Raw genomic sequence first — 144,179 nt, 5'->3', positions numbered from 1 at the left:
ATTGATTATAAAGGTAGAGTCACTGCAGGCAAGATATATGTTTCCATGAAGGGAGACTCTTTGATAAGTTGGTCTCATCAGAGGGATCTTGGTGTTTATTTAGATCCTAACGAAACACCTTCAGTGTGTCTGAGGGATCTTCCAACTATAGCCTCCATCTCTGACCGCAACAATTGGATCAACAAGTTTCCAAAGGTTTTTGATAAAAAGCTTGGATGTTTAAAAAAGTACCAACATCTAATTAAGTTAAAAGATAGTTCGGTCCCAGTAGTAGCCAAAGTCAGGAATGTTCCTCTGTTGGTCAGAGACAAAATGAAAGATGAGTTAAACAAGCTACTAGTTAATGGTGTCATCAAGGAAGTAGAAGCCACGGAGTGGGTTTCTCCGGTTGTGATGGCTCGAACATCCAACGGTGAGGCCAGGCTGTGTATTGACTTGAGGGAACTGAACAAGGCTGTGGTGGTGGATCATTATCCTCTCCCGAACATAACAGAAATGTTGTCCTCATTAGGTAGTGCCACGCATTTTTCAACTTTAGACTTGTCTTCCGCCTACCATCAGGTCAGATTACACCCTTCCTGCCAAGAATTGACTACCTTCATAACACCCTTTGGAACCTATAAATTTCTAAGGATGCCGTTTGGTCTTATATCAGCTGCATCGGTATTCCAAAGAGTCATGGAGAATATACTAAACGGGATTGGCGGAGTCAAAGTCTACCAAGATGATGTTCTTGTGTATGGTTGTAGCTTGCGTGAGCATGATGAGAGAATGGGTCTTATACTTTCCAGATTCCAAGATCATGGCCTTACTCTTAGATTGGACAAATGTAAATTTGATGTAAAAGAGATTGAATATCTGGGTCATTCAATCTCTGGCTCGGGGATCAAACCAAAGCCTTCTTTAGTTGAAACCATCTCCAATCTCAATTATCCGGTGAGCAAAGATGAACTTACAACATTTTTGGGTATGGCAGAATTCTACAATAAATTTGTTCCTGGTTTCGCTAAAAAAACTGAAAATTTAAGATCTTTGTTAAAAAAGGGGAGCGAGTTTGTTTGGGATAAATCGTGTAGTGATGAGTTTGATTTAATCAAGGACTGTTTGAACAAAGCACCCAACCTCTCTAGTTTCGATCCCAAGAAAAAGTCCTTTGTCATGACAGATGCTAGTGGCAAAGGTTTAGGGGCTGTATTATTGCAACCAGGGGATAGTGCAGACAATACTATTTTGTTCATCTCAAGACCTCTTAGGGGGGCTGAATGCAACTACTCAGTCGTGGAAAAGGAAGCTTTGGCTGTATATTGGGCCATTCGCAAGCTCAAGAAATTTTTGTGGGGTAAAGCTTTCTCAGTGATTTCTGATCACAAACCCTTGAAGGAGGTATTTGGGAATAAAGGGATTGATCGGGTGTCTCATAGGATAAGGAGATGGGTGGTTGCTTTGCAAGATTTCGAGTTTTCTGTCTCTTATTTGCCGGGCGCTAGTAACATTCTAGCAGACTGTTTGTCGAGACTCGGTGGTTTATCTGGCTCTGAGGGTGAAGAGGATAATTATTTTCTTGGAGAGGATTTTGGAGAAGACATACAAGTGTGCTTGGTCACTCAAGGTGTGGTCACTGAAGAGGAATGGTGTGTGGCCTTGTCTGATGATTCTGTTTTACAACAGGTCGTTTCCTATATTCGTGATGGATGGTGTGAGAAACGGTTGTGTGATGAGGAGGTTAAAGGGTTTTGGTCTATCAAGGAAGAATTATCTGTTTCCAGTGGTCTTCTTTTTAGAGGAAGCAGATTGATTGTCCCTTTGGCTTTGCGTAAAAAACTTGTGGATAATGCACATGCAAGTCACATGGGCATTGCAAAAACCAAAGAGAGACTTAGAGAAAACTATTGGTGGCCTGCGATGGATACTTTTGTGGAAAGGTTGGTGCGTGATTGCCCGCAGTGTGCCAGTAGTGATAAAGTTTTAAAATGTAGGACTCAACCGATGCTGGTAAGGAAGCAGGCCACTGGTCCTTGGGTTGATATTGCTGTCGACATCTTAGGCCCTGTTAAGGTAAAGTCACAAGATCGGTATGTCCTAGTTTGTGTGGACATGTTTTCCAGGTGGCCATCTATCAAGATCGTGAATTGTGTTGACTCCTTATCGGTCATCAATTTTTTGGATGATTTGTTTGCAAATGAAGGGTTGCCAAATTCAGTGCTGACTGATAATGGGGTACAATTTGTCTCCAGAGTGGTTGAAGAGTTTTTGAGTGAGAGAGGTATCACCCATAAGCGGGCGTCCCTTTATCATCCGGAATGCAATGGGGTGGTTGAGAGATTTGTGAGGGTGTTAAAAGAGGCCATGCAATTAGCCTTGACTTCTAATTACAACTGGGAAGAAGCTATCAAGAAGAAGGTGTTTGAATATAGGTTTACCCCACATTCCTCTACGGGCGTTACTCCTTTCACTTTGTTCAAAGGAAGGGTTGCAGGCACTCAAGTAAATCCTCTTTGGGTGTCCTCTAAGAGGTTAGAAGTGGGTGGTGTAACTGGTGAAGATGTTGATTGGAAGAACCATGAGTTAAATAAAATGTTAAAGAGAAAAGACATTTTTGATACGAGAAAGGCTGTCAAAAGAACTGTCATTCAAGTGGGTGACATGGTAAGGATAAAACTCCCTGAAAGAAGGTTTGGTGTATCCAAGTTTAGCCAACCTATCAGAGTTAACAAGCTTCTGGGCAATGCAGTGAGAACGCAGGATCATAGGGTCTGGAACCTCAATAGAATTGTGAAGTGTCCCTCTATGTGTGGCCAGGATGTTACCTCTGGGAACCAAGATAACCTCTCACATTCAGAAGGTATGAGACCAATCAGAGTGAAGAAAGTTCCCCTTCGACTACAAGATTAATTTTATGGTGTTCTTTCTATTACTTATACGTTGATTGTTTTTTTTTAGTTTGATGGATGAAAAGGGGAAGGTGATGTAGTGTTCTTACTTAAGGTTTCTGTGCCTCCATGTTAAGTTGATGATGTCAGCCGCTGTGGGTGTTCTTTTAAAGAATGTGTAGTGAAGAGAATGTTATGCGTTGAAGCTAATGTCAGTTGCACTGGCATGGCTGGAGGATGAGGTCTCAAGATTACTCTCTACATTAAAGAGCTTCTAATCAAACTACCGTTTCCTGCTTCTTCAATCCATCACCCATACCTCACATTGGTAACCAAAAAGATATGGCAGTCCATGTCGAGGTCCAAGGTGAGTGTCGCTGAGTGTATCGGGGGACAGTGGAAGGTTTCATTCCAGGGCATGATGCAGAGCACGGAACCAAGCTGAAACCAGCCATATGGCGGAGATGAATGCTACCACTTCATTCTGAGCACAAAGCCGGATTTGTCACCATCATCGTCCTCTGATGTGTCAGGTGCCTCACATGTTGGTGGTGGTGTTCTGTCTGCATCACTGTGTGGCAGTGACACATCAGGAGCCGGAGGTGGAATGTCTGCCACACTGTGTGGCACTGACACTTCAGGGAGCGGAGATGTGGATGGAGTGGTAGAAGCAGCATTTATCCGCGCCAGGACTCGTGGTGGCAATGCCATGAAAAGGATCTGCAGGGCATGGAAGATCCCAGCTACATCTCGCTGGTGTGCAGCCGTGGCAAACATTCTTACAGCCTGCATCCACTCCAAGCTCTCCAACAATCTCCTTATGTGTCCCAACTCCCGGCTGACATCGCTGGAGCCACTCTGACTAGACAGTTGTTCTTGGCTCAGAGTCATGACTCCAGTGATGTCAGCCATGGATTGTTGGAGAGCATGGAGTGGACAGTGGGTGTCCGTTAGAGACTGTAAGTGGTCCCTGATGGGACTTAGACACCCACATATGGCATCTAGTTTGGCTGCCATGAGGTCAAACCCCACCCGCACCTGATCAGCCATCTTCACCTGGCACCCTAACACACTGCGTTGGAATGCAATGTGTTGGTTGTGGGGGTCCTGGGAGACAGCCGTGGTGGTGGTTCCTGCTGTGTGGTCTATGCAGAGGGTGGGGGCTTCTGGAGGCAGCTGGGCTGCCCTGCTCCTGGAGGTGGGGTGCCAGAACTGTCCATGAACTGTTGGAAGGCGTCAGTGTCGATGTTGGGGAGGTCCTTTTCATCATCAGTGGTGTGTTGTTGGGTCTGCTCTTCAGGAGGTGTTAATTGTCCCTCTGCAATGTGAAGGGGAGATGCATATTGACATTGTGTTCACATGTATATTCACGCATTGTACAAGTTTACTAACAGATTGCATGACAATGTACATTGTGACTGTTTGTGAAGAGATGCTTATTTGATGCGGGACAGTTAACATTACAGGATGACAGGATGTGAGGTTGTACTTGTACATTGTCATCTCACAGTTTCCTGCTATGCCAAATGCGAATGGCCATTTTCTGCACACAAGAGGCAGCAGTTGTGTCCTCTGTTCTGTTGTGAAAGTGTTGCAGTTTGTACCACATTGTTGGCAATTTTGGGGTGCTCTGCATCTTATGTGTGTGTGCTGCATTGTGGGTGAGTTGTTGCCCCTTCAGCTCCGATTTAGCGGGCCCGTATAACTTTCAGGTGGTGTGCCTTTCACTTCTGTGCTTATACAGTGCTGAGATGTTGCAGACTTGGGTAAATTGGGCTCTTGGTCGGAGTTGTGACTCTTGGGCATGATTTGTCCTCAGATGTGCTATATTTAATTGTGCATGTGTGCCATTGTGCCCATCTCCCCCGTCCCCCCAGTCCCTGGTCGTTACTCACCCTGTTGCTGTTGGCTCAGGTCCTGTTGCGCAGTGTCCGGTCCCCCAACTCCTGCCACCGTCTCCCCAGTGATGGTCCCAGGCTGGTCCTCCGTGGGGCTTGTGGGGTTCTGGTTGTCCTCTGTACTTGCACCGGCTACCTCCATGGTGCTTCGCAGTTGTTTATGTTTTGCTTGTGTTTTTTGCTGCAATTTTTATAGTGATTGTTTCCCACCTTACTTGTGGGACTTGCAGGCGTGGCGCTGCTTATCGCTGTATATTTATCGCTATTGGGGCCATCGCAGCTTTTTTCACGTTCGGGTATAGGTTTTTATTGCCGTCCCGGTGATTCTATTGTGGACATTTGACGCGTTATCGGGAATCTATCTCATGTCACCACCGTGTTGTGAATAGGACGTTAACACGGAGTTATTTTCCCGCGATAGACGGCGATATGAAACATTGCTTTAACCTATTTTAGCAATGATTATCGCACGTTCTTGAGAATATCCCCCCTATTTGTCGTCTGCAGGTCCCACCACTTATGCCAGTCCCCTGTATTTATTGCTCAACAGACACAAGATTGCAAGCCAGTCTCATGAAGAAGCCTGGGTTACTTTGACAACAAGATATTGATGGCACACTATGCATCTATTACAGCATAATTGGGTGTGGCAGGCAATTGTTATCCGAGACTTCGACTTGAGGGCAAACTCGATAATCAGAACTGACTAAAGGTAAAGCCTGACAACCCCTGGGATCATTCTTGTCGGACCAGAGAGAGGACGGAACATGTTTTTGGGAGGAGTGACGCCATGTTAATTGCCATATCGGCAGTATATAATGTGGAAGTTCAATATGATAAAATCTTGAACTTGTTTGTGGAGACAGCATCTATGGTTAAGATGCGAGTTTATTACATTGGGACACCTTAGCGAATTGTGTATGCTTTCGCCAATATCTGACCTAGAACGATGGTTCTTTTCTATTGACTTTGTTCGGCTATGTAGGGGAAAATATTCCACCGAAATACAAAAAATTTGAAATCTGCGTATGTAGGAAATCTCGTGCATGGAATGGATTTGCTTTGTGTTTTTGGACACTGTTTAGTCTCACCAAAATTCTGCCATGCTGTTGTTCTGTGGAAGGTTTGTGAATGTTTTGCTAGTTTGTGCTGTATTGCACGAGCCATCACAAAATACAGAAAGATTTAAGACATTTCTTGTATAGAGACATATCTTTGGAACCTTTTCCACCTTATTTTAGGAAATCGAAATTCTGTCAACCATGGCTATTTCCCTACTGTGCTCCAGGAAACATGAGTCATTCAACCAGACCCATTCTTGTCTTATAAGACGGTCCCTGTGGACATTCTCACTGGTACTGGCGTAAAACATTCCTGCTTGTACAGAACAAATATTCGGTTTTTTTCAAAATTTGTTGATATGATCAAATAACCCTCATTCTCCTCTATTTGCACTGACTTCCAGTGAGATTCAGAATCCAGTTCCTGATCGCTGTAGTGGCTTTGAGATATTTTCATGGATTTACCCTAAATACATGAGCAAAATATTGGTTCCTTAGAAGTCAGGGCAACATGCACTGAGATTGCCCACTTCATATTTTTATCCAAGCGTTTATCATGTAATTCTGAGTGGCTAAACCATTTCCCATGCAGCAATGAAATGGCTGGAAGAGCCACCTGTAAAAGCTTTAGAATATCCAGTTCTCGTGTGTTCACACTGCCAATGCATCATGCACTTTTTCCCACTTACGTTTTCCACCCTCGCCTACAGTTGTGTACTTTAAGAAAACTATACTTTACATGTGCACTGTTGTATTAGTTTAGGGAACACTCCCTGAGAGACACCGTTGTAGACGGTCACATTTGGGAGTGGCAGAGGCGTGTGGGACTAAATTGAACAGGCAGCAAACAAAATATTGAGGTTAATTGTGAAATACACAAAATATTAAAATCTTCACCTAGTTAGTGTCTTGCAGCATCCATCAAGTTATTCTTCTCATGCCCCCTCTTCAACCTTTGCATGTGTCTCCTGGTTCAGCTTCTCAAGCAAAATTAGATGTCCTTTCAGATGTACATTGACCAAACTTCTGAGTGGACTAGGAACCCTAGCCATCACCACTTTGTTCTTGTATTACATAATTCATTGGAGGGAAGAGAGCTTCCTCTGCATGAATGGCACCAAGACTGAGACACTAGAAACTGAAGACCCGGAGTATTATTCTTTGCCTTTTGGCCACACCCTTCACCTCCTCACCCTTCACCTCCTCACCCTTCACCTCCATCTTGTCAAAAGCAAAGAACTTTGGGGTTTTCTTCTATTCTGACCTCTGGATCGCTCCCTATCACATGTAATAAACAGCAGCTCTCTCTACTTCATAAAATCCTCTCAGTCCTCCACACTGACCTTAGACACAAAGGGACTAAAACCCTCATCCAGAAATGTCTGCACAACCATAATGTGTACAACTTTGGCCTCCAAAAATTTCATTGCCCAACTCTAAAGATTTTCAGAACCAGACAGTCAGTCTTCGCCGTAACCATCAAAAGCAGGATTGCGTCAACCCACCCATGGTGTTCTCCACCGGCTCCTTTTCAATGCCAGGCTCAAATTCAAGGTGATGTGGGCCATCCTCGAGGCCTACTGGAGCAAAGGCCTGGCATGCCTACAGGAAATGGCTCCTCACTGTGCCCCAATCAAATCTCTTCATTTAACGTCTGCTCATTGGAACCCCCATCACTCATTCAGGATGGAGAAAAACAGAGTAAAATCACTCGGCCTACAAGATCCTAGACGCTGGAGTGTCCTCAGTTTGAATCTAAGATCCAAGCGCAATCTCAAATGGCTTAGGAAACTTCTGTAACTCAAAGTATTAGGAATGCCTTTAACAGAACTCTGCACAGAATTGGGGTCATAATAAGAGCATTTCAAGCATGTTTAATCAGCTGTGAGCCTGAATTCCAATGCCCTGCAATGTTGTTGCACTCCTCCACGCCACTGTCAAACACTCTTAAAACATTTCTTAATGAATGCAAATGCACTGGCAGCAAGAAACATGCTCAATGCATACACCTCACACACATCAGATGCCTTTTTCTGTGGCTGCCAGTGTTTTATGAAATTATTATGCATGGACAAAATTTCAATTATGCTCGCGTAATTTTGGAGAATTTCACATTATGGTTGTTACACAAAATTACCCAAATTAGGCAGTTTTGCTACATCATGTAATGAGGTTGGCAAAACACAGTGAAGAACCAGAACATGAGCGGCTGTCGTTTGTATACCTTTGGTTTTTGTTGCTATTTCTTTAGCGCAAAATGTGTATTCTCATCCAAAATGGACACAAGGATACATATAACACTAAAATGCAGCTGTAAATGAGGGATTTGCTTTTCACTTAATCAAATGTCATTTTGCATAATTTTCCAGAAATTTCACAGGAAAGCAAATTACACAATTTTTTTCTCATCCTTAAAAATTACCAAGTGTTCTGTTGTATTGCTCAAATAGTATAGCCTCTCAAAGTGATATACAGCTGTTGCGCAGCGCTTCTCACTGCTGCGACCTGAATGGTGAGCTTGCGCGGCCTGTGATGTTGTTAGTGGCTGCTGTCGCTCCTCCTGGCCAGCGCGGGTGAGTGTGACCGGACCTGAAGCTGGGTTGGGACCCGGCCACGGGGGAGACGACAAGGTGTGGAGCTGGGGGGGGGGGGCCGTGGCTGTTTCACGCAGCAGTCCTGCTCCCGAGCTTGACTGGCTGTGCCTTAGAGTGTCCAGTGCAGCAGTTGCTGAAAGTGAAGAGGAGCATCTGAGGGCCTGGAGGGCCCATGGTGTTTACCCTCAAGCTGGCCTAAGATGACACTTTCGGAGCTTTGGGTTGCCTCATCCCTCCCTCCCACCCCGCAGCCTCAGGTCCACAAATTAGAAGGCACTGCCCCATCTGGTGCTGAGACCTGCTGGAGTAGAGGGACCCACTCTGGCTTTGAGACCTGCGTGATGCTACTCCTCCCCCCGTGAGCGTGGCTGATTTGAGTTGGATCTCTGGGAGATGGGAAAGTGTGTGCCAGTGATTGCTGCGCTCCCACCTGAAGAAGGATTGAAGGATTGCTTGGGACCCGTTGCATGCCCGGAGTATAGTGACTCCCCTGGGATGCTTCTACAGGGGCTATCTGAGGCCGCTGCACTTCCTGCTTCCCTGCTTTGTTGGCTGGTGCACAGGGCCAGACTGGTAACCAGAACCGGCCCTAGCAAAGTGCATAGCTGGCCGCCCAGGGGGTTGGGGTGCAGCCGCGCTGTTTGTCAGGGGCAGTTTCGGCCTATTTTGTTACAGGGGGCGATATTGCAGCTATGCTGCAAAAACGGCCCTGTAAAAAGAACAGCCCCTAGAGACCCAAAACCAAGCCGCCCCCTGGCAGCCCACCAGGGAAATGCCCGATGCCCGCTACGGCCAGTCCGGCCCTGCTGGTGCGGGCTGGGGTGGGTATAAAATGTCACAGATTATATTTCTATATGTGATAGTGATTCTCAATCTCTACCTAAACGCTCCAGGAAACCAAAAACTCGCTCTACAAATGTGGCTCTTAATACAGAGAAAGAGACTGTTCTACCCAATGTTAGGAATAGGCCACCTTACAACGCATGCGTTAACTATGCATGTCATTACAACATGTTAATTAAAACTACCGCTTTGTTACATCACATACCATTACAACGCAAGTCGTTACAACGACTTGCTGTAGGGGGGGGCTGGATTTTGGAATAGTGTAATTTACTATTCCAACTCCAGTCTGTCCAACAGTAGGGAAGGTGTTGGATTTTAAATCCAACACCTTCTGCCCCCCTACAACAAGTCATTGTAACGACTTGCATTGTAATGGTATGCGATGTAACAATGCAGTCGTTGTAATGACCATATTGTAAAGGCATGCGTTGTAAATTATGTTTCCCAATGATAGTACAAAAAAGGCTACTGCTAGATCTGTTACTAAAAATATTGTCACAAAGCATTGAGTGATAAGCTTGAAAGTATAGGTGACACGGTTAAACCTTTAGATTTATTTATTAGATCTACTTTAGAATATTGGGTTGCACAATTACAACATTCTGAAAGCGTAACTACTACTTGTTTGGAACTACTAAAGAAAATATCTATGGAGCTCACAACCACATCTAGCCATGAAGTAAGAATGCAGCCCATGCAGGCTTCCTCTGAATGTAGGGCAGGAAGTCGGCCTTCTCTTAGCACTCAACAGGTCTTAGAGCCCTCGGACAAGGTAATCCCTTCTGACTTAGACATGAGACAGTCACAGGGACCACTGAACCATCTATCTACACAAACCCTGATACCCACTACGAGGCCAGGTAATTCCAACGGGGAGAGTGGTCCTCACGCAGTCACTTGGCCTTCTGTTCAGAGGGATTCTACGAGTAGCTCACAAATTATACACATTGAAAATTTGAATCTCCCTCCTGCTGTAACACCATATGTGGTAGTAATGGCCAATGTACCTATTGTACCTTCACAGGAAAATGAAACTTGGACCTCATTAAGGGATAAGGCTTTACATTGGGTGAGCACTAGAACTGATTTGACAAGGGTGCTCTTCGAAGACATAAAAATGGTTAGACGAGTGAAATGGGTAGGCAGAGGCCGTAAATCTCTGCCAGGTTATTGTGTGGTTTTGTCTTTTAAATCCCCACGCCTGGTGGAAACTATCCTGCACAGATTAAGACCTTTGAGTGGTTCACCACATAATAATTCTGTTCTACCCTTAGTATATTTCTACCAACTTGTGGATAGGCATGCAGAATCCAGACCTCTGATACATCTTAACACCAGTATACCATGTGATTTTCAATACTCAATACCAACTTATAATCATTATGATAACTTGTCAGTCCAGGATAGTCTGGATTGACTTAGAAAGGACCCCTCTGAGGATCAACACTTGTCCCTGTATTTGGGAGGTGCCTGAGCCAAACGTTAACTTACAACTTAGTGATGCCTTAGGGCCAACACATAATACATCTATAGTCTTGTTAATTGAACCTGGAAATAATTCCACCGATGAGCCTGTCCCTAATTCATTCGGAGTTGTGGTTTGGAATGTGGCGGGCTTGCGAAATAAATTAACTAATGTTGAATGGTTAGATTTCGATGCTGGGTTCAGTATATTGTGTTTACAGGAGACATTTTTGTTGGACCCTGCACATATTAATGGGCATAGTACTTACCATGTCCCTGCCACTCCATCCAGTCATGGTAGAACAAAGGGTGGAATCTGCACCTACGTATCAAATCATGTGCTATTTAGAAAGATTTGAATGGTAGCACACAACTTGTTCTTCCAGATGATTGCTTGTGACGTCTCTAATACTGTGATACTAGCTGTGATTAATTTTCATAATAACACCACGTCAACTGATATAAAAAGAGTGCTTCGACATCTAGACAATGATTTTTTTTTTAAACAGACTTTATTGGGTTTTAAAAAGACATGCAATAAGGCACACGTCAATTTTACAAATTGCGTACATTCAGGTGTATTCCTCCATGAACTTTAGTTATTTTTCAAGATGGTCTGGAGTGCCGTGCCAGTGGACCAGGGCCTCTCCCCCCGCTACCCACTTAATAAAGATAGTACAGTCTACAACCCAGTTAGTCCATCAAGCTCTCTGCTATTAGTCCGTATAGTCACTGCTCAACATTTTAACCCACCCGAACTATATCCCCCACCCTCCCCACCCCAGGCGTGTCGCATGCGACCAGGCACTTATCCGTCTGATCCTAGGATGTCCTGCTCTGTGCTCTGCTAGCTGCCATTATAGTTCTATACCACTAGTCTACTGGTAGAGGAGTAACTGCCCCTGCATATCTGCACCAGCATTCAGCGTACAACAGAGTTTAGAGTGTGGGGTTCAACCTTCATCGTCAAGGGCCTCTCCTGCTGGGTCTTCGTCCCTCTCTTCTTCCGGGTTATTATGCAATTCCACTAACGCTGCCCATGCCCTGGCTGATTCCAATGCCTTCTCACTCCCTGTTTTTTGGCTATTTGCAACCTGACTGCCCCCTCACATTCTGCCCACTTAACAAATTATTTTTTCCCATCTGTGTATGTTAGGACCACCTCTTGATTTCCAATAACTGGTAATGTCCCTTTTAACTAAGACCAGCCCCAAATCCAGAAACTTACTTGTCACCTTATTCTTGGCTGTGTGGGGGAACCAGTGTAGAAGGCAATACCCAGGTGTTACTACTATCTCCCTGTTTGTCACGTCCACTAATAGTGTGGTTACCTCCTCCCTCAAATCCTCCAGGTTCGGGCAGCCCCAGAACATGTGCAGGAATTCTGCTCCTTCAATACTGCAATGTGGGCAAGTGGCTGTTTGCATGTCAAAGTATTGTTAATCTTGCCCTGAGTGAGGTAAGCTCTGTGCAATACATAGAAATCTACCAATTGGAACCTAGCATTTCTAGTGCTCTTCCATGCTTTTTCCACCAGCTCCCCCCACTCTTTCTCGGCTATAGACTCGCCAATGTCAGCTTCCCATTTTTGACGCAGCTCACTCAGAGGTGGGAGTGTTCCATGTGTAAGACGCCTGTAGAGCAGAGGTCTTCAAACTGTGGGGCGCGCACCCCTGGGGGGACATGGATGGGTTCCCGGGGGGGGGGGGGGCGCAAATGTCTCGGCAAATACATGTAAATGAAGATGGCCTGGAAGTACAGCATGTATTTGCTGCATTTCCAGGCTGCCTTCATCATTTCGGCGCCCTCAAAGTGAAAGTGGGAACAGAGGTGGGGGCGGGTGTCAGTGAGTGTGCTGACAGGGTCAATATACAGATTACGATTATACTTCCAGATCAAAGAATATTAAGAGCTCTGCACCAAAAATCACTTTCTGATAGACTAGATAGCAAATCGGAATCTTTCTGCTTTCCTGCTCGAGGTTGTGTGTATTTTGAAGTCTAGCAAACTAACTAAGGAGAAAATACATATCTTAGAAACGTTCTGTTCAATGTAGTTACATACTCTGGGAAAGCTGTATGTTTCTTTCAACTAGAGGTGAGCCAAGGGTCTGGCTCGCATCCTGGAGCCTGTGCAGGTGCCAAGCACTGAAAATATTTGCTAAGTAAATCATACAACAAACATCAAGTAAAATATGAAAAGGCCTCCTCAAAATTCCTAAAAGTGTATTTCTTTAACCTGTCCAAGCTTTGACATTAATAAGGCACACTATATTCTGTAGTGAAAAGTACTTATTAAAAGTAATAGTTTTGTAAAACTGGTCGTCTGAACTGACATTTAACGTGCTTTCCTAATAATGAAGAAAACAGTTTTGGGGAAATAAAATATTTGCCTAAGATCACACAATTTGATAAGCGAGGAGCCCATGATTTATCCATGTTTTCTGGTTACATTTTGTGCAAATCAGCAGAAAATGCGTATCAATTTGCCTTTCTGTATGTCAAGGGTTTGTTTTTACCTCTTACTTCATTTTTCTGCAGGTTTTAAATACAGCGTGAACTTGACCAGAGATGGCCGAGCGCTTTACATGAGCACTACTTACATTACACAAGGTTACATGATTGTTTATAGGCACGGGGAGATTAAGTGATTTGCCCAGAATCACAGGGTGTTGAGCCAACGCCGAGACTCGCACCTGGATCCCCACTTCCGCATTATGCAGCTCTGTCCCTAATGCCAGATCCTGGGTAAAGGGAGAGAGGCAGGTAGAAGTCAAATGAAAGCTCTGCTCCTTATGGGCTTGAGGTTCCAATAGGACGTCGAGCTGAGCCATAGCCCGCAATTTAGATTCGAGCCTTCAGTGGCTCGCCCATCTATACTTTCAACTCTACAAACTTGTGGGATTGTGATGCCATAGAAGAGTACACTGTTCAAGTCGATTAAATATTCTTCTGCTTTTTGGTGCACATAGTGGGCACAATTCGCAAATCTTTTATGCATCTATGCCCAACCTCACTGCAAAAAAATTAAAATAAATATCTGTTGTTTAAGTCTAAGTCTTTGTTTCATATATTGAGAATGCGCTGACAACAGGGCGACCATGAGAGATGTTTCTAATTTCAGACTTTTTGCGTTCTGAATTGCTCGGATGCTTTGTTGCCCTCTGCAAATAACACTAAACATCTTTTCTACGTACAGCATCCATTTTTAAATGGACATGAGTTGCATTTTTCAACATCTCATTGATTCGAACCTCTACGTCCACTTTCATGTGTGTAATCCATCACATACCAAGGATTATTTTTCAGTAATCTCCCAAATAGCTCCTTTTATCACAAGCCCCTTTACCTCTTGTCATCATGCTATCCTTCTAAGACCCACACCTCTTAAATCTGTCACACAAAAAACGTGTTGGAGACTGAAACATAAACATATTGAGGAGAATTAAGGAACTAAGGGGTATATTTACAATAAAGTGGCATAGCGTGTCGTTAAGCCAAGAAGGCTAACGACATGCTCCATCACTTTAGAAACGCAGGGCTGTGCCATATTTATAAGAATATGGTGCAACCCTGCATTTCCCCCTGCGCTGGTGCTAAATTTAGCTGTCTATCCCCTACGCAGGCACCCTTGCACCATGCAAGGCTGTCTGCGTTGAGAGGAAGATTGTTTATGTCAGAGGTCTTCAAACAGTGGGGTGTGCCACTCTTGGGGGACGCAGATGGGTTCCCAGGGGGCACCAATACCTCTGCAAATACATGTAAATGAAAATGGCCTGGAAGGACGGCGTGCATTTGCTGCATTTCCAGGCTCCATTGAGGACCATTCATCAGTGCAGCAGGTACTGCTGCCAGGTGTGTAAGTGGCCACTGGTAGTTATCATTAATGAAGCAGATGCAGCTGGGCTGGGGCCCAGGGGTTTGAGGGGTCCACTGCTTCACAATTAGGACTGTTTACCTTTAAAAAAGGGGCATGGGAGCTTATGTTCCTTTCTAGCATAATGACCGAGGGCACCCTTGCTGAAAAAAAGGGATACAGCATGTGGGAGCTCTTTTTTTCTAACAGGACAGAGAGCCTGTTTCAAGATTGGAGTGATGTTCAGGCATGATGGGGAAGTGTTAAAAGATGCAGAGGAGACAGCCTGCTACTCGGTACTGCAGTTATCATTAGTGCAGTATGTGTAGTTGCATTGGGGTCCAAGAGTCTGAGGGGCTCACAAACTACCCAATTATGGGGAGCGGTCGTTTTTGGGACAATACATGTTTGTGTTTGATTAATTTGCTGTTTCATAAGTCTCATATTTAGTGTGGTTCATGAACTATAGAAAAAGAACTCCTGAAATAATCTCATAAGCCCTGCCTCCTGCACCAGCCATGTCCCTCCCGCTCTCCCAATCCTTGCCATAAAGTTTTGGAGGGGGGGCCCGACCTCTAAGCATTTTGCTTAGGGGGCTCAGAGCAAAAAAGTTTGGAGACCTCTGCTGTAGAGGCATGTGCCCACTTTAAAGATACCAGCCGCTGTCACCACATATTGGCACCCTACTGATGTGTGCGGCTCTATGAGTCCCTCCCGCCAATGTTTCCGTAAGGATGCTGTGAAGGCCGTGTATAACAAGAAATTCCCCCCAGGCAAGTCATATCTCTCCCGAAGGTCGTTGAATGGGATCAGGGTACCCTCTTCATATATGTCCTGCATTGTGGATATTCCCAGCTCTCCTAGGGCCTCCAGTCCACACCTATCTCCCCCATGGAACAGCTCCCCACATATAGCCAATGGGATCTCCGGGGTATAGAGGCTTTTAATCCAAGATCGCCGTAAGCTCCTATTCGAGCATTTATGTGCTGTGTTTAGTTCAGTGGGGATAGTCTGGTCCGGGATAGGAAGCTTCAGTATTACTCACGATAGTAGCCGCAGGTTTGGGGCCTCATCTCCCTGGTCCTCTGTCCCCCCGAGTCTTCCTGCCACCCACTTCATGAGCCACCGTTACTGTGCCGCGAGGTAATAGCACTCATTGCCGGGTACGGACAATCCTCCCTCCGCTCTTGGCCTCCTAGGGGTGGTGAGCGCAACTCTACGTCTGCTGGTCCCCCAAACGAAAGCGGACACCATTGTTTTGAGTTGGGTAAACAGTTGCGCCGGTATCCAGACTGGCAGTGTTCCGAAGTAATCCAAAAGCCTTGGTAGTGTCACCATTTTTAGGAGGGCGACCCGGCCAGCCACCGACAGTGGAAGGGTCCCCCAGAAGTCAAAACTACTTTTCGTTTCCCTTAAGGCTCTCCCTACATTACCTTCCAATAAATCCCCTTGAGCATGGTTTATCTGGGTGCCCAGATATGTCAAGCAACGGTCCTCCTATTGCAATCCTTTCGTCTCTTGTGGGCCTACTCTATCCGTCCTGGTATGGATGAGGCATGACTTTGCCCAGTTAACCCTAAGGCCCGCCACCCTTCCTAGTCTATTTAGGAGCTCTTAAGCCCCTTAAAGCGCGTCCCCCGTATCTGCCAGGAACAGCAGCAAATCGTCTGCGTACAATGCAAAGTGATGTATCTGCCCAGACACCTCTAGGCCCCGGAAGTGTTGGCCTGTTCTAGCCCAGGCCTCCAGCGGCTCCATAGCCAGGGCAAATTGCTGGGGTGACAGCGGACAGCCCAGTCGTGCTCCCTGGCCCACTCTGCAAGCGTCAGACATCAGACCGCCCATCTTAACCCTGGCAGTGGAGTCCTTGTAGAGAAGAGCCATCCACCCCACAAACCCAGGACCCAGCCCGAATTTCCTCATCACCTGGAATAGTTAAGGCCATTCAAGGCTATTGAACGCCATCTCATTATCTACAGTGAAGATGGTCGCCTCCTCCTTCCGGTAGAAGTCGGCATACAGTACATGCAGGAGATGCCTAACATTCAGTGCTGTGTTTCTGGTGGGGATAAAGCCTGCCTGGTCTCTGTGTATCGGTGTCGGGTGGCCAAAATTCGGCTCAGGATCTTGTAATCCAAATCAAGCATAGAGGGTGGTCGGTATGCCGCTCCTTCCCATGCTGGCTTCCCCGGCTTAAGCAGCGGGATGATGACCGCTTCTCTCATTGACCCAGGCAAATGTCCCTCCTGTTTTGCCTGGTTATATAGGTCCACCAGCCTAGGGGCTAATAGCTCAACATATGTTGAGTAGAACTCTACCGGCAGTTCATCAGTCCCTGGCATCTTATTCCTGGCCATGTTCTTGATGGCCCCTCTCACCTCACCCACCTCTATATCCCGTCCCAGATTCTCTGCTACTTCCTCAGTTATCACCGGAAGCTCCATGTCCCTTATAAAACCGTCTAGATCCTCCTCCGTCGGGAACAGTCTTCTCTTATACACGTCAGTGTAGTAGTCCAGAAACAGGTCGTTAATGTCCTGTTGTCTGTGGCGAATCTCTCCTCTCTGCCCTTTCAGCTCTAATATTACCAATCCTCTCCTAGCCAGGTTAGCCAACAAGGCCAGCAGGGCCCCAGATTTGTCCCTTTCGGAGTGGGTCCATATCACATAATTTTTATAATTGAAGCAACGCAGCCGCTCCACCTGCTCGGCCACTGCTTCCTTGGCCACCAATAGCTCCTCTTGTTTGTCTCTCCTTTCAGGCCTCTCCTTCTCCAGGTCCTGGAGTTTCTGCTCAGCCACCAATGTGTCCTGCAGAAGCACCTTCCATACTCCCACTATCTCCGAAATACAGTGTCCTTGAATAATCGATTTAAAGGCATCCCATCCTATAAGCGGGTTTGTCGCCATGTTAGCATTTTCTAAAAAATATTGTCCAATAGCGGTACCCACTGCCGCATGGAAGACCTGGTCCTCTAACGCTTCAGGTCGCAAGTGCCAGGTGGGGATTTTGGGCCTCGCACGGGACCACACTAGCCCCAATAATACTGGTTTATGGTCTGAAATTGTTCTGGCAAGATATTCACTGGTTTGTACACACTTGTGCACGTCAGGGGAGCACAGTATAGAATCTAGGCGGACATGGACCTCATGCAGTGCCAAGAAAAAGGAGTAATTCCTGTCCCCAGGGTGTTGCGCCCTCCATGAGTCCACCAATACCTGCTGCTCTTGCCATTGTCGGCGCGCCTCGACTAGTTTATGTATGGGAGCGTCAGGGAGTGGAGGGTGGGAGAAGTCTAGCCCAACATCCGTAATATAATTAAAGTCTCCCCCAAGTACGATCGACCCCATCAAGGCTGGGGCCAGCATTCTGGAGAGCTGTGTCAGGAACGCAAAAAGAACTATTGATGGACAGAATGCAGAACAATGTCATACATTCACACCAGTACAGAGATCTGGGCCTAAATCCATCGTTTTTTTGCTCACCATGCCATTCCAGTTTGGACCCAGCCATATGCAAATCAGTCTTGACACTGTGCCCAATGGGAACAATCCAGCCAGAACTGCCAGGCCAGGTCCTCCCTAGACTGGAAACAAGCATCCTAGGACTGGTTTCGGGGTTTCACCCCTCATCAGCCAGGATAACTTGATTCCAGTGGCATGGAGAGCACGGGACTCACATCTGAGCACAGCCGTCCCACTCGGTGTGACAAATACAAAAATAACTATTGATGCACAGAATGCAGAACAATGTCATACATTCACCCCAGTACAGAGGTCTGGGCCTAAATCCATCGTATTTTTGCTTACCATGCCATTCTAGTTTGGACCCAGCCATATGCAAATCAGTCTTGACCCTGTGCCCAATGGGAACAGTCCAGCCCGAACTGCCAGGCCAGGTCCTCCCTAGACTGGAAACAAGCATCCTAGGACCGGTTTCGGGGTTTCAACCCTCTTCAGCCAGGATGGCTTGGTGAAACCCTGAAATCGGTCCTAGGATGCTTGAATCCGGTCCAGGGAAGACATGGCTTGGCAGGTCGGGCTGGACTGTTCCCATGAGGCACAGGGTCAAGACTGATTTGCATATGGCCATGTCTGAACTGGGGTGAGGTGAGCAAAAAAACAATGGATTAAACCCACATCTGTGACTGGGGGTGAATGTTTTGCCAATGTGCAACATTCCGTCCATCATCTTGTGTGTTTTGCTGTTCGCCCTATGTGGGAAGGGTATGCCCAGACGTGGGTCCCGTGCTCACTACGCCACTGGAGTCAAGCTATCCTGGCTGAAGAGGGGTGAAACCCTGAAACCGGTCCTAGGATGCTTGATTCCGGTTCAGGGAAGACATGGCTTGGCAGTTCGGGCTGGACTGTTCCCATGCGGCGCAGGGTCAAGACTGATTTGCATATGGCCATGTCTGAACTGGGGTGAGGTGAGCAAAAAAACAATGGATTAAACCCAGATCTGTGACTGGGGGTGAATGTTTTGCCAATGTGCAACATTCCGTCCATCATCTTGTGTGTTTTGCTGTTCGCCCTATGTGGGAAGGGTATGCCCAGACGTGGGTCCCGTGCTCACTGCACCACTGGAGTCAAGCTATCCTGGCTGAAGGGGGGTGAAACCCCGAAACCGGTCCTAGGATGCTTGATTCCGGTCCAGGGAAGACATGGCTTGGCAGTTCGGTCTGGACTGTTCCCATGAGGCACAGGGTCAAGACTGATTTGCATATGGCCATGTCTGAACTGGGGTGGCGTGGTGAGCAAAAAAACGATGGATTAAACCCAGATCTGTGCCTGGGGGTGAATGTTTTGCCAATGTGCAACATTCCGTCCATCATCTTGTGTGTCAGGAACGCGGCCTGCTCCATATTATGGGCATAGAGGCTATCCAGGGCGATATTTCTGCCATTCAAACGCCCAGATACTATGACATACCTCCCCTCGGGGTCAATTATTTGTCCTGTGCACTGAAAGGGCACCCTCGCCCTCACCCAAATCAGGACTGCCCTGGCGAAAGCTGAATAGTTTATATAGAACACTTGGCCCCACTATCTACGCTGAAGTGCAGCTCCTTCTTTTGCCATTACGTGCGTCTCCTGCAGCAGCGAGATTTGCACCCCTCTCTGGACCAAGTACTCATGTATTCTATGGTGCCTCAGCATAGTGTGCATCCCCCGTGCATTCCAGGATATGGATTTAATATCTATGGGGGGTACCATTGTGCTAACTGCATCTCGTCCCAGTGACTCTCTATAGTGTGACACGCCTGGCCCCGAAAAACAATCCCTTAACCAAATAAGAACCCCAACTCCCCCTCCTCAGGAAAGGGACAGGCAAACTAGTTCCCATCCAAACACAAAACTAATAACGAGAAAGTCCTCTGGTGGTTGTAGGGCTATGCAGCTTACCCTACCGGGCCTGGAGCACCACCAGGCTGCACCCCCAATGTCTTGACTGGATCGACAGCCCCGGCTCACATGCCGCAGTGTGTCAGTTTTGAATGACATCCCCCTCATTCGCAATCTCTGTGTCAGGCCCTTCCAGCGTCTCGGTGTTCCCCATGCCTACGACTCAACTTGCTCCACTCGGGCAATGTCATCCGCCGTTTGGGGTGTGACCTCTGGCAATTCTATCTCAGAGCCGTCATTAGCGCTGGCAGCCAGTGAGTAAGTAAGTAAATTTATTATGCATAATTAATTAAAATCATTGCATATGTTGATCATACAAAGAAAGCACAATTTCTTATTAATATAACTTTTGTACATATAAAATGGGAAAACAATATTCTAAAAATCAGAAGATATTATACAATACAAAAAGAGAAAAGGTAAATATTCTTAAAATGTGCGAATAGGAGAAATTTGTCCATCATCAGAGGAATAGTCTCTGTTTCCCTAAGCCATTTGGGAATCTTTTTAGATATTTAGGGGCCTATGCATCAACAATGCCATTTGCGATTCCTTATTAGCGATAAATAAGGAATCGCTAATAAGGAATAGCAAAAGGCTATGCATGTAGGAATCGCTATTCAAATAGCGATTCCTTAATATTCCTTATTACCGAATCGGTAATACCGAATCGGTAATAAGGCATACCTACCCATTCATTCCTATGGGCTTGGAGGCCCATAGGAATGAATGTAAAGCCAGTCTGTATTAGCGATTCGGTATTACCGAATCGCTAATAGCGGGAGCACTTTCAAGGGTGCCAGGGTGTCAAAAGGACACCCTGTTGCACCCCTGTAAATGATATGTGCACATATGTTGCGCACACACATGCTCTAAGGGCATGTGTGTGCGCAACATGAAACTTTGAAAAATGCACAAAAGTGCATTTTTCAAAGTTTTTGCAAATTACCATGCAGTTCATCCTCATGGTAATTTGCTCCCCCTATTAGCGAAATCGCTAATTTTTTAACTTTGATGCATTGCATTTAAGGAATCTCACTTTGGGATTCCTTAAATGCAATCGCTATTTAAGGAATCGGTATTTAAGGAATCGCTATTTAAAGAATCGGTATTTAAGGAATCCCTATTTAAAGAATCGCTATTTAAGGATTCCTTAAATAGCGATTTCTGCTTTTGGGTTGATGCATTGGGATTGGGTATTTTTTACTTAATACCGGGAGCTATTACCGAATCGGTATTTTACCGACTGGATTTTGGGTTGATGCATGAGGCTGTTAATCTTTTCTCTGTAATATCCAGAAATTTTGTAAGGCGACAATTTAATTTAGTGACGGTCGGATTAAAACATAGAAGTATTGCTTGTCTGCAGGACCTCACACCGTGCTGTATAAAAAAAGGCTTTAATAAAGATACCCTTATGTATTTCAGTTTGTCACATATGCAGATAATGTGGATAATGTTCTCTTCGCCCAGTCCACATAATCTACATTTACAGTCTAGTCCTGTTCTTTTCCATGGCGGCAATAGAACTTTTATGGGTCCAACCCCCAGTCTTAACTTCAGGAATTTTTGTTTTGTATGCATCTTTGTTCCTAGATGTAGATAGGTTTGAGGATTGCCATTTTTATAGTGGTTAATAACTGTCCATACATGAGCTCGTCTTGATAGTGCTTCCTTGTCTAGTGCGAGGGAGATGCTTCTTATTGCCTTTGTTGCTAGTTTTTTAAAAACAATATGGGACGCTAAAGTATTCCATAGGTTCTCTAAACCTAATTTCTCAATTGAATCTTTGAGATATTTGTTAGTTGGAGATTTGCTGGTTCGTGTTATCTCTGTCCATAAAAGGTTGTTTAAAGTACCTTTTTCAGCTAGTCTGATTTTATGCCAGCTTTTTACGTAGGGTCCCATTCTCTCCACTATTTGATTTTGTACACCGAATTCCAGTCGAAGTTGGGCTAGAGAAACATATCGAGGAAGTTGGAATATCGAACGATATGAGGTTGTTATTATATTATTTAACGTCAAAGCGTCTCTCCCTCTCATTTGTTCACTCCCATATAAGATTGTAGGCTGAAGTTTGGCTCTCAATATTTTTAAAAAAGGTTCCAGGGAGAGATCTGGTAGCAGATTCTTCAATGGTTTGAGTGCCAAACAAGTTGTCATCCCTTTTTTCCTTAAGGTCTCCAGCTGTGGTTTGCATGAGTTGTTATGATCCAGGAGGATACCCAGGTACTTATAGGTAGTGGCTTGCTGTATTCTTTGCCCATCAAGGTACCATCTTGGCGTAACCTTTTTGTGGTAATTAACTGCCATAATCTTAGTTTTTGTATAATTTATTTTTAAGATGTTTCTTTTTGAAAATCTATTGGTTGTATCCAGAAGGCGTTGTAGGCCAATAGGAGTGCGACTGAATAAAACTAAATCATCGGCATAGAGCAAGTTTGTCAAGGTTTTTCCTCCTAGCGATGGACCATGAGATAAGCATCTGTCCAATTCTTCAGGCAAATCAGCCATAAAGAGGTTAAATAATACTGGTGAAAGGACGCATCCTTGCTTAAGGCCTTTGTTTGTTGGAATTCTTCTCGATAATCGCGAACCTTCTCCTAGTTTTATCCTAATCCACGTATCTGTGTATAGGTGTCTAAGTTGGTTCAAGAGTGGGGAAGGAATCCCCCATTTTGCCAGTTTGATCCAGAGTGTATTACGGTCCACATGATCGAATGCTGCTGCATAGTCTATGAATCAGAGATACAATGCATGTTTTTTCTCTCTTGCGGCATCCATAAGTATGGACAGGGCCATGATGTTCGTTGTCGTTCCTTGGCCTTTTTGAAAACCAGACTGCGTTATAGGAATGATGTTGTTTTCAGCTGCCCAACTTGTTAGTTCTTCTAGAAGGATCCCTGCATAATATTTGGCCTCTACATCTATTAGGGCAATTAACCAATAGTTGTTTGGATTGTCGCGCCCTCCTTGTTTATATATCGGGCTTACAATTGACCCCCTCCATGAATCTGGTAATTTCGTATATGTTAGAGCGTATCTATAAACTGGCTCAAGAACTTTACTCCAGAAATCGGGATCTTGTTTAAATAGCATTGGAGGTATTCCTTTAGGACCAGATGCTCCTGATCTCCTACCTTTGGCTATTTGTTTCCTGATAAGTTGTAATTCTATGTTGGGATTCACTTCAGTTGAGCTCAATGTGTTTGTTTTAATCCACTGTTCTTTTTTCTGTTCTGGCAAAGGGAGAATTTTGTGTTTTGCCTCGCTTGTCTTTATTTTACTAATCTCTGGGGCTAGTATAAAGGCAAAATTACTACTTGTTGCACTTGTTATCTGGGATTCCACAACTAGTTCCGAATCGTTAAAGTGTTTAAATAAATAATTATTCCATGCTGCTTCGGTAACGTTGGAGCTTATCCCATGGGGTCCTGGTCTCTGCAGCATTGTAACCTTTTGCCAAAATTTGGCACTGTTTTTTTGCTTTGCATCATAGTACAGTAATGCCCAAGCTTTATGATCTTTCTCTTGCTTAGCTACCCATCTCCTTTGTTTTAATATTTTCCTTGTTTGCCGCAAGGTATTTTGCAGTTGCCAATTAAATGGGTGTTTACGTAGTTGTTTCAATGTTTGATTTATAATTCAGGTCAATCTCTTGATCTCCGGCAATTTCACTAATTTGTTGGAATTATATGCGGCTGCCTTTTCCTTCTTCTTTAATTTATTTGGAAATGTCTTGCCGAGAGATTTAATGAAATTGATCCAGCGTTCTAAAGGGTTGCCACTCTTTTCGTCCGTTTGTGCATAGAGTTGTTTTGCGGTTACAGCTATTATCTCCATATTTTCCGAGTTGCATCTTATTCGCTTGAGATTAATAGTACTAGTTTGGGCTATTTCTGCAGTTGCTAAAAATATCTCGGTTGGATTAGCTCCCAGGGTTAATACTTGGGGAAAATGATCACTAAGATCATTACTGCCAATCTCAAATGCAGTTATATTATTAAAAAGACCTAGGCTCACAAAGGTATAGTCCAAGTGTGTTGAAATTTTGGTCGTGTGGAAAGTTGCCACCGGTGGTTGATCCTCGCTGAAGCGGCCATTCAAGGCAGCCAGTGATTCATCTGATCTGTCCGCTTCCAGGCCGCTTTTGCTCGACCTAGGGCTAGAGCCACCCTGGCTAAGTTCTGCAACTGCTTGCTGTGCTGTGCGCCAGTCAGATCTTAGCTCCTTTGAGGACGGGGCTCCGGTCGTACTTTTACTTTTGTTTGTGGCCTGCTGTGTCAGATCTGGTGAGGAGTTACATTGTTCCTGGCATTGCCGGGAGTCCAACCATTCCCATGCTTCTTGCGGCGTAGTACAAAACTGCACTCCTGAATTATCGGCTACCCATAGACGTTTCGGGTAATGCATTGCATAGGGCAGCTGTCGTAGCTTCCTTTTAAGGCCTAGAAATGAATCTCTTTGATGCTGCACCTCTCTAGTAATGTCCGGGAAAATCATAATCTTACTGTTGTCCATCTGCAGGTCTTGCTTTTAGAGGCTTGGTGGAGTATATGGTCCTGATCCCTGAAATGAAGGAGTCGCACACTATTGGATGAGGAGGGCTACAGGTCTAGGTGGTCTGGCTGGGACCCTATGAGCTCTTTCCAGTGCGTAGAAAGGGAGAGCCTCTCCAGGGCTACCTCAGCTTTGATCCAATTCTCAAGAAATCGTACCATGTCCGAGCATTCCGCTTACTCCGGCACTCCCACTATGCAAAGATTATTTCTACGGGATCTCCCCTCACTGTCCTCAGCCTGTACCTTCAGAACCTTGATCTTGGCCTCCACCACACTGAGTGATTTTTGTAGAGTAGTCACCGCCTCAGGGAGATCAGTGAGGGTTTTTTCAGTAGTTGCCACGTGCTCCTTAAGTTTACGTTGGTCATCCTTCAGAAGACTGATATCTGTCCCTATTGCATCAAATTTCACCTTTAGTGCCTCCCTGGAGGCCGTTATGGCCTGCATGATGTCCGTCAGGGTGAGCCGCGTGGCAGCAGCATCTTTTCCCACCTTCACATTTTTATCGTCGTCGTCCGTTTGAGTTCCAGTGCCCCCCATGCTGAGGGTGCTATACCCCTTCTTCTTGGGTACTTTCCCAATTTTCCTCTAAAAGTCCCTGCACCCACAGCACCAGAAGGATCAATCTACTCAGGTGGTGCTTCTTCGTGCCTCAACGGAGCTGCTCTCCATGTAGGCCTTTGGTGCGCCGATCAGTGGAACAGCACGGTCTCCTATGGCAGGCAGGGTCAGCCTTGATGCTCGATGGGCTCTAGGCCTATGGAACCCACTGCCCCTCAATATCCACCTCCTTCGCACCCCTCCATCCGCTGCCGCTGAACTGGACAGACTGCACTGCTGTCTCTCCAGCACCCCTTTTCTTGTGCCACACATCTTCAGCTATTCTAGACAACAATGGTCCCTAGAAGGAAGAATTTTTGAGAGCGAAATTAATATAGACTCAGTCGTTACTATATTGGCTTGACTTGCTCAGCCGGGCAGAGGTCTAATATTTACTTCTAAACAATTTTAAAAACAATTAGTACAAACAGTACATAAAGTGGGACACAAGCCTGTGTCCTACTTAGCCATGAGGTACAAGAGAGAGCGGTGAACAACAGGAGGCTCAGGCAATGCTAATTGGTTTGTTACACATGAGTATACACAGAATTGTGAGGAACAAATCGCAAAAAACACCTTTACAAAGAAATAAATAGCAGTTTTTCGTATACACGTCCGACTGATTCCGCCATCGAGCCACAGCTTCTAATTGGTGATTGAGCCATCCAAGATACATAATTGTACCTATCCTTTACCGGGTATTCCCGAAGAATTCTACTGGCTAATAGGCTCTACCTAACAGGCATGTACCTTATGTCCTGATGATGAACCGCTCATTCTCTCCACGGTTCAAAACGCCGTCGACACCTTGATTCACCTTATACGAAAAACGGCTATTTATTTCTTTGTAAAGGTGTTTTTTGCGATTTGTTCCTCGCAATTCTGTGTATACTCATGTGCAACAAACCAATTAGCATTGCCTGAGCCTCCTGTTGTTCACCGCTCTCTCTTGTACCTCATGGCTAAGTAGGACACAGGCTTGTGTCCCACTTTATGTACTGTTTGTACTAATTGTTTTTAAAATTGTTTAGAAGTAAATATTAGCCCTCTGCCCGGCTGGGCAAGTCAAGCCAATATAGTAACGACTGAGTCTATATTCATTTCGCTCTCAAAAATTCTTCCTTCTAGGGACCATTGTTGTCTAGAATAATTAACTCCCAAGGTCCCTGGTCCATTACCTTTGGGTTCCCTTGTTGTTTAAAATATATATATACTCATCGGTTCGGCGGGGCCCTGGCCAGTCGTCATGCAGTACGCCGCCCGATTGCTGGCTGACGTGCTCGCTATGCTCTGTTTGCCCAGTTGTGTACCAGACTGGAGCCCCTCAGGCCCTATTCTCCAGGTCTCCACTCGGCTCAGGGACAGCGTCTATCGCTGGAGGCCCGAATCTGGGCGGGGGTTACTGCTACTCGCGTCTCCCCTCTCGTCTTCATCAGTCCGTTGTGCCTGCCGCAAGTCCCACCAGTATGGCACAAGTGGGGACTCCCTTTCAGCCTCCAAAGCCCTCTTGCATCGGCGCCTCCTCTCGGCACCTGGGCCCCCACCGGCGCAGTCTCTATTTCCTCTCGGTCCACCCTTTCTTCCAGGGGCACTTGGGGTGAGTAGCCTCCCTGTGGTGGCCGATGCAATTCTTCTGCTCAGAATGGGGCAGTTTCCTCCAGCGCACCTCCGCCGAAGCAGATGTCTCCTCCCCACTTCAGGCTTCGCAGGGCACACCCGGGTATAGCCATCAGGCACTCAACAGTGATCCTCGATACAACGGCCGATAGCCCCGGGATCTCCTCTCTGCTGCCGTCAGGATTCCGCTCCACGCTGCAGCTATCCATGCCGGCCTCCTCGCACGCCGCCGCCAGCTTTCAGCATCAGCAGGGTCTGCCCCTCTGCATCACAGGCGCCATTTTGGTGCTCTCAGCATCGTTCCTCTCCAGACAAAAGACCGACGATTTCCCCATGAACCGGGGTCACTGGGCAGTTCTCCCTTGGATCGGCTTGATCTAGGGATATTCCTCCGCAGATATTTCTAAAAATAATTGGGCCGGGGCTCAGGATACTTGGCAACGGGGATACGCTGGCCCGAAGCTCCGCAGTCCACTCCTGCTTACATCGGCGCCAGGCCATGCCTCTCGACATCTAGACAATGATCTAGAGTTGGTATGTAAAGGCAATCTATTTTGTGGGGAGGTAATTTCAACCCACATTAATGCAATCTGCCGTCTAAAAGGGTATGTAGAATAATTAACAACAAGAACTCAGCAAAAACACATTTCATACATAACTGTTATGGTGAACTGTTGAATGATTTACTTTATAAATATAATTTGGTATTTGCTAATGAGGTGTCTGATCCCTATGCTTCATTCAAGACCACCTTTAATGGTAGAGACCAGCATAGTGTTATTGATTTTGTGCTACTTTTTAGCAGTTTCGTAACTAGAGCTGATAAGTTTGTTACCCATGAAATCTCTTTAAGTGACCACTATCCTTAGAGCATCCAAATTAGTCTTAACATTTTATCCAATGACCACAAACAAATCTCTTGTTACGGATGACAATATTCAATTAGCCTCTCGTAATGGTTATACGTTACGATGAACCCAGATTAAACCAGAAGGTTTCCTGAAGAAGTTAACATGTGCCCATACTGATGCCTTTATGGTATGCCTCAAAAAACTAAAAAAAGATATACAGCAGATGAAAGGTGGGCTATTGATGAAATATAATATGTCAACATTAACAATAAATGACTATAAAAAAGCAGGGCCACAGGAATTATCTGATTCTGCAACTGTGGCATTCATTGCTAAATTTTGAATGTAGTGCACTAATCCACCATCTGCTATATAATTTACAGCTTTCAGCAAAAATAATTTTGTTTCTACCTCAAACAGGTGCTCACACATTTCACATTTTCTAAAACAGTTTCATACATGGTACCGCACAGTGGCAGACCATTTTCAAACTTTAATTTGCTTTCAGTTGCTGACTGCTGATTTTAGGTATTAATCTGGCACTATTGAGGGTAAACATTTGCCAATGCAGTATCACTGTGCAAAACTGACAAATGAGTAGGAGATCCTGCTGCCCAATCCAATGCATCATGTCGCATAATTTACCGTTTCCCTCCAAGTAATTTGACTTTTCAGACTGCATAATTTAGTCAAACTTGAAGTTTGATTTCAGCAATACACACATGTCCAGATCTAATCTACATGATTGATGATGCTGAGGATAAAGCCTTTTGAGAATTGTTGCCTGAGAGTGCAGGATAAGGATGCTAATTGTACAATAATGTGTAAACATTTAAATTGAATTCTTCTATCATCTTCATGGTGATGGCCCTCAAACCTTGTACACTTTCACCCCCCCCCCCCCCCCATCTCCAGGTCTGAAATTCAGATTGCCTACTGAGAGCCCTTCATAAAATACTCTCAATGGCCAATTAAGCTGATTTGGAGGAACACTCAGGAAGAGAGTGAAAAACACAAAAATAACTTTAACACATAAGGCAGTGAAGCGTTTAGTATGTTGGATGCCCTAAGAATTCTTATGTGTCTCCTGCTTCCTGCACTAATAACTTTAAGCTCCCATTCATTTCAGATTCCCTGTAAGCGGTTGCTACAGTATTAGCCACAACACAGCGTACAGGCAGTATCAAGACTTCCAGGAATCCGCTTTTTCTTTTTTAGTAACAGGTTGTCCTTAGAATTCTTATATTGTTACGGCTCACCGCGGCGGCCGAAGGAACACTGCAGGCTCGTCGGCGTTGCCATGACACCGGCGCCGGGAAGAACTACACTTCCCAAGCACCGCTGGTCTCATACGTTAGTGACGTCATCACGCCGCCGGAAGCCGTTAAGAAACCTTCCGGGGCATCGGACGATGCCGTTGATTCCAGGATTGTCCCGTGTGCACGCTCCTGGCCGAACCATGGAAGGCTGGTAGGGGTGCCCTGAGCACCAACTCTTTGCTAACTCCTTGATCCTTTGAAACAGCCTCCCTTTGATTCTCCATGACTTTGTGCAATTTTCGTATGGCACCCTGTTGAGCGAGCCGAGTGGCTCTTGCCTCTTTACCGGCGCTATTTCTGTGACTTACTTTGCCTGGCAAGGGGGGGGAATTTGTCCTCATTGGGGTCGTAACTACGATTACGTTCATAAGGCTGATGCCTACCATTGTTGTAGCCCTATAATGTGTAATGTTGTGATTGTATGCACCATTTACTTGCATTGAAACCACAGTTGTGATTGTATGCACCATATACCACACAGAGGTGTGGAGAATAACCTGAGTTCGGAATCCGTGCTCCTGAGGCACCCCAAAACCATTGCCTATTAGAAAGCAGGATATTTCAGTAGCTGTGGTGTCTTTTCTTGCAGTTTTTGTTTTTATTATAAATGTATATATATAGGAGGATTGGCGCAGCAAGTACAGTGAATCGCTTCGCTCCTCCTTCCCTCTATTGGCTACCCGACAGACGCACAGGTGGCTAGTGCTACACTTCCCGCTGGTATTCAGGAGAGAATGTCTACACTGCTTACTTTCTTTTGCAGGGATAGCGCAAGGCGTAGCGTATGTTTCCTTGTATTCCTATTTCCTAGTGCTGTAATTGTATGGTCAATTTCATAGTGCTTTTGCTCTCGTTTCAGGTATCCCTCCCCGCTGTCCCCATCCTTTCCTTCCCTCACTTGATCCCTCCAACGAGTCTGTCTGTTTCACCCACACCTTGGGGATATCAATGGGTGGAACCCACTTGAGCATCGTACGCCTCCGAGGATTCAAGGACCTTGACATATATTGCCCTCATTCCATGTGCTAACTACTTCAGACGTACATTTTCATCGAAATCATTGCCTTACATGCCTACATTACAAAACTGGGAAGTGGGAGATTTTGAAATACTAGGATCGTTGAGGGGGGAAATAATTTTCCCCATTGATTTATATTGAAGAAGAAGCAATTTTAGGTGGGAGAAAGCTAATAAGAAGCCATTTTGGCTTACAAAATAGGGAGGCTCCCAACTGAATCGGTTCTGTTGGCATGTATTCTTAGTTACAATATTGCTCACGGTTTTAGCGGCAGCAGGAATCAATGCAGGGCCGGACTGACCGTAGCGGGCACCGGGCTTTTCCCCGGTGGGCCGCCAGGGGGTGGGCCGGTTTTGGGCCTCTGGGGGCCGTTTTTCTTACAGGGCCGTTTTTGCAGCGTAGCTGCAATATCGCCCCCTGTAATAAAATCGCCAAAATCGGCCCTGACAAACAGCTCGGCCGCACCCCAGCCCCCAGGACGGCCGGACGTGCACTTTGCTAGGGCCAGTTTTGGTTACCAGTCTGGCCCTGATCGGATGCAATACCAAAATATTTAGGAAACTGCGGTCCCCTCTTTTTATAGCAGGTCGTAATTCTTCCTATATAGCTTTGTGATTGTGCAGGACTATCCTAATGTGTCCCTCCTCGTGGGGGTCATTTAGTTGTAGTTGATTTTGTAATATTTACATTCAGTGTACTCTGGACACATCATCAAAGAGTCACCCAGCAAATAACTAACAGAATTTTTACAAGTTCTAGAACTAACTTGCTGCTGGTTTAGACAAACAAATTCAACTCAGAAAGGTATCTTAACACCCTTTCAACCGAGCCGCAGCTTGGTTCCACCCAAGACCTTAAGAGAAAGAAAATGCTTTTTAGGGGCTCTCACACCACTTATTGGTGTAATGCTACATCATCTGGTCTCTCCTTGGTCCCCTTAAACCATGGTGGTGGGCTAATCATTTCCCAGCGGGCCTTTGATATATTTCTTTTTTACAGGGTCTTAAAATATGGATACTAATACCGAAAGGCCACCACTGTTTGCCTTTATTTTTGGGTGCCTTTGGTATATTTTAAAACTCACTATTTGGGTGCTCTCTTAGGATGGGTTACTATCCCTACACCCTAGCTCTATAAATATATTTAAGCCCTTTCTAATGGCCTTTATGGGTCACCGGCTATCTGACACAGAAAAATATTCTCCTGAAAGCAAATGCTGTATCCATGTCAAGCAACATTCTGAACATCTTCACATATACAAGATCCTTCCCATTTGAATGGAAGTCCTCCTTAATCAGAACACTACTTCCATCTCAGACTACTCACCAACAGCCCATTCCTGGGAAAATTAGTAGAAAGAGAGGTCTTCTTCCATATTTCTAAAGTTGTTGTGGAAAGCAATATACTCTCATATAAATACACTGGGTTCTGCTAGGCAGAGAGTCTGCATTTATATACATGTGCGATGACGTTAAATCAATAGTGAAAAAATGAGAGGCAGCATTACTACTTTTGGACTTATCAACAATCTTTGACACTATACATCATCCAGTGCTTCTAATGAGACTAGAAACATGTGGAACACAAGAAAATACCCTAAAACAAATACTTGGCAATCTTAGAGAAAAAGGAAGCCTGGTAAGTTTCTCCCCATTCAGCTCATCTCCTCACAGCCCACCTTATGGCTTCCCACAAGGATCAACAATTTCCCACCATTGCTCAGCTTTTACTTTACCCTTTACCGCACATCATCAATTACTCAATCTTTCCTTTTACAACTGCACAGAAGACATGCAGATTATGCTAAAACTGGAAAAGACTGGGAATATAGACACATCTAGATGCAAGTGTCTCCATGTGATTGATGACTGCCCATGTCAAAGTAGTAAATATTGAGATCATGGCCTGTGTACAGTGTAACTATTAACCTAAAAGTATTTGGTCTAAAGAACTGAGGTCTCCACCAGTGACATCAAATGAGGTACGAAACCTTGGAGTGATCATGGACTCAAACTTGTCCTTGACACCAGATGGTAAAGACGTCACTAGAAATGTCTTCTATATGAAAACATTTAAATTAATCTTCCCTCACAGAAATTTCAGGTCAATATCAAACTCATATCATGGATAGATTACTGTTAGAACTGTCAGATTTATGGTGGTCTTCCCCCAAACGTTTTGCCTGTGTTACCACCGTTTTTGTTGGCCTTCGGATTCAGGGCACTTTTCCACCGCTAACCAGTGCTAAAGTGTATGTGCTCACTCCCCTAAACATGGTAACAAAGTGCACTATATGTGCCAAGAGCCAGTAAAATAAATGCTACTAGTGGGCCTGAAGCAGTGATTGTGCCACCAACTTAAGTAGCCCTTTAAACATGTCTCAGGCCTTCCACTGCAGAGCCTGTATATGAAGGTTTACTGCCATGTTGGCTTGACTATAACCCATTGCCAAGCCTTAAACTCTGATTTTCTGCTACATAAATCACCCATAAGGTAAGCCCTAGGTAGCCCATAGGCCAGGGTGCTGAGTAAGTAAAAAGGGAGGACACAATCTTTTTAGTTTTACATGACCTGGTAGTGAAAAACTCCCAAATTTGCATTTCACTACTGTGAGGCCTGCCCCTCACATAGATTAACATTGGAAATTCCTTATTAAATTTTATGAGTGTAATTTCTGTTTGGGAAGGAGGAGAACTGTCATGATTGGTACCTTTGAACTTGTAATAATAAACCCACTTTAATGGTAACGTTGAACTTATTATTACAACTTTAAAAAAGCCACTTTTAGAAAGTTTACATTTTTCCGCTCTTAAGCCCTGTGTGCCTTCTGCCTTTCTCCAACACATCTGGGCTGGGTGACTGATGGGCATTGCGCATTCCCTCTAGACTGCCACACAAAATGGGAGCTTAGGTGTAACTGATTGGCCATCAACATCTTGATGGGCCATCCTGGGCAGGATAGGAGGGAGGAGCTGGGCACAGCTTTACACTTACACCTGAATGGGCTTTGCTCTGTCACCACACAAAGGATCGATTAACCCCCTGTAGTGAGTCTGGAGTCAGAACAGAAAAGGGAGGACCTCCGTGCACTTCAATCCCCTCTTTGAAGCCCCTCTGACTTCAAAGGCTCCACTGGGTCTAAGAACTGGACTTCTGACCCTACCAACTCAGTACACTTCTCGACTTGTGGATACTCTGCCATGAAGAAGGACTGTTGTGCTGTTGGAGTACTGCCACTCTGCTGGACTGCTGCTCTAGAAGAACTCCTGCTGTGCTGACCTGCCTCCTGCCTGGTGCTCTCTCTGCCTGGGTGCGAAGGATTGGACCTACACCGCTTGAACTCAGAGTGGCTCCAAGGGTTTATCTGTTTGTGTCATTTCAGGGACCAAAAAGACTTCCAGCAAACCTGCAACAGCACCTAGACTCTGCCATCTGTGAGTCTTGCCCTGTCATGTGGTTGCCAATCCAGTCCTTGCAAATGGCTTTTCCTGTGCTGTGCCTTCAAAATTCATGCATTGCTGTCATTGCAGCAGTAGGAACCGCTGCATCTCCTTCAACACCAATTAAGGTCTGCTGGCAGGGTTTGGCTACGTCGGTCATTACTTTTGACTGTGTCTGGATGTATTTTTAACACTTAAAAAGTTGTTTTTATGAGCGTGTTTTGCACTTTCTGCATCTTTGCACTTCTTGTAAAGTGAATCTGTTTACTTGCCTTTGTCAGCGTTTCCGGTCCGTCACGGCCTCTCTGTGCCGATTGTATGGAGAAACACGATAGGACACACACCCTACCTTCCCAGACCACCCCCACTTCCTGCTGGTTGTCGGGCTGGTTGTCGGTATCTCAGAAGGGATAAAACGGGAGGCATTGCTCCGTGCTGCGTATTAAGGTCTGCTGGCAGGGTTGGGCCACGTCGGACATTACTTTTAACTGTGTCTGGATGTATTTTTAACACTTAAAAAGTTGTTTTCATGAGCGCTTTATGCACTTTCTGCATCTTTGCACTTCTTGTAAAGTGAATCTGTTTACTTGCCTTTGTCAGCGTTTCTGGTCCATCACGGCCTCCCTGTGCGCCGATTGTGCGGAGAAACGCGATAGGACACACACCTACCCTCCCAGACCACCCCCACTTCCTGCTGGTTTTCAGGCTGGTTGTCAGGATCTCAGAAGGGATAAAACAGGAGGCATCACTCCGCGCTGAGGATTAAGGTCTTCTGGCAGGGTTGGGCTACGTTGGACATTACTTTTAACTGTGTCTGGATGTATTTTTAACACTTAAAAAGTTGTTTTTATGAGCGTGTTTTGCACTTTCTGCATCTTTGCACTTCTTGTAAAGTGAATCTGTTTACTTGCCTTTGTCAGCGTACTGGTCCGTCACGGCCTCCCTGTGCTGATTGTACGGAGAAACGCGATAGGACACATCCCCTACCCTCCCAGACCACCACCACTTCCTGCTGGTTGTTGGGCTGGTTGGTGGAATCTCAGAAGGGATAAAATGAGATGCTCCCGCAGAAGACGCGTGCAGAGGGTGCGCCACCGGCAAGCCCGTCTGCGCCCGTCCGCGGCCGAACGCGGCCTGGGGCCACCCCTGTGCCCAATTTATTCGCTACTGTCCCATCGAGCTGAAATCGCAGAAGGGTAATTTCCAAATCAATGTGAATACCAAATTCAATCTAGCTCAGGCGGGTATCCTAACATATAGACATAACTTCCCTGAAATAATCCTAAAAACCCCTCCCGCTAAGAATATGTCCCTGTTCATCCCCACCGTCCCCACCTCCCCTAAGGCTCAAGAATCAATAGGATTCACAGTCTGCTATCTGAATACCCGATGACTGGTGAAACACCAAGTTGAAATCTTCCTGCTCTTACAATCAGAAAACCCTGATATTCTCCTTCTAACTGAAATGTGACTGACCGAAGATTGTGCCCCAGATATCTTAGCAGCAATTCCGGAAGGCTATTACATCCTTCAGGCAAACTGGTCTCCTGGGAAAGTCGGAGGCATGGTTGCAGCCATTATCCGCAAGGAACATCAGTTTACATCCTTAGGGGTCACCTGTCTGCTCTCAACTGATTATCTGATCCTAAAACTTGAATCTCCTCAGTCGTCCTTTATCTGTGCCCTCTTTTATAGAACCCCCGGTAACATGCCTACATCCCCCCAGGCACTGGATGAGATGATATTTCACCTTGTTATTTTTTTTTATTTTTTTTTTTTGAAACCGTTTATTACATTTTAAAAAGGTTACAAGTATGGGCCTACAACCATCCGGCCGGCCGCTAGAGTGGCAGAAGCATATGACATACCTACAGTAAGAGTCTCTTGGCGGTGCAGATCGGTAAATCAGGAGATATCAATAGCGCAGGCCACATAACTCCAAGCCCACAATACGGTTTCCTTTTTTCAAAACAGAACAACACAAAAAACCACACCCGCAAGGCAACCCGCCATCCAAAGTGACGGCACGTGCTCCTTAAGTGGGGGATCCCAACCAGCAGCCAAACTCTGAAGAGGGGAATGGGAATAGATCAGGGACTGGGGAACCACATGCCCGTGGCTGGGGGAGGGGGTCGGCTAGGGGGACGGAGCTGGTGAGGCGGCCGGTAGCAGTGGCGGCTCACAAATACCCCCGCAATAGGCGTTCCAGGGGCCCCAGATTTTCACCCACGCCCCAGGCTTACCCCTCGCCACATACACTACCTTTTCACGAAACATACACCAATCCATATGTTCTTTCCAGGCCAACACCGCTGGGGGCCTCTGGGATCCCCACAATTGAGCAATGTCACGCTTAGCTATCATGTATCCCAGAGTCACCCACCGCGTCTGCGGGACCGAATAGTCATTTGGTTCCCACACATTCAGCAAGCATCTCCTCGCTTCAGGCAACAGCGCAACACGCGTCACCACACGCAGGACCTCATGCACACCACGCCAGAATCGCTCCACCTGTGGGCATTCCCACAGAATATGCATGAAAGTTGCCAAGGCACCACAGCCACGCTTACACAATCCGTCACCAACAAAGCCCATACGTAGAAGCCTTGGCCCCGTCACGTAAACCCGGTGGAGGATCTTAAGCTGGACGAAGCGAAGGCGAGCCGGGATGGCCACCTCCTTCGGAGAGGCCACCGCGGAAATCCAGTCCTCGTCGTCCAGTTCCAGCCCGTCGGCAACCCAGGCCTCGCGGAGACTAGTCAGCAGGCACGATCTGTCGTTGATCAGTTTTTTATATATAAGGGAGATCGTGCTGTCTGGGACATGGCCATCCAGCACTCTGTCCTCCAGGGGGGAAGACTCCGGAATGGACGCGACATCAGGGAAGACGGAGCCCAGCGCGTGGCGGACTTGTAAGTACCGAAAGTACTCACTGCCTTGCAGCTGAAATTCCGTCTGCAGCGTCTCAAAAGTTTTGAATCCACCCCTCGTCCAGAGGTCTCCCACTGTGCTGATTCCGATCGTGTCCCACTTCTCGAAGCCCTTCGATGTCCACAGGGAGCCCAACCTCTCAGACGCATATAGCGGTGTCGCCCGGGTCAAACGGTCCTTCCACCCCATAGCTGCATTAGCCGCGTGCCAGACACGCACCATGACACGCGTCGGTCCCGTCAGACGGGAGTCGGGCGCGCCAGAGTAGAGCGCTCGATTGTAGTCGCCACCGGGCAGGAGCATCTTGTCCATTTCAAATGCCGGGTTCAGGGCGGGCCCGTAAAGGCCATGATTAATCGCAGCTAGCTGGGAGGCCCAGTAATACCGTTTAATGTCCGGGAGGGCAACTCCCCCATCGTACCACGGGAGCATCAATTTAGCCAGAGCAATACGCGGCCTCCCGTCCCAGAACAGGCGCCGCTGCAGGCTCTCCACCTCACGGAAGTAGCGCGCCGGAACCAAGTCCATAGTGTTCTGAAGCGCATACAGAAAGCGCGGCAAGGACATCATCTTAAACAAGGCCGCTCGGCCAAGCGGCGAAAGCGGAAGACGCCGCCAACGCGCAACGTCCTCCCGCAAGCGCTGGAGGGGGGGTAGCAAGTTCCGCTCGTAGCGGGCCTCCGGGTCTAGAGTAATATATATACCCAGGTACCGGAACCCCTGGGAGGCAATCTGGATCGGGCAGTCCCGTGCTAGGGCCGGAGCCTCCCCGGAAAGCACATACACGCAGGATTTCGCCCAGTTGATGACAAGGCCTGAGTTACGACCGAAGGAGCGCAAAACATCAACCAGGACAATCAGCGAGTTACGTGGGGAGGCGAGATACAAAAGGATATCATCGGCGTAGAGGGACACGCGGTCCTCATGCTCGGGGGTCCAGCGGAGACCACGGATAGAGGGGTGCCACCGCAGCCACTCCGCCAAGGGCTCCAAGGCCAATGCAAACAGGAGCGGTGACAAGGGGCAACCCTGACGCGTGCCCCGCCCCAGCGCGAAGGGGGCCAAGACTCGCCCATTCACCACCACCTGCGCCAATGGGCCCGAATACAACAATTTGACCCAGCTAATGAATCCCGGTCCAAATCCAAATTTCGCCAGCATCGCCCAGATGTATGGCCATTCAAGCGTGTCAAACGCCATGGTGGCGTCTAAGGATGCCAAGATGGCCGGCTCCCGCACAAACGGGACACGCGCGAGCACCCCGTGCAAGCGTCGCAGATTAAGAGCCGTGTTGCGATGGGGTATAAAGCCAGATTGGTCTTGGTGGACCAAATCGCCCACCACGCCAACCAGCCGGTTGGCCAGTACCTTGGCGAGGATTTTGGGCTCCGCATTCAAGAGCGAGATAGGCCTATAGGATGTAACCCGCTCACGGGGTCTCCCCTCCTTGTGGATCACCACGATTGTGGCCAGACGCTGGTCCGGCGGGAGGGAACCCTGCGAGTGGGCCGCCAGGAACATCGCGCGCAGGTGGGGCGCCAGTACATCCGGTCGCAGCTTGTAAAGCTCGATGGGGATACCATTGGGGCCCATGGCCTTGCCGGATGCGACTGAGCGAATAGCCAGGGCAATTTCGTCCGAGGTGGGAGGAGCGTCCAGCAAATCCCTGTCCTCCACCGTAAGGGAGGGCAGCGCGATGTCCCGAAGCAGGGCATGGGAATCTTCCTCCGAGCAGGGAGAAACCGGGGAGTACACCTCGCGGAAGTAATCCGCGAAGCAGGAGACAATGGCTTCCGGCTCGGTGACAGGCACACCATCCATCCCCTCAATCAAAGGAACCACACGACTCGCTCTCTCCCTCTTGTCCAACCACGCAATCAATTTACCAGCCTTATCACCCACATCATACAGTCGCCCCTGTTGCTCTCTACTGAGGCCCCTGGCCGCCTCCGTGACGAGGGCCCTATAGGCCGCCTGCTTGAGGTGCAGAACATGCAACTTGGCGTCTGTTACCCCGCTCCCCAGGTCACCCTCTAGTTCCGCAATTTCGGCCTCCACCCGGGTTACCTCCTCCCGCTCGCGCCTCCGGGCATGGGAGATAAAGGAGAGGGCCTCCCCTCTGAGAACTACCTTAAAAGCCTCCCACATGGGAGATGGCCGAAGGGACAGACCCCACATTCTCATCAAAGTATCGCTGTAAGGATTTGATCAAGTCGGCACGAATAGTGGGGTCACGCAAGTACCAAGCATTGATTGGAGCCACCCTGCCCTCCCCCCTAGGGAAGACATCGAAATGTAACAGTAATGGGGAGTGATCTGAAATGCCCCGCGCAAGATGGCACACCTCTCCCACCCTCCCAGCATAGGCCGCCGGGACAAGGATGTAATCAAGCCGCGAGAGGCTACCATGGGCACCCGAGTGGAAGGTGTATTGCCGCTGTGCGGGATGCTTTAGTCGCCAGCAATCCACCAGGCCCAGTGTATCTAAAAGGCCGGACAGCCAGGCCTGTGCCCGGGGGAGGTCCCTAGGGGGATGGCGATCCATAGACCCAGAAACTACCGCATTAAAGTCCCCCCCAACCACCAGCAGGCCACCCGGGAGGTCCAGGAGGAGGCGCCCCAAGTCCGCAAATGTAGTAGATTGTAACCCAGGCGGGACGTACACTGATATAAAAACAAACACTCTACCCTCCATTCTACCCACCAGAAGAGTGTAGCGTCCCCTCTCATCATGGCGCACCTCATCAATCTCCAACGGGAGCGAGTTCTTAATCATGATACCCAACCCCCGCGAGCCCGAGGTGAAGCCCGAGTGGGCCACCAAACGATAGCCTCGCCGATTCATGGCATGAAAGGAGTTACCTATAAGGTGTGTCTCCTGCAGGAAGATAACATCTGGTGAGATACGTTTCAGGTACTGCAGGACCACACCACGCTTAATCCTGTCCCCCAGGCCGTTAACATTCCATGACAACACAGTCAAATCCCTACCCCCCATCATACGTAGAAGCAATCAGTCGTCCCCCACAGAGCATCTCGAGAGCAACAATACAGTAAAGGGCTTGCCTTGCGGTGCAAACAAACAACACACCCCCCCCACCCCCCCATCCCAACAGAACTCCCCCCTCCCTGCACCCCTGCATGAGCCCAGACAGCCCCCCCAAAGTGCAGTGTGCCTGTCGCCCCATAGATGAAAAACTAACTAGTCCCCCAGAGGAGGAGGGAAGCCCCCAACAGACCCCACACGACCTCCATAGGAGGGGAACATAAACGATCAGTAAATGGTAAAGGAATGTTGTCCAGAGCAAGGCCTATTCTTCACCCCTCAGTTCTGATCCGGCGGGTCCTCCCCGCCAACCGCACCCCCCCCACCCCCTCGGCCCCGATCTCCAGGCAGAGTGTCCAACCAGTCCCCAGCCGCCTCGGGTCGGTCAAAAAAGTGCGTGCGCCCATCCACCTCCACCCTTAGCTTAGCTGGAAAAAGCATTGAGTACTTAAGGTTCAGGTCCCGTAGGCGACGTTTAACTCCGAGAAAACTCAATCTCTGTTTTTGGACCGCCGGAGTAAAGTCTGGGTAGAAATGCACATCCATGTTATCAAGCTTGACCGGTCCCTGTTGCCTGGAGGTCTGCAGGATAGCGTCTCTGTCCCGAAAATTAAAAATCCGGGCAATGAGAGGCCGCGGCGGGGCACCGGCCTTAGGTCTGCCCCCAGGGACCCGGTGAGCACGTTCCACCGCAAAAAGCTTACTCAGCCCCCGGGGCTGGAGATGGGTAAGGATCAATTCTTCCACAAAAAGATCTGCCGCCTCCGCCTCTCGTCCCTCCGGCACCCCCACAATGCGAACGTTATTCCTCCGGGCCCGACCCTCGGAATCCTCCAGTCGCCGGTCCATCAGGGCGCTCGCCTGGCCAAGCCGGCGCACCTCCTTTTGGAGGGCCACCACGTCCGTCGTGAGGCTCGTTGTGGTGTGGGCCAGGGAATCGACCCGGTCGTTGGTTTTGGACAAGTCAGCCCTCACAAGGCTAACATCCACCAGGACCGAGTCTATCTTTTGCGCTAGGGTGTCGAAGCGCTGGTCCACCGAGGCCTTCATCTCTGCGATGGCGCCCATGACGTCCCGGAGGGTCAGATCCACCGGTTGAGCAGATGCCTCCGTCGGGCCCGCCGGGGATGTGCGCGATGTCTCCGGAGATCCCTTCTGGAGGGTGTAGCGGTCCATACTGTTGGATTGAGGCGCCGGGCCGCGGCGGGTCGTCTTCACCTTCGCCCGGTCGCCATCTTGTTTGGTGGACATGCCTGCTCTCCCACCGTCGTGCCAATCTCCTCGAAAGGGCCGATAAACCAGTTCACGGGTTCCGGGGGGGGGAGGGCGACCACTGGGCCGCAGGACAACTCACGGCCGGCGGGTCAGCCGGGCACCTGGACAAGGCCACACCACCGCACCCCGCTCCGCAACCCTACCTCGCTTGAGGGCAAGGAGAGCGCAAAAGCGAAAGTGAAAGCACGGGATACGCGAGTCGCCCAGCCCTGCCCGCCGCTGTTGTTCGCTTTGTCCCCGGATCGCCCCACTACTCCAATCCGGGGGGCCAGCGCGGAGAGGGCCGCAACCTTCAATCGGTGCTCCCACCGGTGTCCGGGGTCCGATTCGAAAACGAAAAACGGATGGCGCCTCAGCTCGGGTTCACCGATGCAGTCCCCTCAACAAGGACAGGATATAGCCAGGATTAATTCAGGAGGTTGTGGTGGTCCTCGGGAGCCTCGCACCTACGCGGCCATCTTGGTTGCGCGCTAGGCTCCTCCGACTCTATTTCACCTTGTTATTAATCCTTCTCATAATGGGTGATTTCAATTACTGGCCTAGCGATGATCAGGAGAGCACTAGTTCGAGGGAATTTGCCGACCTTCTTTCTGGGATGAATTGTACCCCGCATGTGAGGGAAGCTAACCACATAAAAGTGCACATTTTAGTTCAAGTCTGGACATCAAACTTGAAGATCTCCACTCCCTTGATAGCCCTGTGCGCCTGGCCGGACCACTATTTGATTAGATTTACTCTCCAATGTGCTCCTTCCTTGAAATTCCAACTAATAGAGAACCAAATGTCCAGAAATTGGAGACGTGCAGATATGGATCACTTCCGGTCACTTTTAACGAGCACGTCCCCCTCTACACTAGAAGTTTTCCAGTCTCAGGCAGAGTTATGGCTGGAATCGGCCAGCGATTGCGTCCCCCTCTCAAAAAAACAAAGATCATGAGACCCCACGACGCTCAACGGTGGTTTTCCGATGATCTAAAAATAAAGACACTTGCACTTAGACGCCGTTGGCGCCGACACTGTATCCCAGACAAAAAAGTTTTTTATCTAATTTTGTTGAAAAAATACAAAAATCTGATTATCCAAACTAAGGCAAACTATTTTTCTCAAAAAATTATCAACGCGTCAAATAAATCTAAAGAGATCTTCTCTATAGTCGACGAACTCTCCAAACCAGATAGAGTTACACCAAAACCTGTTCCTTCACAGTCTCTATGCGATTCCCTCAATTCATATTTTTTAGAGAACATAGCCACCATTAAGGCTAGTATCCCTCCCGTTGCTTCTCCTATACAGGATCCAAACATTGGTACGAACCTACACCATCTTGATCTAATTCCTCCGATCTCGGAGGAGATCTTTTTGAACCTATTAAATAAGGTCAGCTCTGACTCTCCCACAGATTGCTGTCCCCCCCATATACTCCAAGAAGCTTTTACTACATGTCCAGACCCCCGATCATTTCTTAACTCACTTGAGCTTGGCATTGTCTCTGACTCTTTTAAAAGGGCAGAAATTATTCCAATCCTGATGAAACCGGGTGCTGATCCGTCGGCTCTTAGCAATTACCGTCCCATTTCTTTGCTGCCCTACTTGGGCACAGTTTTAGAGGCTCATGTAGCTAACTGCCTCAGTTCCTTCGTTGAACACTTTCAGGTTTTGGATGCTCACCAGGCCGGCTTGAGACCTGCACACTCTACCGAGTCGGTCATTCTTACTGTCATGGACGTACTCAGAAGGGGGGTGGATAAAGGCACTACCCAGGCCCTTGTTCTCCTGGACCTGTCAGCAGCATTTGACACAGTCGATCATGGCATCTTGATCGACCGTGTCAGCAATGCCGGAATTCAGGGTCTGGCATTAAAGTGGCTCTCCTCCTTTCTTAGTAATCGGTCCCAAGTGGTGCGCCTCCCCAATTTTTCATCCAACAAAAGGGAAATTATCTGTGGTGTCCCTCAGGGCTCCTCTCTCTCCCCTCTCCTTTTTAACCTCTACCTTCTTCCTCTAATTCGCTCTCTGAGAGAAAGAAATGTTGGAATTTTTAACTATGCAGATGATCTTCAATTGGTGTTTGATATTAATTCATCCGCATCATCAGCGTCTAATGTTCAAGCCATTATGGTTTTTATAAGCGACTGGATGAACAACAACCAATTGAAGTTGAACCCGGAGAAAACTGAGCTGATTCTTACGGTGGGTCAGCAAATCCATGGCACTCCAACTTCTGGACCCCCAAATTGGGTAATGTATCTGCTCCAGCTGCCTCCTCCAAAAGCTTGGGGATTATCATTAGTAATGATTTGTCCATGAAGTCCCAGATCAGCTCAGTCGTCTCTGCCGGTTTCTTTCAGCTGCGGAGAATAAAGATGATCAGTAGATTCCTGAGTAGGGAAGCTATGATTCTGGTCACTCTTGCCTTGGTAATCTCCCGCCTGGACTATGCCAACTCATTGTATGTTGGCATCCCTGCATACCAACTGAGGCGCCTCCAATTGGTTCAGAACCAGGCGGCCAGGCTGATTTTTCATCAGCCTAAGTGGCACCATGTTAGTCCACTTATGAAAAGCCTTCACTGGCTTCCAGTGATCAAGCGCTGTGCGTTTGAGATGGGCTGCACTATTCTTAAAGCACAACATGGCAACAGTCCGGCTTTCATTTCAGCTAGACTTCATCGCTACACTCCTTCACGAGACCTTAGATCCTCCCATCTGAACTTGCTGGAAATTCCATCGTCCAAACGGAAGAAGTACGGCGGACTAAGGGTCTCAGTTTTGGCCCCACAATTTTGGAATTCCCTCCCGGTCGAGATAAGGTCTCTGACCTCTTTAGCCCAGTTTAGGAAACAGCTAAAGACCTGGTTGTTCATCCAAGCATACAATGACTAAGCGATCTCCCTGCCACTGCCTTGACCTTCCCCTGAGCCCCATGAAACCGTTGGTGTACGCGCTTAATAAATGCTTTTAACATAACATAACATAATCAATACATTGCCTGCTTTGAGGACATCGCATCGCCAGCTGCGTAGCTCGACAATTACATATCACCTCCATCCAGTAATGCTTGACGATGACACATCACCGAGTGTGCGGCTCAAAGCCGATGCATCGCCTATGAATCGTAAGGATCAGAACGATGCATTGCCTCCCTGCTCCTCACATCTCCCCCTCGACATCGACACATCCCCCAACCAAGGTATTTTTTCAGAGGGACAAGGTTGGTCCCTGTATCCAACCCATGCTCTATCACAGTCAGCCTGAACTTTTGGATTTACCCCGGTCAAGTGCGACAAGATAGCCCTGGTTGGTGCTTTATGCTTTTGAGCACTATATTTGCAGATATCCTTTAATAATTCTTAACGCCGGTTCTACTTATTGGATTTGTGTTGTTTTCATCTTGTTTTGTTCTATAAAGTAAGCTCTATCTTTTTCTCCAGGTGTGTTATGCTTTTTGTTTGATATTTTCACTGGTTTACTGTTTTAAGTGTTGCACAAATCCTTTACACATTGCCTCTTAAGTTAAGCCTGACTGCTCTGTGCCAAGATACCAGAAGGTGAGCCCAAGTTAATTTAGGGTGTGTATCTAACTAGGATTGTGGTTCCCTACTGAGACAGGGGGTATACCTCTACCAACTGGAGCCCCTATTTCTAACAATTATGGAAATGGAAAAACAAAATTCCCCCAGTACACACAATATCAATAAATACGATTGTAAGTTAGTCCGTTTTCATTATGTCCTTCAAACTCTTTCTTTTTATTTCAATTCTTCCATCAGCCAACCTGTGTTTCCTCAGGGGGTGTATCACCCTTTGACTTCCTCAGGGCTGGAAAATCCGATTAAATCTATCTATTATTTATAACCATCGTACGTTAACAGAATTATACAGTAAATATAACTCCCAGTGCAACCAATTCCATGGTGGCAGTGGTAAATAAAAAATAATAAATAATAAAAAATAAAAGATACCAAAATATTAAATATATAGTGGAACACAAAACTAGTTACCCTCATTGGTCATGCTGCTTTGTATAAATAATAATCACAAAATTACAAAATTGTGCCCGTCCGGTTGGTCCCTTCCATATGGAACACCAAACATCTTATCACATGCTGCTTAATATAAATAATTACATATTTGACATACGCCCGTCAGGTGGGTTCCCTCTCTTTTGGTTGCCATTACATCCAGTGGTTTGTTATAAATTGTTAATATTCTAAGATGAGTACCGTACGATTATATATACTATATATTTTGTATGTGCCATGCAAATGGGACCATTGTCCCATGTAGTGAACCCTATGGTTGCCCTCACTCGTCTTGGGCAATATACCTGTATTCCGTGAGTATAATCTGTAAAGATTCAGTCTAACTTAAGTACTGATAGGAAGACATCACAGTAAAGCCAATGTACAGAAATATAATTATAAATAACCTAAATGAAAAATGTATTCGCCTACCTTCATAGTGAGGTGAACAGTGTGTCTGTTGTTCTGCAATATCGAAGACGAGCCCGTGTGTGGACCCTGCAAGTATGAGACCATTGTCAGCCTGCCAATAAATAATTGACGGCATCAAGTAAATTCGGAGTCCCACATTGCGAGTCCCTGTGGTATGACTATCATATCAGAGACAAACGTATGGAAACAATACAATCCGTATTGAAACTAGCATTGGCATAGCCAATAGGTCTCGCCTTTGGGGCCTTATAAGTGTTTAACCATGCAACAGTTAATGTTGTTGCACCAAGGATATTGTGCTGCATAACTAAACACTTATAAGGTCCCAAAAGCGAGACCTATTGGCTATGCCAATGCTTGTTGTTTTGAGAATCTGGTCACCCTAACTCAATAGCAATGGTACTGGAAGGGCATTTGCACGGTCGAATGGGTCCCAAAGACGGTCTAGCGGTTTTGCCACTGCTTGTTTTTTCTTAACGTCTGCCCTTCTTTTTTCACAAATGTGCCCTGCTGCGTTTTTTGAAGGCTGTGTTCCGTACATTGGATGCATTGATTGATTGCTGTTTTAATATAGAGGTAAGCAGGGCCATAAAAACATTTTGCAGTGACAACCGGGGTTTATCGGAACTGCTCTTGTGCTGTTTTACATAGCCGAGATGTTAAGCGAAGAGGGTGTACAGAGCTACTGTACCTTTAATTCCACGATACTAATAAAGCTTTCAGAATTCGAAAGTTGTCATTCGAGCGCGCCATGTTGTGGAAGTAGTTTTGTCTCAAGTTGTGAGATCCTAACATCAGCATGCGGCGCATATGCTTCATGGAGGCAGCCATGTCAGAGTCAGGAAGATAATAGTCAAGGGCCCTGTGCAAGCGTCGACCCGCTTTGATCACTACGGAGACTTGCCTGTTATTAAAATGGCTACTCTTGTGACTCAGGTACGCCCCAGGCGCAGTGAGGAATGCGCAGAATGGATGTATCGACACTGGAGTACTTGATGTGTGTTTAGCATTCTTGAGTAAAAGGGGCACTGGGTTTTATGCTTTCTGCCAAATATTAGCATGGAGACCACTCAGTCGCAGACACCAGCTACCCCAGTAGTCAAGAAGGCTTCTAGGTTTAACAACCGCACAGACCCCGTGAAGAACTTTGAGCGATGGAAGAAAAAGTACAGTAAAAAGGAACAGAAGTGCAAGATCCTGCGAAAAGAGAGACGTAAGCCAGAGTGGCAAGTGGTGAAGGAGAATCAGCTGTCTGGTGCAGCGATACAATGAGGTAAGAGCAGAAACACTGAAGGTACGGACCCAGCACGACAAGAACATGGCATGGGGCTGTCACTGCTTGGGAGATGCACTGTATGTGTAAAGGGAGGCACATTACTTTGTCATTTTTCAGAGGGACATATACACTTTAGAATGAGAGGAGGTATGCACAAGCTATGATTGGGGAGAGTGACTTATAGAGAAAGGCAATAGTAAGGACAAGCATTGGCCACGCGGCCGTGAAAGTGACATGGCCACGCGGCCCGCCAAAGTGGAAGTGATCGCGATCAAAGACAGATGGCGGCTGCATGCGTGAACACAGCACTAGGCCACCAAAGCCTGTGGCAGCACTTTGAAAAACCCACACACTACATTTCTCGCAGAGCACTGCATGCGCTGGCTCAGCGAGACCCAAAAAGCACTAAGCATCTTATCCGTGTGCGAGCAGGTTAGCATCCGAGCACAACTATGGGGTGTGCGTTTCCAAGCTCGCGTGCTATATGGGTGCCATCTTTGAATCCTTATTAATGCTCCATTAGAACAGATGGTGTGTCTGAGCGGTCGTACATGTCAACTTTGAGTAGGTAGTGCATATATATCCCTCCATGTCACATACAGACTAAGCAGGAGGCAGAGAGTAATAGCGTACTTGCCATCTTCAAGTGAGTGAAAGATGGCGTGTACGGTCTTATGTGTTCAACATATCCATTGTGTATGCATTGTGTAATAAGCCTAACTTTATATTATGGTAACGAGGGACATTCAAGACGCTCCCATCATAATAAGGCGGACGCCATCTTGGTTGTTGTGAATACCACAGATGGCAAAACTGAACAAACGCACACGCCATCTGAGAGTGGTGTTAGTGGTGTGTGCCAACATATACTACTGAAAAACATCAGTCCCCTAAGGTTTGGTAAGGAATTGTTTGGTAAGGAATTTATAAAGTGCCATAAACGTATAGCACGTTATGCATTCCTTACCAAATTCATTTACTTTTAAGGATCTCAGTCCTCAATGTTTACTCAAGAGAATCTTTAGCAGTTTCATAGTGTTTTCTTTTTGTAACTTTCAGGCATGCTGCACAGCAATTGCGCTTCTGTAAGATATGGCTAAAATAAATTGACAAAGCCAATAGATCGTCCTTGCCAATGCTTGATATAAAACTGCTTGCACACACATGTTGATTCAGGGGTGTCTATTCCTAATCCATTTTCACTAAGAAGCTTCCACATGAAGAAGAAGTCATAGGCTTTTAAAAGCATTGTACTGGAGTGTGCAAAATTATAATAGCACTTGTGAAACAGTTTCCAAGGTACAACCCTCAAAAAGCTTAACTTGCATGCAAATTATCTACTAAAACGAAGGTTTTGATGGAAATGACCTGCACATGCTTTTTTTTTTTGCAAGATATTTCTCAGAAAAAAAGTTAATATTTCTCTATTTGTTAAAACTTTGGCTGCTGACAAGGGCTAGACTAGTTGTTAATGGTCCTCTTTCCAAGTTTTAAATCTGTGCTGCAGGTAAAGGCCTTTAACAAAGTAGAGGGCCTTTGACAATTATTATAGCCTGAGGCATTGGGTCTATAATGCTATAATGCCAATGAGGTTAGAATGTTCTCAATTAAACTGAGAGAAGCAGAAAGACTAACGTTACAATGCTGGAGCAGAAGATCTGTACCAGGTATTATTGGACCTCTGATACTTCTTAGTCTTCTGTGCAGCTCCCAGCATTCCAATTGAAAAAAATAAGCTATATTTTCCAAGTTGGAGGCCACTACCAGGGAGTAAATGACTATGGTGTGAGATAACCTGGTCATCATCCACCTAGGAATGCCCTCCCATTGGATAATATTGCTGTTGTAAATCATGCACATCAAATTTGACATGAAATTCACAAAAGAGTTTGCTACATGGAGATGGTGTGTTGTTAACTGTACAATTTAGTAGGCCCGGGTGAAATTTAAATTATCCTGGCATGAGTCTCAGAATTTTGCATTACGATTGTTACCTGACATTCCTGACATTATGCCATTGCGACATATATTGTAATTAAAGCAGAGTTCGCGGCAAAATTATACCATGGGAACAACACAAACAATCAGAATGAAAGAGACTGTTGTTCTAGTTCTATGGGGCATATCAGCAACACCCGGCAATATTTATCGCTCAGCGCTCTTAGCGTGAGGATAATTATCACTGGCTAGCGTGGATTTTTATCACTGAGATAGCGTGCTATTAGCAACGCTTATCTCCTCAGCGATAAAAATCCTCACGCTAACTGCCTAACGTGAGATTATCGCTGGAAACCCAGCGATAATCTCATGCAATGTGGCGTTAGCTAGTTGATAGGGACTCACAAACTTAGCCATGATATCCACCTTCCATAGGATATCATGGCTAGGTCAGTCCTGAAGCAGCCGTAAGGAAAGTAGCGATAACAGGGGTTATCGCTACTTTTCCTGACGCTATGCTTCATAGCGTGGGGCTTGATGATAGGAGAAATGTCGCTTAGCGACATTTCTCCTGTCATGTTAGGGCAGGAACGCCCACTTTGCATCTCATTAGAGATGCAAAGCTGGGCATTAGGAATCCCCACACTAAAGCAAGGTTTCACGCGTTAGCGTGGCCTTGCTAATTAGGCGATAAAATTATCGCCGCTTTTTGTCCGAGAACGGCCGCAAAAGCGGCGATAATTTTGTATTACTAGCTTGTAAATATGCCCCTATGTTTTTTAGGGAGGATCCATCTCATGTTAAAAAATAGTGCTTCATTAGAGATTTTCATTCAGCAGAATTGCACGTAATCTCATGCAAATTTTGCACACTCCTGCTATTTATGAGAAAGGTAACAACAAGCATTGACAAAACAAATAGGTCTCATGTACGGAAGGTATTGACTTTGTCAATTTTTTATACAGAAGTGGGGCTTCTGTGCAGAATAGCTGAAAATTATTTTAAAAAGCGCTACGACACTGACACCACTGGCCACGTCATAGCGCTTTATTTTATTGCTGGCGGGAAGGGGAGGTAACACAAAGGACGATTGGGGGGGAAGCACTATGATGGAGACAGCGCAGTCTGCCTCACAGTGTAATTTGTTTGTAATGGCGTGAGAATGGGGGGCAATACAGACAACTGAGGGAAGATGGATGGATGGTTGGGGCAACACGGAGAACTGAAGGAGAGGGGGCAAGGGGAAGGAACAAAAAGCTCAACGCGGTGGCCAGTGGAGTGTGTGTTATAGCACTTTTTTGTTATGGTGGGTGTGGGGCAATACTCACAACCGGTAGGAGGGTGGCAGCTAGGAGTCAACATGGAAAATAGGGTGGGAGCAAAGAGGCAACACAGACAATAGGAGGGGATGGATGGGAGTAAGGAGGGAACATGGAGAACGGGAGGGAGGGTAGCAGTAAGGAGGCATCATGGACAAAAAAGGAGGCAAGTCGGGAACAAAGAAGCAACAAATGACAATGGGAGAAGGAAAAAGGGAGGCAGGGCAACTGAGAGAGAGAAGAAAGATGGAAGAAGCATGCACGGGGAGAACTACATGAAAAAACAAGCACTCTTGTAGAGTGCTCAAACACAAAGACAAACATAGAGCCTAAAAAAATGAGCAGTGGACAGATGCAAGTATGCTCGCTCCCATGATCCAGGACAGTGACAAACACACCAAGCAAGTAATGATGCCTACAGCAGCTGACCAATAAGAAGTAAGTAAATGAGAGTGATAATGAAGCCAATCATTGGTAAGCAATGTGTTAAATGAGCTGAGGCTTCAAAAGTAGTTTAATATGATACAGCACCACCAACATACAACTCGATACTCGCTCTCTGTGTTCGCCCTCCAACTGTCCTCACACAGCATCCCCATGGAGACCAGAACGCTCGGAGCGAGCATGAATTACATCATGACACAGGTGTACACGAGATTATAACACATCCCCTATACACAATAATGCAGAAATCAAACATCAACAAAAGAACAAGAAGAAAGAAAAGGAAACAAGACAAAGTAAAATCTATTAAAAGGTATTCAAATGTAAATCATTCAACCTTGCAGGAGTACGATGCAATCTTTGAGGGAACCTCCTAAACTGGACATGACCTGGATCTGGTGGAGGTGGGGTATTAAGAGAATCGCCAAAACTTGGGAAAGAGGAAAAACTGGACTGTGCAAAATGTGAAACATCGCTTGGACTAGGAACAGAGGAAGGATCAGGCCCCGTGAATTTCACAAGCCTAGACATATTCCACTTGCAGCCATTCTGCATCGTAACAACATTCTTATGAATTGAAGAGATCATGAAGGGACCCATGAATTCCGAAACACCTTTTTTTGAGAATCTGGGTTTCTTAACCAAAACCCACTCACCAATGTTCCATAGTTTAGACTTAACAGCATTCTTGGAGTCAAAACGTTTTTTGTACTCTTTTTGATAAGAGTGACTCCTAGTTTCCACCTCCTTCCTATCCAAAGGGATTATATTTTGAGAAGGAAGCCAACAAGGATTCAACTTAGACCTGGCATGCCTGCCACGCAGAAGTAAGAAAGGCGAGTTACACATGACATGGTTAACTGTGGTACGGTGAGCCCACCAAGTATCACGTAAAACATCTTTAAGAGGGGTTTTCGTATCTAAGGCTGTTTGTACACAACCTTTGACCACACGGTTCATACGCTCTGCAAGACCATTAGCCCGAGGAGAGTAAAGAGCTGTCTTGAGATGAATGATGCCATGGTCATTCAAAAATTCCCCCATCTCAGAAGACACAAATTGCACTCCATTGTCAGTGATGAGATATTTGGGAATGCCCTCACCGGCAAATTCATCCTTCAAAAATTCAAGGATAACTCTAGTGTTGACATTGCTCACACATTTGGTAGATACCCACTTAGAAGTGTAATCTACCACAAGAATGACAAATCTTTCAGATGGCGCAAGTAAATCAAAGGGGCCCATCAAATCTAAACCCAACTTTGTCCACGGCTGATTGGGAACTTCAACCGGAGACAAAGGAGCATTGTTTACAACTTTAGATTTATCATTAGATGAACATTGATGACAATCCTAAACTACTACCTCCACTTGATGATCCACGTATGGCCACCAATATCTTCCACAAAGTCGTGTTTTAGTGAGACTCCTCCCAAGGTGTCCCTCATGAGCAAGATTTATCAGTTTCGGTCTCAATTTTAAAGGAGGAATAAATCTACTACCCCTCATCAAACCTCCATGCTAAATAGTTAATTCATTCCTAATGAATTAACATTTAACACTGGCGACGAGGATGGGATGGAGGGAAGAGCATTCGCATGTCTCTTCCCTCCATCCCATCCTCGTCGCCAGTGTTAAATGAGCTGAGACTTCTTCAAGTGCTTCAAAAGTAGTTTAATATGATACAGCACCACCAACATACAACTCGATACTCGCTCTCTGTGTTCGCCCTCCAACTGTCCTCACACAGCATCCCCATGGAGACCACAACACTCGGAACGAGCATGAATTACATCATGACACAGGTGTACACGAGATTATAACACAATGGACAACCTTTAAGCCCACAAATAGAAAACAAAAGGTCTCAACGAGACAGCAAACACGCTGCTTAGACGAGACCTAAAAAGCACACTAGTTTGATTATTGTAGGGATAAGCCTCCACCATTTTCTCCTATTGAAATGTATTGTATAGAATGCCTGGTATTGAGGCTCACACGAAGCTTAGCGAAAAAGTGATAACAGATTTTAGTCACAATATTAGTCTTTTATTGGTGTTGCGTGTATACTGAGCGTCAGTGTGTTGGGGAGCCTAAAGTCATTTACACAGGTGAAAACTCTAGCATCAGTTTAGATAATTACCTATTATAGAAATATGTTATAGAAAATTTCTCAGGGTGAAATGGGACAGTTGAGATCACGCACTCTCCTCTCAAATCAATCGAGACCTGCATTGTAAAAAACACCTTGTGCTTAAAAAGGATGGAGCCAGCTCTAACATAAACAGTATGGCTCATACGGGTATGGCGAGTGAGACTGAACTAAGGCTGTAAAAAATTCCTACCTTAATGAACGGATGAAACCATTACGCCCAAGTCCAGTACCATACAGGCTGTTCACTATCGTGTTTATAGTCCTGATAAAGACCCTATGGTGATGTTGTCCAACCACACTCGTTTTTATGGGGGGGTCAAAACGTTGACGTAAACTGAACAGATGTTCCATGTCCAAATAGACATTTCTATGTCAGAATGAAAATCATGTCTTTTTAGGGCCATCTAAACAGACGCCAAAGCAAGTTTTGTCTATATGTTATTTGTGTCTAATGTTTTTAGTGTCTTTTGTGCTCGTATCTGTGTGATTTATCAGGCACATTTATATGTCACAAAAGATTTACTGTTCAATTATTTTTTATATTTTGTAGCAGTCCTGTTCTTTATTATTTATATGTGTATCATCACATAGGATGTATGATTTTCTAAATATATCGGTCCTACTTTTCCAAGTAAACAGTTGTTGTTATTTGTCATGTGTTTTACCATGTATGGTCAGTAGTGTACTTCTGTGTATCATTGATTGATACTCCTAAATCGTTGTGGACAAACTTATCAAAAATCAATTGTAACTTTCATGGCAGAACCTCTGCCTCTATATTGTCGGAATTGGCCAGGTTCTGCATGATGATGGGATACCCCATTATAATTAGGGCTCCCGGTTTTCCGTATTTACGGATTTATACATATAAATACAGACGGAAATCGATATTTCCTTTGTCTGTATTTATATTTATAAACGGTAAAATACGAGTAAATGTTGCCGTGCTAGTCTCCCGCCTCCCGATTCCTGCAAGCAAAAACCCGATGCCTCTGGGTTTCAGCTGACAGGGCAGTATTGTGTAACGTGCTCATTCTTCCAGCAATAGTCGGAGTGGCGATGCAGGGGCTCTAGAAGGGGTCAACAACCAACAACCAACAAAGCCCCATTAACAATCGAATGGTCTTTTAAAGACCTGTGAAGTGCTCGGGGCGGCTGTGTGTGTGCCCTTTGATTTGACAGAGGCCCCTTGTTTTACGGTGGGGGGGCACGGGTCTCACGGGGGCATGCGAAGACAAACATTGTTTTTCAAACTTCCTCTTTATAAGAATCAAATGCAATCACCTGGGGTCTGAAAGCGTCATCTAGAGCGTTTCGCAGTTCTGTTTTATTTGCTGGCACTATAAACCGGGCTCAATGGTGGGTGGAAGTTTCAGATTTTTTTTGTAGCGCCTCGAGCTTCTCACCAGTAGCGCAGCGCTCGGATTTCCATTATTCCGACCGTAGTGAAGTTTTGCGGGCCATTAGCACGCGAAAGCGCTACCTAATGGCCCTGCACTTGACCTGCCTGGAGTCAGAGGCCACCCGCCCTCTGCCTTTTGTTATGCTGCAGGAAGGCTCAGCCGTTCTGGGAAGGGCAGAGAACGGAGAAAAAATAAACGCTGTCTCTTTTCCTTCATGGCAAGGACCGTGTCCACTACTCCTGATCTGCCTCTGGCGGCTGCCCTCCTCTCTTTATGCCTCCATCTCTTTCTGTCTCTGTCTCGCTCCTGCTTACTTGCTGATTTCAAGAGGCAGCTCTTAAGGTACTCTCTCTTGCCTCTCCTTTTCTTTATTTGTTCCCCTGTGAAATTGATCCAAAAAAGGCTGAACACTTTGGCTGTAAATGTCCTCATTTTCTGACCGTTTTCTATTGAAAAGAAAAACCTCGGAATGGAGAGAAAAAATAGTTAAATACCTAAATAAAGCAAAACAGAGTGGACAGCAGACAGGCCAGACTGTTATTTACACCCACACACATTAGCGCCACTTTACAGAGTTTGCCAGTGAAAGCGCTACTTTCTTTTTATCTTCTTTCTTTGAACAACAATGTTTTCCCAGGGTGGGTAAGTGCGCCATTCCTAAAGGGACTGCAATACCTGGTTGATGGGTAGAGTGGAAACGTTTAATATGATCGTTTTCAACTTTTTAATTATTTTAGCTTATAAAATGCGGCTCTGTGTTTGGGGATGTGGTCTTTTTTAAACCAAACTGCATACATTTTGAAAGGATATAAGCAATGGACATTGAAAGGGGTCCCTTCCTGGTCCTGTAGCCATGTCTTGAACTTTTCAGGCAAAATCACTTACTGATTTCTGAATAATGAGTTTAAAACCGTTAAGGTAACCATGTTTTTTTCTGATTACAGTTCACATGATTTGCTTATTCTTGCATTCCCTATGAGTGTTTGCTTTTTCCAGGGTGTTATTCATTTTTTTTCAGACAGCATTTTACTGTTGTCTAGTGCATAATTTGAATTTAGTCGCAGCACAATTGAGTTGTGCTGAAGGCAGTGCGAGTTTCTCTCAGTGGGGCAGTATGGTGTAAATAAATGTGGAAAAATACTAGCTGTAGCGTTGCCTTTTGCTTGTGGCAAAAATAAATATGGATAAATACAGAAAAAAAGCCCAAAAAATAAATATGGATAAATACAGATGGAAATGGCAAAAAAATAAATACCATAAAACCGGGAGCCCTAATTATAATTGATGGTTTATTCATGTATGGCATAATATGTTTTATAGGGTTAAAGCTAATTGATGACAGGTCACTACCTAAGTCTAGCATCCTGATCCAACATCAGTTCCCTCAAGCCATCCATCTTAATTGTTACTTGATACCCCTTTAATTTTACAATAGTTTTATTTTGGTAGACAAAGAAGTTTTTTGTCTCACTCGTCCGTTGAAATGGACAGGAGAACATTGTTTAGAGGTGCAATGAGCTGTTTAGCGACAGATCTCACATTTAAGATGATTAGATTTGGGCCTCTGAGCCCAAACAAATGTGTTTCTACTTCTTATTCTTCTTCCTTTTGTCAGTAGTTGTTTCTCCCTGCATGAAAAAGCGATGGCTTCAAAATCATCTTTATTAATAGTTAATCTTGGGGGAGGAGCCAAGATGGCGACCGGAGCAGACGCTTGAGCGCCCGGCTCCGTCGGCCCGTGGCCTCGGACTACTATCCTGACGCCCATCCTCGCCGATTCTCGAGGTGCAACGTGTGCGAAGACGCGCTGACCGCGCTGCCGCTTTCCCGGAGTCTCAGCCCGCCCGGATGCCCGAGTTCTGGGTGCTTTTGTCCTCTGCACTGAACCCCTGCGCCATTATGGCCTTTGCCGGCCCCCTGGAAGCTCCGCAGATACCGGACCAGCTAGCGCTAAACTGAGCCCCGCGGTCCCGATCTCACCTCGCACCACGGATCGTTGCCGGATGAGTCCGGGGAGGGACGGCCGGACACCTTCTGCACCCTGTGCCTGACGGGCTGGAGCTGTGGGGTGGGCCCCGGTGCGGCGGGTCTCCTGCCACGCTCTGAGGACCGCGCTGTGGGAGGCTGCTGACCCCCTTCACCTATTGCCTAGCCGGCGGCAAAGAGAACCTGTGAGTAGAGAAGCGACTGTCGGCCTTCCCTGCTGCGGTTTAGACCTGAGGGGAATTGACTCCTTGCCACGACCCCCCCCCCCTGGCCATTGCAACGTACAGCGGCAAAACATGGCGTTGAGTGCCTGCTCGCGGCTGGGGGGTGATACTCCGGTCTCGCCCGCTGCCCACTTCGCCCTCCCTCTTCCGGACACCAGCTCCACAGTGCCGTCCCGGATTGCTGCCGATGTGGGGGCCCAGCTTCCGCTGACATGCGGCTCCGTTCTGGCTGTCCTGCGGGACTTTCAACTACAGATGTGCGCTGGCCTGCAGGCGCTGAGTGAGCGGTTTGACCCCATACTGTCGGCTGCGGGTCGTGAGCGCTCTGTTTGTCATCCACAGGGCGTGGGTCTCCCGGTGCTTTTGTCCTCTTGCGGGGACGCAACGGCGGTGTATGATTGTGCTACACTGGTGCCTTCATCCGGCGTTCCCGGCACCCGGGGTCCACCGCTCTCCACCTCAACTGCGGATACTTTGTCCCCCTGGTCATGGCTGCCTGCTTCATTGTTGCCTGCTTCACCGCGTCCGCAAGAGTATCCTGCTGAGCGACACCTAACGGCTCCGAGGAACCGTCCGCTGTGGCCTACTGCTTCTTTTTTGTGGAACTCCTGTACTTTACTTGCCAGGTTTGGATTTTATGTGGTGCAAAGAGGGACCTCAATAGATGGTCGGCGGCCATTTCGTGATCCTACTTCACCATCTTCTCACAAGCGGCCATCTTGTCTTTGTCTGCTCGGGACACGGGGCCTTCATGTAGGGGCTGGTTTAATCCCAAGCCCGCGATCGGGCCAGGGCTAGACTGACTTCTATCGCCATGGTTCATGGACGGGCTGGCCTGGGACTGGAACTGTATGTATGTTTTGTGCGCACTCGTCGCGACTTGTATTCCCTCGCTTAAATTGTGGTGACAGGGTATCTTCGCATGCAATTTTTTGGCGTAGTGGGCTCTCAGTGTGTGGAGGCCATAACTGGCTGATGGTTTGGGGCGCTCTGGTGTCCCGTGGGCTCCTCCTCACCTTCTTTTCTGTTTTCTTCATTTCTTTACTCTATTCCTACTTTCTCTCTTGTCTATATTTCGGGTTCATTGGGCGACAGGCACTATGCTGGGGGGGGGGCAGGCCGTAGCCTCCGCATTGGTGTTGGGTGGGGGTATTATACGCTGTACTTAATTAGTTCTATGGGCCTTTTTTCTTTTATGTCTCTGCGCTCTACTTGCTTCGATTCGGGGTCCGGGTGTGGGGTGGATCGAGTGGGGGCGGCTCTGGAGGGGTGCGTACTTGCTCATGTGACTATCCTGTTATATCTCTGCACCGCCTCACTGCTTGAGATTTTACTTCCACTGTTGTTTTTACTGATGTTGCTGCTCTCCCGTGTGGTGAAGCTATCTTGCGGACTCGAATCTCCTTTGTTCTTATCCTTCACTTACTTTTTTTTCCCCGATAAAATTACCTTAAAAACCTAAAATTAACCTTCACCTCTCCTTCCCCGGGTGTCAAAGATATCTCCAGTATGTAACTCATAACTCGGTGTTAATCTTGACCGTTGACGCACGGGGGCTGTAATGTGGGTATCAGTGCTTCACTGTATCGTGGCCGGCCTGACGGTTGTAGGCCCGTATTTGTTCTTTTAAGATGCACGAATAAAGGTTTTTAAAAAAAAAAAAAAAAAAAAAAAAATTAATAGTTAATCTTAAGAAAATGATAAAATTACACTACAGTTTGTGGCAAAACTATAGCATGGGAGCACTGGAACAATGCAAACAACCAGAACATGAGCAGCTGTTAATTGCAGCAAATGTGTTTTTGTGCTTGCTTTAGTGTGAAGTGTGTCTTTGTGTCGAAAATTAACTCGAGGATGCATTTTGCTCCACAATACAGCACTAAATGACAGATTTGCATTTTGCATACATTTTCCTGATATTTCACGTAATGTCGCAAAAACAAATTCATTTCACAATTCTAGGTGATTTCAGTTTTCACCTAGAAAATAAGGTGGATCCAGATACCAAGGATCTCACAGCCTCCCACTCTCTTTTGGGCTTACCACAACTAGTTGGGGGTCCCACGCATTCATGTGGCCATACCCTAGATGGCATCTTTTCAGACTGTCCTCTTATTCAGGTCTCCCCTTCCCTACCATTAACCAGGTCATACCATAAAGCAGTGATGTTTCATCTGAACCTAGTGGACCACAATCCGACTGAGCACATAAGCCTGCCGAACTATCGACCCTGGCACTTCATTTCGGAAGATCTGTTCACAAAATCTCTGCTTGAATCTAGCTTACCAATTTCTCCCAATTTGGATCAAGCAACCGATGATTATCATTAATGGATTAGTGATTCCAGCTAGACAAGGAAATAACGATAGAACTGTTCCGTCTGAACCTTGGTTTAACGAAGAGCTAAGACTGGCCAAACAATCGTGAAGAAGGTCAGAGAGGAAATGGAGGCTGAACTATCACTCAGAGGATAAAGACACCTATAAAGCAGAACTATTACAATATATGAAACTTTTGAACAAAACTAAATCTAAGTTTTTTATGGAAAAGATTAACTCGGCTAGGAACACCTTTAAAGAGTTTTTCTCCACAGTGGACAAACTAAGCAACCCGCCACCAGCCAGTAACCTTAATGCAGATGCATCATTCTGCAATAAACTTGCTACCTTTTTCAAAAGCAAGGTAGAAGTGATTTTCAATGCATTAACTTCAAGCCCAAGCACAGAGGGGCAGTGCTCGAATGACAACCCACAGGCAGCTAGGGATAACGACAACTCACAGCCAGAGGAGGGTAATGGGGACAAAGATGGAAAGATGAGCGGGAAAGCCACTACTTTGGGGACCGACGTATCAGGACGGACCCTATCCATTAACTCCACTCTCTCTGCATTCTCCCCTCTCACAACAGACCAAGTTACCAACTGGTTCAAGCAAATTAAGTCAGGCTCACCTTCTGACCCATGTCCGCCCAGACTCTTGAAGCTAGCTTCTACCCTAGTTCCTGAACATCTCTTGGAGATCTTTAATCAAATGCTCCAGTCGGGATATTTCCCCCACAAATGGAAAATCGCATCATTCCTTCCTCTTTTAAAAAAACCTAATCTGGATGCCGATAATCCCAATAATTACAGGCCAATCTCTCGACTTCCCTTCCCGGCTAAACTCATTGAGAAAGCTATCAACACTGAGCTCACTCTATTTATCCAGGAGCACAATTTACTGGATGCATCACAGTTTGGTTTCAGAAGCCAACATAGCACTGAGACAGCCCTGATTACAGCTACAGAATATGTCAGAACTACTCTAGTCAAAGGAGGGAACGCAGCCCTAATATTTTTAGACCTCCCAGCAGCGTTCAACACTGTCAACCAGCAACTCCTTATCAACCGGCTGTCCAAGTTAGGAGTCAGAGGTACAGCCCTTAAACTCTTCAGCTCGTTTCTCACTGACAGACTTCAGTATGTGAAATGTAACAGTCATAGATCCACGTCTTTCACCCTTTCATGTGGTGTGCCACTAGGGTCTGCATTGAGCCCTACTTTTTTTTAATTTATCCGTCACACCCCTGGCTTCGCTAATCAAAGACTTAGGATTCTCGGTTGTCTCTTATGCTGACGACACCCAAATTGTAGTGTCTGTCACAGAGAATGCAGATAACACAGCTAAATGCTTTCCCAACTGCATGGTACAGATCAGAGCTGGATATCAAAACATTGTCTGAAACTGAACTCAGACAAAACTGAGGTTCTACTCTTTGGCAAGCAACCCTCTTTCTGGTCTCCTTCCTGGTGGCCTCAAGTGCTGGGTTCCCTCCCCATTCCAGTGCCAAAAGTGAAAAACCTGGGAGTACAGTTTGATGAAAAATTGTCTTTTGTGGGACATGCCAATGCCATTACCTCATCATGTGTTTTCATCTTTAAATCACTCAGGAAGGTTTATTTTTTAATCCCTATGCACCTACGCAAAGCAGTGATCACCATACTGATCTTCTTTAAAATAGATTACTGCAACAGGCTCTTCTTGACCGCCCATAAGATAGCACTGGACAAACTACAAATGATCCAAAATGCGGCCACCAGATTGCTTCTGGGAATTCCAAAGCACTAGTCGGTGTCCAAGTTCCTCCTACTACTCCACTGGCTCTCGGTCAAGAAGAGGATTATGGTCAATGCCTTGTGCATAGCCTTTAAGGCCCTCCACTCAGAGGGTCCAGCCTCTATTAAGCAACTCTTACATCTGTACACCCCTGCCAGAACCTTAAGATCGGCCTCCCAGGCTAACCTGTTTGTTCCCAAGTTTAAAAGAGCTACCTGGGGAGGCAAGAGCTTTACAGTGCCCACTGCCAAACTCTGGAACACAATGCCAATATCACTCAAAACTTCAGGAAATCTATTCACATTTCAAAAAGCTCTTAAAACGTGTTTATTCAACCACTAGTTTATCCTTCTTCTCCACCCTTCCTGTGCTTCACTAGGCTGGTGTTATTTTTCTTCAGACCCACCCCGTTCTTTGGCAGTCAGCGCCTAGACACCCATGGGTAGTAGTGCGCTTTAGAAATCATTATTTCATTTTATTTCATGTGTGCCTCATATGTGCCTTTGTACTTTGAAAGATGTTGCTTAATTTATCCTTCCGGAAAAATATTTTCCCATGACCAAACCTCATACTTTACACTCCTGCCAATTCATGTCTCCCTTCCCTGTCCCAGAAAATGGTATAACTTCTGGCCTTGTGAGGAGAAAATCTGTGTCTTTTTTAAGATGGAAAACAACCAGGTCAGGTTTATTAAACAACCAAAAACTTTCGAGATCGAGTGAATGTTCACCATCTTCTGTTCAGACCCCACATTAAAACCACCACAATCTTCCCCTTTACTCACACTTAAAAGTACACTATTCTGGTGTCCTTTTAAATGTGAGCAAATCTATTTATAAATGCTAATTCCTTTTTTTATATTCCAAATGTGAATTTGCACTTGTGATTTTTTCATATTTGCACTGCTAAGCCATGGTTAGCTGTGCAAATAGCTTGGTGAACTGGCTAAAAGTGCTTTCTGTGCATGAAAGGAAAATAAATATCTGGTGCAGAGGTTTGATAATGCTATTATACAATGCGCAATAACTATGATTAATACTTTAGAATATGTTTTTGGACGTTTTATATTGTGGTTGTCCATAGAACTGTTTATCCTGGATAGTTGTTGTACCCACGATTGAGAGGTTCTGGAGAGGCATGCTGTAGAAGTCTTATTCCCTCTGTTATAGCTGATGGCAACAATATGTCGGGCAAAGAGAATATCTTTCCCAGTGCCCTAGTAGTTTGTCACCTTTATGTTTCTGCTGGCACCTTATGAGGGGATTGTGATGTTTGCTGGAGCTGTTCTTCACAAGCCTGCCTCCTCTTGATATTTTCTATACTTGGCCAGGACTTTCCCCTCATTACTGCTCCTCGAGGACCGGGGCTGCCATGGGACACATTCCGTCACCCTTTCATGCCTTTCTGCGGCTTTGGTGAGCATTTTTTCATGATAAACGCGATTGGCGCGTTTTTTCCTTAATCTCGCGCCTGCCTTTTTGTCCGGCACGACACTCGTCGCCTCATAGCTTTCTCGACGAAGAATGTTTCCAGAGACATTTGTTTTCTATATAACCTGCAATTCATGCCATTTAACGCTGGGGCTATTCTCCTTGCTTTTACTTGACACATGATGTTGAAAATGAGCTTTTTGTCACCTTTATATTTCTGCTGGCACATTATGAGGGGATTGTGATGTTTGCTGGAGCTGTTCTTCACAAGACTGCCTCCTTTTGATATTTTCTATATTTGACCAGTGGGATACCTGTTTTTCTCAACCTTTTTCTCCTCAAATTTATGAACATTGTGGTTTCTTTGAAGAGACATTACTTGCAGCGGGCAGCGCTACATTACTAACTGAAATTGTATGGGGAGAACGAAATCTTGACGTGGTGTAGCTGGTCCTCCTGTCCCTTTTTCCTCTTTGGCAGACCATAATCCCTATTCAATTCTCGCAACAACTATGGACAACATTGAAAGCCCTACATCATCGCCTCGTATGGACGTTCTGGTACTATCTACTAATACCTCACTCCCCTCAACTGCTCCTGTTCCAAAATTACTTATCACTACTAGTAAACGGATTAAAACAAATCCTCCGTCACCTACCACATCTCCTCCACCAGACACTATGGAGGTGTTACTTGAGAAAATACAAGCTCTTCGTCCATATATGGAATAAACAAATAGACGTCTTCAATCCTTGGATGACAAGTGGTCTACTATGGACAATAGGATTATACTGATGGAACGACGAGTGGATTCTATCCAAGATGTAATCCATCAGGTTCCTACTGTACAATCTGATATTCTCTCTCTCCAGAAACAGGGGGAAAATTTGGAAAACCGCAGCTGTCACAATAACCTGTGCATTTATGGCCTGGCAGAAGGTTTGGAAGGTTCAGATCCCATCTCTTTCTTTAAAACTTTTCTTCCACAAATCCTTGGTCTCCCTTTGTCTCCTACTTTGAACATCCAACGAACTCACCGTTTGGGTCAGAATCCAACTGCAACAACCTCTTCATCCAAACCCAGAGGAGTCATTATCTATTTTTTAAAGTATACTGACTTACTACGGGTCTTACAAACTGCTAAGTCTAAAGATTGGCACACCTGGCAGGGTTCCACCCTCTTTTTTGCTCAAGATTATGCCAAGACAACAGCAGAACATCGGAAGAAATTTCTTGCTATGCAACCGGCTCTTCGTACTCCCAATGCTCGTTATGGACTTTTCCACCCCTGCCTCTTCAAAGTTACATACCGAAATAAAACGACGACTTATGAAGATCCTGCTCTGATCCAGAGTTTTTTGGACCAATGCCGTGAAAATGATATGGACATATCTTGTTTTGTCCCTGTTTAATTGTTGTCCTCTTATGTCTCTTTGTACTCTTCCTATCTAAACATTTTGGTTTTTCATTTTTTCAGCCTTATTTTATGTTGTGTTAATGTACCATATTCCTATTTCTCACTTGTTCATATTTTCTCTCTTTTTTATCCATTAGGTGCAGTAATTTTGCATATGTAATCTATGTCATTCCTGGTCTGTTCTGGATGATGTCCTCCTTCCCAGATCCGCCCGGTTAGCTGTGCCATTTTCCCTATGTGGCTTCACCACCCTCATCCTTTTATGTTATTTGTAGTAAGTCAGTGTGTTTTTGAATCTTCTAGCTTGCTTTCTTTCTTCAATGTATTTATCTTTCTTTCTTTATTGTATTATCTTCATCCTTCTTCACTTACTTCTGAATCTCCTTGTTTCTCAATGATGCCTTTTTCTTCTCTTTCCTCTCTCTTTCCTCTTTCTATCTCTCTTCTTTCTTTTCTTTTCTCTACTTTCTTTCTTCTTCTTTCTGTTGCTCTTCTTTTTTATTTCATTCTTATACTACTTCTCATAACTACATTTCCTTTTTCTTTTACTAGCAATTTAATATTATCTGGTATGGCTGCATGTTTACAGTATTATTCATTGATATTTTTTTTCTGTTTCAACTGTTATATTGATTACCATGCACTGTTTATATTGTTTTATCTCTTATAAATGGCGTTAAAAGTTGTTTCATGGAACGTTAAAGGTTTAGGCTCCCCAATCAAATGTCAGAGGGTTCTCTCCCATTTATCTAACTTGAACTGTGATATAGCTTTATTACAAGAGACTCATGTTGTAGATAAAGAAATTCTTAAACTTAAAAGATTATGGGTAGGTAACATTTTTGCATCCCCAGGCACAGGTCATCGCAATGGTGTTATCATTTTATGTCAAAAACGTCTTGACTTGCAGATTATTACTCAAGAATCAGATACCTCAGGTACATGGGTTTCTGTCTCACTTTTACTTAATAATATACCCATGACCCTTTTTAACCCTTATTCTCCTACTGCTCCAGGTGTCACTTTTTGGCCCACTATTTTATCCAAATTAATGTCTTTTCAAGATGATTATTTATTAGTTGGAGGTGACTGTAATATGGTTTGGACCCGATTATTGATCGTAAATCCACTTCTAAATTCAGTCCACTATGTTCTCCCAGTTTACCTCCACTATTCAGCAACAGTTATTAGTAGACTCATGGCGCTTATGTAACCCTACTCTTTTAGTGTATACTTTCTTTTCCACAGCAAACTCTTCTCATTATACGTATTGATTACCTCTTTACCTCACAATCACTCGCTCAACATATCCTACAAGCTGACATTGGTTCTATCCTAATTTCTGATCACGCACTGGTTATCTTAAGTCTAGATATCTCTTCTCCTACACAAGGCACTAGAAGGTGGAGGTTTAATAACTCTCGTCTTCTAGACCCTAATTTTACCCAGCAATTTGAATCGTTTGCCACTACTTTCTTTACTGAAAATAAATCCCCTTCTATATCTCCTCAAATTATTTGGGACTCTTTTAAGGCGGCCTCCAGAGACTTTATTATTTCTTTTGTATCCCGTCGCAAGAAATCTTCCCTCTCTAAATTAAAACATCTTATGACACAAATTAAGCAATTAGAATCTTCCTTTTCTATCTCTGGCTCTAAATCTTGTTTGGATAAGCTTGTTCGAACTAAATTTAAATCCAGCAAGCTTTCTACAGACAATGCCAACTCATTTCTACTTAAATCCTCAGCCAAATATTATGGCGGCCAGGATAAAACTGATACCAAAGGAAATGATGGACGGAGTGTTGAACATTGCAAGCACTCACCCCCAGTCAACTGATCTGGGTTTAATCCATCACCGTTCTTTAGCCCACTCTGCCACCCCAGTTCAGACATGTCCATATGCAAATCAGTCTGACCCTGTGCCTCATGGGAACAGTCCAGCCTGAACTGCCAAGCCATGTCTTCCCTGGACCGGAAACAAGCTTCCTAGGACCGGTTTCTGGCATTTCAGCCGTCTTCAGCCAGGCTTGCTTGAATCCAGTGGCAAAGTGAGCAAGGGACTCACGTCTGAGCATACCCTGCCAACTTGTGGCGAACAAAGCAAAAACCAAAGGAATTGATTGACAGAATGTTGAACATTGCAAGCACTCACCCCCAGTCAACTGATCTGGGTTTAATCCATCACCGTTCTTTAGCCCACTCTGCCACCCCAGTTCAGATATGGCCATATGCAAATCAGTCTGACCCTGTGCCTCATGGGAACAGTCCAGCCTGAACTGCCAAGCCATGTCTTCCCTGGACCGGAAACAAGCTTCCTAGGACCGGTTTCTGGCATTTCAGCCGTCTTCAGCCAGGCTTGCTTTAATCCAGTGGCAAAGTGAGCAAGAGACTCACGTCTGAGCATACCCTGCCAACTTATGGCGAACAAAGCAGAATAAAGCTGGGACATTTCTAGCCAATTATTAAAAAATTAAGAAAGAACGTACTAAGATTAGTTCTATTCTTGACTCTAATGATCGTATGCTTTATAAAAAAGAGGACATTTTGTCGGAGTTCACTGACTTTTTTCAATCTCTCTACACCCCTGAAATTTCTGTCCCTCCAGATACAATCTCTCAGTATCTTTCCTTTATTATCCCTCCTTCCTTTCCAGATCTAGACTTTTCGGTATTAAATGACGGCATAAAAGAATCTGATATCAGTAATGCTATTCATACTATTAAACGGGGTAAAAACCCAGGACCTGATGGTTTCACTATTGAATTTTATTCTAATTTTTCCATTTCCTTATTCCCAAACTTCATCAACTATTTCACTTCTTTATCTCTCCTAAAAAATCTGGAGGATCTTTTCAAGAAGCTCTAATATGTTAATATGTTTAATGCCTAAAGACGGCAAAGATCATACTCTGTGTAAGAATGTTCAACCTATTTCTCTAATTAATCTTGATTATAAGATTTTTGTTAAAATCCCAGCGTTTCGTTTAGAGAAATTTCTACTCTTGTTAATTGGTCGTGAACAATGTGGTTTTATTAAAGGCAGACACCTTTCTGACAATACTAGACTCTTTTTCAATGTCCTTACTAAAGCTAGATCCTATAAAGGTTCATTAGCCGCCATTTCTTTAGATGCTAAGAAAGCCTTTGATACAGTGGGATGGCCTTTTATTTTCTCTACTTTATTCTGGTTTGGTTTTGGTCCTCCATTTATAAATTATGTTTCTTTACTCTATTCCTCCCCAGTTTCCTCTGTACTCTCAAATGGTCTTCTTTCATCAAACTTCCTACTGCACCGTGTTGCACGACAAGCTTGTCCCCTTTCTCCACTCCTCTTTATTCTTGCCTTGGAGCCTTTTTTAATAAAGATCCGTTTAAATTCCCAAATCACAGGTTTTAAATATGGCTGTAACCAATTGAAATTATCTGTTTACGCAGATGATATTTTGCTCTTTTTGTCCCATCCACAATCATTTCTTCTGGCTTTCTTATCAGAAGTAGAATCCTTTGCGTCTGTATCTGGCTACAAGTTAAATATTGATAAAGGTGAAATTCTTCCATTAAATAAATTATGCTTTTCTGCGGATTATACTGCATCTGGTTTCAAATGGAGCTCTGACAAAATTAAATATCTGGGCTTATGGTTTAAACCCTCTATTAAAGATTCTATTTTAACTAATTTGAAACAACTCCAGTCTTTTTTTAGATCTGCTCCATCTAAATGGAATCCTTTGTTTTTATCATGGTGGGGTCATCTTGGCACAATCAAAATGATGTTAGTCCCTGGTATTCTTTTTATCTTTCCAATATCCCTATAACTATTGTCAACTCCAATTTTAAAACCATATATTCCATATTATCTAAATTTTTATGGAACAACAAAACACCCGCATCTCCTTACATAAACTTAAACGTCCTAAATTTTTAGGAGGCGTTAACTTCCCAGACTTCCAACTCTATCATAATGCATTCTCTCTCAGGCAGGCCTCGTTATTCTTATTAGAAGACGATGATTACCGCCCTTTACCATTATGGGTTGCCGTTGAAAAGTCCTTTTTTCAGCCTTCTTGTCTTTCAAGAAACCGTATCCTTTTCTCAATAACCTATTTCTTTTTCTCTCCCGATACTCAATAACTCTTGCAAGCTTCTTAAACCTATATTTACCAATCACATTTCTCCTTCAGACAAATTTCTACAATCTTCCATATGGTATAATAAAGACATTAAACTAAATAACAAGTTCTATTTTGAGACAGAGCAAGAAAATTAAATGAAATTAACAATTTAGCAAGGAAGAACTCTACAGTGTTTTTTAATTTTATGTGTGTTAAATTTAATACAATGCTATCTATATAGCAAGTCCCTGAAACAACTGTAGTTAGTGGAGTGTGAATGTTGACAGGGTGCTGTTAGTGTCCACAGCACAAAACGTCAAACGATATGACATGTACAAGTGAAGTTTTTTGCCTTAACTTTAAGTCACACCCTTACATATTCTCTTAACACCTACCTCCACCATGTACTCTTTCTACATCAAACATTTTTTTCTTGTGTAAGATATCATAGCACATAAAGTAAAATATTAAAAATTATACTTTTATCAAAACTATAGACAGCCACATGCACCAGAACATCATTGGCATATAGTAACCTGCAGTGGCGGTTGGTGGCAAATCAAATGGGGGTTGCAAAAAATATACACATAACACATACACATAATACACATGGCAATACACAATAATATACACATTAAGATAAATGAACACATAAAAAACATCACTTACCTTACACTGCAGCTCCACGTTCTGCAACAGTCCTGCAAGCGCAAAGCCCACAGCCAACTCTCTCATCCAATCAGGAAGCTGTTCTAAAGCATCTTGATTGGGTGGAGCAGGTTGGCTCCATGCTCCAAAAGGCACTGTAGGCCTGTGCCTGCTCTCCAACCCAGCTGTCCAAGACAGCCGGGTTGGAGAGGTTTGAATGGCCCATGTCGGTTTGGCCGTAGCAAGGTATCTGGCTAAACCAACATGCGCAATGCAAACTTAAGTGGCCACTGCTCACTGCTGCCAATCATTGGCAGCAGTGATGCATTGGCCCACCCTGCTCTCGCACTCCGTTTGCTGACTGAAAGCGTCAAAAATAAAATGGTAAAGTAATTTTATTACCATTTCATTTTAGACGCTTTCTGCCCAGCAGTGTGGGGGATAATGTGGATTGTTAAAATTTCTGACCTGTTAGATGAGGGAGGTGTTGAGGGCTTGATCCCCCACACGTTGCCAAAGGTAGCATGGGGGTTTACATTGTGAGTTTTCTTTTCAATATCTGACAGTGTTCCTGAAATTTACAAGAAATTCAAAAAGCAATCTAGGCTCTTATTTTACGTCTCCCTCTGCCTTCCGCAATGATGGGGGAGAGAGGTATCTAGAGGTTTTTAACCATACCCATTTAGCCTAGGGGTAATAGGGTACATTGTTGTATTCACCTCCACCTTGCAAAGGACCCGGGTATATTTTAACTCCCTGCATTGCCCTATGGTTGGGGGCAATATACAAGTTTTAACTCCCACCATTCCCAAAGGTGGTTTGTCGATGTTGTATTCACCCCACCTTGTTAATGGTCAAGCTTGGATTATATTTGTTCCAGGGTCCCCGGTTCATATTTGTTCCTACAGCTACCATGTCTAGCAGGGGGAGGGGACAATATTGAGCCCTCCCACTTAGGCAATGTTTGTGGTGGTATATTTTTACTCATTTGTGGCTTTAGGCTAGAGGCCATAAACAGGTTTTAAACCACACCACGTCCTAGAGTGGGGAGTGAATATTACGTCCAGCCCACCTTGCTCCAGAATGGGGTTGGAGTACATTTTGCTCCTGCTTAGCCAAAGGGAGAAGGTCACATTTTAGTTTCACCCTGCCTTGACTAAGGGCTAAGGACTTTGTTTAGCCTCTATCCCTTCTTGCTAATGGTGGGATATTAGCAATTCATAGTGGTAGCTAGCAGTTGCTTTGGTGCCATCTATGTATATGTGAAGGAGGCACCAGGGTAGCTGCAAGTTGTTCCACTTCTCTATCAACCACAAAATGCTACAGGCCATGGGAAGGACATCTGACACCTTGCTTCTGATTCCATTTCGCAGTTGCAAACAGTGGGCAGTGGAAGCTGTAAGTTGCCCACACCTTTATGGGCCTTAAAATGCTGTGAGCCAAGGAGGAGCAGGGTGGCTTGAAATCTGGGCCCAAAGGCAGTTGTGAGTTGTCAGGCTCCTCCATGGCCCCCTACATGGAGGACCGGGGCACCTCTAAGCAGCTCTTTGTTGGTCTTCTTCAAATGAAATTGGGAACTTGAGTAACTGTTCCCTACACCTCATTTTGGCAATCCCCCACCTCCACTCTTGCCCTTAGGCAAAGCGTTGATGGAGGTTGCAATATTTGCTTGTGCCCTTGAAATCCCCCTAAACTTGACACTGTGGGGGTGGGGGGTGTACCACAACTGTCGTGAATACCACATGTAACAACAAAATGCCTTGAACAAGGCAAGGGGGAGTTATTAACCCTGTGTACTTAGTCAATGGGTGGGTGCAAACACTTGCCCCTAGCATCGTTGGGCTTTCCGCACAGAATACAGAAACCAGACAGCTAGCTGCTTCACTGTCCCAAAATGATGGCCTAAGCTCTTAGCCACAGTGGAGAGATGTTTGGGGGCATGGATAACACCCGCAGCCTAGAAGCAAGACTGTAGATATCTGAAAATTTAACACCTCACCTTTCAGCAAGCCAAGCTTTTTTTTGGAAAAGGTCAATAGGCTAAGTAGTCCTTCACGGGTGCTTGGCAAGACCAGGAAGTGTATGTTTTTTTACACTCTGACCTTCTCAGGCATAGATGTATTTATAACCACCCATGCCTCCCTGGGTCGGCCAAGGTGAATCGGTATGAAGGCCTTTTTTTAGGTCGAAGCCTACCTGACAGGTCAGCTGTCTGGTTTGCTAAGACTTCTTATGGATATTCTGAAAGCTTCCCTGGGAATGCATTTCTGCCAGTGTTTAACCCCTTTCACGTGCATGACGGAACCACTCCGTCATGAGCCACGGGCGGCGTGTGCTCATGACGGCGTGGTTTCGTCATGCTGCGGCCGCTCCGCCCACGCGGCACTAATTCCCCGCTTGTGCGGGCGAAATACTGAGTGGGTGGAGTCGTGACGGAACCACGCCGTCATGAGCACAGCTCACCCGTGACTCATGACGGCGTGGTTCCGTCACGAGCATGGCGGCGCCGCGCTCACCCCAAACCCCCCAGCGCCGCGGCGGAATTCGCGCCGCAGCGAAGGGGTTAACATTGTCTTTGTGGTTGCAACTTACAGTTGCTTGCTTTCTGTTTGCTGGCTTTATTTGTTTTAGTTTGTCGGTCCCAGGGAGCGTATCCTATTTACTATATTCTACCACAGTGCTCACTTTCTATAACAGGCCTTTAAATCTTGTTCTTAACTTCTCACATTTGCTGTGCATTCAATGACGGAGGTTGGATGTCAGGCTCTGTCTTCCAAGGATGCTGTTGTTTACGTTTCTTTCTCAGACTTCAAAGTGAGAGAATTTATTTTACAATCTTGTGAAACGAAAGCCTTTTTTTCAAGCACACAACAGAATTTACATGTCTGTAAATTAATTGAGCTGGTACTTCAGTATATATCAAAATTATGAAAGTACAAATGAAGCACATTTTTTTGTAAGTGGGGTGGAAACAAATATTTGAGTATGATCAAAACACATCAAAACACTTGGAAATTACATTTCCACACATTATCTTTTGTGTGTAGTAAAACTATATGTCTGTGCAAATGTAATGGTCACTTCAACTGAAAATGTGTTGCCTCTAATGGGAATGTATTACCACACCATCCATACTCCACACTTAAGCCACTCCACTCTACACCCCTCTACTACACACCAAGCCACTCCAATCTACGCCACGCCACTCCACTGCACTTTATGCAATGACATGCCACTCCACTCTACACCCCTTCACTCTAAGACACTCTACGGCACGCCACTCTACCTTATGTCATTCCTCCCTATGCTATCACACAACAATCCACACCACACTACTTTACTCCCCTTTGCTCCATACCACTCCACACCACTCCACTCCAATCTACCCCAATATACCCCAATCTATCCCAATCCAATCTACCCCAACCAACTCTACCCCACTCCAATCTACCCCACATCAATCCACCCCAATCTAGCCCACTCTATTCAATATACCCCATTCCAATCTATCTCACTCAATCTACCCCAATCTGCCCCACTCTACTCCAATCTACCCTAATCCACTCCAATGTACCCCACTTCACTCCAATCTACCCCACTCCAGTCCATTATACCCCAATCTACCCCACTCAACTTCACTTCAATCTACCCCAATCTAACCCACTCCACTCTAATCTTCCCCACTCCACTCCAATCTACCCTGCTTCTCTCCAATCACTCTTAATCAACCCTACTCCACTCTACCCCACTCCACGCCAGTCTACCCCAATCTACCCGACTCTACTTAAATCCACTCTACCACACTCCACCCCAATCTATGTCAATGAACTCCACTCCAATCTAGTCCACTCCAATCTACCGCACTCCAATCTACCACAAACGAATCTACTCCATCCACTCCACTCCTATTTACGCCACTCCAATCTCTACTCCACTCCAATCTATCCCATTCCACTACAGTCTGCCCCATACTACTCCAATCTAGCCCACTCCACTCCACTGAAATACACCCTAATCCAATCTACCCCAAAACACTTTACCCAAATCTACTCCACTGTACCCCAATCTGCCCACTCCACTCTACCCCAATCTACCCCACTCCACCCCACCCCACTCCACTCTACCCCACTCTACCCCACTCTAATCTACCCTACTCCAATCTGTAAAACTTTAGTCCTATCTACCCTAATCCACCACACTCCACCCAACTCTACCTCAATCTACCCCACTCCACTCTACCCCAATCTACCCCACTCCATTCTACCCCAATCTACCGTAATCTATGCCACTCCAATCCAATCTACTCCACTCCAATCTACTGCACTCTAATCTATCCCTCTAGAATCCATGCCACTTCATACCAATCTATCCCACTCCAAACCACCCAATCCACCCCACTTCATTCCAATGTACCCCAGTCTACACCACCCTACTCCACTCTACTCTGATCTACCCCACTCCAGCCCACACTACCCCAATCTTCCCCATCCCAATGTACTTCAATCCACCCTAATCCACCCCAACCTGCCCCAATCCACCCAAATCCAATCCTCCTCACTGCACTCTACACCACTCCAATCTACACCACTTAAATATAACCCATTACAACCTATCCCACTCCAATCTACCCCACTTCACTCCAATCTATGCAACTCCACTCCGATACACTCCACTTCAATCCACTAAATCTACCCTACTGCACTCTATTCAAATCCATCCCACTCCTCTCCACTCCAATCTACCCCACTCCACACCAATCTACCCCAATCTACCCATTTTACTTCACCCCAATCTATCCCACTCACCCAATCTACTGCACTCCACTTAAATCCACCCCAATCTACCACACTCCATTCTAATATGCCCCACTTGACTCAATCTACCCCAATCTATCCCACTCCACTCCACTCTATCCCACTCCAGTCTGCCCCTATCTCTCCAATCACCTCCACTTCAATCTAGCCCACTCCGATCTACCCCACTCCAATCTGCTCCACTCCAATCTACCTCACCCCTCTCAACCCCACTCCAATCTACCCCACTCCAATACTGTCTAACTCACTCCACTCCAGTCCAATATACCCCACTCCAATCCACTCCAATCTCCTCCCCTTCAATCTACCACAATCTACCCCACTCTACTCCACTTCAATCTACCTCACTCCAATAACTTCCACTCAACTCCAATATATCCTGCTCTACTCCAATCTACCCCATTCCACTCCAAACTACCCCACTCCACCTCAAATTAGCCCAATCTACCCCACTCCACCCAACCACACTCCACTCTACTACACTCCAATTTACATCACAACAATCGACCACACTCCATTCCAATCTCCTCCAGTCTACCCCACTCTACTTTAATCTACCCCACTCCACTCCAATCTGCCCCACTTCAATCTATCCCACACCAACCTACATCAATCTATACCACTCCAATCTACTGCACTCTATTTCAGCCTACCCCACTCCAGTCCACCCGATCTACACTACTCCACCCCACTTCAGTCGACTCCACCTACCCAATCTACCCCACTGCACTCCAATCTACTCCACTCTACTCCAATCTATCCCAATCCACCCAACCCACCCCAAATGACCCCAATTTGCCCCTCTACACCACAAGACACCCCAACCCCACCCCACTTCCACCCCATGCCACTCTACCCCACTCCAATCTACCCCATTATAATCTATCACTATCTACCCAACTACCATGTAATCTATTCGACTCCTATTTCTTCTGCTTCAATCTACCCTTCCCACTCCACTCAAATCTACCCCACTCCACACAAATCTACCCCACTCCATTCCAATCTACCCAACTCCAATCCACCCAATCTACTCCACTACAATTTACCGCACTGCACTCCACTCCATTCCACCACACTTCACTCCAATCTCCCCACTACATTCCAATCTACCCCACTCCACACCAATCTACTCCAATCACCCCAACTTCAATCTACCCAACTCCACGCCACCTCATTCTACCCCACCCCACCCCAATCCACACCACTCCTCTCCAATCTACCCCCAATGCACCACAATCTACACCACTCTACCCCATTTTACTCCACTCAACTCTAATCTACAAACCAATCCACTGCAATCTACTCTACTCCACTATAATCTATCCTACTCCACTCCAGTCTACCCCACTCCACTCCACTCATTCTACCCAATATACCCCTCTCCACTCCAGTCTACACCCACCACATTCCAATCTACCCCACTTCAATCCACCCAATCTACCGCACTCCACTCGACTATAGCCCAATCTACCCCAGTAAAACCCACTCCAATCTACCCCATTCTACCCCAATCTACCCCCCTCCTTTCCAGTCTACCCTAGTCCATGACACTCCATTCCAATCTACCCCATTCAACTCCACTACAATCTACCCAAATTTACTTCACTCCAATCTACCTCACTCCACTCCACCCCATTCTACCCCACCCCAACGTCACTCCACTGCAATCTACTCTACTCCAATATAACCTACCCTACTCCACTCCAGTCTACCCCACTCCACTCATTCTACCCAATATACTCATCTCCACTCCAATCTACACCCACCCCATTCCAATCTAACCCACTTCAATCCACCCAATCTACCCCACTCCACTTGACTATAGCCCAATCTACCCCAGTAAAACCCACTTCAATCTAGCCCATTCCACACCAATCTCCCCACTCCACTCCACTCCATTCCACCCCATTTCACTCCACTCCACTCTACCCCTTCACCCCACCCAAATGCCCCACTCCATTCCAATCTACCTGACTCCCACTTCAATCCACCCCAATCTACGCCACTCCTCTCTAATCTACCCCACTCCACTCAATCTACCTCAATCTATCCCACTCCACTCTACCACACTCCAATGTCCCTCAATCTCCCCAATCTACTCCGCTCCAATCTACCCCACTCTACTTCAATCTACCCCACTGCACTCCAATCATCCTCACTTCACTCCACTCCAATATCCACCGACTCCAATCTAACCCTCTCCAATCCAAACTGCCTCACTCCACTCAAATCTACCTCACACCACTCCACTTTACCCCACTCCACTCGAATCTACTCCACTCACTTTCACTCTAGCTCCAATCCATCCAATCTACTACATTCAACTCAACTCTACCCCAATCTACCCCACTCCGCTCCAGGCTAACCCAAACCACCCCAACACTCCCAAATCTACCCAATTCAATCCCATTTTAGCCCACTCCTCCCCACTCCACGGTGTTCTGTTTTTGTGGTTGTATTCTTCCTAATGTTCATGCTGTGCTATGTGAGAGGCGGTGAACGTCCAGGTATTTGGGTTTCCCTGCCTGCCTTAAGACTTGCGTGCTTAGCGTAGCGCTATTTTGAGGGCGCGCTCTGAATATTTTAAAATACTCCTGTTTTTGTATTTGTGTTGAAATTTTATGTTCTTACCCTCGGTATTATCTGGGGTGCTGCCCTCATACTCGCACTGTAATTGTTTGCTACACCGCTGCTTAGCGGATCCTGTCCTCGGGTTGGGGAAGCTGAGGGAACATTGGCCGCCATGTTGAGTGGGGTATTGGTGGTGACAGTGTTTGGGCGCCATCTTTAGTGTCTTAGACGTGCTCCCTATCCGCGGACAGTCTATTTAAGCCAGCCTCTCTAGCGCGCAGCGGGGAGCGCCTTCCCTGCGCCTGAGTCGTGCCAGAGTCCTGCCCATCTGCGCTCGTCCGCGCTGAGGCCGCGCTAGGCTGACCATCGTTACATCTATTCTATTGCAAGATGTCCCAGATACCCTCAGTAGTAAGGTATGCAAGGACTACGCTGATTAGCTTGCGAAGTCAGGCGCTCTGTAGGTGCCGTCCACTGCATCCTCTCTCTGTCCCTGTTAGTTGTTCTGATTGTCCATTTAAGCTGTTACCGCCTACTCATGTCGCTGCCCATAGGAATACTCCCTCGGGATGTTTAGACTGTGTTGTATTATCGATCAAACCACAGGTCCCTCTTAATCTTAAGATTTGTCATCTTAATGTGAGGTCGCTGGTTAGACATTCTGGGGATGTGCACAATCTACTTACAGATGCTGCCCCTGACATTTTGTTTATGTCTGAGACATGGCTTCACGAGGATGCAGCGGTCGCGGTTAATCTGGCTCTTCCTTCGGAGTACACGATTTTCACTCACAATCGCAACTCGAGAGGAGGTGGCATTGCGGCCGTCATTAAATCCTGCTTTCCATGTGTCTGGAAGCCTATGGACATAGCTGGCTGCGAAAGTGCCCACTTTCGTATCTCGGTCAGTCCTCACTTTAATTTTTCTGGGCTACTTATTTATCGACCTCCGGGCCCAGATGCTGCCTTTAGGTTAGCACTGCCGGAGGCCGTTGGTGCACTGGCCTTAACTACTGCTAGTTTTAGTATCATCGGAGACTTAAATCTCCATTTTGATTCTCCCCTTTCTCCTGCTGTTAGTAGCACCCTAGCAGATTTGGAAGCCCTCCAGTTACTTCAGCTTGTGGATCACTGTACCCATGATGGTGGCCATATTTTGGACCCCATTTTTACCAATCTAACGTCGGCTAAAGTGTTACCTCCCAAACCTATGGCTTGGACGGATCATCATCTTATTGAGTTGCACCTTGACATTAAGGATTCCCCTCATAAAACAATGGTACCTGTGTCACTGAGATGTCCATGGAGCAAATTGAAATTAGGTGATTTTCATCGGCTCCTTGGTCAGCAAGCTTTGGGTCCTTTCTCCGATGTGGAGACAGGCTATGATCTATTCTGCAACTGGCTGAGCGTTGGATTGTTTGATTCCAATTGCCGAGTTTAAATGTCGTCGTGGTGAGCCTAGTCCTTGGTATGACGATGCGCTTCGGCTTTTAAGGAAATCCTGTAAACAAGCCGAAAGAGCTTGGCGTAAGCCATACCTACCCGACAAAAAATTGGAGTATCGTGCTAAGACTAGACTTCATCATAGAGCGGTCTGTAGAACTCGGGCCGCCTATTTTTCCCACGAATTTAACTCGAGCACTAATCCTACCAAATTAATTTTCAGGGTACTTAAGGATTTCACAGCTAGCCGAGCCTCACACGATGAGATTTGTTCTGCCTCGCATTGCGAGGACCTGGCCGCCTTCTTTGTGGAAAAGGTGGCGGCTATATATCGTTCTTTTCCTGATTTATCCGTTCCCCCGGATAAGGTGGAATCTCCTCCAATGACAACGCTGTCTTTGTGTTCTTTTCCTGAGCTTTCGTTAGAGGAGTTCACAAAAAGTGTGGCGAAAGTTAAATCAGGCTTCATCCTGTTCAGTTTAGAGAATCTGCATCACTCTGCTTTCCTCCACTGCGCGATCTTGTCAATTTATCTTTGACATCTGGCTCTGTCCCTGCCAGTTGGAAACAAGCCCAGGTGATGCCCATCCTGAAAAAGCCAGCCCTGGATCCATCTAAGCTGGAGAATTATCGCCCTATATCACTTCTTCCGTGGGCGGCTAAACTGACCGAGACCCATGTTAATCCCATCTTATCTGATCATCTTTGTCGCGCTGATATTCTGGACCCCACTCAGAATGGCTTCCGACCCGGCCATAGCACGGAGACGGCGTTTCTTTTTATGGTCGACCATTTGCGAACCTTGGTCGACTCTGGCCAAACGGCGGCTCTGGTGCTTCTCGATCTCAGTGCCGCGTTTGACACCGTCTCCCATGCTATTCTGTTACAACGTCTGGGTGAGGCTGGTGTCGGCTTCACAGCACTGGAATGGTTTCGATCATTTTTATCTGATCGCACATTTAGGGTTATTGTGGTAAATATTTCATTACCGGTACTATTTTTTATGCGGTAAAGTCTAGTAAGAATAACTCAGTAAAAATAAGAGGCAGAATCCGTGGTGTTAGAGGTTCTGAAAGGCTTTATTCCTCTACAAAGGAATTACAGTTCGAACCGTAGGCTCCAAATTCCATCACCACGAAGGTTCAGGAAGGGAAGGCAATACATTATTGACAAGTAATGATATTTATATGAAAAGTATTACATTAAGACAGATGCAAGAGGCGTAACAGCTGATAATACAGATAATGATACACATACGTAATGAAAAAAGGCGTACATATAGGCGTAACTAGAAACGTCATTAAACATGATGTCACAAGTGGGTGGATCCATAAGAGAATCCTGCAATGTCAGCAGAAATATTTCGCAGAGATGCGTGCGCAGCCGCATGACGTGTGATTGACGTGCAACTAGAGGGTGAAGGGGACTTGACATTTAGCTCTACATGTGGAGACAGAAGTCTGGGGGGTCATGTCAACCTAATCCCAAATCATATCTAATATCTTATGTTTAAAGAACTGTATTATCCAAAAGGAAAGGTCTCTCGGACGGAATCTATTCTATACTGACTGTTAGTGCGTGTACAAGCGTCTAAGTGTCTACATGAGATGCGAGGGGGCAGGAATCTTCCATGGTAACAGGGGCTATGAATTATTTGCATGAGGACAGTGAGGCCTGGCCCTTTGCTCGGTAGCTGGAAGAATGTTTACCTAAACTACTAGACAGGAATGCATCGGATGAGGAGCGGAGCAGATAATCTTTTTTTTTTTTTTTTTTTTTTTTTTTTCGAAACCGTTTATTACAGTTTAAAAAAAATTACAAGTATGGGCCTACAACCATCCGGCCGGCCGCTAGAGGTGCAGAAGCATATGACATACCTACAGTAAGAGACTCTTGGCGGTGCAGATTGGTAAATCGGGAGATATCAATAGCGCAGGTCACATAACTCTAAGCCCACAATACGGTTTCCTTTTTTCAAAACAGAACAACACAAAAAACCACACCCGCAAGGCAACCCACCATCCAAAGTGACAGCACGTGCTTCTTAAGTGGGGGATCCCAACCAGCAGCCAAACTCTGAAGAGGGGAATGGGAATAGATCAGGGACTGGGGAACCACATGCCCACCGCTGAGGGAGGGGGTCGGCTAGGGGGACGGAGCTGGTGAGGCAGCCGGTAGCAGTGGCGGCTCACAAATACCCCCGCGATAGGCGTTCCAGGGGCCCCAGATTTTCACCCACGCCCCAGGCTTACCCCTCGCCACATACACTACCTTTTCACGAAACATACACCAATCCATATGTTCTTTCCAGGCCAACACCGCCGGGGGCCTCTGGGATCCCCACAATTGAGCAATGTCGCGCTTAGCTATCATGTATCCCAGAGTCACCCACCGCGTCTGCGGGACCGAATAGTCATTTGGTTCCCACACATTCAGCAAGCATCTCCTCGCTTCAGGCAGCAGCGCGACACGCGTCACCACACGCAGGACCTCATGCACACCACGCCAGAATCGCTCCACCTTTGGGCACTCCCACAGAATATGCATGAAAGTTGCCAAGGCACCACAGCCACGCTTACACAATCCGTCACCAGCAAAGCCCATACGTAGAAGCCTTGGCCCCGTCACGTAAACCCGGTGGAGGATCTTAAGCTGGACGAAGCGAAGGCGAGCCGGGATGGCCACCTCCTTCGGAGAGGCCACCGCGGAAATCCAGTCCTCGTCGTCCAGTTCCAGCCCGTCGGCAACCCAGGCCTCGCGGAGACTAGTCAGCAGGCACGATCTGTCGTTGATCAGTTTTTTATATATAAGGGAGATCGTGCTGTCTGGGACATGGCCATCCAGCACTCTGTCCTCCAGGGGGGAAGACTCCGGAATGGACGCGACATCCGGGAAGACGGAGCCCAGCGCGTGGCGGACTTGTAAGTACCGAAAGTACTCACTGCCTTGCAGCTGAAACTCCGTCTGCAGCGTCTCAAAAGTTTTGAATCCCCCCCTCGTCCAGAGATCTCCCACTGTGCTGATTCCGATCGTGTCCCACTTCTCGAAGCCCTTCGATGTCCACAGGGAGCCCAACCTCTCAGAGGCATATAGCGGTGTCGCCCGGGTCAAACGGTCCTTCCACCCCATAGCTGCATTAGCCGCGTGCCAAACACGCACCATGACACGCGTCGGTCCCGTCAGACGGGAGTCGGGCGCGCCAGAGTAGAGCGCTCGATTGTAATCGCCACCGGGCAGGAGCATCTTGTCCATTTCAAATGCCGGGTTCAAGGCGGGCCCGTAAAGGCCATGATTAATTGCAGCTAGCTGGGAGGCCCAGTAATACCGTTTAATGTCCGGGAGGGCAACCCCCCCATCGTACCACGGAAGCGTCAATTTAGCCAGAGCAATACGCGGCCTCCCGTCCCAGAACAGGCGCCGCTGCAGGCTCTCCACCTCACGGAAGTAGCGCGCCGGAACCAAGTCCATAGTATTCTGGAGCGCGTACAGAAAGCGCGGCAAGGACATCATCTTAAACAAGGCCGCTCGACCAAGCGGCGAAAGCGGAAGACGCCGCCAACGCGCAACGTCCTCCTTCAAGCGCTGGAGGGGGGGTAGCAAGTTCCGCTCGTATCGGGCCTCCGGGTCTAGAGTAATATATATACCCAGGTACCGAAACCCCTGGGAGGCAATCTGGATCGGGCAGTCCCGTGGTAGGGCCGGAGCCTCCCCGGTAAGCACATATACGCAGGATTTCGCCCAGTTGATGACAAGGCCTGAGTTACGACCGAAGGAGCGCAAAACATCAACCAGGACAATCAGCGAGTTACGCGGGGAGGCGAGATACAATAGGATATCATCGGCGTAGAGGGACACGCGGTCCTCATGCTCGGGGGTCCAGCGGAGACCACGGATAGAGGGGTGCCACCGCAGCCACTCCGCCAAGGGCTCCAAGGCCAGTGCAAACAGGAGCGGCGACAAGGGGCAACCCTGACGCGTGCCCCGCCCCAGCGCGAATGGGGCCGAGACCCGCCCATTCACCACCACCTGCGCCAGTGGGCCCGAATACAACAATTTGACCCAGCTAATGAATCCCGGTCCAAATCCAAATTTCGCCAGCATCGCCCAGATGTATGGCCATTCAAGCGTATCAAACGCCATGGTGGCGTCTAAGGACGCCAAGATGGCCGGCTCCCGCACAAACGGGACACGCGCGAGCACCCCGTGCAAGCGTCGCAGATTAAGAGCCGTGTTGCGATGGGGTATAAAGCCAGATTGGTCCTGGTGGACCAAATCGCCCACCACGCCGACCAGCCGGTTGGCCAGCACCTTGGCGAGGATTTTGGGCTCCGCGTTCAAGAGCGAGATAGGCCTATAGGATGTAACCCGCTCACGGGGTCTCCCCTCCTTGTGGATCACTACGATTGTGGCCAAACGCTGGTCCGGCGGGAGGGAACCCTGCGAGTGGGCCGCCAGGAACATCGCACGCAGGTGGGGCGCCAGTACATCCGGTCGCAGCTTGTAGAGCTCGATGGGGATACCATTGGGGCCCATGGCCTTGCCGGATGCGACCGAGCGAATAGCCAAGGCAATTTCGTCCGAGGTGGGAGGAGCGTCCAGCAAGTCCCTGTCCTCCACCGTAAGGGAGGGCAGCGCGATGTCCCGAAGCAGTGCATGGGAATCTTCCTCCGAGCAGGGAGAAACCGGGGAGTACACCTCGCGGAAGTAATCCGCGAAGCAGGAGACAATGGCTTCCGGCTCGGTGACACGCACACCATCCATCCCCTCAATCAAAGGAACCAAACGACTCGCTCTCTCCCTCTTGTCCAACCACGCAAGCAATTTACCAGCCTTATCACCAACATCATACAATCGCCCCTGTTGCTCTCTACTGAGGCCCCTGGCCGCCTCCGTGACGAGGGCCCTATAGGCCGCCTGCTTGAGGTGCAGAACATGCAACTTGGCATCCGTTACCCCGCTCCCCAGGTCACCCTCTAGTTCCGCAATTTCGGCCTCCACCCGGGTGACCTCCTCCCGCTCGCGCCTCCGGGCATGGGAGATAAAGGAGAGGGCCTCCCCTCTGAGAACTACCTTAAAAGCCTCCCACAGGGAGATGGCCGAAGGGACAGACCCCACATTCTCATCAAAATATCGCTGTAAGGATTTGATCAAGTCGGCCCGAATAGTGGGGTCGCGCAAGTACCAAGCATTGATTGGAGCCACCCTGCCCTCCCCCCTCGGGAAGACATCGAAATGTAACAGTAGTGGGGAGTGATCTGAAATACCCCGCGCCAGATGGCACACCTCTCCCACTCTCCCAGCATAGGCCGCCGGGACAAGGATGTAATCAAGCCGTGAGAGGCTACCATGGGCACCCGAGTGGAAGGTGTATTGCCGCTGCGCGGGATGCTTTAGTCGCCAGCAATCCACCAGGCCCAATGTATCTAAAAGGCCGGACAGCCACGCCTGTGCCCGGGGGAGGTCCCTAGGGGGATGACGATCCATAGACCCAGAAGCTACCGCATTGAAGTCCCCCCCAACCACCAGCAGGCCACCCGGAAGGTCCAGGAGGAGGCGCCCCAAGTCCGCAAATGTAGTAGATTGTAGCCCAGGCGGGACGTACACTGATATAAAAACAAACACTCTACCCTCCATTCTACCCACCAGAACAGTGTAGCGTCCCCTCTCATCATGGCGCACCTCATCAATCTCCAACGGGAGCGAGTTCTTGATCATAATACCCACCCCCCGCGAGCCCGAGGTGAAGCCCGAGTGGGCCACCAAACGATAGCCCCGCCGATTCATGGCATGAAAGGAGTTACCTATAAGGTGTGTCTCCTGCAGGAAGATAACATCTGGTGAAATACGTTTCAGGTACTGCAGGACCACACCACGCTTAATCCTGTCCCCCAGGCCGTTAACATTCCATGACAACACAGTCAAATCCCTACCCCCCGTCATACGTAGAAGCAATCAGTCGTCCCCCACAGAGCATCTCGAGAGCAACAATACAGTAAAGGGCTTGCCTTGCGGTGCAAACAAACAACACACCCCCCCCACCCCCCCAACCCAACAAAACTCCCCCCTCCCTGCACCCCTGCATGAGCCCAGACAGCCCCCCCAAAGTGCAGTGTGCCTGTCGCCCCATAGATGAAAAACTAACTAGTCCCCCAGAGGAGGAGGGAAGCCCCCAACAGACCCCGTACGACCTCCATAGGAGGGGAACATACACGATCAGTAAATGGTAAAGGAATGTTGTCCAGAGCAAGGCCTATTATTCACCCCTCAGTTCTGATCCGGCGGGCCCTCCCCGCCAACCGCACCCCCCTCACCCCCTCGGTCCCGATCTCCAGGCAGAGTGTCCAACCAGTCTCCAGCCGCCTCGGGTCGGTCAAAAAAGTGCGTGCGACCATCCACCTCCACCCTTAGCTTAGCTGGAAAAAGCATTGAGTACTTAAGGTTCAGGTCCCGTAGGCGACGTTTAACTCCGAGAAAACTCAGTCTCTGCTTTTGGACCGCCGGAGTAAAGTCTGGGTAGAAATGCACATTCATGTTATCAAGCTTGACCGGTCCCTGTTGCCTGGAGGTCTGCAGGATAGCGTCTCTGTCCCGAAAATTAAAAATCCGGGCAATGAGAGGCCGCGGCGGGGCACCGGCCTTAGGTATGCCCCCAGGGACCCGGTGAGCACGTTCCACCGCAAAAAGCTTACTCAGCCCCCGGGGCTGGAGATGGGTAAGGATCAATTCTTCCACAAAAAGATCTGCCGCCTCCGCCTCTCGTCCCTCCGGCACCCCCACAATGCGAACGTTATTTCTCCGGGCCCGACCCTCGGAATCCTCCAGTCGCCGGTCCATCAGGGCGCTCGCCTGGCTAAGCCGGCGCACCTCCTTTTGGAGGGCGACCACGTCCGTCGTGAGGCTCATTGTAGTGTGGGCCAGGGAGTCGACCCGGTCGTTGGTTTTGGACAAGTCAGCCCTCACAAGGCTCACATCCACAAGGACCGAGTCTATCTTTTGCGCTAGGGTGTCGAAGCGCTGGTCCACCGAGGCCTTCATCTCTGCGATGGCGCCCATGACGTCCCGGAGGGTCAAATCCACCGGCTGAGCAGACGCCTCCGTCGGGCCCGCCGGGGATGTGCGCGATGTCTCCGGAGATCCCTTCTGGAGAGTGTAGCGGTCCATACTGTTGGATTGATGCGCCGGGCCACGGCGGGTCGTCTTCACCTTCGCCCTGTCGCCATCTTGTTTGGTGGACATGCCTGCTCTCCCACCGTCGTGCCAATCTCCTCAAAAGGGCCGATAAACCAGTTCACGGGTTCCGGGGGGGGAGGGCGACCACTGGACCGCAGGACTCACAGCCGGCGGGTCAGCCGGGCACCTGGACAAGGCCACACCACCGCACCCCGCTCTGCGACCCTACCTCGCTTGAGGGCAAGGAGGGCGCAAAAGCGAAAGTGAAAGCGCGGGGTACGCAAGTCGCCCAGCCCTGCCCGCCGCTGTTGTTCGCTTTGTCCCCGGATCGCCCCACTACTCCAATCCGGGGGGCCGGCGCGGAGAAGGCCGCAACCTTGATCGGTGCTCCCACCGGTGTCCGGGGTCCACTTCGAAAACAAAAAACGGGTGGCGCCTCAGCTCGGGTTCACCGACACAGTCCCCTCAACAAGGACAGGATATAGCCAGGATTAATTCAGGAGGTCGCGGAGGTCCTCGGGAGCCTCGCACCTACGCGGCCATCTTGGTTGCGCGCTAGGCTCCTCCCCCGGAGCAGATAATCTTGAAGGTGAAATACAGTTTTTGGCAGGCAACAGGCTGGATCAGGCACCGTTAGCCGCGCAGGGAGTAGGACAAAGTTCATGGATACAGATGCGGGCTCGGACTGGAGCTTTCAGAGGCAGAAGGCAGGAAAAGGCTTGATGGCAGAATTCAGGGCCTACTCGCCTGAACTGTAAAATGTGGAAAGTGAACCACATAAAGTCGGTGGCCTTTCATACTTAGGAATGGAATATCTGACCCATTCATGGCGGATCTGAAAGGGGACATGTTGACGGTGGACGCACATGTATTTGCGTCTTCATAACTGGAACTGGAGGGAGCATACATGTACTTGTAGCATGCACATGGAGCCGTTGGGGTCTACGATAGGGGACATAACTGATCACAAAATTCATATTTCCTCATTCCCTCCTTGTCCCCTACGGACCCTCAGGAGATATCGATCTTCATCAATCCATCGATCTGTTCATATAGCATCATTTGTTCTTCTTCCTTCTTGTTGCTGCCTCGTTTTGCCGATTGCCGGCGGGCGCCGCTGCGGTTGTTTTTGCCCTTGTTTTGTCCAACATTTGTGCCTGTTTGATATAACTTTGGTTTTTTCCTTGTTTTTCCTTGTTTTGCTGAGAATTTGTGCCCGTTCTGTATAATTTTTATTTCCCCCGTGTCGTGGTTTCCTTCCTTGTTGTCCGCCCTCCGCCCTCCCTTCCCGCCACCGCCGCTTTTCCCCGCCCCTTTTCTATTCTGTACCCTCCCCGCTCCCGCCTCCCAGCTGCTCCGCCCACCCGCGCACTTCGCCTTAAATGGCGACCGTGCGAACGCGCAGCGGTCACGCGCAGCGGGCGCGCCGATTGTGCGCCGAAGGCGCGCCAAAGGTAAGCCCGTCTGCGCCCGTCCGCGCCTGGACCGCGCCCAGCGCCAGGACCCCTGGACCTCGAAGACCCCGACCGACCCGCCTGACGTACTCCGCCGCCACCCTCACCGCTCTCAACACCGGCCGACTCCCAGAATGCCATCAAGCCTCTCCACGACGTACCCACGGACCCTTCAGCTGCCACGCCTGCAAGTTCACCTGCATCCGGACCTGCCTCGCACCAGCACCCACCAAGCCGAACACCAGCAGCACCCACCTCAAGTGCATCCTGATCAACACACGCTCCGTCCACAGACATGCCATCGAACTCTGGAACCTCCTCGACACCACAGCTCCAGACGTTGCCTTCCTCACGGAGACCTGGATGAACGCCTCCTCAGCTCCCGACATCGCCATCGCCATCCCAGAGGGCTACAAGATCGTCCGGAGGGACCGAAACGCCAACCAGAGGGGAGGAGGCATCGCCATCATCCACAGGAGCACCATCCGTCTCACGACCAGCACCGACAACTCCCTGACCACCGCCGAACACCTGCATTTCCAGATCCACACCAACCCGAACACCACCCTCAGAGGCACCCTGATCTACCGACCCCCTGGACCACGCACACAATTCAGCGAGGACATCGCCGACTTCGTCAGCCCGCATGCCCTCCCCTCCGCTGACTACATCCTCCTGGGAGACCTCAACTTCCATCTGGAGAACAACAACGACCGCAACACCAGCACCCTGCTCGACAACCTCGCCAACCTGGGACTCAAGCAACTGGTGTCCACCCCCACCCACCTCGCCGGACACACACTCGACGCTGTCTTCTCATCCAGCAAGGACATCGACTTCAGCCACGCCACAGAGCTTCAATGGACGGACCACAGCTGCGTCCACTTCACCTTCAAGAAAACAACGACCCACCACCACCAGCAACAGGCCGCCCGCAGAAGCTGGAACAAGATCACAGCAGACCAGCTCGCCACCTCCCTGAGCCAGCACCCTCCTGCCAGCTCAGCGAACCCCAGCCAGGCCGCCGACAACCTCACGAAGTGGATCAGCAACTGCGCGGACGAACTCGCCCCACTGAGGACCCCGCCCAACAGACCCGGCAGCAAGAAAGCCCCATGGTTCACCGACGAACTCAAGAGCTCCAAGAAGAACTGCCGAGCCCTCGAGAAAGTCTGGAGAAGGGAACCGACACCGGACAACAGGACCTCCTTCAAACTTGCCACCCGGAAACACCACCAGCTGATCCGCGCCGCCAAGAAAACAGCATTCAAGGACCGGTTGGACAACAACGCACACAACTGCAAGGAACTCTTCAACATCGTCAAAGAGCTTTCCAACCCCAGCGCAGGTAACAACGACATCACCCCATCGCAAGACCTCTGCAACTCCCTGGCTTCATACTTCCACAACAAGATCGCGGACATACACAACAGCTTCAACAACCAACCAACGCACACCATGACCGAACAACCACCCCCCACCACCACCCTCCACGCCTGGACCCCGATCAGCACCGAAGACACCATCCGCACGATGAACTCCATCCACTCCGGATCACCGACCGACCCCTGCCCTCACCACGTCTTCAACAAGGCCGACGCTGTCATCGCACCCCACCTGCGTGACATCATCAACACATCCTTCGACACCACCATCTTCCCCGAGAGCTGGAAACACGCCGAACTCAGCGCTCTACTCAAGAAACCAACAGCGGACCCCACCGACCTCAAGAATTACCGCCCCATCTCGCTCCTCCCGTTTCCAGCCAAAGTCATCGAGAAGACCGTCAACAAGCAGATGGCCGCTTTCCTCGAGACGAACGGATCCCTCGACCCCTCACAGTCCGGCTTCCGAGCCAACCACAGCACCGAGACCGCCCTCATCGCCGCCACCGATGACATCCGAGCCCTGATGGACAACGGAGAAACAGCGGCCCTCATCCTCCTGGACCTCTCCGCGGCATTCGACACGGTCTGCCACCGGACCCTAGTACGGCGCCTCAGCAACGTCGGAATCCAGGACAAGGCGCTGGAATGGATCATCTCCTTCCTCGACGGGAGAACACAGAGAGTCCGCCTACCACCGTACAAGTCAGAGGCCACCGAAGTCATCTGCGGCGTCCCCCAAGGATCATCTCTGAGCCCCACCCTCTTCAACGTCTACATGAGCCCCCTCGCGGCCATCGTACGCAAACACAACCTCAGCATAATCTCCTACGCCGACGACACCCAGCTGATCCTCTCCCTGACCAACGACCCCGCCGCCGCCAGAGCCAACCTGCACGAAGGGATGAAAGAGGTAGCCGAGTGGATGACGACCAGCCGCCTGAAGCTGAACTCGGACAAGACGGAGGTCCTCATCCTGGGCTCCTCTCCCTCCGCCTGGGACGACTCCTGGTGGCCTCCCGCCCTGGGCACCGCACCCAAACCGACAGACCATGCACGCAACCTGGGCTTCATCCTGGACTCCTCCCTCTCCATGACCAGGCAAGCCAACAACGTCTCCTCGGCATGCTTCAACATCCTACGCATGCTACGGAAGATCTTCTGGTGGATCCCCACCGAGACTAGGAAGACCGTCACCCAGGCCCTCGTCACCAGCCGACTGGACTACGGCAACGCCCTCTACGCCGGTACCACCGCCAAACTCCAGAAGAGACTCCAGCGGATCCAGAACGCCTCAGCCAGACTCATCCTCGACATCCCACGAACCAGCCACATCTCCGGACATCTGAGAGACCTTCACTGGCTCCCCGTCAACAAAAGAATCACCTTCCGCCTCCTCACCCACGCACACAAAGCCCTACACGACCAAGGCCCGAGCTACCTCAACAGCCGGATCAACTTCTACGCTCCCAAACGCCACCTCCGATCAGCCAACCACGCCCTCGCCGCCGTCCCCCGCATCCGAAGAGCGACTACAGGAGGAAGGTCCTTCTCCTACCTGGCCGCCAAGACCTGGAACTCCCTCCCGACCGACCTGCGCCTGACCCAAGACCACCTCTCCTTCAGGAAGAAGCTGAAGACCTGGCTGTTCGAGCAGTAGCGGCTCCCCCCCCCCAGCGCCTTGAGACCCTACGGGTATGTAGCGCGCTTTATAAGTGTCACTGATTGATTGATTGATTTCTTCTTCCGGGATCTTGAACGAAAACTTGGATGCGGGATACACGATGTGGCACACAGACCACAAATCGCTGGCCCACATTGTAGACATAAGCAGCAACTGAATAGTATGAGAAAGCCAATACCTAGGAAGGATAGGATCCTCCATCCCCAGGCTGACAACACGCTCCAGAACCAACCGGACCAAGTCCAGGTGCCTGGACTCTGGTGTATCTGGCTTATAATCTTATGAAGGCGAGTTATGGCTTTATATACTGACGGCGAGTTTTCTGGTATGAAAACACAGCAACTTGATCCGATGACCCTACAAGCTCCGCCCCTATCGGCCAGGATGACGTCAAGGACAAGACGATTTTGAAGCACAACAATCCGCATCGCAGACTGCTCCTCTGTTAAGTTGCCTAGGGCGGAAGTAGTCTCATTCACTACTGCTTCAAGGGTTCTAGTTAATCTACGTATCAGCTTACTATTAGTGACTGTACCTATATAGGGAAAGAAACCTTTATTGAAATCTGTGTATTGCTCCCATGCCGTTTCAGTGTAATCGACAATCGGGAGATCTCTCTGCTGTCTATTGTGTACTAAATGGGTATTTCTGTGATAGTCAGGAGGGGCTAGGAAAACAGGTGGCAGAAGGAATGCTATGTAACAGGTACCATCCCAATCTAGAGGTAGACGTATATATGCAGTCTGGCCACATATGAAGTAGGAATGACGAGAGGCTCTGAATGTAGACTTGCCTTGATCACTGAATTTTATTACAGTGGTGCATTTACTATGGCCCATGTGTATGGAACCATTCTTTCTTACACATAATTCTCCTTTAACTGGAAATACTGACATAGCGGGCAAGATTGGTATAGCTTCGGATTCAACATTCAGAATCATGAGGTTAAGTGTAAAGTTACCTAATCCATATACTTCATTTTCTAGATCAGTTCCTGTTCTTTTGGGAAGTCCCTCCTTGTTAGGGTAGCAGACTTTAAGCAAAACTAGGTTCAGGTTTCCCCATACCCAGTTGTCTTGATAAACTGCGGAATTTGAATCTAGGGAATTAATTAAACTAAACCATGCTCCACAGGAGCCATTGTGTGTGAACGGATACGGAAAGAGAGGCAAAACTCCCTTATAGTTCTGATAGGGAGGGAGTCGGCCACATATCCAACAATTTGTAGCATTGCTGGTCTGATAGGAATGATGTAACATACTAATGAATGTGTTGTTGCGCAGCGCAAATCTATAAGACAACTCATGCGGAGGTAATTCGCTAAAAGAATGTTCAGTAGTAGCATTGTAAGTACGCATAGAAATAGGGTAATACATATGTGGCAATACACTAGAAATGATGATCAGAAGACTTAGAAAAAACAAAATTAATAATGTCACTATGCAATGACTACGAAGCGATTTACAGTACGCATGTTTTCTAAGCTGTATCTGTCTATTTCTCTCTCTATTTCGGTCTAGAGGATACATGTCAGAGACAAATTCAACCGATTCACCTTGGAGAGGACTTAAACAATCAAATTGTCTGACTTGCTAGACCTTAGTTTCAGTTTATAGAGTTCGTTTTTTGTCTGTTCAACCAAGGGGAGCTTTGAGTCTGTCTGTGAGGGGATGCTGGGCTGAGTGTTCACATCGGACGGTAGTCCATAAAATTTCTTGATATGACTCGAGTGCAACCACCCTTTACGTCCCTCAACCTTCACGGCTGTCCTTGTTGTTAGCAAGACGAGTTTGGGCGACTTCCACCTGGGCTCCAATTGGGTCTTTCGGTCGAAATTCCTCACAAGGACCAGATCCCCTGGAACCACGTCATGGGGCTTCACCTCAGTGTTATCGGGAAAAGCTGCAGCTACCTGTGAACGACAAGATTGTAGTGCAGACATCAAGGAAGCCAGGTAATCTGTCAGCATATTACAGTCAACATCAGTGATTTTACGAGGTATAGGCGTCCCCCACATATTTGGTGGTCTACCGAAGATCACCTCATACGGGGATAGCCCTGTTCGAGAATGTGTTACCATTCTCATGTAAAAGAGCGCAACTGGTAAGGCTACTATCCAATCGACACCTTTTTCTCTACATATTTTGGACAATCTAATTTTCAGAGTTTGATTATGGCGTTCCACGAGACCTGCTGCCTCGGGATGTCGGACACAGTGGAATTTCCATTGGTAACCTAATAGAAGTGAAACGTGCTTCATTAGTTCGGATGAGAATGGCTGGCCGTTATCTGAGTATACAACACGTGGCAAACCATACCGTGGGAAGAATTCTCGAACTAGCTGTTTGGCAGTAGTCGGGCAGTGTAATCTGAAACCGGGTAGGCTTCTGTCCAACGGGAAAGAGCACAGACAACTACGAGAACATATTTGAATCCTCGACATCGTTCCATCTGGATATAATCCATCTGGAGGACTTCAAAAGCGTGATCGGGGGGTTGAAATCCACCCTGCTCAACGGGGATGCTTTTACCTGGATTAAACTGACAACATATCATACAGGTACGCACTTTCTGTTTGGCTGCTGCTCGCAAGTGTTTGTTGAACCAAATGTGTTGAATGCTGTCTAGCATAGCTTTTTCTCCTAGGTGCGCTGGACTATGTATTGTGTTAATGATGACTTGAACCATGGAGTCGGGAAGAAACCATATAGATTTTCCCTTCGTCATCCATCCTTGATCCGTTTGGATCCCTCCTAATTCAGTCCATTTCTTTATTTCTTCTGGTGTAGCATGTGTCTGTATGTCAATTACATCAAGGGCGGGATCCTTAACTGTCATGCAATGTGTTGGTGTCGGAACTATTGTCTTTGTCGTGTCAGTTGTATGAGTCTGGTTCTGAGCAGTTTGTTTAGCTGTTCTGTCAGCTAGGTCGTTACCCTGAGAAATGATATCGGTAACTTTGGTATGGGCTTTGCATTTCATAATCGATATTGCAGTAGGTAGATGAATCGCGTCTAATAGGGCTTGAATGAGGGGTCCGTGTTGGATGTGGGCACCGTGAGAAGTTAAATAACCTCTCTCTCGCCACAGTACGCCGAAGTCATGGACGACTCCGAATGCATAACGTGAATCTGTGTATATGTTGACTTTCTTATTTTTGGCTTGAATACAGGCTTGTGTCAGAGCGATGAGCTCTGCTGCTTGAGCTGACAAAGTGTTAATACAATTTGTTTCAATGACTTCAGTGTCTGTTGTGACTGCGTAAGCGGCCACTAACTCTCCTGTACTTGTTCTCATACATGAACCATCTACATACAATGTCAGGTCCGGATCTGATAAAGGGATATCTGTCAAGTCTTGTCTAGGTTTTGTCGTGATAGTAATGACTTCAATACAGTCATGTGCTAATGGATCTGTTCCGTTTACTGGCAAAAGTGTGGCAGGATTTAATGTATTACAACGTCTGATTTCTATGTGTGGCTGAAACAATGTTAATTCATAACCTGTGAGTCTTGCTATAGTCAAGTGTTGTGTTTGTGTGCGGTTCAAGAGAACCTCTACTGCGTGTGGTACTTGTACTGTCAATTGATGTCCTAACACTATGGCATCACTTTGTCTGATTGCTAAAGCTGTTGCTGCCACTGATTTCAGGCACGCAGGAAGAGCCTGAGCTACTGGATCTAATGTACTAGAGAAATAAGCACATGGTTTGTGTGATCCTGCTTGTTCCTGAGTGAGTACTGACAAGGCAGTACCTTCGCGTTCTGTAACAAAGAGTGTAAACTGTTTACTGTAACATGGTGTTGCTAAAACAGGTGCTTGGCATAAAGCTTTCTTTAAGCTTTCAAAGGCATGTGTATGTTCTTGAGTCCAAGGGAGGACAGTCGATGTGGCTGCCTCCTGTGTTGTCAACTGGATGAGTGGTTTTGCTAGAAATGCATATTGAGGGATCCACTGCCTACAGTATGAAGTGAGACTTATAAAAGCCCGCACCTCCTTTTGTGTCTTGGGTGGTAGCATGTTAGCAATTAACTGGATGCGATCAGGTGTAAGCTGTCTTCCCTCCTTGGACAGCGAGTGCCCAAGGTAAACAACTTGCTGGACACAGAATTGCAGCTTAGAAGGGGACACCTTGTGCCCCTTGTCGGCCAGAAATTTTAAAACCGTCAGTGATGCTTTTTCACATTCAGGTTCGCTTCGGGCGGTGATCAGCAGATCATCGACATATTGAAGCAAGGCAGTGTTAACTGGCATGTGGATACTGTCAAGTTCTCGTTTTAGTGCTTGGCTATAGATGCTGGGGCTTTCTGTGAATCCTTGAGGTGCGCGTGTGAATTTAAAACTTTGTCCATTTAAACTGAATCCGAACAAATATTGACTTTCCGGATCTATTGGGACGCTAAAGAAGGCATTCTTGAGATCAATTACAGTAAAGAACGTTGCTTCTGAATCAATAGCTGTTAGCAATGAAGAGATATCTGGGACCACAGGGTATTGTGGTACAATACATTTATTTAATTCGCGCAGATCAATAACTAATCGATATACTGGTGATGCTTTTGGATCCGTTCTTTTAAGAATCGGAATTATCGGGGAATTACATACATTGGAGTCGGTTTCCACAACCACTCCTTGTGCGATGAGCTCGTCAATGATTTGCAGTAAAGCCACAACAGCATCTGGTGGTAGTTTGTATTGTCGCATTCGTGGTAGTACCACTCCTGTTTTTAGTGTGACTCGATATGGTGTAATGTTCATGCAACCAACATCAGTGGGGCCTTGTGCCCATAAATGTGTAGGTAAACTCTGCAGCCGGTGATCCATGTCTCTGGACACGTAGTGACCTTTGAAGTCACGTAAAAATAATCGTACTCCTTCCGGAGAACAACATATTATAGCTCCTAGAGCTTTCAATGTTTTTATACCTAACAAGTTTTCTGGACATGATTTAGTGAGCAATAAATCTGTAGTTCGTGTCAATGGACCAACCGTAAGTGGAAGGGGTTGCGTTACTTCATTAATGATAGGCTTTCCTGAGAATCCAAGGGAAATATTCTGTGAGCCTGAGAGGGGTGCCCCTAGAACTTCACTGCGTCGTATAGTTGTTCTGCTTGCCCCTGTATCAAGTAAAAACTTTCTGTCTTCCCCTAATAGTTCACTATGTACATAAGGTCCCTCTTGATCTACAGGAACCTCGATAAGGGGTAAGCCAACTTCCCTCTCTAGGCTATTTCATGTGTATCGCTGATAATCGGGATGGTCATTTTGTGCATACTGGTACATCTGTTGTGTCGTTGCTTGTGTTGCAGCAATAGGCTGCGCTTGTGGTGGTGCTACGATCTGTTGTGGAGCTGCCTGTTGCGGAGCTGGCCTAAATTGTGCATGCTGAGGGATTTGTTGTTGGTTCTGATCCTGTCTAGGTGGACGTGGTCTTTCCTGGGTTCTACCCGTGGCGATATTATGTTTCAGAACTGGACAATCGTGTATATAATGACCTTGTTGTTTACAATAGTTGCATGTCCCTTTCGCCGGACCTGCGGAATCACCCTTTTTATGACCATCAGCTGGAACTGACTGGGCAACAAGCATTTTCATTTTCGTATCTTTCATACGTCTTTGTTCATGTTCTTGTTCTTCTCTAATTCTATTGTGGTGATATTGTAACATCTGTAACATCTGTGACGGGGTGTTACCTTGCCAGGTACTCTCAAATTTCAATACTCTATTCTTAACTTGTGGTAGGGAATTTTCAACTAATTTTGTCACAAACAGATGTGGATATGACTCGCTACTTGCTTTTATGCCACTATTTATACCAAAACATTTTTCAAATCGGGAATAGAAATCACTAGTGTCTTCATCTTGCTTTTGTTTACAGGCTGAGATTGCACCCCAGTCCTCCTTTTTCGTAGTTAATAAACGTGGCAGTACCTGCACTAGTAATCCTGGTAGTGCTGTAGTCTTTTCCCCAAGCCCTGATCCTGCAGCTCGGGCTTTTTCTTCATTTTCTAATGCTGTCCAATCTATCTTTTGGTCTCCCACCTCCCATTCCTTTTCTTTGAGTCTCTCGTAAACACCGGCAGGCATTAACACTTTTAATATTTTCATAATGTTGGGGTAGGTATACTCTCCCATGAGTAACATGTCTTTTATCTCACGGTGGAAACCTGCTGGATCCTTGTCATGGCTGGGTACTACTTTCTTCATTTCTAATAATTCAATTTTAGTTATAGGCGTGTACACAAACACGCGTGTAAAGTTATTATCTTCACCTCTGATTGGGTGTACTTCGCGTAAGGGATTCTGTCTATCTATGTGATACATTTTTCTTCCCATAGTGGGAACTGGAACATGTTCCGGGCATACGAAAACTATATACTGGTTTCGAAATTCTAGAATTTCTTTAATTAAATCAGTACCGGACCCTCTCCATTTATTCGTGAGTAATTCTGTCAATATGTCAGGTAGGGGTCCAGGATCGGAGTGTTGGCTTTTATATAATATAAGGAGGTGTTGAATCATGTATATACTAGCTAAACGCTGTTCGTATGGGGTAAGGTTCAGAAACGTGTGTGCTAGTGCATCATCACTGTATTTACTGGGACTGTCAGCCCATTGTACTGCTGACCTGGCTAATTCTTGTTCGTCCATGGAATCGAGCATATGGTACCCCCTTCGGTCTCGGAGTAATTTATCAGCGGCTTGGAATAGGTGTTCAGGAGACCTCGTATTTAACATAGGGGCTTGAAAATGTCTATTACATTCTGGACGTATCGGACGTATCGGATCATTAAAGCATCTGTATTATTAAAAGATCTTCCTTTACCTACATAAGCCATCGTTTCTAATTGTCCTGTAGGCATTTCGTCCTCCTCTCCCTCTGATTCATGTTGATCTGACTCTAATCTTTCTGTATGTATTCGTTCTACTTCTTTGCGAATCTTACGGCACATAACTACTATACATGTCTGTTTATCATGTTTCCCTTCTGATATATTCTGGCCCCATCTGGTAAGTACTTGCATTTCCTCCTGATCTACCCCAGGCCTATCTCTGTTTCTGATCACACAGTTTATGAAGAAGCGTAACAGTTGTCTCTGTACATCCACTTTCTGGTATTCCATAGCTTCGTCAATACTTTCAGGGCCTCGCCCTGATTGGACAAAGTGATATATATTGTCTAAATGTGCCACCATTCCTGGTAGCGTCGCTAAATACCTTGAAGCTCGTCGTATACGTAGTGATGACAACAGCATACCGTCCCGTCTACCGGGCACAGGATCATATCTACAATCCACTAGATGCTCTTTAAACAAGTCAGAAGTTGCTAGTTGTGGTGTACGTTCGTATGCTAAATCCCTAAGGGATAATTTATTTCCTCGGGGTGGCGTGGCAAAAATTTCTGTCGTACCTCCTGTCGCACCGTCTAAGGTGCTAGGCACAAAAGGATTTGTTGGATGTAAGATAGAAACTGTAGATGTAGGAAAAGCGGTAGAAACAGATGGACCTGTGTGAATGTGCGTAGGAGTTTGTTGTTGCGGGGGTACAGACGGATGATCTTGGCGTTGAGCACCATCGGTGGGCGGTGTGTGTGACGGAGCATTAGCATATTCAGGAGCTACATCATCTAAATAGGAAGAAAGGAAAATATCTTTTGCTGTTTTGGGATGTGCTTTTATCGGGAGCAATGGGGGTGTCAAGTTTTTCGGTATTTCCGGGGTGGCCTGAGGTAACCCTTCGGCCAAAAGAGGATACATACCATTCATAAGAGTGTTTCGTTGTCTGTCTACTTGTTCTGCTTTTACTCGGGTACCTTCCTCAATTAATAAATTTTCTCGGGCTTTATTCGAATTCTCCCTACCTTTCTCTTCCTGTCTGAGCGTTTTTTCTGTACGTCTATATGATTCTTTACGCCATAATTCAATAGCATCTTTCTGTGACTGTCTGGCTTTCTTTTTCCATAATTCTTCTTCTACTCTCATGATGCAATCTGCATCCCAGGTCCCCGCTGCGGGCCATCTCTGACTTTCTGGTAAATCTTTGGTATAGTCCACCCATAAATCAAGAAATAATACGGCATCTAGGCCATGCTTATGATACATAAAGTATCCTGGAGTGTCCCTAGGTGGAATGGGAACAGCTTCTTCGAGTACCCCTTTTCTGGTTTTGATCTGTCTTAATTTTGAAAAGAGCGGCATTTTTAGACCTTATTACTTGAACACACTTAATACAATAAACACAATAATGAACAATCATTCACACCACAATATGTAGAACGTACTAAAACATTTAACATTTAACAGTTTAACGAACGATGATAACTAATAGGAAACTAATTACTGACATAATACTAACACTAGATAATACTGAATTATATGCAAGACATACTAGATATACTGCTAAACAGTACAGATACACTGCTGAAACAGTGCAGACCGGATTTGTGTACCCAAACCCGTCTTGACCGGCACAACCTATGTGCACGTTTAAATGCCTCCCCGGCAACGGTACTCACCGGGTAGCACGGAACGGAAGGCCTCGGAACTGAACTGGACTGGACCGGACTGGACTCGGAACTTCGGAACCTGGTGGGCCTCTGTATACCTCGGATCTTGCTCTCTCAGCTAGGCTCTGGTCGGGATACTTCGCACTTCTCACCGCCTCGTCTGGGTGTTGATCGCAGCCTCAGTCACCCCCGCATGGCCGGAGGGAGATACAGGAAATCCTGCAGGTACGCGTTTTTGTCCGTTCAGCTGTGGCAGGAGACCGGGCCCGCAACGCACCTCCGGCGCGTGAGATGAGAAAGTGTCCCTGTTCGGGCGCCAATTTGTGTGGTAAATATTTCATTACCGGTACTATTTTTTATGCGGTAAAGTCTAGTAAGAATAACTCAGTAAAAATAAGAGGCAGAATCCGTGGTATTAGAGGTTCTGAAAGGCTTTATTCCTCTACAAAGGAATTACAGTTCGAACCGTAGGCTCCAAATTCCATCACCACGAAGGTTCAGGAAGGGAAGGCAATACATTATTGACAAGTAATGATATTTATATGAAAAGTATTACATTAAGACAGATGCAAGAGGCGTAACAGCTGATAATACAGATAATGATACAAATACGTAATGAAAAAAGGCGTACATATAGGCGTAACTAGAAACGTCATTAAACATGATGTCACAAGTGGGTGGATCCATAAGAGAATCCTGCAATGTCAGCAGAAATATTTGGCAGAGATGCGTGCGCAGCCGCATGACGTGTGATTGACGTGCAACTAGAGGGTGAAGGGGACTTGACATTTAGCTCTACATGTGGAAACAGAAGTCTGGGGGGTCATGTCAACCTAATCCCAAATCATATCTAATATCTTATGTTTAAAGAACTGTATTATCCAAAAGGAAAGGTCTCTCGGACGGAATCTATTCTATACTGACGGTTAGTGCGTGTACAAGCGTCTAAGTGTCTACATGAGATGCGAGGGGGCAGGAATCTTCCATGGTAACAGGGGCTATGAATTATTTGCATGAGGACAGTGAGGCCTGGCCCTTTGCTCGGTAGCTGGAAGAATGTTTACCTAAACTACTAGACAGGAATGCATCGGATGAGGAGCGGAGCAGATAATCTTGAAGGTGAAATACAGTTTTTGGCAGGCAACAGGCCGGATCAGGCACCGTTAGCCGCGCAGGGAGTAGGACAAAGTTCATGGATACAGATGCGGGCTCGGACTGGAGCTTTCAGAGGCAGAAGGCAGGAAAAGGCTTGATGGCAGAATTCAGGGCCTACTCGCCTGAACTGTAAAATGTGGAAAGTGAACCACATAAAGTCGGTGGCCTTTCATACTTAGGAATGGAATATCTGACCCATTCATGGCGGATCTGAAAGGGGACATGTTGACGGTGGACGCACATGTATTTGCGTCTTCATAACTGGAACTGGAGGGAACATACATGTACTTGTAGCATGCACATGGAGCCGTTGGGGTCTACGATAGGGGACATAACTGATCACAAAATTCATATTTCCTCATTATTACACCTCCTTTCCAATCTTACCCTATCGCCCAGGGCGTGCCGCTGGGGTCGGCTCTTAGCCCCACACTTTTCAATCTTTATGTACAGGCGCTGGCTGCTGTCGCCAAACGTTGGAACCTGACTATGGTGTCCTACGCGGACGATACCCAGCTGGCGGTAGCATGAAGTGGCGCTTCCGTCCTCGAAGTTGCTAAGTTCCGGGAGGGAATCAGTTCAGTAGCGCGCTGGATAACTGATAACTGCCTGCAATTGAACGCTAAAAAGACCGAGGTGCTCATTGTTGGCAAGCAGAGCCATCTTTGGTGTGATCACTGGTGGCCATCGGAGCTTGGTCCCACTCCTCTCCCTGTCACGGAAGTTAAAAACCTTGGGATCTGGTTAGATTCTAAACTCAGCTTTGTTTCTCATACAAAGAAAACTGCTGCCACCTATTTTGGGATACTTAGAAGGCTAAGACCTACTTTTAAATTTTTTGATGCTCCAACCAGACAACTCATTGTCCAAGCTACGATTTTGTCTCGGCTGGATTATGCAAGCTCCCTTCTGTTAGGAGCCAACCTGGCCGAACTTGCTAGACTCCAACGCGTTCAAAACGCTGCCGCCAGAGCTCTGGTTGGCTTACCAAGATTTTGCTCGGCTAAAAAAACTATTGAGCAACTTCATTGGCTCCCCGTTTCTCAGAGGATTAAGTTTAAGTCTCTTTGCTTACTGTTTAAAATTCTCAAGTATTCCTCTCCTCACATCTTGGAGCCTCTTATTCAGCCTTATGTCCCTCTGCGTACTTTAAGGTCCGCTGGACTTCATCTTGCTATAGTTCTACGCTTTAAGAGGGTTAGGGCTGGTGGCCGCTCTTTTAGAGTACTAGCGGCCAGGCTCTGGAACTCTCTTCCTGTCCATATTCGTGCTATAGACGATCTTTTGGTTTTTAGGAGAGCTGTAAAAACCTTCCTTTTTCCTCAGAACAGTTAATGCTATGTTTTGTCTCTGGTTATGCTCTGGCCTGATATCTTGTCTACCGTAGCGCCGGGACGCCCCTTTGCTGGGGCAGCTGTGCGCTTTATAAATTTGGCTAACATAACATAACATAACCTGCACCCAAATGAAACATGCAGATTTTTTGTATTTTCCATTGCTTTGAAGGAATCTCTCAAATTTTCTAGAGATTACAAATATGTAGTGCTCTGTATACAGTTGGAGCTTAGGCCCTGGACATAACAGACACATTTTCGTTTGTATCTTTGGAACCACTATGTGAAAAGTCACCAAACCAAGAAAAGGTGTTGAATGATGAAAAAACTACTCTGCCTTGGGCAAATCAATGTTATATGTGAACAAATCAATGTTATATGTGAGGTAAGGTGTAGACGGTGTCAGAGTCTCCCCTGATCCGCTAGATGCCAGCAAGCGCTGTAGATAGTATATTGGACTAAGAGGAGGAATTAGCGCTGTACAATTTTTATTTGAATGATATTTTTAAAATCACGAACCTTGTCTTAAAAACGCTACAGTAAACTGTTTAATAGTGTATTAATCTCCCACTTACTCGCACTGAGCTGGTAGGGAAGTCTGGGGTCAGTTGCCAGCCTGTGCGCCTCGGTCCGACTCGGTGATTGGAGCCGTTGAGCGGACAGGCAGACCCAGCTACTTTCGCATTACAAGCGGTTAGCGCTCTAGGGTTTCGAGCAGCGAGCTGCGAGGACTACAAAGGCTGCTCGTCACTCTGAGCGCGCAGCGGTCGCGCACAGGGGTGTGCCTAAGAACGCACCTAAGACAAGCCAAAGAGAAGCCCGTCTGCGTCCGTCCGCGACTGGACGAGGCTAGGGGCTAGAGGATATGGCCCTCACATTTGCTCGCCCCGCCGGCCAGATTAAACCCCGGGTAAGATATTCATCACTGGAGCTACTACGTATGTGGATGCCACCGCTCCAGGGTTGCTCAGGAGGAGGAGGAGTACCTCCAGAGGGACCATTTGCATGTCGCAAATGTCAATATCAAGCCCTTCACTATCATTTGCTTTGCACTCCATGTGATATCATTACCCGTAAAGTAAAAGTAAACTCACAGGGCCTGTTAAAGAGTAGAAACCTTTTGTGCAACATCAGATCACTGTCTAAACATTACAGTGAAGTATGGGATATGATCTCTTTGGTGCAGCCAGAACTCTGCTATTTGACAGAAACCTGGCTAAAACCCCACTCGGTCCCAGCTATTACTCTAGGGATCCCAGAAGGCTATAAAATAGTCAGGTTAGATCGGCCAGCTAAGACTGGAGGAGGTATTGCGATTGTATATAAAAACAACCTATCGATCACCACTCTAGAAGAAATGAGTATGCCAGAACTAGAAATTATGGTTTTTAAGGTCTGCATCTCTAATAAAATTAGCTATAAAGGGGCACTAGTGTACCGTCCCCCAGGTCCCTGTGCCGGCTTTAACATCTTATTGCTGGAGATATTGGCTAGACACATGGATCCTGAGAATGAATTTATACTCTTGGGAGATTTTAATGTGCACAGTGAACTGAAGGATAGTGGTGATGGACTGTCCTTACTTACGGATCTTTCTTTGTTTGGACTAACTCTTATGAACACTGGGCCTACACACTTAGCAGGTCACACCCTAGACCTCATTTTTAGTAATAAATCTACCACCTTAACATGTGTTCCCCCAATTCAAGTAAATTGGACAGATCATTTTGTTCTGGAATTCCACATCTCCCACCCAGGTAAAGCCCCCTTGCAGGTGCAAACTTTTTCTACTAGACGCAGGCAATGGCATAAGGTCTCCTCTGAAACATTCCAGGAGCAATTTACTGTACCTCTCATTGGCTCTGCAGATGATGTGGATACGGTTTTAGCCAACTATAATCAGGCCATTCTTAAAGCGGTCGATTGTATTGCTCCTATGAAAACGTTTAAACCATGCCTAGCTCGCAAACAAGAAGCATGGTTCTCGGAGCATTTAAAATCACTTAAACGACTAGCTGGAAAGCTAGAAAGGGTGTGGAGAACAACCCATAGCGAAACTGATAGGAATCGCTATTGGGCAGCTCTCACCACCTATCACAAAGAAATTCGATGCGCCCGAAAAGCTTATATAGAGTCTCTTCTCTCTGCCGCAGGAAACACTCCCAGGATTCTATATCAAACCCTCCAGTCGTTTGTGAAACCTGCCGCTTGCGAAACTCCGGAAATAACATCACAACAACTATGCAATGAAGTGGCTCAGTTTTTCACCAACAAAATAAATAGGATACATGATGACATTACTAGATCCAACTTATCCATCATAGGAGATACGCCCTTACTTTGGAAAGAAGGAAAAGAATTAGGATCAGTGGCCTTGGACTCCTTTTCCTCTATCTCCTTGGCAGAGACTGAATGTTATTTAGGCCAGATTAAGAGTGGGAGTCCCTCAGACATCATTCCGGCCAGAATTGTACCGATAGTAGGTAAGATTCTTAGCCCACAGATTCAACGTCTCGTGAATCTCTCTTTGATGGAGGGTCAAGTTCCTAGGGAATGGAAGAAAGCAATAGTAAGGCCTATCAGAAAAAACTCCGCCATCCCCTGGACTGATATGTCTAACCTTAGGCCCATCTCCCTACTCCCTTTTTTGGGGAAACTTATAGAGAAACACGTCAACAAACATGTATCAAACTATATTGAACTGACTGGTAGGCTAGATAGCTCTCAATTCGGCTTTAGACCAAAACATAGTACCGAATCTGCCCTGTTGTCGGTAACAGATGATCTTCATATGTACCAGGACAGAGGATTTCCTGTTATCCTGGTACTATTAGATCTATCGGCAGCGTTCGATACGTTATCCCACAAAATTTTAATCGAACGCCTGATCATGATCGGTATTGAGAGTACAGCACTGGCCTGGTTAAAGAGCTTTTTATCTAACCGCACCCAAGTTGTCAACATGGGATCATTTTGGTTGATTGAGACTTGCATTACGAAGGGGGTGCCACAGGGCACCTGTTTGAGCCCGACTCTTTTTAACATCTATGTGGCACCCCTGGCCAGAATTTTAAGAGATTTTGGGTTCATCCCCGTCTCCTACGCGGATGATACCCAGCTGTTATTCCCTTTCAAAAAGCTTACGGATGAAGTGAAGATGGCGTTTTCCAAAGGCATGAAGGCTGTGGCAAATTGGATGTCATCCAACTATCTCCAATGCAATGTAAATAAGACCGCAGTTATGCTTTTTGGGGAGGTAAGAACGCTGTGGACACCGGACTGGTGGCCATGTGAGCTTGGCCAAGTGCCAGAACCTAAACAGGTAGTAAAAAACCTAGGGGTTCGTCTCGATCGAGAACTCACCTTTAAACAACATGGCAACTGGGTGGTTGGCCAATGTTTTCATGTTATTGGACTCCTACGAAAGGTTTTTCCAATTTTACCGGATTCCATCAGAAAAACCTTGGTACAGGCGTTAGTATTGAGTCGCCTGGATTATTGCAATGGACTTCTGCTATCAGCCAATGAGAGTGTCCTAGCAAAACTCCAGGTGATACAAAACACTGCAGCAAGGCTTGTGCTGAACGCCCCTTCAAGAACATCATCTAAGCCCCTCCTGGATAAATTGCATTGGCTTACAGTCCGTAACAGAATAAAATTTAAGACCTGCTGTCTGATCCATAAGAGCCTACATGGATGTGGACCTTCCCATTGGAAGGACACATTTTTCCCATACAATCCTACACGTTCTCTCAGGTCAAGTAGTCAACTTTTATTGGAAATACCAATCACGAAGAAGGTCAGACAAGGTGGTAAAGCTCTTTCGGTTGTCGGACCAACTTTGTGGAATAAACTGCCTCTTGAGCTTAGGCAATGCCCAGAACACTTTAATTTTAGAAAAAAACTTAAAACATTTTTATTTTAAACTGAATTAAACTGTATGCTATTCTGCTGCTGCTGGTTTTTTTCCCTTCTTTTCTTCTCTCTTTATTCTTCTTTCTGTGCGCAGAGATACTCTGTGAAGAGTCGATTCTAGCGTGTTACAAACTACTAAATAAATAAATAAATAAAGTCACAAGTTTTGGGACTCCCACCTTTCAACTTTTCATCCGTTTAAACAATCTGCACCAAATCTGGCACATTCAAAGAATACCTATTGTGCACTGTATACCCCAGGTTTGGCGAACATTGTTCATAGGGCGCAAAAGTTAATAAGGGTACAAAATTATTTTTCCAATCAAGAAAAGCGTCAATTTGCACCTCTGTTCATAGTTACAGAACAGTGGCTTTGTGGTTATAACTTTTTATTAGCCAGAGAGATAATACTTTTACTTAGTCTGATCCGCTGCGCCTCCCCCCACCCCAGCGCCTCGAGACCCTCACGGATCAGTAGCAGCGCTTTACAAACCCTGATTGATTGATTGATTGACTTTTATTCTAATATTTTGCTCGTCTGTGAATTGTCTAAAGCTTAATTTTAGCACGGTTATTTTTCTGCATACGCTAGCTGACAATGACAACGCATTTTTATCCTTCAGGTGGTGGGTTGGTTTCCCATAGTTGATCCACCCTGATTGTGATAAATTAATAAATAACGGTTATTGGTTTAATTAGACCTCCAATATGATGCCACAATAGCATGCAGTGCTGTACAAGACTTCTGATTAAATCAATTAATTATTAAATAAATAAACAATGCAAATGTAATCTACAAACAGCTAAGACAGGCAGCACAGGAAGGAGTGAGCAGAGGAGGGCAGTTGCTGCAGCACAGGAGGGCAGGAGGGCACAGCAGGCCTGGTGCTGCAGGAGAGGGGGGCACTAGAAGATATTGTGGCAGAGCAGGGAGGAGCACGGAAGACCTGGTCATGCATGGCAGTGCGTCGCAGGAGACTGGGTGCTGTGGCAGGGGCACTAGATGGGCGCTGGGAGAAGGTTAAAGCGGTGGTAGGTATGTGTTACGATGGGACCCCTGGGAGGCTGGCAGAGGCAACAACATGGTGCCAGGCAGAAGGAAACATGCAGCATCAGTGGGGTCCTTAAAGGGAGGATGGGATGCTGAAAAAAAGGAGGCTTAAGGGTTCACATCCCTTCTGAGGCCTGGACACCAGCAGTGCCTTTTTTCTGCAGACTGTACATGCACGTGAGGAGCTTCATGGTGGAGGACGACAGAAGATGTTTGTGATGACATCCCACAAACACCTCTCCTACCTGCTGCTTATCCTTCTTTTTTTGGCCTAGTGGCAGCACAGTACCAATGAAATGAGGGTCGGTCACAATGTTTTTTTTAAATTATTTTGCGGGGACGTTTATTAAAATCTCTGGATTTTACAAATGTTTGCCACATCAGGGATCATGGAATGAGGCTGTTTGAAGTTGGTATGTTAAATTGTGTCTAAAGGAGGCCTGGGTGCTTCCTGTGAACATAAATAGTGAGTCACGTGTGAGTTCAGATTCAGTACAGCATAATACACTTCACCCCTAGATGGCTTTTCAACACTAGCTGGTGGTTTTTGCCATTTCACTGCAGTTCGGTTCTTGTCTTTTCTGCTCTGGTAGGGAAGAGACATGTGTTCACCCACGTTACGCACTCTTCCCTCAGTAGGATTCAAGTCCTCTATGATTGACGGTGGTTGGTCAATGCCCATATGCCAGTCCATTGATGGCTGAATGGCCAGTCTCTGGTAGCATCATTCGAGATACCTAGAAGCACCGGCTATTCTGGGTCTAAGAACTGCCAGAGTTTATACCTATCTTCAAGTTTTGAGTCTTGTGGAAATTCTGTTTTTTCTGAGCTTGAAAGGTGCTAGGCCATACACCTGCTTGGAACGGTCACCTTGCACAACTGACCTCATCTTGAGGGCGAGTTGCTCATGGGCCAGTAATAGAGGTTCTTTCATGTCAACAAGGGCTGCTGAAAGTGGCTGTCAATCAAATTGCTTTTACAGTGTTCAAGAGGGTCACGTGGACAGACCTACCCATCCACCAAGGACGTAAACAAGCCTTTATAGGTTAGAAGATATGTGCCCGGTTGTGGTGTCTAAACTTTCCTGGCGAGTTGGTAGTCCTTTATGTCTGAGCATCAAGTTATTTCTCTTTTTTTAGGGGGGAGGGGAGTATTTTGGATCAGTGTGTTAGATACTACCGGTTCAGCTAGAAGATATAAATTCGTTTTTAAGGAAGAGTTTTTTACCTCACAGTACCCACACTTGTAAAGAAACAAAGAGCAAGAGATTTTTTGCATTTCCTCGGCAACAACCCCAGGGGTAGACAACAGTTTACCTTGGAGAGCACCCCGACTGTCAAGGCATGGTATCTTCCATCAACACAATGACAACACACTGGCAAGGAGAGCTGCAACTCTCTTCCCAGCCCAGGGTCCTTCGAAGAGAGCACTACATTTCTATCCCGGAATCTGCGTGAAATTATCCTCCGCTGCCCAGAAAACGCTGTTGGTTCCGCCCTCGCTCTGTGAAATTGCCCGTCTCGCGGGCTCCTCATTGCTGCGGCAGTATGCGCCTCACGTCAAACGGCGCTCACAGTCAATGATGCCGCGCGCTGTCCTGTCCTTCAGGGCACGCGCTTCCAGCCTTATAATAAGGCTCGTTTATTGCCAAACGCGATTAATGAAGTCACACGCCGCGGTTTGGCTGTTCAGCACCTACCAAAAAAGAGAAAGCGAGAAACACGAGCAGCCGAGCAAATCTTTAATTTGAAAACTCATCTTGTAACAAGGTGGCAAACGAGGGGCAAGATGTTTTTAGGGGGAAAAAATGCTTTTAGTTCCTGTGATTCATATGAGCCTTCACCTCTAAACTGCATCAGAACTGACCCATCCTTCCAAAGCTCGTCATTATTCACCAGGAGGCGGAGCAGTGCTTTCAATGAGCACGCACTGTCCGGTACTTCTTTAATTTAAAAGGGAAAGTACTTGAACGTCAGAGCATTGCTGCACTGCATTTAATTGGAGAGCGCCAGCACTTGTCAGGCGGAAACAGGTACTCTAAATAGTGAGTGACCACACTTCTATATTTCCATCTAAAGCATTCCGTACCGTTTTCTAAAATGATTTAGGGTAGGGGTGGGCGGAATTTGCAAAATTCACTTTCGCAAATTATCGCGAAAATGTTAAAAATCTCCGCAAACACGCGGAAATATCGCGAAGATGCGGAAGTTTTTTTCCCGCCCGTTCGTGGTATTTTCTGCGTGGTCGCGGCAGGCCAACTTAGCCATGCGGTTGCTCGCGGGCGCGGCCATCTTGTTTTCACTTGTCTCGCGGTGCATGATCGCGAGAAGAAAGACGTGATCGCGCGACGAATGACGTTACTGCGGGCGCGAACTGTCGCGAGACAGTGCAAATGGCTACCAACAATCCAACATCTCGTGGAGAACGTGACCGGATCGGGAAAACTTGCCGGCGAACACGGGGATTCAGGTAAGGCGATCGCGCGCACGTGAGAATGTATTATTTTACAGCGCGAGCAAGCAAAAAATTTACGGTAAAATGCGGATATTTTGACATTTTCGCGCTCTCCGCGGAACGAGAAAATGTAAAATTATCGCAATTTCCACGAGCGGAACGGAATTTTAGCCCAGACCTAATTTAGGGCCAGTGCTGCGGAAAAGGTGCAAAAAAGTGCAAGCAATAAAAATCCCCCCTCCCCCCACAGCATGCTGGTTTGGTAGTAAAAAACAGCAACAATCAGCCTTCGGTGGGCTCCTCAAGTCTCTAGGCCCTGATGTCCAGTGTTGTCTTAAGGATTTTGTGGGCCACCCGGCAACAAATATTAAGGAGTCTCCTGCAGTAGTGTAAAGAATGGAGGAAGTCGCAAAGTATATAAAAATAAAGCTATTTATTTTAGTGCCAAGTAAATGACCCACTGGTGCAAGAGTGAAGGACGCCCAGCTCAAGCAGACTCCAACCGCTTCTCCCCAAGTTAAACAATCACAGTTACGTCAGTAGATTCCAAATGACACAGTAAAGTTCTACATTACCTCACAGCAATCATGCATATGAAAGCTGTTCCATGGATAAACAATAAATTAAATAACACAAAGTGAACATCGTACCACAAGTAGCGGCTGCTACTGGGCAGTAGTGGTGAGGTGGGGCATTCAAAAAAGATCAAACTAAAAGAAAAATTCACTTACCTGCCAGACTCTGTCCTCTTTGGTTGACGCAGGAAGCACACATGGTCCCAGACTCCACTAGCCAATCACGACGCTGCTGTCACCAGCATAACAGCAACGTCGTGATTGGTCTAAGCACCATGGTTCGTGCCCAGACAGGGGGTGGAAGGGTGTGCATGTTCTCCACCAAGGCTCAGCAATGCAGCCGGATGGAGAATTGGCAAGTGCGCATGACTGTTTGGCCAGCCCAAGATGGCCGGCCAAACCGTCATACGCACATAAAATGCCTGAGACTCTTCCCCATGCTCTGTGGGCAGCCCATTCCTGTCCCACACCTACAAAACAAGCAGTGAAAAATAAAATGATAATAACATGGTGTCATTATCATTAGCGGAGGAGCCGCCGCTGATCTCATATTTGGAACAACTTTGAATTTTATTATCCATTTTCTGCTAATTCAAGACATATGGCTGGGTTCAAACTGGAACCGCATGGTGAGCAAAAAAACGATGGATTTAGGCCCAGATCTCTGTACTGGGGTGAATGTATGACATTGTTCTGCATTCTGTCTATCAACTGTTGTTTTTGCATTTGTCACCCACAAGTGGGAAGGGTATGCCCAGACGTGGGTCCCGTGCTCACTACGCCACTGGAATCAAGCTATCCTGGCTGAAGAGGGGTGAAACCCCGAAACCGGTCCTAGGATGCTTGATTCCGGTCCAGGGAAGACGTGGCTTGGCAGTTCGGGCTTGACTGTTCCCATGAGGCACAGGGTCAAGATTGATTTGCATATGGCCATGTCTGAACTGGGGTGGCGTGGTGAGCAAAATAACGATGGATTAAACCCAGATCTGTGACTGGGGGTGAATGTTTTGCCAATGTGCAACATTCCGTCCATCATCTTGTGTGTTTTGCTGTTCCTGACTTGAGGGAGTGCTGTTGCTGGGGTCCAGGAGAAACCGCCATGGGGGTTTACCTCCCTGCTGGAGGGCCCTGTGTGCTGGCCTCCCTGGGCCCAGCTGTGCCCCTGGACCTAGAGGAACATTTTGCATGGACTTTTCTTGTCTCAGGACCTTCATGACTTTTGGCTGCATCTGCTTTATTTTAATTCCCCAGGGAAGGGGAGGGCGTGTGGGCTGCGCAGCGGTGAGCTGCAGCCCTTGCTGAGGGAATCCCCATCATAGGGATTCCCCCGTGATGCCTAAAGTGGTGGGTGCCCACCCCGCGTTTTTCCTTACTTTTGCTGGTGCCCACCCCGCTTATTTTGTTATTCAAAGTGCGGGTGCCCACACCGCTGATGCTGTTATTTCGAGCAGGTGCCCACCCGCATGGAGGATCTATATCACGAGCGGGAGCCCACCCCGCTGTGCTGCCGAGAAAAGTGAGCCGGCGCCGAGACGAGCATCGCCGCTGCAGAGGAAGTCAGGCTGGTGAATGCCTGACTGAGGGCGGGGCATAACACGGAAGCTGCGGCCGGTAAAGAAGACGGAGCTCCCCTGTGGGAAGGAGAGCCCCGCGTCCAGCCGCCCGTGTTGATGGACTCTGAGGGGGACCGAGGCACATTGTTGGTGCCTGCCCCGCCGCATGGGAGAAAATGCCGCCAAAGCCTCCCCAGCGAGGGAGGAGAACAGAGTGCGGGCCCTGACGCGGCACCTTGTAGTGCCAGTCCCGCAGCGTGAGGAGAGGCCCGAGTGAGAGAGGAGAGTGGGGCTCCCGTGAGCTGTTGACAGCTCCGATGCCAAAGTGAATGCCCCACAGAGAGGCCCGTAGGTTGCTGAAGATCTCCGAGGAGCACCTGCAGAGTTCCGGTGAGTGGGGGCTTCTTCATGGTGTGTGCCGATTGAGGCTCAGTGTCTGAGCAGTCCCACAGGAGAGCGGACCGCTCCAACGTTGTTAGCATATGTGCTTTTATTTGGGGGCCCATAGGTGTCCTTGCCCCTTCCAGCTGCACCGCTCCAACGAGGGGCATATTTGTTTGGAGAGGGCCCAGAGGGGCCTGTGCCCCTTCCACTGCAGCCTGAGCGGTCCCGCCGTTGCAGGCCGCTTCAACGAGGGCCATATTTGTTGGTTGAAGACCCAGAGGGGCCCATGCTTTCCCCGGTGTGGCTATGTTTTCACAGTTGCCCCGCTTGACAGTGGGCAACTGCAACAATGGGGGCAATTGGATTTAGAGAGGCCCAGTGGGGCTGAGAAGCACAGATGTGCCAGGGCCCCTTCACTTTGTTTATTTCCAGCTGCGCCGCACCAGCACGGGCAGCTGCAAAGTTTTGAATATTTAGTTGGTAAGTCCCAGTGGGGACCCACTCTCAGGGCATAGTGGTGCCAGGGCCTTTATTGGATTCACAACTACACGACAATTAGCGTCAGCTGCAACGTTTAGGCCATCATTCCTTTAGGGGCATTTTGGATGAGACAGGAGTGAGATACACTCCTCTTCCCCAGCACAATGGCGCACTTTGTGATGTTGCTGCATTGGCAGCCCAAGCCCTGACTTTGCTGGACATAGGCTATTTGAGCCCTCTGAGAAGGCCAGTTGGCCTGGGGGTCAGTTGTAATTTGGTAGGACGCAGGGCCCTACTGTGATTTATGCGTGATGTGCCAAATGTGATTTATGCACCCTGATTTATGCCTCTAATGATGTTTATGCTCAAGAGGCTATTGCATAATGTGTTTATGCTGGTGAGGTCTAATGCGTAATGTGTTTATGCTTAGGAGGGTGTCTATGCTAATGAGGTTTGGGCCTAATGTGATTTATGCCCAATGTGAGTTATGACTAGGAGGTTATGGTCTAATATGTTTAGGCTTATGAGGTGGGCGTATAATGTATTTTGCGCCTGATGTGATACTGTGCATAATATGGTTTATGGTACAGGATGTTGCCAAGTACAGTATTGTACCAGTAGTTACTGGTTGTGGTTTATATTACCTTACCTGTTCTGATGGTTCTGACCGTGGCCCGATTGGCCTGGTCCTGTATATAATCCCCTGTAAATATTGCCCGTGCCAGTTGGCACAGTGTATATGTGTGATTATGATTCTAATGTGTTTATGAGAATACAAAGGCTATTTTTGATATAACCTTGTGTGGAGATTCTTTTGTAGCCCCTAGTGTGTTCCTGCTGTGTGTGTATGTTGCGCAAACGCTTTACACATTGCCTCTGGGATAAGCCTGACTGCTCGTGCCAAGCTACCAAGGGGGTGAGCAGGAGTTATCTTCAGCGTGTAACTCCCTTGCCCTGACTAGAGTGGTGGTTGTGCCTGGCTTTGGCGCAAGCCTTAGCCAACCAGAAATCCCGTTTCTAACAATGCTGTAGTAGGGTATGCACTGGAAGCCCCGCCCACTCTCAGCCCATATTTTTAATTGGCTTGTGTCATTGTCCTTCGAAAACGCTGGCTTACGATTCATTATGAGGCTTTTTAGTCCCTTCCTGGTACCGCCTTGTCTCCATTAGTTACTTCCCATAAGGACTGGACCTTTTGCTGGTGTTGTTACATGCCCTGTTTTATAAGTTGGTGAGCACTATTTCCCTTAATGCTCTTTCCCTATTCCACCCACGACATCGCAGCACGCCGCATGTTTACTACTGTATTTATTTAAATTACTGCACTGTCCGCATGTATTCACTTATTTAATTTATGGCACGGACCGCTTTCAGTTTAGCTGGTGCGCTAATTTAATTATTTAGTTTACATGCCGCCTCTTTCAGATTAGCAGGCACACTTATTTATTTTATTCATTAATAGTACAGGCCACTTTTACTTCAGCGGCCGCGCGGAACGTTTCATAATTACTTTATTTGTACTTTGTGTGAAAGCGCACCATATGCGCTTTCACTTCAATATTGTCCGTGCCCCTTTCTTTAGCCGCTGCTCACTGTGACCTGAATGCAGTGAACAGTGTACTGATGGCAACTGCCTCCTTTTGTTAATTTCCAGTGCATTGCATCATCGCAAAACCAGAGGTTCTGGTCCAGTGCACATCTACCTTGCAAATATAAAAGGTCTTGGAGGTGACAGATTCTGTTAGCAGCGTCTAACAGCCGCTGTGATCTGTGTTAGGTGTTACTTGTGCTGTTTTTTTAGCAAGCATGCAGAATGTTACTGCTCCTCCCTTCTTTTTATCAGAGCCTGGTGAACCTGCGATCAGGTGGAAGAAGTGGAAGAAGGTATTCGAACGGTATGCTAAAGTCTGTGGTAATAATCTTGGTGCGGAGAGAAAGACTGCTCTTCTCGTACATTGTCTGGGTTCGGAGGGGCAAGATGTTTTTGATCATCTAGCCGAACTCTCGGCAGTTGAAAGCAGGGGGTTAAATGAATTTGAAGTATGTATTAAAAAATTAGATAATCATTACCTCCCTAAAGTTAGTACAATTTTAGAGCGTTTTCAGTTTACCAAGAGACTGCAAAATGAAGGGGAATCTGTAGAGGTATATGTAACTCAACTAAGGAAGCTTGCTTCTTCCTGTAGGTTTGAACAGCTCTTGGAGGAAAGAATAAGGGATCAGTTTATGCTAGGCTGCAACCTAGAGAAGGTTCGTGACGAACTCTGGTTAAGAGATGAACCCTCTTTAGATGAGGTATTACAGGTTGCGAAAAGAATCAAACATTCTTTAAAGTGTGTAGACACCTTGAAAAATGATGTGAAAGTCTCGGTTCAGGTTGTAAAAGAAGGCAATGGCACTAAGGACATTTCTAAAGACGCAGAAGCTGTTAAGAGTAAAACAAAATCTTTTGTCCCTAAATGTTTTAGATGTGATAAACTTGGTCATTTTGCAAATGATAAAAAATGTCCGGCATTGAAGGCAACTTGTTCGAAATGCAAGCGCAAGGGTCATCTTGCGGTTGTTTGCAAAACAAAGAGTCCTTCTAACAGTGTCAGAACTGTTGAGACTGGATTTCAGGAGGAAGACTTTGTATGTGGTCAAATTGTAGTACAAGTTCAAGCTGATGTACAAGAAAATAACTCTAGAGAAGGTAGATCTTCTCTTTTGGATATCATTCAAGTTGAGGGGGAGAAGACAAAAGTGTTGTTTGATTCTGGGGCGAAAATTACTATTGTCTCAAAAACATTTTATCAGGAGAGACTTGCTGGGAAGGTAAAGTTACTTAAACCAGATATACGTCCTTTGGCTTATGGGGGTGAACCGATACCACTATGTGGGTATTTTGTTGGTTTGATTGAGTATGGTGGTAGATATCTGTCAGGGAAGGTGTATGTCTCCAAGAAGGGCGACAGTATTATCAGCTGGTTTCATCAAGCTGATTTAGGGGTTATGTTGGATCCAGGGAGCACCACTCCCATCATTCTTAAAGAGAACATTCAATCTGTTCAACTTGAATCTGAAGGTGGTGTTCTGTGTGCCATTAAAAATAAATTTCCCAAGGTGTTTAGAGAAGAGTTAGGTTGTCTAAAAGACTTTAAATTGAATATACCTTTACGTCCTAACTCTCAACCTTCAACTTGTAAAGTTAGGAGTGTCCCTTTAGCGGTGAGAGATGAGAGGAAGAAGGAGTTGGAAAAACTGAAAAATGGGGGTATAATTGAAGAGGTCTCTAGCACAGAGTGGCTTGCTCCGGTTGTCGCTGCACACAAGGCCAATGGGTCTCTTCGTTTATGTGTGGACTTAAGACAATTAAACAAATGTGTGGTTGTTGATAAATATCCACTACCTAATATCTCTGAGTTACTCATGTTGTTAGGGGGTGCTAAAGTTTTTAGCACTATTGACTTGGCATCGGCATATCATCAGATTGAGTTAGATAGGTCTTCCAGGGATCTGACTTCATTTGTCACACCTTTTGGTACGTTCAGATTTGTTAGGATGCCTTTTGGCCTAATATCAGCGGCATCTGTATTTCAGCGCGCAATGGAAAAAGTACTTGAAGGTTGTGATGGTGTGTGTGTGTATCAGGATGACATTCTGGTGTTTGCGAAGGATCATAAGGAGCATAGGAAGGTACTTTTTGATGTATTGAGTAGACTGGAGGATGCCAATTTAACTATAAAACTTGAGAAATGTCATTTTGAAACCTCATCCATTCATTATTTAGGGCACACAATTTCTGGTGCGGGTATCTCTCCGAAGCCTGATTTAGTTGATACGATTTCACGCATGCCGCCTCCCGCTTCAAGAGAAGAATTGATGACGTTTTTTGGGATGGCAGAGTACTATAACAAGTTTGTAGAGGGGTTTGCTGAACATTGCTCAAACATGAGAGCACTGTTGAAGAGAGGTGTAGAATTCAATTGGTCTCGGGAGTGTGATGAGGAATTTCTTGGGATAAAGGAAAAACTGAATAATGCGCCTAATCTAAAAGGGTTTTGTTCATCTAGAGCATCTGTGGTAACTACTGATGCTAGTGTAAAAGGGTTGGGTGCGGTGTTACAGCAGGAGGGTAAGAATGGTTTGGAAACAGTGACTTTTATTTTGTGAGGCCTTAAGGATGCGGAATCGCGTTATTCTGTTATTGAGCGTGAAGCGCTTGCAGTATTTTGGGCTATCAGGAAATTGAAGAAGTTTTTATGGGGAACTAAATTTATTGTTAAATCGGATCATAAGCCACTGTGTGAGATTTTTGAGAAGAAGGGTATTGACCAAGTTTCTGGGAGGATCAGTAAGTGGGTCATAGCTCTTCAGGAGTATGATTTTCAAATTAAGTACATTCCTGGTGTTGATAACACAGTGGCAGATGCTCTTTCTAGGCTGGTTGATGGTTGTAGTGATGAGGAAGAAACTGATGATTGGGCTGAGGGAGATTCACATGTGTGTCTGGTCAATGATGGGATTATTGATGAAGCTCAATGGCGGGAGAGTTTAACTCGGGATCCTGTTCTAGCTGAAGTGATGGATTTGATTCAGAGAGGGTGGTGTAAAAAGAAAACTGGGTCAGTTGAAGCTATGAAGTTTTGGGGTGTGAAGGATGAATTGAGTGTGACTAATGGTATTTTGCTACGTGGCACACGGTTGGTACCTCCTTTAGAATTAAGGAAAGTGCTGGTTGATATGGCACATGAGTTGCATTCAGGCATGTCTAGGACCAAGGAGCGTCTCCGCTCTTCTTATTGGTGGCCCGGTATGGATTTGCACATTGAGAGAGTTATTAGAGATTGTTCGGTGTGTGCTGCATGTGGAAAGTCAAAGGTTGTTAGAGTTCAGCCCATGGTTATAAGGGAGCTACCTAGTGGTCCGTGGAAGGAGGTGGATCTGGATATTGTGGGTCCTATTCATTTCAATGGTCAACAGGATTATATCTTTGTGTTATTGGACTTATTTTCAAGGTGGCCTGAAATACAGTTCACGTCAGGGATAGAGACTGTCCATGTGATTCGGTTTCTTGAAAATCTCATGGGTAGAGAGGGATTCCCTGAGTCAATTCTAACTGATAATGGGGTTCAACTGGTTTCTACAGAAATGGAGAAGTTTCTTAAGGAAAGAGGCATAACACACAAGAAATGTTCATTATATCATCCAGAAGCCAATGGGATGGTAGAGAGGTTTAATAGGGTGATTAAGGAGACGATCTCTTTAGCTAAAAGCTCTGGGAAAAACTGGAAGGAACAGGTTTTAAAGAAAATTGAGGAGTATAGAATGACCCCACACAGTTTAACGGGTCAGTCTCCTTTTGTTCATTTTAAGGGAAGGGATCCTTGCACCCAGGTTGAACCTTCTTGGGTTCGACGGTTGGGAGATTCGGTGTGTGGTTCTTCTGTTATAAAGAACAAGGAAAAGTGGAGAGTAAGAGAGGAGAACAAGTGTCGTTTCAGGAAGGAAAACTTTGATGTGAGAAAATCCACCAAGCATACGAAAGTCAAGGTTGGGGATGTTGTTGTTGTAAGGCTTCCAGGTTCTAAAGTAAGTTTCTCCAAACCTTTGCATGTTGTTAAGGTTTTCAATAATGCTGTTCGAACTAATGACCATAGAATTTGGAACTTAGGTAGAGTTTGTGTGTGTTCAGATTTGTATGTGAATTCAGAGAAAACTTTAAGAAAGGACTTTGATTTCTCTGAGTTCTCACGCAAATCTTCTAGGGTTCTAAAGAAACCTGATTACTTAAAAGACTACGTTTCCTAAGGTGTTGGGATTCTTGGTGGGAAATGTTTTGAAGCTGTTGTAAACATATGTATTCTTCTGTTCTTTTTGTTTTTTTTGTTTTATCGGAGGGAGGTGTGTGGGATCCTGGTTGTCATAGCAATGTCTAGCATATGTCCTCTGGATTCTCTAGCTTGTCATTATGATGTAGGGATGCTCAGACTGTTACCTAGGTTAAAGAATGTGGTGGTTTGAAGGTGGGTTCTGGGACCAGGGACGGTTGGGAGAAGACAACTGAATTGCTGTTGAGTTGGATGTGCGATTGGATGGGTCCTCTTACTTGGATTAAACCTGCATTTGTTTCATGGAACTCCTGTGTCCAAGCATCTTATTTCGTCAAAGGGAGATTCCTACAGTCTTGGAGGTGACAGATTCTGTTAGCAGCGTCGAACAGCCGCTGAGCAGATCTAATACTGCAAGTCTCTTTCCTTGTTTTGTCCCCAACCCCCTTTTTCCCAGGGCCGAGTGTGATGTAAGGAGTTTGGTTCTTTTAACTTGCACAGCTCTGAGAGGGGTAGGAGGCCCAGCATCGGCTCCAGAGTTTCCATGTTTGAGACCAGGTGAGTGCATGGTAATTTGGAGGGTTAGGTAAAGTGTGTCTGCTCAGTTCTAGAAATGGAAAAAGCTAACTCCTGGATCCCACAAATTAGTGGCAGAGGGACATCAGTATAACAGGATTGTAATCATGAGGGACAGAGCTGTGATGAGGAGCAGTGACCATGGCAGCCTTTGCATTTTTTATTTTACAAACAACCCCCACAAAGTTGGTAAATTTATCAATGTGACAGTAAAAACCTTCTGTCTAACTTGGTTGGTCACTAACAGATTGCATTTTAGATGCTTAGGCACCTGCTGCCGAGATCAGGGTTTCCTACTGAAAAGATAACTCAGGTGGTTGATGCATTTGCCGTTTAGCTATGTGAGTAACCTCTGACACAAGCTCATATTTTTAACAATTTATGTTACAGAGCATTACATGCAATGTATAGTGTACAGATTTCCATTTTATGGAAGATTACTCAGCTAAGTGGGTTCATAATTTTGTTGCAGAGATTCTCGTGTGACCTGCAGGTCAAGCGTTACAGTCCTGTTAAAACAGCCCACTGAATGATGCCTCCCAGGAAACAGCTTTATATAATTTTTTAAAATTTTGCAGGTTTTAACTCATTCTTTCTTTATTCTAAAGTTGATGACATGGGTTCTATAAAGTGGTATTACGCCCTAATCATTCACAGTGCATCATGCCCAACATAATTGGTTATTAGTGTAGTTACACATACAGACACACATACCTGCCATTCTACAGGGGGCGTGTAGCCTAGCCCTAGGGCCTACGTGCAGACTAGAAACAGAGCTGGGGAAAGTCAAAAACACTTTCAAATCACACTTTATCTCTTTACAACTTGTGAAGTGGCGTGCTGAACCTATCTTTGTTTCCTCCAATGCACTGCTGATCCTGGCATCCTAGAGTAAGTGTTCAGGGATCTCAGTTTGACGTCCAGCTGCTCCCAGCCACGATATAACTCTGATAAAATGAATTAGTGAGTGCCTTCCAAGTGGAACATTTGCAGCCAGGCCATATTGAGAAGGAAATTACAGCCCTTGCCCCTGCAGGATGTTATTCTGTATGATAAGGGGAGCACTGAAAGTCAGCTGCCACTGTCTGTGTCTCGGTGTTGACATACACATCAGAAACTTCTCTGGAACCTGACCAGAATTAGTTTTTTGCTAAAAATTAGCGTTACGTAAATCTGCATTGGACTTCAAATTCCAACGCTTTTTCCTACTATTGCTGGGATTGGAGTTGGAATAGTAAATTACACTATTCCAAAGTACAGCACACCCCTAAGGCCAGTTGTTTTAATGACTTGGATTGTAAATGGAAGCATGGTCCAGACGCATTTGTTGTTCTGCCCAAGGAACGCGTGGGAAATAAAGAGTGGTAGCGTCATACAATCCTCCCTTCCCCCTCCCCGCTCACAAACTGAAATCGTTGCCTATCCTACTGTTCTGTACATTACTCTGTGGCTCCCTCGCTGAATTTGCTCCCTTCAAGTGCCTATACAAACACAATAAAAGGGCAAGCATCAAATATTCATGCTATGTGAACTTCCATTATTCCCTCTCAAGAGCAGGTCTGATGCGAACGGTTGGGCAGTAAGCGTAAGCTTGAAGTGCAGCTTGAAGTGCTCTCAATCAGGCATTCGCCAGCACTAATTTCACATGAGCACTTCGAGGTGATTGAGTTAGCAGCTTGTTCTGTGCTAAAAAAAATCACAAAAATGTAATCCGGGCAGGCGTACAGACATGCAACTTTTCCATTAACAGGAAAATAGCGCCCGCATAAATGTGACCAGTTTCAATCGCTGCAGAATATTGGCTATTATGTGCTTCAGTTATTAAACCCATGCATGACTGTGGGCTCGATTTAGATCTTGGTAGACGGAATACTCCATCACAATGGTAAGAGATATCCCGTCTGACGAAATATAGATCCCTTAGGATATAATGGGATTTGTATTTCAGCGGACGGGGCATCCGTCACAGTTGTGGCGAGTAACCCGTCCGCCGACATCTAAATCCGGCCCTCTGTCTGCTTTTTAACCCACTGTTTACTCTCCTCATTTCTTTCAAGCTTCATCCTGTTTCACCCGAACCACGCATTATGAATTACAGTTGGAACTGCCCACTTACCCTGTGGACGAATGTATATGTGTGCCATCTCAGTCTGTTGTGACGGATGGTCACACTAACAAACTGCAGTGACCTCTGGGCAGTTATGGTGTGTTAACCAGCCATTTATCCCTCCGACATATACCCTGCGAATGAATTGAATCCACAAAGCTCGCTCAATTGGTGGCCTCCATGTCACCTTTCTTTCTTTCTCCTGTAACCTACCTTGTTCATGTAATTTTCTTCTATTTGTGCTTTGAGATCAAATTACCAGTTGCTGGTCAAGTAATGCCCGTCTGTACTGGAGTGCTGAATTCTTTGTCTGCCAATAATGATTTCGACCATTGTGAAGGTCTACAGTAACATTTCCAAATTTGGGAAGTTAAAAAACAATTGGTTTCGCCCCTTCATGTAAATTTTGCCATTTATGTCAGTTTTCTTTGTACATATCCTCATTAAGTCTCATAAAATACATAAGGTGTAGTTTGCAGACAAGAGACCTTCAATCTGAGCAGTTCAAAAAAACAAGGAGCCAAGGAACTCTGGGGAAAATTGCATGCCATAGGGTCGATGTTTGTGATCAATGTTCTGCTGTTGGGAAAAACATACAGTAACAGTTTTTATAATGCTCAATTTATTTATAAAAGGTACATGGATTCAATAGTTTTCTTAGGAGAATGCCAGGATTGCCAAATTCCAACACTGTCTAGTCCTCAGTTCACCTTTTTAGGTTTCCCCTGCACAGCGCTTGCTCCGTGCTAGAGAAATCTATTGTTTTAATCTATAAACTTAAAAGGGGTTTACATCCTCCCTCTACTCTTTCCTGGCTTCTTACTGGTTCCTGTGCGTGCCACTCACCTTTCCTCCATTTCTATCGGCTGTAGCTTATTTTCCTGCATTTGCCAATGCTTGTCCCTGGCCCGTCTGTCTTATCAGTTTCCCACCGCCGAAATACTGTAAACATCCAATTTAGTTTAACTATATTTTTTATAAAGTTTTGCCTTTTACTCTTGCAGCATATTTATATTACACTTAATCGCTCGGAGAGATTTAGTAATTTGTTTAGAATCACAGGATGCTGCGCGGCACCGCTGAGGCTCAAACTGGGATCCCCAGCTCTCAAGTCAGCAGCTCTGACTACTGTGCTACATCCTCTCCACTCCCGTGTTATCTGTCGGGGAGTTCTTTCTTTCTCCTAGATGATGATTGATGAAAACAGCTCTTTGTTCATTACATAGGCAAAACGGATGCATTCAGATGCTTGTTCCTCGTTCTTCAGCTAACGTACACTTACTCTTGCACATCCTTTTTCATCCCTGCTTTCTGCTTTGTCAGTGGTTTTCTGTGTTTCTCTTTCTCCTGTTTTTTCTCCCATGTCTACATTCTCTCACTTGATCTAAGTCAAAGTGAGATGATGAAAAATATCTTCCAATGCCAAAAAATGGGTGCCAGTGACCACACCTGCAACCACCGACACAAATTAGGCACTGGATTATTGCAACCAGTTTACTGCATAGTATCCCCTTTTGTTCATCGTTTGTGTAAGGAAATTCCTCCATATAACACTTTTTAAAGAAAACTGCTTTGTATTTGACCGTCATCCTCAATTTTCTCTCATTTAAACCCCAAGACTCATTGTTCCTTTATCAGAACCCAATGTCCAAGGTTGAGAAATGTTTTGATGGCATTGATATTAGGGCACAATATTCCTTGATCATTTGCAGGAGATAGGAAACTGTACTGTAGCATTTCTCTCCTTTGTTCCTTCACAGTTGTATCTCTGTATCCTAAACACATCTCATTGGCCTCTTTCACTAGTAAATGGCATGTCCTCTTCTTGCTCCATGACTCATGACTTTATATACTGCACTGTTACCATAAATAATTCAATTCATCCTAGCCACCATCGCCACCAACTCTATCTTTGTCTTTTGAGATCCATATCAAAGGAGAGCAGCCCTCTTCGATGCACTCAGTATTCCCCTGTCATCACCATCGTCTGAGATGGCATTCCTCTTCCCCACAATCATATGTGCTCCCTTGCCTGTGACCAGTCAGCTGTGAGCCCCATATCTTCAGGTCCTCTTCTTTCCTGTGGATCAAATTACTTTTGACCCTTCACGTGTGGATCTCAAATGACCATGATCCTTATTTACTAGAGATTAATTGCCTCTTCCCTGCAGTCACATTCTTTTCTACCACCTGTTGCTACATCTACCTCCCCTTTAGTCACAACTCTACCAAATCCCTGGATTGTTTCCTTCCTTGGCAGTCACAGGTCATCCCACAACACAAGTTACTCTCTCTGGTTTAAATTAGCAACCTTATTCACCGCCTTAACTTCTTTCCATGGGACCAAATTGCCCAGCTGAATGTACCAGCTGTCCCAGCCCTATATATTTATTTTTGTTGCCACTGAACTTCCAATATATTTTCCTTTTTGGGTCACATTGAGGGGCTCCTATACCTAGAAAGCTAGTAAACCTCAGCTGCAGTTCTCCCTGGGACACAAGTTGTGTGTCCCCACTCCATTAATCTGAATGCTACCTATAGCCCTTTACTTTAGGTCTTGTCTGGGAAAGCCTCTCTATAATTTTATGATAGGACCAGAGGCTTCATATTATGCTTCACACCCCTGCTTTATTACTGACAGCAGACAGCGAAGAAAAGAGCTATATTATTGAACAAATAAATAAACACATAAACAAACTACCATTCCCATGATGCTGTGGGGAGAAAACAACACAATGACACAAAAAAGGTTCTCAAACGGTATATAGCGAAAGCATTGTCCCAGTCCTTCCTCTTTCTTGCTGCTCCAGCAGTCAGTTGAGTAGCACTTTATTTATCTGAAATCCAAATCTCCTGTTAATTGATATTGTTTTATTTCTAGAGTCTCTATCTAATGTTTTCAAGACACTTGGGCAATAGAGAGTTTTCATAGTAATGGTTTCATGATAATACATACAATGGCTTTACCTTCTCCTGCAGGTAGAGTGAAGGGGGTCTGTCCACTCACATTTGTAATTTATTATCTGCTTCAATTTTGAAAACAGTCACTAATTTGTCATATTATCAAATTATCATGATTAAAACTTCTCACAAGCTGAGTTTTGCTCTTGTTAACACTTAGAATACTGCAATTATATATGATATACTTGATGTACTTTCTCAACTGGATCATGAACTTGAAGCTATTGGCTGTTGCGAAGGGAAGTGGTTCTTGTTCTTTGGGGTGATGATTTAAGTGTATATTTATGTCAATTGCCACCTAAAATGGTTTCTGGCATGGAGGACAAAATGGATCAATATTATTTTATTTGCAGTGTTTATGGGGCCAAGCTGAATGCTTTGATGTTTAAATGGGATCTTGTGCAAATGAAATGTGTGTCCTCCTGCTCCCTTTAATTGCACATTCAATGGTAGAGGTTCTAATATTGTTATTGACTATATCCTCATATAAAATAAGTTTAGTACATTGCTATTTAATTATCCTACTCACTCAATTGTGATGAGTGACCAATATCCCTAGATCGTTAATGTTAATTTCCTGTTCAGCGCTGAGAAGCATAATACAGAGTTTGATGTTGATAACATTGATATAGCCCCTAGTAACGGTATCTCTCTACGTTGGACTCAGGTTGAGCCAGATAGTTTTCTTGAAATACTGACTGCCGATGTAAGGGAGGCTTTTGATACCTGTTTGGATGATTCTCCCAACAATAATTAAATTAAGAAAGCCTTTCTTTGTATTTCTTGAGGAATCAAAAACGCTCAATTAAGCCTGTGCCCCATACCGCGCTTCATAAACCTGACTGGTTAGATTTTAAGAGCCCTAAAGCCCATAGCAAAGTACTCAAAGCAGCTCTGCAAAAATCTCCTAGGTGTACCTTCAAAGTTAAGGCATGTTGGCGGGAATATAGTTTGGCACTTCAACAGAGGAAAAAGAGTTAAAGAATGCTGCTTGGGTGTCACTGCTGGGAGCAAGTAAGACTAAGGACTGCTCAACCATCTGGGTTGTGATTAACGGCCCTCTTTTATAGGATGGAACTGCCCCCAGATTAGAGATTGCATTAACAAAACTGACTGAGTGGTCAGTTTTGAAAGATTTATTCCACCCCAGATTTGGTATTATGTAGACAGGGACACAGCACTGTTGAGGAAATACTAGGAGACCACTTTTTGTTTATATGAGATCAACAGGGCTCTTATTGATAGTAAAAGAGACAAAGCGCCGGGATCAGACAGTATCCCTATTGACCTTTTTAAGGCTAATATACCATAATGGGGACCAATACTGATCAAGGTAGTGAGGGCCTGCGGTAAATCTGGCATCTTAAATACATGCTTCGATTCTTTGATTTTCCCATTATAAGAAGGTGAAAGTCACAGGTAGAATACTTTTGGGAAGACTTGACGAATGGGCAGAAAATAATGATATTTTGTCAGGTCTGCAGTAAGACTTTCGTAGGGGAAAGGGGATAGTTGAAAAGAGCCTTTACTTAAACCTGCTAATTGGGAAATACACTCAAATCAAAAAGTACTTAAACCTGCTAATTGGGAAATACACTCAAATCAAAAAGGGCCAATTGTGTTTAGCTTTTGACGATCTATCGAACGCATTTGTGTGGTGTGCAGCAAACTGTGGAAAGTATTATCGAGTTAGGGGTTGATCTACCAATAATTTCTTTCCATAGAGAGATATATACAGGGAGCAGGGCTAGGGTACACTATGGACTCAGGGATGAATGCACTTGTGAATTTGGCATAGAGAGAGGGTTTAGCCAGTGTTGTGTCCTCACACCATTCTTGTTCACTCTGTACACTACCAGCTTGGGTACAGTTTTGACTGAACGATACTTGGACCTCCCTCATATCGGACATTGCCTGAGTCCAGCCCTGCTCTATGCTGATGATGCCGTGCTCATGTCTTGTATCTCCATGGGGTTGCAGACGTTACTCGCTTGCTTTGCCAACTATATTCAGGACTTGGGTTTGAATGTAAGCCTGGGTAAAACTTTGAAAATGAAATGTGAGCCTAAAGCTAAGAAGTGTCTTGATTTTAAGGTTGGTGATGTTAAGATGAGTTTTACTTCCACTTTTTCTTATCTAGGAGGTTTCTTTGAGGCACATAGTTCATAGAAGGAGGCCATTAATGCCATAAAATTGACTTGTATAAGAGCTTCATCAGCGCAGCTTAACTTCGCAACTAAACTTGGCAGAAGATCCCTGAATGAAATGGTCACTAATTGTAAGGTTAAATGTGTGTCTGTGGCATTGTACAGGGTAGGAGTGTGGGGATTCTGTAATATTAAACCTGTTCAACTGGCTGAGAATGCCTTCTTTAGGAGACTTCTTCCTGTTGCTAAAGTAGCTCTGCCCTTGTTTGCCACAATGAACTTGGTGCCCCGTTTTTAGATGACAGGATTAGAGTCTAACCAATCTCGCTATGGCGTAAGATCTGTGCCTGCAAAAATACAGCTCTAAATCGAAAGATTGACAATCATTGCCGCAAGTCATCACCATCTTTACAAATACCATGGTTGACATGTATAGGACAGACTTGTCTGGAACTAGGACGACCAGAATATTTTGATAACCCGGGCTCTTTTATTTTATAAGCTGGAGGGAGTTCAAAAAGTGTTGTTTATTCCTGTTTGAAGGTCAAAAGCTATCTGTCAAATTAAATAAACCGAGTATCATCAACAATCAATTGACGGTTACTAGTGATGGTATGCAACCCTACATGAACATGTTTAAAATCACCAACTCAGGTTTATTCTCACAAGATTCAGACTTGATATATTTTATCGACTTGTAACCGTTCCTAAAATCAAAGATTGGTTTGTCACCTTAGCAACATGCCCATGTGATAGTTTATCTGATCAATGTACTTTGCATGTAATTTGTTTTTGCACATTCATCCTCCCTATTTTACTTGTTTATATATTAAAGCAATAATGCATTGCTTTACTGTTTCTGTAACACCTGTCATCTTTTTCTATAGACATGGTCAGTGATTGATATAAGGAAAAAATTGGATTATCTGTATTAGCCAGGCCATGGTGTGTGGCACCCCCTCTTAAAGTGTAGTATTGTCATGCTGTATTTTTAACATATTTCAGTGGTATTTGATTGTATGACTTTTAATTAAACTATGCAATATTATTCTTGAGTATTGATTTTACACTTTCCTGTAAGCTGATATGATTTTGATTGTCAAAGAAGAAGAGGAAATAGATACCTATTCCAAAGAGGACATGCCATAGTGATAGAGCTAGTTTTCATCAAGATTAGGCATTGCTTTAATTTTTGTGCTTCAGACAGACTGCATTTAAAATGACGCAGATTTTGGTGAAAAGTGGAAAACACATGGCACATGAGATTATGAAATGAGGTTTGGTCAAATGCTTTTTGAAAGGTGCACTTTGGTGCATTCAAAATGAAAGACATGAAATGAGGCCTGGTCAATGCTTTCAGTCTGAAATGCTTGTGCTAAATTAACATGTGTTTTTGCAATGTAGAGAAAACTCGTGATTTTAGTGGCCTCTTTAGCTGTGAAAATAATTATTGTATGTGTTCTCTCTTCCCAGCTCATTTTCCTTGTAATCTACACTCCCTATTCCTGTTTTAAGAGACATTGCCTTTGTTGCATATTTAGACAAATATATTCAGTTCATAACACATCTTATAATGTGTGCTAATTAACCATGCACCAAACACTACACGTGGGGCTAAAGCATTTTGCATGAAAAGCTATCTAAAACATTAGAGCATGTTGCTATGAGTATGTATTAACTGTGTGAGCTTTGATAATTTGCACTAGTGCATGTGTTATGCTATGTTGCACATTTTTTGCATGTTGTGCACAAGTAATAGAAAAGCTGCTTTAAACGAATAGCTTTTGCTAGGAAAAATAATAAAAGGTATTAGTATGGGGGTGGTAAACAGAATGGGTTCTATTTCGAAAATTAATACTGCTTTGTGTTTGTTTTATTTTTGGGCCTAAGATAAAATGGCTGCCTGTGAATCCAGCAAGGCTGTGAATATTATTGAATGAAAGAGCATGCGCAGAAAACAGCTACATACTGCCAAGTTGCCTTGAGTGAAGACCTAGTTCAAGGCCACTGTGAACTCTAAAGTCTTGCTATTCTGCCAAAGTACCAGTGTTTGTAGAATGTGCTTATCCAGCGTGTGATATCACAGGATGCAGGAAGCTGGATTGAAACATTTTTCCTAGTAAATGTTGCTGAAATATATGATTATATTTACCATTAACGCTTCTTTTGTTAAAACCGGATTTGCAATGAGAACAGGATGGTGAGACCCTCATGTCATCTATGATAGCCAATCGGTGCAAGCTTTACTGAAAACTGTAACAATTATTAGTGTAGTCAGCCAAGAATTAGAGTATAAATAATGACCTCTTAGGGGGTGTGTTTGCTTTTGGCCTTCTCTTTAAGCCTTGGACCTTAGTCTGAGAGGGAGGAGAGGAGAAGAGATAGACGAGATCAGACATCACATGGGTTAGGTACGAGAAACGTCGTGGGTGCAGTCTGGGAGGAGATTGCTGCAGCCCGGGAGGAGATTGCGCCCGAGGAGAGGTGGGGGTTCTTGCTCATATTTTTTTAGAGAAGTCCTTGCATGTCATATTTTTGGCAAGGCAGATCACATTCCTCTGTGGACCTGTGAAGGAGGGGCTGTCTTACTCCTTGTGTAGCACAGAGACACAGAAGATCAGACCAGGGTAGAGAGTGGAGCTGGATAGAACAGGTTCATGCTTTGACTAATTAATTAGTTTTTTAAAAGATGTATTTGTCTTATGCATTTATTTCTCTTTAAGGGAGATTTTTGCCATTTATTAATTATTGATTAGCCTTACAAGACTCACTCTTTTCTTAGAAACTCTTTAAGAGTTTTGACTGACATTTTGCGCCACATTTTTCTTTTCTGCATGTGATGCTCATATGCAATAAAATGTTCTGTATTAATGTTATTTTTCCTAATTTCCAAATTCTGTAACCTGATTGATATTTGACTAATGAATAAAGGGTCAGGAAAACTCTCTTTATTGTCTTAAATATTAAAGGCATTTTTGATTTTTCATGTTTATGTAAAGTCTCCTGAAGGTAATATACAGTGGGGAGGGTCCAGTACCTTTACAACGGTGAATTGGAGGTAATGAGGTTTTGAATTCAGAAATTACCGTGAAAAATTACCTCTGCATCAATAGCAAATTTCAATAACGGTAAGAATTCAATCTCCTCCTCTAATTTCAGCAGGTCGGACAGCTCGTTTCTTAAACAACAGGGTTCTTCTTTTCCCAGACTCTTGGATTCTCCACACATTCTCAAGGTATCTTGTGAATTATATCCCAGTCCAACAGTTTTTATCAAATAAGTTTCATCTATCACAAACAGTTTCTCTATTAATTTAGCAAGAAATCCAGGACCTTCCTACCAAAGGAGCAGTAGAACAAGCCATTATACATCCCCAAGATTTCCCAAGCTATATATTAATAGTAAAACAAAAGTTATGACCTGTCATCCACCTCAAACATTTAAACTCTTTCGTTTTACGCATCACTTCAAAATGGAAACTTTTCAGCACTTAAGAGTCTGTCTACAATCAGGTGATTGGTTGACACGTTTAGATTTCAAAGATGCTTATCTAACAATCTCCATTCATCCATCACACAGAAAATATCTTTAATTTAATTGGACAGATATAACCTAGTAATACATATGACTTTCCTTTGGTCTTTCTCCAGCACCTTGGTGTTTCATCAAGCTATTGAAACCGTTGTTTCCATTTTAAGATCACAGGGAATATGAACTATAACTTAACTGGAACTATGTTTTGATAATGTCTAAGGACAAATTGAAAGCATGTCATCTAGAAACAAGTATTTCCCTACTTAAAAGTTTAGTATTTGTCATCAACAAAGAAATATAAATTCTGCTTCATGTCTAATCCTTAGAAATCCTAGACTTTACAGTAAATACCATATCTTTTACACTTCATCTTCCAGACTCGAATATTTTGAAAAGAAAAGAACCCAATCATTTTCTAACTCTATCTCAAATCTTCATTGACACACGGCCAGAATTGTAGGATGTCTTTCCTCATCAATTAAAGCAGTATTTTCAGAACTGCTCTATTGCAGACCATTGCAAAGTCTAACAAGCATTTGCAATGCAATAGGTCTCGCATTTGCGAGAGTTTAAGCTTTTGGCATTGTAAATAACAATGCCTTTTATTTGTTTTTAAAATCAACACATAAATAAAATGCAATGTCATTTACAATGGCAATAGCTCAAACACGCGTAAATGCGAGACCTATTGCATTGCAAATACATGTTTCTTCTAGCTATTTGTTTTACCTGAGCCCGGCTTTAACCATGGCTTCCTGGGTTTGAGTGAAATGTAGGCCTTTGTCACTGATATATGCTGTTAGTCTTGTGGAAATATTACTTTCGTTCTTAGCCTGGAGTCTATGCACCTGAAATGTTGAAGTTCCTTCTTGTGTGAAAGCAAGGAAACTGAACAATTCAAATAAATTAAGCTGCTCACAAACTACCAAAGTTTTAGTAGTTTTGAGATTAATTTGTATTCATCCCAGTTTATCAGTTGGGGTGTTTCCCATCCGAAAATCGGGGATGCCGGTCTGGTAGGTACACAAATAGACAGCACAATGAGATATTGATACTTAAATACCCACAGAACCAGATACGGGTATAAGTGTTACCACATTGTAAGAGGAAAAGGGCAGTTTTGTGTCTACTTTGGAAATTAATCCCCAGATGTTGACTACGTTGCACAGTGTCAGGTAAGTTTGAATAGGATTGCTTGAAAAATTATCCGAATCACTGGTAATTACTTGGTAACTCTTTCCAGACCATCCTTTACTTGCTCACTATGCCATTACATTCTGGGATCAACCACATGGAAATCGAACTTGGCCCCAGCTGTAAAGGAATGGGAAGTGCATATCAAGGGCTAATGGTATGCTACAGAACAAAAGACCTAGGGCTCTGAATCTTCAAATCTCCGACCCATGAAGTTCTATGCCTGATTTGCTTGTTCGTTGCTTTTAATGATGCATGTTTCACATTTCTTTTCATAGCTGTACTTCTGAAGGAGGTTTGTGCTATGAGAACTAATGTCTGTTTTGTTTCTCTGTTTTGCAGGATGTCCGAAGCACCCTGAGCAGGTAAGTCTGGTTTGCAGTGACCAGGTTGGCGTACTGAAGGTCACTGGTGAGCTTGTATACACTCTGGACAGGAAATGCCATGGGACAACTTGATATTCTAATTATAAGCTTTCTGTCACAGGTCCCCAAATGTGTTAACAGACAATGGAGCACCAAGTACAATATTGAAAACCTTCCAGACCTCCACTACATTGCTGACAAACCTCATGGGGATGTCAAATCTCCAGTGTGTTCTAGAGAAACTCCACTCAAGTTGCTGAAACTTGCCTTAATTTTCCTGAAACTTACTTGTAGTGCACTGGAATCCATAGTCCCTAAAAGCCTGCACAGTCATTCATCGGACTCTCCCTTGTCAGACACCTACATTCCTCAATGTCCTATTCTTGTCTTTTAAGAAGCCTTTGTTTCCTGTCTTTAGAAGCTTGACTCCAGTGGGATGTAACCTCCTTCCCATTATCCTATTCTTCTCCATTTCTCTTTAACATTCCACCAATATCCTCCTTTAATATTAAAGCTGTCACTGCTTTAATCCCGTGTAAGGGATCTAGTCGAAGGCACAGGGACCCTTATTCACTCTGATCTTATGTCTTGAGACAGACATTGATTTGCTATCACAGCTAGACTTGAAATCTGCCTCCTGTATTTTCGGCATGGCCAATATTTTCATGTCAAGATGGTTGTGGAAAAAAAATCGGGCTATATGTGACAAATAACCAGTATTTCCCCGAAAAAATACCAACAAACAGCACATAAAAGTAAAAAACGCTTCAAATATTAAAACAAACTGTAAACCCTTGGAAGTGATTTTATAACTGAGGCAGAATTGCCATGTAAAAAAATACTATGGAATTTACAGAAAGTCTTGCATTGAAAGCGTGTGTCATCGCGATCGCTCTGAAAGCGAAAGTGATCGCGATGACGCACGAGTTTTCAAAGTGCTGCTGAAGGCTAGCGTGCGTGCACGGTCGTGTGAACGCAAGCGTTAGGCCAGCCAGCAGCACTTTGAAAGCTCATACACAAAATGTCTCTCCAAGCCAGCGCATGTGCTGGGCTCAGCGAGACCTAAAAATGAGAAATTGTGAACAAAGGGTTAAGTACTCCCACTGACACTGTCTGTTTTTCGATGCCACACAATTCAATTATATCGCTGCATGGGATCATTGTCTGGATCCACAATCTGTCCTGCAGTCTGCTGGCCCAGACAGCTGCCACAATCTCTACCTTGGATGGAGTGTCTAAAATGAGACATCCAACATCACATAAGGGTACTTCTCCCCTCGGTAGGCTCCTGCTGATCATCTCATTAGGGAAAACCTGCAAAACTGTTTTTCTAGTGGGTTGGGTTGCTGGCAAACTGGTAGGTCGATTAGCGGAAGAACCAGTGGAGCAGCTAGGTAAAATGGGATGCTTGTCTTGACCGAGGACCAGTTGGTCCCGAAATGTAGAAAGTTATTTATTTATTTATGAGTCAATATAAAGGAATCATCAAAATCATTTCAATCAATGCTGTTTATTACAGTTGTTACACTGCACATAAGCAGTTGCTATGATGTGAACATGCAGATGAGGGTAGTGGCTGAGTGTGTTATTGGGGTTTAGTGGTGTGCATCAAACAATAGCAACAGAAGGTTAAACAAGCGTTGGTAAAGCAAATGGGTCTGTGTTTAATGTGTTAATGCAGGTCGTATTAGCTCAACAGAGCTAGACACATGGGAAGGTGAAAGCAGAGAGGAAAGAGAGGGTTGTCATCATAAAGTAGTAGAGCATGCATTTCTATGAAAGCACTTGTTGGACTTGGCCCTTTTTCCCTCATTTTTTTCGTTTTTGCAGTGTTAAGGTGCAGGTGCTTACTTCTCCCAAGATGGCTGCCACAGACCCCTGCTACTGCAGGGTGGTCGTTTTTCATAGTAGCACCCTAGCTGCCAGGAGCTGGCTGGGACCCACAACAATGTTGCGATACCAGCCCGCCTTTTTGTCCCATAGTTAGAGTGGGGAAGCTCCTGGAAGAAGCTGGAACCTTCTAGAAGGGAGGTGGGGTTTTACTTTTGCCGCCTTGGCTAGAGGTCACCTGACCTAGGGCTACTTAAGAGTGGGAGGGAAACTTTTGTGGTGAGTTGGCCATTGGGGTGAAGCAGAGCTGGAAGAATCCACCAGGAGTGTAGGCGGTAGGGCCTAGCCAGGGACTTATGCCTCTGAGAGTGACAGGATTTAGGTACTGCCTCTTAAGTGAGTGAGGTGCCCTGTGAATCCCACTGATCTTGCCCAGTAGTAGGAGGACCCAGAGACTCTCTGCCAACCTGACTAGGAAGGACCTAGTCGCCCTCTCCATCCCTACCCCTGTAACAGAACCCCTTAAGGGCGCCAGATACATCTGCGCCAAAAGACTTCATCTGTCAACTGAGAACTGAAACCTAACTTTAAGAACTGAGACTGCATGACAAGAGCGAGCTGTAAGCCTTGAATGCCAGAGCTGAGACTGCGTGTCCAAGCTACCCTAGTGAACAAAATACTAAGCCGATTGCCAAGACACCGGGGATCGACCAGGTACCAGCGCTGTGACCCCCGCGCTTCCTACCCTGGTCTGGGACCCCCGGCAGCGTGCTCCGCTGAGCACTCTACCCCATCCTTAATTTGAGCCCCCCCCTGCGACGACGAAGCCAGCGCGCTCACTGCTGCGGCCTGGAGGCCTGGAGGAGTGCCCTGCTGTGTCGCGAGGCCCAGGAGAAGCCCGGGGCCCCGTCGCTGCCGTCGCAGCCGTGTGAGGAGGTGCACAAGGTCGGGCCGAGTTCCCCCAACGTCGTGAGGACGGACGCCTGCTGACGCCGAGACGGAGGTAAGCCCGGAGGCCGAGATCCCCCCTGGTGCGCCCCCTGCTGGTCCGGAAACCGCACCGCACTTGGCCCGGGTTGTCCCCTCCGTGGGAATCCCCTCCCCTGCCTGCGCGACGGAGAGACCCCGCCGAGGGATCCTGTCCGTGTCCCCCCTCCTGTGCTACTGAGCGCGGTGCTCTGTGAACTGCACCGGAGCATAGGGACTCGCTCCTCAAGTCCAGTAATCCTCCCCGCTGGAAGCCGTTCAAAGTACTGACTGACATTGCTCTTGCGTGGCGCTTCACGCCACCGACTCTGCTTCCTCAGCCGGAGAGACCGGGACGGCGAGTAACCCCATGTGTTATATGTTCTGCTCGAAGTACATTATATGCCCAGGAGTGCGAGTAGCGCATTGTGTTATATGCTCTGCTCGAAAGTAATTACATGCCAAGGAATGCGAGTAGCGCACTGTGTTATATGCTCTGCTCGAAAGTAATTACATGCCAAGGAATGCGAGTAGCGCACTGTGTTATATGCTCTGCTCGAAAGTAATTATATGCCCAGGAATGCGAGTAGCGCACTGTGTTATATGCTCTGCTCAAAGGTAATGACATGCGACTGATTACGAGTCACGCGTTGTATTAAATGTTCTACGCAAACGTATCCACATGCAACTGATTGCGCGTAGCGCTATGTTTATATGCCTTGCTTCACAGTACTAGGGGCCATTGATCACGAGGAGCGCTCAGTTCTGCAGGCGCCATGTTAGTGAACCCAATGTTTCCCCCTTCAAGTATTACGCTTAGTTAGACGGCCGGTTCAGGGAAAGACTTTACGTAAGCGCGCACAGCGCTAGAACAAGGTTAGGCACTGCATAGATATCACCCAGCGTGTCGAATGTAATGTTACGATGGTATGATGTTTCATGTATTACCTTGTTATTTCCTGAACTGCAACTGACCAGCTATACTTGGATAAACTTGAAGTATTTGCATAATTTAAACGGTGTGGCGTCCCTTATTGTGTGTGACTCTAGTCCATGAGAAGCGTGTGGTGTATGGTTGCTTAACACATAGCCCTCTGGTTGCCCGACCGGCTCGCGCCACGTTACCGCCCTTAGGGCCTGGTGACCCCAGGTTCCTACATTGTTGGCCAGCGGTGGGATCCTTGGGACTTGTGACCATACAGCACCCTTCCATGAGGCGAAGGGCGCCACAATTAAACGCCTGTTGTGTTCCAAAGCTCTGAAAACATTGATTGCTGCATTGTTAGTTCCACTGTCCAGGTTGAGAGTGCAAGAAGCCTGGTGAGCCGTTAACTGTTGCCTATACCCTAGGAATTTTTCTCCTTAGTGTCTAGGTCCCCACCTGCTAGAATGGAATCCCGGTTATCTGACCTCGAGGGGTACACAGCGAAGCAACTAAGGGAGTTCGCGCAGGAGTTGGGGGTGCCTGGGATGCGGAGGGCCAAAGCGCCGGAACTCCGTACCGCCATTAGGGCATGGGTAGAAGCCCACCCAGAAGGGAGAGGGGATGAGGGACAGGGGGCGCCAGAGGCACCTCAGGAGGAGAGCGCCCAAGAAGTCCTAGACATCGTAAACATAGAGGAGTCTGAAAATGTGCCCCCAGGGAGACGTTCTGGGGCCAGTAGTAGGACAGGTTCTAGTAGGAGCGCGTCTTCAAAGGAGTATGAGGACAGAAGGGAAGAGAGGCAATTAAGATGGGAACTAGCCAGATTGGAACAAGAAAGGGAGAATAAGAAATGGGCAATGGAGGAGAGGAGGATGGCGCACGAGCTTCGGATGAAGGAGTTGGAGCTGCGTGCCCTCCAGATGAGTGTGTCCAGTGAGGACACTGGTGGCAGCATACCGGAAGCTCCACAGGAGCTAGAAGTTTATTTACCCCAGGATGACATCACCAGGGTGTCTGAGGAGGCATTGGGGTGTGAACCTGAAGGGGGTGGTGCAGGGATCTCCCAACCCAGCGAGGTGGGAGAAGTGGCAGATAGCCCAGCTAGGTCCCAGGGAGAGAGGGTTGTAGGGCCTCACGACCTATCTGTAGGAAGGCGTGAGACGGGGAGGTGTCCCGAGGTGCCCCAACCGAAGTCTCAGGGCCTGGAGAGTTCCGCAACGGAGCCCCAGGTTGGGAGCCTAGGCTGTCCCGATGGGCCATCCAGTGCAGGGGAGCCCCTAGTGTCAGGAGGACCCAGGGCGACTGTAACCAGCGCACCTGAGGTTCTGGGGTTGGCCCAGTTTCAGGGTTTAGATCCTGGGCTGGGGTGCCAGGTTCAGGGGTTGCCTGACCTGGCGGGTGGGGCCTCTGCTAACAGGGTCCCCCCGAAATTGACTTCCAGGGGTACTTTTCCCATTAGGAGGGTGCTGAAATCTGGAAGGGGGTGTAGAGGGAGGAAGGTCTAGCCTCGGGCACCAGCTCGGCCTAAGGGTTTAGACCCTAGGTTGAGGAATCAGTTGAAGGGTCAAGGCCCTGTACTGAGGAGACAGTGGTGGTTTGAGGGTGCCTCGACGGGTAGGGTGAGGAACCCCAGAAGGAGAGTTAGGGGGAGGAGAGCCTCGCCCCTGAAGGCTGGTCAGCCTAAGGGTGTGAACCCCAGGAGGAAGGACCAGAGGCAGTTTAGGACTGCAAGGAGGAGGACCGGAGTGGTCAACGGGCACTACAGGCCTGGGGCTACTGCCCCCCACTCCGCGAGATCACCCGGGCCAGAGACATCTGGACGGCCCAGGGGCCGGTCCTGGCCACAACTAGCTAGGGAGCCCCAGTGGGGTGGTTTCATTGGTCCAGGGAGGTTTGTGAGGGAACCATCGGGTTCCAGAGCGAAGGAGAACCTGCGGGTGCTCCTGCCGTTGCGGGCCTGCGTCCACCTTTTCTCGCCCCAAGCAGGGAAGACCATCAAGGCATTGATCGGTCTACCCTGGCTTTTGGCTGGAAGGGGGTTATGTTGGACTTGGCCCTTTTTCCCTCATTTTTTTCGTTTTTGCAGTGTTAAGTTGCAGGTGCTTACTTCTCCCAAGATGGCTGCCACAGACCCCTGCTACTGCAGGGTGGTCGTTTTTCATAGTAGCACCCTAGCTGCCAGGAGCTGGCTGGGACCCACAACAATGTTGCGATACCAGCCCGCCTTTTTGTCCCATAGTTAGAGTGGGGAAGCTCCTGGAAGAAGCTGGAACCTTCTAGAAGGGAGGTGGGGTTTTACTTTTGCCGCCTTGGCTAGAGGTCACCTGACCTAGGGCTACTTAAGAGTGGGAGGGAAACTTTTGTGGTGAGTTGGCCATTGGGGTGAAGCAGAGCTGGAAGAATCCACCAGGAGTGTAGGCGGTAGGGCCTAGCCAGGGACTTATGCCTCTGAGAGTGACAGGATTTAGGTACTGCCTCTTAAGTGAGTGAGGTGCCCTGTGAATCCCACTGATCTTGCCCAGTAGTAGGAGGACCCAGAGACTCTCTGCCAACCTGACTAGGAAGGACCTAGTCGCCCTCTCCATCCCTACCCCTGTAACAGAACCCCTTAAGGGCGCCAGATACATCTGCGCCAAAAGACTTCATCTGTCAACTGAGAACTGAAACCTAACTTTAAGAACTGAGACTGCATGACAAGAGCGAGCTGTAAGCCTTGAATGCCAGAGCTGAGACTGCGTGTCCAAGCTACCCTAGTGAACAAAATACTAAGCCGATTGCCAAGACACCGGGGATCGACCAGGTACCAGCGCTGTGACCCCCGCGCTTCCTACCCTGGTCTGGGACCCCCGGCAGCGTGCTCCGCTGAGCACTCTACCCCATCCTTAATTTGAGCCCCCCCCCTGCGACGACGAAGCCAGCGCGCTGACTGCTGCGGCCTGGAGGCCTGGAGGAGTGCCCTGCTGTGTCGCGAGGCCCAGGAGAAGCCCGGGGCCCCGTCGCTGCCGTCGCAGCCGTGTGAGGAGGTGCGCAAGGTCGGGGCCGAGTTCCCCCAACGTCGTGAGGACGGACGCCTGCTGACGCCGAGACGGAGGTAAGCCCGGAGGCCGAGATCCCCCCTGGTGCGCCCCCTGCTGGTCCGGAAACCGCACCGCACTTGGCCCGGGTTGTCCCCTCCGTGGGAATCCCCTCCCCTGCCTGCGTGACGGAGAGACCCCGCCGAGGGATCCTGTCCGTGTCCCCCCTCCTGTGCTACTGAGCGCGGTGCTCTGTGAACTGCACCGGAGCATAGGGACTCGCTCCTCAAGTCCAGTAATCCTCCCCGCTGGAAGCCGTTCAAAGTACTGACTGACATTGCTCTTGCGTGGCGCTTCACGCTACCGACTCTGCTTCCTCAGCCGGAGAGACCGGGACGGCGAGTAACCCCATGTGTTATATGTTCTGCTCGAAGTAGATTATATGCCCAGGAGTGCGAGTAGCGCATTGTGTTATATGCTCTGCTCGAATGTAATTACATGCCAAGGAATGCGAGTAGCGCACTGTGTTATATGCTCTGCTCGAAAGTAATTACATGCCAAGGAATGCGAGTAGCGCACTGTGTTATATGCTCTGCTCGAAAGTAATTATATGCCCAGGAATGCGAGTAGCGCACTGTGTTATATGCTCTGCTCAAAGGTAATGACATGCGACTGATTACGAGTCACGCGTTGTATTAAATGTTCTACGCAAACGTATCCACATGCAACTGATTGCGCGTAGCGCTATGTTTATATGCCTTGCTTCACAGTACTAGGGGCCATTGATCACGAGGAGCGCTCAGTTCTGCAGGCGCCATGTTAGTGAACCCAATGTTTCCCCCTTCAAGTATTACGCTTAGTTAGACGGGCGGTTCAGGGAAAGACTTTACGTAAGCGCGCACAGCGCTAGAACAAGGTTAGGCACTGCATAGATATCACCCAGAGTGTCGAATGTAATGTTACGATGGTATGATGTTTCATGTATTACCTTGTTATTTCCTGAACTGCAACTGACCAGCTATACTTGGATAAACTTGAAGTATTTGCATAATTTAAACGGTGTGGCGTCCCTTATTGTGTGTGACTCTAGTCCATGAGAAGCGTGTGGTGTATGGTTGCTTAACACATAGCCCTCTGGTTGCCCGACCGGCTCGCGCCACGTTACCGCCCTTAGGGCCTGGTGACCCCAGGTTCCTACAGCACTAGAATGTTGGTAGGAGCTACACTGAAACAGCTAAAAGCATTAAGTGAGAGATGAAAATCCCAATGGGTTGAGCCAAGATTTAAATGACAAATTATCAAGCCTGTGGCTGATTGAGGCCACCTAAAGAAAGTCAGCGGTTGAATGGGGTGGGCCTAAGGCAGTTGATCTGTGCGACTGCTGAGCTGTCAAATCACAGACCAAAAAAGCATATGTATACATATTTACAACACTTACAGTAGCCTGTGAATTAAAATAGAGAGTCTGTAGTGTAACTGGAGATAAGGATTTGTCTTACTTCAGGGAATCCTAGGGGCATATCAACAACAACCGGCGATAATTATCGCTGAGCGCACTTAGCGCTCGGATAATTATCGCCGTCTAGCGCCGATTTTTATCGCTGAGATAGCGTGCTATTAGCAACGCTTATCTCATCGGCGATAAAAATCCTAGCGCTAACTGGCTAACGTGAGATTATCACTGGAAACCCAGAGATAATCTCACGTTAGCTAGTTGATAGGGACTCACAAACTTAGCCATGATATCCACCTTCCATAGGATATCATGGCTAAGTCAGTCCTGAAGCAGGTGTTAGGAAAGTAGCGATAACAGGTGTTATCGCTACTTTTCCTGACGCTATGCTTCATAGCGTGGGGCTTGATGATAGGAGAAATGTCGCTTAGCAACATTTCTCCTTTCATCTCAGGTCAGGAACGCCCACTTTGCATCTCATTAGAGATGCAAAGCTGGGCGTTAGAAATCCCCACGTTAAAGCAAGGTTTCACGCGTTAGCGTGACCTTGTTTATATAGCGATAAAATTATCGCCGCTTTTCGGCTGAAAACGGCCGCTAAAGCGGCGATAATTTTTTATCGCCTCGTTGTAAATATGCCCCTTAGAGAGCAGTCTTGAATGAGATAAGTAAAGTGATAGGTTGCACTTTAGCTGAAAAGTGTTCCAGTGAAAAGATTCTATGGAAGATAAAACATGTGGGGGGATGGAGAAGGGGGAAGGGGAGAGAGTTCAGGAGCCAAATAGAGGAACGCTTGATTTAATTAGAGATTAGGGGGGATGCAGAAGGTACTTTTCATTAGTTTGCTTTGGGGAACATGACACCATCTACGATGTGTTTAGGCCAAGATTCTAAATCTGTGTACTTTTCCTGGCCTTCTATAAAACTAAGAAGTTTGTCTGTATGCTTTTAATCCGGATCTCAAAAACAGCTACCTCAAAATAAAATAACTCTGCGATTCAGACTGCGACAAATTAGTTTGTCGAACCTGACAATCCTGTTTTTTTTTATTTTATTCCATGCTTTTGTCTAAAACTTTGATGATCCCCTTCGTTAACAGCAATACCAGCCCGTATACCTACAAATAACTCTATTTATGATCACACTTGCAAGTCATAGCTCTAGAGTTGTGTTATAATTAATATACAAACAGCACTACATATTGCATTGCAGCAGTACTTGTCACTGGCTCTCTGTGAGGTTGTGAATGTGTGCATGTGTAATTGATCTTTAGTTTGACCCGGCATGTACTGCTGGATGTTAACAGACCTGCCAGTAAACCAAGGTCCTTCCAATGAGCATTCTTTGAAGTTAAATGCAACGCAAAAATCACACAGTTTAGATTAGTCCCTTCTCATTGTCTTGGTTAGCAGCTACTTGTAACTAAAATAGGACCATTGTAATATATGCCACCTTTCTGCCATGGGCAGAGGAGAAGAGATTTCAGGAGATGATATCTCTCTGTTAAACTCATTTGAATTCAAAGATGAGGAAGGTGACAGGAAACTGCTGCTCCACTCGGAAGTGATGTAATGATTGCCAATAGGAATGGTGAGAAAAAAAGAACTTTGAATGGACATAGCTCACTCATATATATTTTTTCCCTGAGTTTTACATAGCGCAAATTCGACCCAAAGGAATCAGGTATCAGAGTGCTTTACATGAGCAATAGTTGCGTTACACAGGGACACATTCATTTTTGTTAGGCACGGGGAGATTAAGTGATTTTCCCAGAATCACAGAATGTTGAGCGTCGTTGCTGAGACTTGAACCCAGTTCCCCCGATGTGAGGTCGACCGCCCTAGCCGTTAGGCCACATCCTCTCCCATATATGATTTTTTGTCACCCCCACGATTCTCCCACTTGCCCACACCAAAGAGGATCATTGATTTCTGCTAGGCACTTGGCCACCATAACAAGTGTCTTCATCAAGAATGCCTATTTGCTTTGTTTGCGACTGAAGTCCAGGTTTGGACACTTGACAACTTTTTGGCCCTAAAACTATTTACTGCAGTTGTCTCCCATTTGTCTGTAACTCATATTTGACTGTCAATGTTGATCAGTCTGTTAAGGGGGTGCAGAGGTGATAGCATTACATTCCTATGGCTTCAAAAGGTCATCGTTTTTTTCCTTCTACAGTCAACATAGACTTGGACCGCCAGAGCCTGCCTGCCCTTTTGAGTGAAGGCCATTGTGAATCGGTGAGTTGTATTTAAAGTGCTTCTCTTTAGGTTCTGTAGGGGGCTACTTCAGTGGGAAACTATAGTGCCTGCCTTGTTGGTGGCAATGAAGTTTAACTATTAAGCTGCAGCTTTTTTTGATCTCGGCTAGACAGCACATGTGCTGTATCAAAGAGACATGATGAGTTTTATTTGTGGGCTTGCAGGCCTCCCATCTCCTACGATTGATAAGCTTCAGCGTCGCTCTTATTTTCATTGATGTCATTCGTCATGTCATGTGGGCGTCATGCCCTCTTCTTGTGTTTGGCCCTCCCATAGCACATGGACCCAGTACATGTCTCCTTACACTGCTCCCGGATTGCAGAGCTATATTTTCTTTGTTTTCATGCACTTAATAGGAGTAATTGGGTTTTCAGGCCATCTCCCTTGTACACATACTCACATACCACTAAAATGCACGCGCCTGTACATAAACAAATGCATTTCTTAAAAAGATGTTAAGCACAAACAGCACTTGTTTTTTTTTTTTGCACAATCCAATAGTATTGGAGCGCTCACTATGTCGTCTGCCATGCCATAGCGTTAAGACAAGCTATTGGTATTGGAGCGCTTTAAGTGCTCACCAGTTACATAACACAATGACACATTCATTGTGTCATTAATACTTCTTCAATTGGGGTTTTTTTCCCTGTCGTTGCTCATCCATCTCTACATCCCCTCCTGCTTCTCTACTTGACCCGTCCCCTCACTACCTCCTTCGTTGCTGTTTTTTTTTCTTTTTTGCACAATCCGATGGTATTGGAGCATCTTTTCCGTTCTCCATCTTGCCGTAGTGCTAACATCAGCCGATGGTATTGCAGCACTTTCAGTGCTCACCAATTACATTACACAATGACACATTCATTGTTGTAGTCGTAGGCAGGGGGAAGCGTGAGTGATTTGCGCAGAATCACAAATTGTTCAGCCAAACCCCGAGATTCGAACCTGGCCCCCCAGTTCCCCTGTCGACAGCTCTAGCCATTACATCACATCTTTGTTTCACTTCAAAGCTCCTCAGCTGTTTTTCACAGTCACTTCCACATTTGTTCAGCAAGACCCCGTTAATAAGGAACAAGCATTGGCAAAGCCAAGAGATCTCAGCAGTGCCTGAAAGTCACTGAAAACAGTTCTAAGATATGGCTGAAACAGACTACGTCATAGCACTTTTTTTGTTAGGACGGGTAGGACAATAAACTCAACTTTCATCCATGTTGAACTGTGTTGCTAGACATCATGGCAAAAAGACATTCACATTGAGAAGCCCAAAAGCTCGGGCTTTGCTGAGACCTATTGTTTTTCCCAATGCCTGTTTTCTCCTATCAGCAATGTCTGTTGGACAGCTGTGCTCTATGTTTTGCCACTAAATGAGATGAGAAGAGTGCATGATATTGCTAGTACCTTAAGTTACAAGTTTGGTGAATTTTGCTGAATTGTGCTGCGGGTTTCCTGCAAAAAAACTACTTTTAGAATGTGAATATTCTTAACTAACCTTTAGTGAAGCCTGAGTCCAAGATCCATCTGTGCAACTTTCCAGACAGTGAGTGAGATTCATCAATCGGAAATGGGTACCTGGTCTGATACATTGAGCAAATCCTGGATGGTGATCCACCAAAAATGTATCTTCTTTTTCTTGAATGCCCCTTGACCATCACAACCCCTTTCCATGTGCCCAAAGAAGTTGCAGAATTTACAGTAGTTTCCCCAATGAAAGGCATTTTCGCATTCTGATGGGTAGTCTCCATGAAACATCATCCATTTTAAAGATGTTTCCCCAGTAACTATTCCTGTGAACAAGTTCAATCTCACAGATTAAATTACAATCCTATACATCTTATTTTTATTGATTTATAAATGTTATTATTTTTGTAAACGTGCATTCTACCAGTTGAAGCCACAAAGCGGAAAACAGAAGTATTTGGGTAGGAAACTCAGTGTCAAAATTTAGAATATGACCGTATTAACTCTGTCCATCAGGGAGGTGTCTCCCATTCTGACAGACAGACAGACGTAGCCTGTCCTAATGGGCTGAGGGGCCACACCCCCTCATCTTTTAGCCTCTATAAAGAATATCCATCAGGCTGAGCAAAGGTCAGCCTGACAGACACTCTTTATTTTCAGGTAGGGCAGCCAGGAGCCAGACATGCGCTAAATGTGCAGGCTCCTAGCTGCCTGAGCTGAACTCTGCTGGGCTGAGGAAGTCACAGCTCCTGTGGGCGTGACATCTTCAGCCTGGCAAAGCACCTCGAGGCCCTCCCTCTTGTGATGATGGTCAGCATCACTGATTGCCTCGGAGGTGGACGCTTCAGTTCTAATCCGTGAAGTGCCCAGGGTTGATTGTCAATCACTGACACCTCGTCACAGAGTGGGGAGGGGTCAGCAGTCTCACTATCCCCATCCCACTCTGTAACGAGTGAGGGACTGCTGTATTCCTCAATTGGCTGACCTAAAGTCAGCCAATGAGGGAAGGCAGCAGTCCCAACCCTCCTGGCACCTCCGAGGCATGGGACCGCTGCCTTCACTCATTGTTTGGCCTTAGGTCAACAAGGAAGGAAAAAAGGGAATGAATATAGTAAGAGGAGATCAAAATGTGTGAGGAATAAATACTGGAATCATGGAATATCATGAAAAGAGAAAAGATAAACGAGAAGAAATCACAAAGAGAACCCGACACAATAGAAAATGTAAGAGAAAGGAAATCAGCACACAGGGAAGCATAAAAACAAAGGAAAGAACAACGCAGTAAAAAAGAAAGATGAAAACAAGGCTGACAAAGAAAAAAGTCTAAACAGGTGGAACAAATTACAGAGTTGCAAAGGAACACAGAGGAGTAAAGGAAAGAAGCATATTATTAGGGTAACTGCGAAAACAATTATAGGACAAAGAATTCAGGTGCCCTTGGTGTACTGAACTGAACAGCGACGGGAAATTTATAATCATTTCCTTGTAATTACATAGTAGGATAAAAGCCCCCTGCATTGAAATGTTCCACCTGCAAAATTGGTCCCCGTTGGGTGATGAGTTAAGAAATTGTGTCTTCGCCAGTTTCTCCTGGAGTCCTTCCAATTTCACGTGTAAATCAGGTTGGGTGATTAGCAAAGCCATCTCTCTCCTCCCAGCACTCTCCTCCCTGCAATTCACTCCGCGCTCTTACACCTTGCTCCCTTCTCCCTCTACCATCTCAGATTTTCATATCATTAACTATCTAAAGTTAGGAAGTTGAATGTCAGTCCTACTCCCAAAGTTTTCCATTCTTAACGTGTAGACAAATGTTTACCAGGCATCCTAAATATTTTTGACACACATAGTTACCAGTCCCTAGCTTTCTTGGATACTTTTGAAGGAGAAGGCACTCCACTCTAAAGGCACCTTTGGTAGAGCCTAAACTCTTAGCACAGACAGAGTAAATGTTCACTTCCACTCTCCAACCCCTGCAAACAGCCAGTTACTGCTTGACTGTAGCAGTCTGCCTTTTTAGCTAGCCTTTCACTTGCCTTATCCAAGTGGGCGCACCTCGCATGGGTCATTGGGTTAATGTGGTAGTGGATGCTGGCCTAGACAGCTCATACCTTCTCCTTCCACAGGCCCCATCGGTACCTCCTGGCCCGACCACTGCTCCCTTCTGGACGTCCAGCAATATCAAGATCTAGACCTTCAGCTCTATTCCTTTTTCTCTGCCCCCATCACTGGTTTCTACAGCTTAACCACATAGTCCATTCAGTCTGCCTGTCCGCTCCATTTGAGACCATAGCCCTTTCATAACCCCGCTGACCTGGGAAAAGCCCGTCTCACCTATCCCCACTTGAGGATCCCCCTTTCTGCTCTTTGTTGGCTTCCCTTATTCAGGAATATTTTGAACTTAATGCACGTTTGGCAAGTTCAAAACTTATAGATTGGGCCGCCTTGTAGTTGTCTGGGGCCACTGCATCTGCAAAATTGCAAAACTTTGTAGGATCCTTGAGGATGACCTCTTGAGAGCACAGGAAGATTCTGCTCACCTTGTGCGGTGGCATGTTCTGGACCCCTCTGTTCGTGGGCCGCTCTTGGAGGCCAGGACCCATCAGACTGCCCTCTCGGAGACACTCAGGCACCTACATTAGTCTGTGTATACTGCCCACATACAGTTGGAAGGCAACCAGGCCGGCAAGTGCCTATCTTGGTTAGCCTCCCGGAACACGATCCAAACCACAATTTTAATGCTGTGAGCCACCACTGGAATGCAACTACTCCCATAGCATATTATCTTTAGTTAATTTCACTACTTTTATCATGGTCTGTTTCACGTGAAATGAAAACCCTTTCTGGTTCGTGCTAGCAAATTTCTCAATGACCTGCTCATTCCATGAATACCGCGATACCAAAGGGGATGATGGACGGTGCGTTTGAGCTAATCAAACACTCACTCCCAGTCAACTGATCTGGGTTTAATCCATCATCATTCTTTAGCTCACTCCACCACCCCAGTTCAGACATGGCCATATGCAAATCAGTCTGACCCTGTGCCTCATGGGAACAGTCCAGCCCGAACTGCCAAGTCATGTCTTCCCTGGACCTGAAACAGGCACCCTGGGACGGTTTCGCGTTCATAACCCTCATCAGCCAGGCTATCTTGAATCCAGTGGCAAAGTGAGCAAGGGACCCACATCTGGGCATACCCTGCCAACTTAGGGCGAACAAAGCGATACCAAAGGGGATGATGGACGGAGCGTTTGAGCTAATCAAACACTCACACCCAGTCAACTGATCTGGGTTTAATCCATCATCATTCTTTAGCTCACTCCACCACGCCAGTTCAGACATGGCCTTATGCAAATCAGTCTGACCTTGTGCCTCATGGGAACAGTCCAGCCCGAACTACCAAGTCATGTCTTCCCTGGACCGGAAACAAGCATCCTGGGACCAGTTTCGGGTTCATAACCCTCATCAGCCAGGCTATCTTGAATCCAGTGCCAAAGTGAGCAAGGGACCCACGTCTGGGCATACCCTGCCAACTTAGGGCAAATAAAGCGATACCAAAGGGGATGATGGACGGAGTGTTTGAGCTAATTTAACACTCACCCCCAGTCAACTGATCTGGGTTTAATCCATCATCATTCTTTAGCTCACTCCACCACCCCAGTTCAGACATGGCCATATGCAAATCAGTCTGACCCTGTGCCTCATGGGAACAGTCCAGCCCGAACTGCCAAGTCATGTCTTCCCTGGACCTGAAACAGGCACCCTGGGACGGTTTCGGGTTCATAACCCTCATCAGCCAGGCTATCTTGAATCCAGTGGCAAAGTGAGCAAGGGACCCACATTTGGGCATACCCTGCCAACTTAGGGCGAACAAAGCGAAACCAAAGGGGATGATGGACGTAGCGTTTGAGCTAATCAAACACTCACCCGAGTCAACTGATCTGGGTTTAATCCATCATCATTCTTTAGCTCACTCCACCACGCCAGTTCAGACATGGCCTTATGCAAATCAGTCTGACCTTGTGCCTCATGGGAACAGTCCAGCCCGAACTACCAAGTCATGTATTCCCTGGACCGGAAACAAGCATTCTGGGACCGG

General features: G+C 46.3%; 1 long non-coding RNA gene across 1 annotated transcript; it reads left to right on the top strand.

Annotated features, from left to right (window-relative positions):
- The first annotated feature begins 46,135 nt into the window (after positions 1–46,135).
- LOC146798048 (uncharacterized) lies at positions 46,136–138,611 on the top strand. The gene is made up of 3 exons (XR_014969094.1): positions 46,136–46,377; positions 128,157–128,179; positions 138,546–138,611. It is a non-coding gene; the product is annotated as an uncharacterized LOC146798048 (long non-coding RNA).
- Positions 138,612–144,179: the final 5,568 nt, after the last annotated feature.

Source organism: Triturus cristatus, chromosome 9, assembly GCF_964204655.1.
Source record: "Triturus cristatus chromosome 9, aTriCri1.1, whole genome shotgun sequence".
Classification (NCBI taxonomy): Eukaryota; Metazoa; Chordata; class Amphibia; order Caudata; family Salamandridae; genus Triturus; species Triturus cristatus.
The sequence above is the reverse complement of the archived record's forward strand: the minus strand, read 5'-3'. Positions and strand labels throughout refer to the sequence as shown.